Below are 144,179 nucleotides of genomic sequence, written 5' to 3'. Positions count from 1 at the left end.
CGCAGAAAAAGAGAAAAGGAGCTGAGGGGGCCAAGAAATCTGTGCTTTTTAAAGAAATATCACAAGTAATTCTGATGCAGGTGCCTATTCCTGACACTTACATTCGACATAGTGCCCATTGTCCTAGCCAGAGCAATTAATCAAGAAAAAGAGATAAGAGGCATCTGAAGAAGTAGTAAGAGGTAAAATCGTAAGTAAAGAAGTAAAATTGTCTGTATTTGTAGATGACATGATATTATACATAGAAAACCCTAAAGACTACAGCCAAAAAACTGTTAGAACTAATAAAGAAATTTAGTAAAGTAGCAGGATACAAGATCAACATACACAAATCAGTTGTGGTTTTTTAAGATTTATTAATTTATTTTAGAGAGAGAGTGCACAAGCAAGGGGAGAGGCAGAGGGAGGGAAAGAGAGAAACTTCAGCAGACCCCACTGAGTGCAGAGCCCAGTGATGTGGGCCTTGATCTTATAACCCTGAGATCATGACCTGAGCAGAAACAAAGAGTCAGACACCTAACCAACTACACCACTCAGGTTGCCCCTCAGTTGGGTTTCTATGCATCAATAACAAACTATCAAAAAGAGAAATTAAGAAAACAATACTATTGTGCTCACTTCAGCAGCACACATACTAAAATTGGAACATTACAGAGAAGATAAGCATGGCCCCTGTGCAAGGATGACATGCAAATTTGTGAAGCATTCCATATTTTTTAAGAAATAAAAAAGTAATAAAGCACTCTAAAATGCAAAAAAAATAAGACAATACCATTTATGATAGCATCAACAAGAATAAAATACATAGGAATGAATTTAACCAAGGAGGCGAAAGATCTGAACACTGAAAACTCTAAGGTGCTGATGAAAGAAATTGAAGAAGATGCAAATAAATGTAAAGACGTTCCATGCTCATGGATTGGAAGAATAATATTGTTACAATGCTCACACTATCCAAAGCAACTTACAGAATCAGTGTAATTCCTGCCAAAATTCCAATGGTATTTTTCACAGAACTGGAACAAATAATCCTCAAATTTGTATGAAACCACAAAAGACCCTGAATAGCTAAAGCAATTTTTATTTATTTTATTTTTTTCGTTTTCTTTTTTTTATAAATTTATTTTTTATTGGTGTTCAATTTGCCAACATACAGAATAACATATAGAGCACATATAGTGCTCATCCCATCAAGTGCAATTTTTAGAAAAAAAAGAAGAAAGCTGGAAGAATCGCACTTTCTGATTTCCAACTGTATTACAAAGCTCTCTTAGTCAAAACTGTATGATACTGGCATAAAAACAGACACATAGGGATCCCTGGGTGGCGCAGCGGTTTAGCGCCTGCCTTTGGCCCAGGGCGCGATCCTGGAGACCCGGGATCGAATCCCACGTCGGGCTCCCGGTGCATGGAGCCTGCTTCTCCCTCTGCCTATGTCTCTGCCTCTCTCTCTCTCTCTCTCTGTGTGACTATCATAAATAAATAAAAATTAAAAAAAAAACAGACACATAGATCAATGGAACAGACTACAGAGCCCAGAAATAAACCCATGCATCTACAGTCAATTATTTTTTGACAAAGGAGTTAAAACTACGCAATGGGGAAAGGACAGATTCCTCAGTAAATGGTGTTGGGAAAACTAGACAGCTACATGTGAAAGGATGAAACCGGACCTTTTTCTTACACCACACACAAAAACCAACTCAAAATGGACTAAAGACTTGAACATAAGACCTGAAACCATAAAACACCTAGAGGAAAACGTAGGAGAATAAGCTCCTTGACATTGGTCTTGGAAATGATGTTTTTGGATTTGACAGAAAAAGAAAAAATAAACAAATGGTTCTACATCAAACTAAAAAGCTTTTGTACAGCAAAAGAAACATTCGACAGAATTAAAAGGCAGCCTACAGAATGGGAGATAATGTTTGCAAGCCACATACATGATAAAGGATTAGTATCCAAAATATACAAGGAACTCATACAACCCAATTGCAAAAAAAACCCCAAATAACCCAATTTAAAAATTGGCAAAGGACCTGAATAGACATTTTTCCAAAGACGTACAAATGGCCAACAGACACATGAAAAGATGCTCAACATCACTCATTATCAGGGAAATACAAATCCAAACCACAGTGAGATACCACCTCACACCTGTTAAGGTGGCTATTATCAAAAAGACAAAAAAATAAAAAGTGCTGGAGAGTTATAGAGAAAAAAGGACCCTTGTGCTCTGTTTAGTGGGAATGTGAACTGGTACAACCACTATGGGAAACAGTATGGAAACTCCTCAAAAAATTAAAAATAGAACTACTATGTGATCCAGTAATCCTACTTATCAAGTATATACCCAAAGGAAATGAAACCATTATCTAGAAGCGGTATCTGTTTTCCCATATTCATTTCAGCATTACTTACAGTAGCTAAAGTATGGAAACAAGTACCTGTTGATGGTTGAAGGGATAAGAAAACGTGACGTGTAGAGATACAATGGAATATTACTCAGTCTTTTTTTTTTCTCTCCCCCTACTCAGTCTTTAAAAAGAAGGAAACCTGTCATTTACAAATCCTATTATTTACAATACTGTCATTTAAAACTGGAGGGCTTTTGCACAGCAAAGGATACAGTCAACAGAACTAAAAGACAACCTACAGAATGGGAGAAGATATTTGCAAATGACGTGTCAGATAAAGGGCTAGTATCCAAGATCTATAAAGAACTTATTAAACTCAACAGCAAAGAAACAAACAATCCAATCATGAAATGGGCAAAAGACATGAACAGAAATCTCACAGAGGAAGACATAGGCATGGCCAACAAGCACATGAGAAAATGCTCTGCATCACTTGCCATCAGGGAAATACAAATCAAAACCACAATGAGATACCACCTCACACCAGCGAGAATGGGGAAAATTAAGGCAGGAAACCAGAAATGTTGGAGAGGATGTGGAGAAAAGGGAACCCTCTTGCACTGTTGGTGGGAATGTGAAATGGTACAGCCACTCTGGAAAATTGTGTGGAGGTTCCTAAAAGAGTTAAAAATAGACCTGCCCTACGACCCAGCAATTGCACTGTTGGGGATTTACCCCAAAGATACAGATGCAATGAAACACCGGGACACCTGCACCCCGATGCTTATAGCAGCAATGTCCACAATAGCCAAACTGTGGAAGGAGCCTTGGTGTCCATCGAAAGATGAATGGATAAAGAAGATGTGGTCTATGTATACGATGGAATATTCCTCAGCCATTAGAAATGACAGATACCCACCATTTGCTTCAACGTGGATGGAACTGGAGGGTATTATGCGGAGTGAAATAAGTCAATCAGAGAAGAACAAATATTATATGGTCTCATTCATTTGGGGAATATAAATAATAGTGAAAGGGAATAAAGGGGAAAGGAGAAAAAATGAGTGGGATATATCAGAAAGGTAGACAGAACATGAGAGACTCCTAATTCTGGGAAACGAACTAAGGGTGGTGGAAGAGGAGGTGGGAGGGGGGTGGAGGTGACTGGGTGGCGGGCACTGAGGTGGGCACTTGACGGGATGAGCACTGGGTGTTATTCTGTATGTTGGCAAATTGAACACCAATAAAAAATAAATTTATTATTAAAAAATAAATAAATAAAACTGGAGGGCATTATGCTAAGCGAAATAAACCCGAGAGAGAAAGATAAATACTACATGGTATCACTCATGTGTGAGATCTTTAAAAAAAAGAAAGAAAGAAAAAGTTTTAAAAAGTCAAATTCATAGAAACAAGAGAGTAGAATTGGTGGTTGCCAGGAGCTGGGAAGGGGGGAAATTGGAAGTGGCTGCAAAGGGGTACAAATTTCCAGTTATAAAATGAATAAGTTCTAATGATCTAATGTATCACATGATGATTGTAGCTGATAATACTGTATTGTAACATTGAAATTCGCTAAAAGTAAAGCTTTGTCATTCTTGCAAAAAAAATCACTATGTGAGGTGATTGTTGAATGAGTTAGTTTTATTGAGATTCCATTCACAAGGTATATGTATATCAAATAAATATGTTGTGCACTTTAAATATGCTACAATTTAATTGTCAATTATACCTCCATAAAGATGAAAAAAACCAGCAAGTAAACACGCACATATACACCATTGGACATTTGTGTTTTTCTGCAAGCTCACACTTTGTAGGAAAAAGTGCTTCACGCAGCTACATTTCCCCCATAAAGCAAATGATAGGAAAAAAATTGTTCAAAGTGGAAGGATAGTAAACACATATATGTTTATTTAAAGACCAATGAAAAGGGATGAAATAGGCCACATCCTCTCCCTTGACTTCCATCATTATGTTTATTAAGTATACTTGCACTTTAGGGACAAGTAGGTCAATCTGAGTGTTGCTTGGGTCTTTGATTTCTCTAGTTGTCTGAAGGTATACAGGTGAGGTAGGGGGGTTCAGAGTGGGGATATTCAGGTTTTTGTCACAGCAAAAGAAAAAAGTCTTTTCATTCAATGAAATAAACAATTACAAACTATCAACATCAAATGATCTTGTGGAGTTCTTTTTGACTGGCTTATTTCTGCACAAACTTCTATCCAATAACTTGTCTGGTGACAGAGATGACACTGATCGTTAGTAAGTAGTAGAATTATCCCTCCACACCAGAAGTTGAGAAAACATAGGGATTTCAACAGTTGCTTGCATGTCATTCAGCCTTTCCTTGGGATATGATCAGAGGCTTTTATGTTATCATGAAACAACCAGAACAGGGGTGCCTGAGTGGCTCAGCCATTGAGCATCTGCCTTTAGCTCAGGTCGTGATCCCAGGATCCGGGATCGAGTCCCACATTGGGCTCTCTACATGGAGCCTGCTTCTCCCTCTGCCTATGTCTCTGCCTCTCTGTGTGTGTGTCTCTCAGAAATAAATAAAATCTATTTATTTATTCATAGAGACAGAGAGAGAGAAAGAGAGGCAGAGACACCGGCAGAGGGAGAAGCAGGCTCCATGCAGAGAGCCTGACGTGGGACTCGATTCAGGGTCTCCAGGATCACGCCCTGGGCTGCAAGCGGCGCTAAACCGCTGCGCCACCGGGGCTGCCCAATAAGATCTTTTTTTTAAAAAACAGAACAGACAAAAAAAAACAAAAACAAAAACAGAACAGACCATCCTGAATAAAAAGAAGAAAGTTCTCCAGATGATCTAAGGGACCCACATCATCGTGATATAGTTTTGAACTCTCATCACCCCTACTTTGCCCAAGACAAGGGCCTTTGTTATATTTCTCATCACAAACAGCTGTCTCTTTCTTGAGATCTCCATTTCAAAGATGAAAGCAATGGTAAGAAAGCTTTGCTTCTTTGGTAGCAGAGCTGTGCAATCTTCTTCAACTCTCTCATTGGCAAGCTTCACTGTGAATAAGGCCCTGCAACTTTTCCAGCAGGCCACTTCACTTAGCTTCAGGGAATTCAGGGGAGTCACAGAATGAGGTAGCCCTGGGATTTGTAGCCTATTCAGAGAATCCAACATTGGCAGGTTCCAATCTGTAGGATTCATAACAGTCCTAATCAATGGCCATACGAATAAGATGGTCACGAATTGTGTCCATAACTAGTAATGTTATGATTATTTTATTTAATAATTGAATTCTGTCATGGTGTTTGCTTCCAAGAGTCTTTGCCCAAGTTGATGAGATTAGCTGTTTTCCTTGAAATTACAATTATTACCCAGCTGATGTTGCTGGAAGCTGGTTGGTATGTTAATATGTGGTTTGGTAGAAAAGCAAAAGCGGGGGTGGGGGTGGGGTGCAGAACCGAGATGTGTGTGTGTGTTTTTTTAACTTTTATTTATGATAGTCACAGAGAGAGAGAGAGAGAGGCAGAGACACAGGCAGAGGGAGAAGCAGGCTCCATGCACCGGGAGCCCGACGTGGGAATCCATCCTGGGTCTCCAGGACCGCACCCTGGGCCAAAGGCAGGCGCCAAACCGCTGCGCCACCCAGGGATCCCCAGAACCGAGATGTTTTAAGAATGGACTAGTTGACTCCAGTAAGAATCAGAGGCCAATCATTAACACCATCTACTAATGGGAAGCTGTGAACACATTACCCACTTCCACGTTTTCCAATAAAGTGCGAGCTTACAGGGCAGCCTGGGTGGCTCAGCGATTTAGCGCCCTCTTTGGCCCAGGGCATGATCCTGGGGACCTGGGATCAAGTCCCACGTCAGGCTCCCTGCATGGAGCCTGCTTCTCCCTCCGCCTGTGTCTCTGCCTCCTCTCTCTCTCTCTCTCTCTCTGTTTCTCATGAATAAATAAAATCTTAAAAAAAGCGGGAGCATACAAAATAGCAACCAGAAATATTCCATTCAGATTCTGCTGTTGCATACGTTCCCTTCAAAACTGGAGTTTTGTTTTTGTTTGTTTTCCCCTAGGAAAAAAAAGGTTAAAGAAGAGTCTATGCATTGTATCACGCACCCACTGTAATTTTGCTGTTACTAAATCCTAATATAAGGTGGATTGAGTTCAATAGTGTCCCCTTCAAAACTCATGTCTTCTCAGAACGTGGCCTTATTTGGAACTAGGGTATTTACAGAAATGATTAGTTAAAATAAGATGAGGTCGGGATGCCTGAGTGGCTCAGCAATTGAGCATCTGACTTCAGCTCAGGGCATGATCATGGGTCCAGGGATCGAATCCCGCATTGGGCTCCCTGTGGGGAGTTTGCCTTTCCCTCTGCCTATGTCTCTGCCTCTCTGTGTCTCTCATGAATAAATAAATAAAATATGAGATACTACCTCACACCAGTGAGAATGGGGAAAATTAACAAGGCAGGAAACCACAAATGTTGGAGACGATGCGGAGAAAAGGGAACCTTCTTACACTGTTGGTGGGAATGTGAACTGGTGCAGCCACTCTGGAAAATTGTGTGGAGGTTCCTAAAAGAGTTAAAAATAGACCTGCCCTACAACCCAGCAATTGCACTGTTGGGGATTTACCCCAAAGATACAGATGCAATGAAACGCCGGGACACCTGCACCCCGATGTTTATAGCAGCAATGTCCACAATAGCCAAACTGTGGAAGGAGCCTCGGTGTCCATTGAAAGATGAATGGATAAAGAAGATGTGGTCTATGTATACAATGGAATATTCCTCAGCCATTAGAAATGACAAATACCCACCATTTGCTTCAACGTGGATGGGACTGGAGGGTATTATGCTGAGTGAAGTAAGTCAATCGGAGAAGGACAAACATTATATGGTCTCATTCATTTGGGGAATATAAATAATAATGAAAGGGAATATAAGGGAAGGGAGAAGAAGTGTGTGGGAAATATCAGAAAGGGAGACAGAACATAAAGACTCCTAACTCTGGGAAACGAACTAGGCGTGGTGAAAGGGGAGGAGGGCGGGGGGTCGGGGTGACTGGGTGACGGGCACTGAGGTGGGCACTTAACGGGATGAGCACTGGGTGTTATTCTGTATGTTGGTAAATTGAACACCAATAAAAAATAAATTTATTATTTAAAATTTTTTAAATAAAATAAATAAAAGAAGATGAAATCATACTGGATCACGGTGGGTCCTAAATCCCATGAGTGGGGTCCTTATAAGAAGGTCATGTGAAGACACAGACACACAGGGAAGATGGACATGTGATAATAGAGGCGAAAATGGGGTGCTACAGGTACAAGCCAAGGAAGGCCGAGAATTGCCAGCCAGCACTAGAAGCTGACAGGTATGGACCTAATTTCTACCTCAGCACCTCCAAAAGGAGCCTGACTGCTGACACCAGCAGTGTCAGACCTGAACTCTAAGAGAATCCATTTCTGTTGTTTCAAGCCAGCAAATGTGTGGTAATTTATTATGACAATCCTAGGAAGCTAACACATATGATTGGGGGAGATTTTGGGAATGGGGAATACTGATGCCTAGGGGGAGTAAGTCACTTCAGCCTTACCCTGATCTCCTTTGTGCACTCCTCTGATGTTTGACCTTTAATGGTACCTCCACGGAGCACCAGGCATCCACCCTCCACTTGGAGCCTCCCATTTAAGCAACTTTATTTTCGAATTTCTATTGAGCTTAGAGGTTTTCAGGTTTTCATGAGGATTCTACTGTTCTTTTTTTATTTATTTTTATTTTTTATTTTTTGGATTCTACTGTTCTGATCATCACATAGACACAGGGCAAACAAGTAGAATAATGTCAGGAAACCCTACATTCTTGGGGCACCTGGGTGACTCAGTCAGCTGAGCGTCCAGCTCTTGATTTCAGCTCACATCATGATCTCAGTGTCATGGGATTGAGCCCCATGTTGGGCTCCATGCTCAGTGCAGAGTCTGCTTGAGACTTTTTCTCCCTCTCCCTCTGCCCTTCCCCCTCCTCAGATAAATAACTAAATCTTTTTTTTTTTTTTAAGAAACCCTGCATTTTTGTTGTGCATGCATCTGGGTGAACAAAAACATCTGTGCAGCTGGACCTTCAGGATCATCTTCTGCTCTGCCTTCATACTGCCACAACTGGAGCCAGCCCTCACATGCTGTACAATGTGCCTCCTCCAGAAGTAAAGCAAAACTACAGGCATCCTGGAGGAGGGGGGCTACTCAACTGTTGTTGTGTTTTTCTTCTACTTTATTACATTTTGAAAAAGGCATGATGAGAGACTGAACTTAAGAAGTAGCAATGAGGAGAGGGGCACTTGGGTGGCTCAGTACGTTACTGGCTGCCTTCAGTTCAGGTCATGATCCCAGGGACTTGGGATTGAGTTCTGCATCTGGGTCCTTGCTCAGCTGGGAGTCTGCTTCTCTCTCTCCCTCTTCCACTGCTCCTCCTGCTTGTGCGCTCTCTCTGTCAAGTAAATAAATAAAACATATATATTTTTAAAGTAACAATGGGGGATGCGATGTTGGATTTAAGAGATAAGCTGTAGAGCACCTCGGTGGCTCAGTTGGTTGAGTGTCTGCCTTCAGCTCAGGTCATGATCTCAGGGTCCTGGGTCAAGCCCCACATTGGGCTCTCTGCTCAGCAGGGTGTCTGCTTCTCTCTCTGTCTCTCTCTCTCTCTCTCTGCGCCTCCTCCCTGCTCATACTCTCTCTCTTTCTCTCTCTCTCTCAAATAAATATATTTTTCAAAAAAGGAGCAATGGGGGAGATATGATGTTGGATTTAAGAGATGAGATGTAGGGCACCTGGGTGGCTCAGTCGGTTGAGCATCTGCTTTTGGTTCAGGTCATGATCTCAGGGACCTAAGTCACAATCCCACCTCGAGGACAGTCCAGGTGGCTCCGCGGTTTAGCACCACCTTCAGCCCAGGGTCTGATCCTGGAGACCCAGGATCGAGTCCCACATCAGGATCCCTACATGGAGCCTGCTTCTCCCTCTGCCTGTGTCTCTGCCTCTGTGTTTGTGTGTGTGTGTGTGTGTGTGTGTGTGTGTCTTTCATGAATAAATAAATAAAATCTTTTTTTTAATTTTTATTTATTTATGATAGTCACACACAGAGAGAGAGAGAGAGAGAGAGAGGCAGAGACACAGGCAGAGGGAGAAGCAGGCTCCATGCACCGGGAGCCCGACGTGGGACTCGATCCCGGGTCTCCAGGATCGCGCCCTGGGCCAAAGGCAGGCGCCAAACCGCTGCGCCACCCAGGGATCCCTCATGAATAAATAAATAAAATCTTAAAAGAATCCCACCTCAGGCTCCCTGCCCAGCAAGGAGTCTGCTTCTCCCTCTACCCCTACCGCCCCCCCTCCGCTCATGCTTTCTCTCTCTCTCTCTCTCATGTGCTCTGTCTCTCAAATAAATAATAATAAAATCTTAAAAAGAGAAAGAGATGACCTATACCACTACCAGGCTTTGTTGATTAATTGGTTAGTGGATACTGTATAAAGATGAAGGAGGAAGAGTTAAAAATTTTAAAAAAAGACCTTGAGGTGCCTTAGCCAGGGGCCTGAAAATATAGTAATATATCATCAGACATAAGCTGTACAAGAGGGACAACAAGTTGTAGGGAAGAACCAGGGATGTGATTCCAATATCCTTTTAGATTAAGCTCATATTTTACAACAGTCTTCATTCTTCCCATTATTGACCTTCTCTCAGTCTCCTTTCCCCATCTGTAAAGTGGACAGGATGTATTACTGACCTTATAGAATTGTTAGAATTTCATGTGATAATAGTAGATTGAACCTTCTGAAATACTCATTTTTGTAGGTAAAAAATCAAATACTAGCATTTTGAATGTTTTAACTTCTACACATAAAGCATAGTGCACTTAATAAACACTAGGAATAATTATTCTAGGGGCACCTCAGTGGCTCAGTTGGTTGAGCATCTTTCTTAGGCTCTGGTCATGATCCCTGGGTCCTAGGATCCAGCCTCGGGCTGGGATCCCTGCTCAGGGAGGGAGTCTGCTTCTCCCTCTCCCTCTGCTGTTCCTCCTGCTTGTGTGCTTGCTCAAGCTCTGTCAGATAAGAAAATAAAATATATTTTTAAAAAATGAATGATTATTTCAGAGATATGGATTCCAATTTGAGCTCCCCGGGCAAGCTGTGTGACTTCAGATACAATGTGTCCCTCCTCTGGGTACAAGATTTCCTTGTGCTTTCTCTTTCTGTGTTTTCATTGGAGGATATTCATCTTTCCCAACACAGGGTGAGTGTGTATAAACTTCTTGAGGGCGGAGAACTTGGTCTTGTTTGTTGCTGTTTCCTCAGTGCCTAGAAGAGTCAGTGCCTGGCACACAAGAAGAGTACAACTAGTGATTGGGAGTGAGTGAATTAAAGCACAGTCAAGGCCAGATAAGGGGGTAACTGATCCTAACTCAGGTACTTTTTGCCTTTTCTCCTCCCAAAGCTGTTGAGACCACAGTAAGGTAAGTGTTCTAGATTGACTATTCAGAGCGAAGACAGATTAGATTCACAAGATAATTACTCTCTCTTCATTTTGCTCAAGGAAATAGTTGGGGATGCTTGCACAGAACAGTCAGATACTCGGGATGCCTGGGTGGCTCAGTGGTTGAGCATCTGCCTTTGCTTCAGGTCATGATCCTGGGGTCCTGAGATTGAGTCCTGCATCAGGCTCCCCACAGGGAGTCTGCTTCTCCCTCTGCCTATGTCTCTGCCTCTTTCTGTATCTATCATGAATAAAAAAAGAAGAGTCAGGTACTCAATTTTTTCTAGTCTAAGAAGTAATTAAAAGAAATAGAAAAAAAAAAGGTTGAAATGATGATCAAATCTTTATTATTGGAGAGTTAAAATGGTCTGCTGTAAGTCTTTTTGAAAAAACAAGAACATTTCCCATAAGAAAAGGAAAGGAAAATTTCTACATTAAGGGGGAAAATGGTGTTATCAAGAATCTGAGTTACAGTGCAAAGACAATTTTCACAGTACTGTAATTTTAGAAAGGCTATGTAGTATTTTGACAAGTATTCAGTTTCTACATTTCCCTGGGGTAAGATGCTGATGGTAAAATATTGAATACAAAATAATAAATGAGAATTCTTACCATGGCATACATCCCTAAACCATGCTGGGGAGGTGTTTTAAGTCACTAAGCTGTTTTGAGATTAAATCTGATGGTCACAGGGATCCCTGGGTGGCTCAGCGGTTTAGAGCCTGCCTTCACACCCAGGGCGTGATCCTGGAGTCCCAGGATAGAGTCCCATGTCAGGCTTCCTGCATGGAGCCTGCTTCTCCCTCTGCCTGTGTCTCTGCCTGTGTGTGTGTGTGTGTGTGTGTGTGTGTGTGTGAGTGTGTGTCTCCTGTGAATAAATGAATGAAATCTTAAAAAAATAAATCTGACAGTCGCTTTTAAAGAAAATATGACAACTCCTGATTTTTTTTTTTTTTAATTTTTTTTATTTATTTATGATAGTCACAGAGAGAGAGAGAGAGAGGCAGAGACACAGGCAGAGGGAGAAACAGGCTCCATGCACCGGAAGCCCGACGTGGGATTCGATCCCGGGTCTCCAGGATCGCGCCCTGGGCCAAAGGCAGGCGCCAAACCGCTGCGCCACCCAGGGATCCCAACTCCTGATTTTTTTAACACAATAAAAATGTGGTAGAAAATTTTCTGATTGAGATAGACTTGTGGTCAAATATAATTCACTTAGAAATCAAAGAGAAAACAGATCTGTTCTGGATCTATCTATTATGCTACTGCAGTGGACTATTTCACTGTGGGGTTTTTTCTTTCTTTTCTCTCTCTTTTCATTGTTTTTTTTTTTTAAAGATTTTATTTATTTATTCATGAGATACACAGTGAGAGAAGCAGAGACATAGGCAGAGGGAGAAGCAGGCTCCCTGCAGGGAGCCCGATGTGGGGCTTGATCCCAGGACCCCAGGATCATGTCGTGAGCTGAAGGGAAATGCTCAACCACTGAGCCACCCAGGTGCCCTAGATTTTTGTTTTTTTAGCTGCAACTAGAGCCTTTTCCTCCATCTCATTGAGAGGTGGCCCAGAACAACTTGCTCACTGGTTGACAAAGAAATGGAGACCCAAGTCAGATCCTGTTAGATACAGCTCATTGGCCTTCCTACCACTATGTCTTCCTTGACAGCAGAACCCTGTGTCAGGCCTTCAAGCCAAGAGCTCTTGGCCTCAGGGAAGGTGTCCCCATCCACTGTCATTACTGATCCAAGCCAAGCATAATAATCCTATTTCTCTTGCCACTAGGTCATGTGGCCTAGTTTGGTCAATGGGACAAAGAAGTCCACTGCGAGTGAGGTGGGGGCTTCTGGGAAATGTTTTCCTCTCTGATCAAATAGACAGACATATAGAGAACAAGTCTCCTCCCTATATCACTTCCTGCTTCTAGAAGGTGTCCGGTGATTATGTGCTGCTTGGATCTGCTCCTGAGTGGGAGAATGCTTTCCCACCCAAGGTAGCAGAATGGAAAGAGAGAAGTGGGGGCTCAAGCTACAGTCCCTTCTCTAGAACTACCTATTTCAAAGTTTATATTATAGGAGAATATTAAATTTATTGTTTAAACTGGTGTTAGTTCCTCTACTACATGAAGCCAAAGGCAACCTAAACAGTAAGACACAGAAAAACAAAATGACATGTCCAAGAGCACTTGGGTCATAAGTAGCAGTGCAAGAGTCAGGTCTGGAGTGAATATGCAGTTTGAAATGAAATAGCCCCATTTTGAATCACTGCTGCACTGTGTGTTCTAGAACAAGCTACTTCATGGGGATAACATCTCATGGGGCTACTGTGGGGATTAAGTGAGGCCATGTAATGTGGCCAACAGTCAATGAGTATTTTTCCTCTTCTGCTTCCCCCCTGACACTGCTTCAGCACAATTTTTTATTTCAAAAATGGATTTATTTTAAGAAAATTAACTTTAAGAATTTTAATGCAGGGGGACACCTTGGTGGCTCAGGTGCCTGCCTTCGGCCCAGGGCATGATCCTGGGGTCCCAGGATTGAGTCCCGCATTGGGCTCCCTGCATGGAGCCTGCTTCTCCCTCTGCCTATATCTCTGCCTCTGTGTGTGTGTGTGTGTGTGTCTCATGAATAAATAAATAATAGTGAAAGGGAATAGAAGGGAAGGGAGAAGAAATGGGTTCAAAATATCAGAAAGGGAGACAGAACATGAAGACTCTTAACTCTGGGAACCGAACTAGGGGTGGTGGAAGGGGAGGAGGGTGGGAGGTGGGGGTGAATGGGTGATGGGCACTGAGGGGGGCACTTGACAGGATGAGCACTGGGTGTTGTTCTGTATGTTGGCAAATTGAACACCAATAAAAAATAAATTTATTATTAAAATATAAAATAAAATAAAGAATAAATTAATAAATAAAATATTTATTTTTTAAAAATAACTCTAATGAAGTAAAAATTTTTTAATTGATCTTATTTTTTTTTACAAAATGTATTTGAAACAGTGCAATCTTTTGATTGTTTTTTCTTTCCTTTAGCACTATATTAGCAGTTGGATTTTCAAGATGAATATTAATTGTACACAACCTCAGACTACCTAAAGGAGTAATTTCACTTCATTGTAAACATTTTTCTATATTTACAGTGTGCCTCTTCTCTCAAAGTCCCACAAACAGTAGATTTCTTAGCTACATTAGAATCTAGAAGAGTTGCTGCTAAAGATCTAGATCTCGCTCTGAGAATTCTGAAAATGCAATGCATCATCTTGAAAATCTTTAAGTGCTTTTTAAAAAGTATCCTTAAGGGATCCTTGGGTGGCTCAGCAATTTAGCGCTGCCTTTGGCCCAGGGCGTGATCCTGGAGTCCCAGAATCGAGTCCCGCATTGGGGTCCCTGCATGGAGCCTGCTTCTCCCTCTGCCTGTGTCTTTGCTTCTGTCGCTCTGTGTGTCTCTCATGAAGAAATAAATAAAATCTTTTTAAAAAAATAAAAAGTATCCTTAAATCTGTTTTTTATGGTATTTTCAGGCCCTTATGACAAAAGCAGATAAAAATGAGTGACTCAGTTGTTCCTACTTGTGAATATTGGAAAAGAAATGGTATCTAAATATCAGTGATTTATAAAGTGGCTACAGTGTCTCTACAGCACAGATGCTGACAACCTCACCCTTGAGTGAAGGCGCTGCATTCGATTCTCTCTGGTTGGTATCTCATTAAACTGTGCCAAAAAATAAAAAATAAACTGTGCCAACAGCCCTACGTGGTAAATTCTGCTATCCTCATTGGAGAAACAAGAACACAGATATGACAAGTTTAATGGTCTGTCCGAGGTCACACAGCTAGTTAAAGTGGTATGGCTGAGACTGAAACCCAATTCTATCAGATTTGGTAGCCCATGCTTTTGATTGTTGTGCTGTACTGCCTGCTTTCCTGAGTTGTCACACTTTTGTGAACAATTGGACATAATCATATAATAGTCATTCTTCATAATACTAGTTAGCATTTATTGAGCACCTACTATATACCAGGTAAGTGATAACATTTCATTATCAGAACAACTCTGAAGGATAGGTATAATTGCTATAATAATAAATTATTTCTTATAACAAATATCAATATCAATTAATGTTAATATTATTGTTAATAATATTTATGAACAATATTGGCTATAATATTAACATGAATTAGTGATGTTGAATACTAATTAACTGTGTGAATTATTAACTATTAACTGAAATGCTGACATTATTGGTCAATAGTGTTATTAATACACATATTGTTTATTATAATAACTTACAGATGAAGAGAGTGAGGGGCAGGGGTGGGCTATAACGTCTCCAGGTTTACACAATTAGTAAAGTTCATTCGATTCCACCATGGCCTGATTCCAAAGCCTGGGCTCTTTCCAGTCTTCCATGTAGCTTCCTATTGTAAGAAGAGTAAATTTCCATGGGGAAGCTGTTGCATGTTTACACTGGAAAACAATTGGGGTGCCTGGGTGGCAGAGTGTGTTAAGCGATCGATCGACCCTTGGTTTTGCCTCAGGTCATGATCTCAGGGTCGTGAGATTAAGCCCTGTGTGGAGCGGAGTCTACTTGAGATTCTCCTCTCCGTCTGCCCCTCCTCCCCTGTCAGCATAAATAAATAAGTCTTAAAAAAATAAAATGGAAAACATATATATAGTAATATATTTTAAGGGTCTCAGGGGCCCAAAGATACAGATGCAATGAAACTCCGGGACACCTGCACCCCGATGTTTATAGCAGCAATGTCCACAATAGCCAAACTGTGGAAGGAGCCTCGGTGTCCATCGAAAGATGAATGAATAAAGAAGATGTGGTTTATGTATACAATGGAATATTCCTCAGCCATTAGAAATGACAGATACCCACCATTTGCTTCAACGTGGATGGGACTGGAGGGTATTATGCTGAGTGAAGTAAGTCAATCGGAGAAGGACAAACATTATATGTTCTCATTCATTTGGGGAATATAAATAATAGTGAAAGGGAATATAAGGGAAGGGAGAAGAAGTGTGTGGGAAATATCAGAAAGGGAGACAGAACATGAAAGACTCCTAACTCTGGGAAACGAACTAGGGGTGGTGGAAGGGGAGGAGGGCGAGGGGTGGGGGTGACTGGGTGACGGGCACTGAGGGGGGCCCTTGACGGGATGAGCACTGGGTGTTATTCTGTAAGTTGGCAAATTGAACAACAATAAAAAATAAATTCATTATAAAAAAATAGAATAAAATAAAAAAAAAGGATCTCAGGGGCCTTACTTGTTTTGTTCCCCAACTAGAGCAGTGCTAGGTGCCTATTGGGCACTCAATGATTGGTCAATGAACTGATTGATAACAAGCAATATCTTATTTGTGCACATTTCCCTCTGAAGAAATTTTTTAAAATATTTTATTTATTTATTCATGAGAAACACGAAGAGAGAGAGGCAAAGACACAGGCAGAGGGAGAAGCAGGCTCCACACAAGGAGCCCAAAGCAGGACTCAATCCTGGGACTCCAGGATCACTCTCTGGGCCAAAGGCAGCGCTAAACTGCTGAGCCACCTGGGCTGCACCCCTCTGAAGAAATATTTAAGGGACTGACAATGATGTGAATCTCATCATCATTTCCAAAATATCTATTATACTTTCTAAGTGGCTGCAGGAGACTTCCACAGCAATGACAGTTTCATCAGTTTGTGGAAGTCTTGAGGATACAACTATCAAAATGAAAGCTGGTCACATCATTCTTTTAAAGGCCAAATAGAGCAGTAGTTTTATTGGAGGAAAAATAAAAAGACTAAGGATGTGATCCTTCATTAAACTTTCATACCAAAGCTGAGAATTGGACATGAATCAAAGCAGTTCGCAGAACTCAAATTTTAAGTGTCATGGCCATAACTCTTCAGCAGCTATATAACTCAAAATTCTTGAGTTAATAACTATGTGCATTTTACATAGTCATTAACTTGAAGGGATAGAATGATTGGGAGCAGAGGTTGATGTGTATTCTGTGAAGAAAATAAAGTTTGATGTTTTTAAAAAAATGCATTGCAATTTCCTTTATATAATTTCAGATTGAGATCCCAATGGAAAACTAGTGAGTTAGAAGAAATGAGGAAGACTGGAATCTAGTTCTGGCTATATTGCTGATTGACTGTGTGACTTTGGGAGCATCATCTCTTCCTCTCTCTGGAGCCCCATTTCCCCATATGTACAATGAAAGCTTGACCATGTGATTTGTAAAGCCACTTTCATGTGCAAGTTAGCTCCTTCTCTTTCCTTTTACCAACCCCTCCTCCCACCCCAGGTTCTTGCCATTAGAGGAGGAATGGACAGTCTTAAGTCTCGAGAAAAGTCCCTTGTATAGTAAATAACTTATCTCATGAGCCTGGAAGATATTATGTAAAGTGAAAAATGCCAAACACACAAAAGGACAAATACTATATGATCCCACTTAAATGAGGAATCTAAAATAGTCAAACTCATAGAAGCAGAGAGTAGAATGTTGGTTGCCAGGGGCTGGGGGATGGTGTAACAGGGAGATATTAGTCAAAGGGTACTAAGTTTCAGTTGTAAGATGAATAAGTCCTAGAAATCTATGGTACAGTACAGTGCTTATAGTTAACAATGCTGTATTGTATACTGAAATTTGGGGTAAGAGGGGAGATCTTATATTTAAGTGTTCTTATCCCAACTAATGATGATAATGATAATGATAATAAAGAGGGTAAGAGGAAATTTTGGAGGTGATGGAAATGTTTATGGCAAAGATTATGAAGGGCACCTGGCTGGCTCAGTTGGAAGAACATGTGACTCTTGATTTCAGGATCATGACTTTGAGCCCCATGTTGGGTGTAGGTATTTACTTAAATAAAATTTTTAAAAAAGATTATGAAAGTACTTGGAGGCCATAAAGCTCCTCACTCATTTGCAGAGCTAATGGCATATTCCATGTGTATATTACTCAGGATTCTTATGGTTGCCAGTGACTTATCCCCAGCTGGAGTTTTGCTTATACATAAAAGAGAGACCTACTTGTTCATGTAACCAAGCCATGGGAAAGGCAGGGACAACTGGAATGAAGGACTTGAATAACTGGCAGGATTCTCTCTTTCCCTTTTCCTCTCTCTTTTTCTGACTCCCATCTCTGCCTCTCTGAATGTCAGCTTAATTCTCTCAGACTAATTTCTTCCACAGACCTGGATGCATGGCAGCTGGCCAGTTCTGTGCTCATACCTCCCAGAGTTTCTGCCAGAGAGGAATTTCTACTTGCTCTTTCTAATGCCAAGTATTAAAAGATCCCAGAAAGTATTGGCTTACCTTGGATCAGGTGCCCATGTCTATACTAATCACTGTGTCCAGATAACAGAGTTCTCTAAGAACATAGCTGTAGTCCTTCCAGTACATGGCTGGAGTGCAGAAGGGAGCATTTCCCAGAAGGGGAATGCTGCTCTGAGAAGACAGAGCTCTGGATAGCCTTGGCAGTGAGGCTCCATTGTCTGTGATAAAAGCTTGCTAATCACAGCCTACAATGACACCAAATGGTTCTATGGCATTTTCATAATCAGGAGATGCTACAGTCTGAATGTGTGTGTCACTCTCAAAATTCATATGTTGACATCCTAACCCTCAATGTTATGGTATTAGAAGGTATGCCTTTGGGAGGAGAGTAGGTCATGAGCATGCAGCCCTCAAATGGGATCAGTGCCCTTATCAGAGACCCCAGAGAGCTCCCTCACCCTTTAGCCATGGGAGGACACAGCAAGATGGCCATTTATAAACCAAGAAGTGGGGTCTCACCAGATACCAAATCTTCCAGTGCCTTAATCTTGGATTTCCCAGTCTCCAAAACTGTAAAGAATAAGTTTCTGTTGTTTATAAGCCACTCAGTCTGTGGTAATTTGTTATGGCAGCTGGAATGGACTAAGACAGGAGACTCTTGGAAAAGCAAATATATTGCTCCATTAAATTCAAAGGATTAAGGAATTGAATATATTTTACCAGTCTCTTTTCTCCAATGCAGACATGACCTGTAATTTTGCAAGAGACATCCACTTTTTATAGTGTCACTCAAGGAGTGAGCAATAGAAACTTCATCCATTTGTTATTATTCATAACACTACTTGATACTTATATATATGACATTTTCATCAAAGGATTTTAGAACATACAATTAGCAAGTATTAGTCAGTTTTCAGATGGGAAGTCAGAGGTGCTGAGAAGGCAAAGCCAGGCACTGTGAGTCTGCCTGGGATGGTGAACTTCTGGAAAGTACCTTTTCTAACCCCGACCTAGTAAGCCAGTACAAAGGTGACATGCCATCCAATTCATAAGCCCCATTCCAGTTAGAAGGAAATTAAAGATGAAGATCAAGCTTTCACAGAATCAGAAACTCTCAGATTTGGAAGAGAACTTGGTGGCCAATTGCAGGCCAACTTCCCACCTGTGCATATTCTCTTTCTAGAATATCGTCCATCATGAGTGGCCATACAATGTGTAGAGGCTAAACACTATTTGGTTTACTAAATAACATGTTTTATTGTTAGAGTAAGAAACTTACTTTTTAAGTTGGAACTTGACTTCCTCAGGGCAGTCATTCTTTTTTAAAATTCATTCTTGAAGTCTTGTTCTATGAATGACACTCAGCTAGTGTAGGGATTCAGAGGTAAGAGATGGTTTTCGTTCTCCAGGATATCAGTGTCCAGTGAAAGACAAAGATGTATTTGTCTACGGTATATTCTTTACTGAAGGTGTAAACATGGGAACACAAAAGGAGAAATGTTTACCTCTCTCCAGAGATGTCAAAAAAGTTCTCCTAGAGGGACTAACCCCAGAGCTGATTTTTTATTTATTTATTTTTAAGATTTTATTTATTCATTCATGACAGACAGACAGAGAGGGAGAAGCAGGCTCCAGGCAGGGAGCCCGATGTGGGACTCGATCCTGGGACCCCAGGATAGCGCCCTGGGCCAAAGGCAGGCACTCAGCCGCTGAGTCACCCAGGGATCCCCCAGAGCTGATTTTTAAAAAGATGAGTAAGATTCTGCCAGGTGGGGACACCTAGGTGGCTCAGTGTTTAAGCGTCTGCCTTTGGTTCAGGTGGTGATCCCGGGGTCCTGGAATCAAGTCCCGCATTGGTCTCCCTGCAGAAAGGTCTGCTTCTCCCTCTACCTGTGTCTCTGCCTCTCTCTGTGAGGGTCTCTCAGGAATAAATAAATAAAATATTTTTTTAAAAAAAGAATCTACCAGGTGAATTAGGATGGATTCTGGATTAGGCAGAGGTGATACCAGCATATACAAAGGCTCAGAGATAAGCAAGAGAATGGCTCATGAAGGGAAACAGAGCGTTCAGTGTGACTGGAGACAGGGTGTTGGAGGTGTAAAAGGTCAGGCTGCAGAGCTAGGTGGAGCCATATGATGAAGGGCTCGTATATCATAACAAAACTGTGTTTCCCTTATAAACTAATGTATCTTCGCACTTACAGGGCCACAAATCACTGAGTATCTGACAGGAGGCTAGGGACTGGCCTCCAGAGAAACACATGAACACAGATGCACATATGTGTGCACACACACACAACATATTTCTTATCATTGTACAGATGCTTTAAAATCCATCCATGGAGGGGCACCTGGCTGGCTCAGTTGGCAGAGCATGTGACTCTTGATCTTGGGGTTGTGAGTTCAAGACCCACATTGGGTGTAGAGATTACTTAGAAATAAAATCTTTAAAAAAATAAAATCCATCCATGGATTCATTCATTTGTTCATTCAGTATTCATTGGGGGGAATTAGAGGCCTGGAGCCAAGGACTGTGTTAGGTGCTAGAGAGAGCAGTATTTTGTGTTGAATTGTGTCTCCCTTGCAAAAGATATATTGACCATACTTGTACTATTCCTACTACCTCAAAATGTGACCTTATTCGGAAATAGGGTTTTTAAAGAGATGATAGTTAAGATTAAGTCATTAGGGTGGGTCCTAATCGAACATGACAAGTGTCCTTATAAAAAAAGAGAAATTTGGACAAAGGCATGCACACAGGGAGAACAGTCCTGTGAACACGAAGGCAGAGATCTATATGATGCATCTACAAGTTAAAGAACATCAAAGATGGCCAGCAAACCACCAGAAGCTAAGCAAGAGGTCTGGAACAGATTCTCCCTCACAGCCCTCAGAAGGAAGCAACACTGTCCACACATGATCTCTGACTTCCAGTCTCCAGAACTGAGACAATAAACATCCATTGTTTAAACCACCCAGTCTATAGTACATCATAACGGTAGGCTTAGCAAAGTAATACAAGCAGTGAACAATGAAAACCTGCATTCTGCCCTCATGGAGCTTATACTTTAGCAATGGGGAGAGATAATCAAACAGATACAAAAATGTATGCCACACACTGTGAGAGCAAGAGCTCAGGGGTTTATGGGAATACATATAGAAGGACCTAATTTAATATAGGTGGTCAGAAAAGGCAACCTAGAAAAAAATGTGCTAAAGGATGAGTAAAATTAGGGCATGCTACTAGGGTGATGAGGTGAGAAGTGAGTTGTGAGAAGAGAGAATATCCATGTGCAAAGGTTCAGAGGCAATAAAAAGCATGAGGATGAATTCCAGGAATGGAAGGAAGATCACTATGGCTGCAACTTAATGTGTAAAGGAGAGAAAGGTCAGAGATGAGGATATAGACTTAGGATCAGATCTTGGAGTCTTATAGGCCGAGTTAAGGAGCTCAGACTATATTGTAAGAGCAATGGGTGGGATCCCTGGGTGGCGCAGCGGTTTGGCGCCTGCCTTTGGCCCAGGGCGTGATCCTGGAGACCCAGGATCGAATCCCACATCGGGCTCCCAGTGCATGGAGCCTGCTTCTCCCTCTGCCTATGTCTCTGCCCCTCTCTCTCTCTGTGTGACTATCATAAATAAATAAAATAAAAGTTAAAAAAAAAAGTAAGAGCAATGGGGAATCACTGAAGGGTTTTAAGTAGGGGAATGAGATCAGATTAATAGTTTAGGAAGATCACTCCCACTGCATGGTAGGGAATGGATTTAAGAACACTAAGAGTGGCCTCAGAGAGACCAGGTTAGGAGGCTTTTACAAGAGTCCAGTGAGTGATGATGATGGCTTGGGCCACAGGCAGTAGCAAATAGAGGTGGAGAAAACTGAATGGATTTGGGTTAAAATTTTGAGTTACAGGGACACCTGGGTGGCTCAGTGGTTGAGTATCTGCCTTTGGCCCAGGGCGTGATCCTGGGATCCAGGATCAGGTCCCACATTGGGCTCCCTGCATGAGGCCTGCTTCTCTCTCTGCCTATGTCTCTGCCTCTGTGTGTGTGTGTGTCTCATGAATAAATAAATAAAATCTTTAAAAAAATTTTTTTTATTTACAGCCAATGGAACCTCCAGGTGGAGCTATCCTGCAGATAGTTAGAAATATCTATGAGAATCCCTTCTTGAATGCACCACCAATTTCTCTCTTTCTACTGCATCGAAGCCATGAACATACAGACATACTCTAATAATTCCCATCTTTAAAAAATACCCTTTTTATTTTATATGCCCCTCCAGCAGTTCCCTCTCAAAACAAAATTTTTGCAAAGAATTTTTGCAAAAAATGTCTGTATTCTCCTTTTCATTTTCCATTCACTCTTTTAAAAAAACAGCTTTATTAAAGACATAATTCACATCATACAATTTACTCATTCTAAGGGCACAGTTCAGTGGTTTTTAGTATACTAATAGAGCTGGAGCATTTTCATCCTCAAAAATATTGGGATGCCTAGGTGGCTCAGTGGTTGAGTGTCTGCTTTTGGCCCAGGGTGTGATCCTGGAGTCCCAGGATTGGGTCCCACATTGGGTTCCCTGCATGGAGCCTGCCTCTCTCTGCCTATGTCTCTGCTGCCTCTTTCTGAGTCTCTCATGAATAAAAAAATAAAATCTTGTAAAAAATATATTCCTATATCCTTTGCTATCATCCTCTCCACCCCTCCCATCCTATCAAGCCTTAAGCAACCACTAATCTACTTTCTGTCTCTGTATAATTGCCTATTCTGGAATTTTCACATAAATGGAATCGTTGGTATCTTGTGACTGACTTCTTTCACTTAGCATAATGTTTCACAATTCCTCCATGTTGTAGCACAGATCAATATTTCATAGAAAAATAATACTCTGTTTTACAGATATGCCACATTTTGTTTATCTATTCATCAGTTGATCCATTCATTCTTCAATATTGCCCAATTGGGCTTTCATCTCCACTACTCCACTGCAGATACATTTATCAAAGTCACTAATAACATCTACATTGCTTAATTCAATAGTCACTTTGCTAGTCTCATATTATTCAAACTCTTAAGCATTCAACATGATTGAACACTCTTTCTTTTTTGAAATAATTACTTCTCCTGATTTCAGTGACACCATAATTTCCTACCCAAATTGCTTGCTTCCTTCAATTTTGTTGCTGCTTTTTCTCTTTAATCCCATCTATAAATGTTGGAATGTCCTAGAGTTTGACCTTGAACTCCTTGGTCTATCTACACTTTCTAAATTATTTCATCCAATCTCATGGCTTTATATATTCTCTATGTATGTTGATGACTCCAAAGTCAGCCCAGACCTCTTCTCTGACTCCACACTCATGTATACTTATCTCCAATTCAGGGCACAGTCTCACAACCATGAGATTATGACCTGAGCCAAAAATCAAAAGTCAAACACTTAACTGACTGAGTCACCCAGACACCCCTTAATAATCACTTTAAATGTAAATGGTCTAAATTCACCAACTAAAAGACAGAGATTGGCAGAATAGTATTTTTTAAATGACCTAACTATATACTGTTTTTAAGCAATGAACTTCAAATATAACAAGATAATAAGTCTTAAAGTAAAAGGATGGAAAAAGATATATCATGCAAACATTAATCAAAAGAAAGAGGGAAGTGATATTAATATCAGATAAAGTAAACTTCAGAACAGAGAAAATCACTAGAGACAAAAAGGGATATTATATAGTGATAAAAGGGTCAATTCATTGAGAATACCACCAAACAACACAATTTCAAAATACGTGGGCAAAACCCATAGACATGAAGAAGAAAGAGACGAATCCACAATCAAAATTGAAGACTTTAATACCCCCCCTTAGCAACTGATAGAGCTTTTAGATGATCAGCAAGGGTATAGAAGATTTTTTAAAGGTTTTTATCTATTTGAGGCACAGAGCGAGAACAAGTGGGGGGAATGGCAGAGGGAGAGGGAGAAGTAGACTCCCCACTAAGCAGGGAGCCTGATGTGGGGCTTGATCCCAGGACCCTGAGATCATGACCTGAGCTAAAGACAGATGCTCAACTGACTGAGCCACCCAGGTGTCCTTCAAGGCTTTTAACACAATCAACAAACATCACACCTATCCATGACAGAATATACATTATTTTTCAAACACTCATGGGACATTCACCAAGATAACTATATCTGAGTCATTTAAAAACCTTAACAAATTTAATCATAAATCATACCAAAATCAAACTAGAAAGCAATAACAGAAAGATAAAGAGAAATCTCCACTTTGAAACTAAGCAACACACTTAAAATCCATGAGTCAAAGAGGCAGCCTCAAAAGAAATTTGAAAATACACAGAACTGAATTAAAATGAAAGTATAACATATCAACATGTATGAGATATATCTCGATCAGTGCAAAAAAAGGAAACTTATAACACTAAATATTTATATTAAAAAAGGAAAAAAGTCTCAAATCAATAACCTAGCCTTCTGTGCAGCTCTGGTGGCCCAGAGGTTTAGTACCACCTTCAGCCTGGGGTGTGATCCTGGAGACCCAGAAATCGAGTCCCATGTCAGGTTCCCTGCATGGATCCTGCTTCTCCCTCTGCCTGTGTCTCTGCTTCTCCCTCCCTCTCTCCTCTCTCTCTCTCTCTCTGTCATGAATAAATAAATAAATAAAAATATTTTAAAAAAACCTAGCCTTCTTAAGAACCTGGGAAAGGAGAGCAAGATAAATACAAAGAAAGCAGGAAGGAAATAATAGTGATAAGAACAGAAATTAATAGCATTGCAAACAGGGAATCAATAGAGAAAATTAATGAAACAAAGAGCTGGTTCTTCAAAAAAACTCAATAAAATTGATAAGCTGCTAGCAAGTTTGAAAAGGTAAAAATAGAGAAGATGCAAATCACCAACATCAGGAATGAAATAAGGATATCACAGCAGATGCTGCATCCCTTAGAAGGATCATAAAGGAACACTACAAACAACCTCATGGTTCTAAATTCTCATGCAAGAACTTGTACACAAATTCTGATAGCATCTTTTTTTGTAGTGGCCCAAACTGGAAACTACCCAAATGTCCTTCAATGGGTGATTGGTTAAACAAACTGTGGGGCATCCACCCTATGGAATACTATTCAGCAGTATAAAGGAATGCACTCCTGATAAATGTAACAACTTAAGTGAGTCTCAAGGGAAAAAAAAAAGTGAGTCTCAAGGGAATCATGCTGCAGAAAAAAAGCCAATCTCAAGAGAGTACCTGTTGTGTAAGTCCATTTATATAACATTCTCAGAATGGCAAAACTATAATGATGGAGAACAAACTGGTAGTTGCCAGAAATGAGGGGAGGGGATGGGTGTGGCTATGGGGTAAAACAAGAGCATTTGTGGTGATATTATAATTGAGTGTCTTGATTGTTGTGGTGGTTATACAAAGCTTCACACATGATAAAATTGCATACAGCTACACACACACACATTGATGTGTGCATGTGCACACACACTCAAGTGCATGTGTATGTGTATAACGGGTAGAATTTGAATAAGTTCTGTGGGTTTTATTAATGTCAATTTCTTGGCTTTGATATTGTACTATAGTTGTATCAGATGTCAACATTAGAGGAAGCTAGGGGAAGGCTGCTTCAGACTTCCCAGTGTCTTTCTTTGCAACCTCCTGTGAATTTATAATTATTTCAGCATAAAATGTTACAAAAAAAAATTGGAAACCAAGCAAGAGACTCCATATATGATGACCTTAATCAACTGAGGTCCATATATATTTTCTTTATTAATGTTATTGTTACTCACTTGCCTTCCTGATTCAAACTCGTCCCCATGTATAACAGCCTCAAATAGTATTGCCAAAGTGGGTGGCTTTGCCCAGTGTGGTTGACTCAAGGAAAACCAAGATTCTGTTTTTAACCTAGCTAAAGCATGGGGTCCTCTATTAGGCACTCCAGCTAGTCCTTCCTTGCTTTCAAGATGGGCAAGAAAACACATTTTTATTAATAGAGTAAGAAGCACTTGCATAGGGTGAACTTCACGTCTAGTCAGAACAAGAGTTAACAACAGCACCAGCAATCTAAACTTTACAGGGCATATATGTATATATAATTGTATATATAAGAGAAGTGATATATGTCTTTAATTTACAGGAATCTGGAGATAATGGCACTCTGCTCCTTTGCTTTGGAAACAAGCTTAGTATGACTTCAAACATTTCTCACTCTATCTAGCCTGGGTTAAGAACATAGGCACTGCCAAGGTAAACTTATCCAAATCCCAGTTCTGACACTCACAGGTTGTGAGAACATAAGCCATTTGTGTTGACCTCTATAAACCTCACTTCCTCATCTGTAAAGTGGGGCTATAATCTCAACTACCTTAGATGATTGCTTGCATGAGCCAATGAGAGTTTAAAAAATGCTTAGCATGCCACCTCCTGGCATATAGTAAAAGCCCAATACACAGTGGTGCTACTAATAGTAGTCATTGTGGTTATTGTTGTTATTACTAGTATCATTATTATTATTATTTCACCACCCACCTCTAGTGGTAGCAGAGGCCTTAGAACCCAGGGTTTTAGATTTCTATCCTTTTTGTAAATCTGAGTAAGGCTGGTCCTTTCTGTCTTCACCCTCCCAAAAACTTTTGAGCAAATCTTTAGGTTTCAAGTAAACCTTTACTTCTGTGGGGTCTACACTGTGGTTTTGACTGAGTTTCGCTCTGATATTTGGGTTCAGCCAAAGGTAGAATTCAAAGTGAAATGTAAAGAGGAAAGTCTGTTTTATGCAAATGTCACTGAAAAAAAAGTTTCTGCAAAATGGAAAGTGCTGAGTTTTGCACAAACTTTAGGTCAGTTGGCTTTCTTAAGCTAGACTACTCTGTTGTCTACACTGCCAGAGCCATAGGCCTAGAAGAGAGAAGGAGCTGGGGGCAGAGAAGAGGCCCTCTTCTGTACTCAGTAGTTATCTTGGGCGCTGACAGAGAGATGCTTGTCAGCAGGGTTAAAATAGGGGGCACCTGGGTGGCTCAGTGGTTGAGTGTCTGCCTTTGGCTCAAGGTGTGATCCTGGGGTCCTGGGATGGAGTCCCGCATCAGGTTCCCAGCCTGCTTCTCCCTCTGCCTATGTCTCTGCCTCTTTCTCTGGGTCTCTCATGAATAAATAAATAAAATATATTTTAAAAGGGGGGGTCAAAATAGGATCCTGTCCTGCAGCTCAGTGTCTGCTGATGAATCCAGTCATCTTTAGATGGTTATCCTTGTCGCTCTCTCGGGCAGAAGCAAGTTCGATGAGGCCATAGTGGGTGGGCGTCAGCACAAATGCCTCCTCTCCAACTTCTCAGATGGGAAGTAACTATGGAAACAGTGTAACACTCTCACAAGCACATGATACCTGGTACGTACAGTATGAAACACAAGTCAATGGTGCTACTAGTTTTACAGCACTAGGAAAATAAATTGTTGCAATAGACTGTGCCCCCTCAATTTACATGCTGAAACTTGACCCCCAAGGATGATGGCATTAGGAAATGAAGTCTTTGAGAGATAATGAGGTCATGAGGTGGAGCCCTCATGAATGAGGTCAGTGCCCTTACCAATGGGACCCCAGAGAGCTCCTTTGCCCCTTCCACCATGTGAGGACATGGCAACACAACACTGTCTATAAACCAGGAAAAGGACCCTCAACAGACTCTGAATCTGCTGGTGCCTTGATTTTGGACTTCTCAGTCTCTAGAACTATGAAAAATACATTTCTGTTCTGCAGTGTAAGGTATTCTGTTAAAGCAGCCTGAACAGACTAAGACAGTTCTTTGTGAAGCCAGAGAATTAAAATTTTTTAAAGAGATTTTATTTATTTACTCATGAGAGACACACAGAGAGAGAAAGGCAGAGACATAGGCAGAGGGAGAATCAGGCTCCCCACAAGGAGCCCGATGCGGGACTCAATCCAGGACCCCGGGGATCACACCCTAAGCCAAAAGCAGATGCTCAACCGCTGAGCTACCCAGGCATCCTGAGAATTAAAATTTTTAAATTCAATAATGTCCTTTTGAAACCATCAGGCCTCCCGCAAACTTTGGGTCCTATTATTCCCACAACTAAGGCCATCCATTCACCAGTGAATACTCCTTTCTGAGATGCCGGCTGGGTATAGTGCTGTAGATGCACACATTTGAAATGCCATACTAGGCAGCATTTTGCCAGGAGTAGCCAAGAAATAACCCCTTGCATGAATGGAAGATCTGGGAGCATAACTGAGCATTCTGATCAAAGAATCCTGTGAGTATAAAATAGATTTGGAGGATTATTTTTCTACAATGCTTTTAGTTTTAATTTTTCAATTTTCATGCTGGTTTTGGACCAAATGTGCCTCTTTTATCCCAGCTAAGAAAATCCCAAGTGTTTTCAAATAGCACTTTTTAAAAATCGAAGTGTAGTTGACATGCAATTTTATTTTGGTTTCAGGTGTACAACATAATGATTCAACAAGCATATACATTATGAAGTGATAAACGTCACTTCTTTAGAGGAGCTTTCTTTGACTCGTTCACCAAGTCCCCTGAGGTTGGGATCCTACAATATCTCACAGTCTCTGCTTCCTTTTTGTCAGAGGGCATGTCACGCTTACAGTTCCCTAACGAAGTGTGTAGTTGTGAGTTTAGTGTTTGTTTTTTCTGCTGGACGGTACACTCTCTAAGGACAGGGGCTGTGCCCATCTTAGTCACTGCTTACCTGGGACTCCTAGCTCAGAACCTGGCACATTGTGGATGCTCAGTAAATATATCTGAATTAATCCAATCTCCCCACCCATCCTTTATGCGAACTAGCTTGATGGGTTTCTATTCCTTGCAAACAAGAGACTTGAGTAGAACGCAAAGGAATAAATGAAAACTCAAAGTCTCTGCGAAAGCTGAGCCCAGGTTTCTTTCCAAGAGTTTATTTACAGAGGGATTAATCCTGTTGGTAACACGGAGGGTGAACATTTCACATCTGGGTGCTTGGATAACTCGATCTGCTTCCTCTTAGCAGGTACTAAAATGTTACACCACTCTTTGCCTCGCCTCCATTCTAGTTTCATTTTTAGGTTGCTTATCTGACCTTTAGTGTTTTTTTTTTAAAAGACACCAAATGCAAAGAGAGTGTAGGTATTTTCCCCAAGTGTTATTACCAAAGTGAGACAACATCATTTCTTAGCTTCTCTGTACTTAGGGACCCATTCGCAATTAAAAGTGCCTGATCATAATGCATATGCCAGAATGTACTCCATCTTTATCCCGGGGGCCAGTTTTTCTTGGATAAGTTGGGCGGTGGTGTTTATAAGAATGTATAGTATTGAGAAGAGAATGGTATGGTTTATCCTTTGTCCATGAAATCCAAAGGCTTAGCAAACAACAGATCTTTGAATATGGGATTTAATAATACTCCCCCAAACAAAGGATTTGGTCCCATTCAGGTCAGAATTCAATAAATGCAACCAATTCCCTCCACCACCACCACTACCACATCCATATTCAGGCAAAAGTTGGAAGCCCTTGGTCAGGGCTGATATAAAGCAAAGCCCTGAATTGGGTGAGAGAACAACTCTTACTCTTTCATGAAGAATATGTTGGTTAACATATTTTAATATGTAAGAAGACATTACTTTCCTAGCCTCTGTTTCCAAGAGGGATGGCCACTCCTAATTATCTTTTGATCTCAGCTTAACATATCACATCATAGAGGGACCTGGCTGGCTCAGTCAGAAGAGCATTGCGACTCTCTCTTTTTTTTTAAGATTTTATTTTAAAGAAATATTCACACCCGACACAGCCTTGAACTTACAAGTCCGAGATCAAGAGTCACATTCTCTACCGCCTGAGCCAGCCAGGTGCCCCTAGACGCGCAACCTCCACCCCAGAGTTGTGAGTTTGAGCCCTGGATTGGGTGTAGAGATTACTAAATAAAGTAATAAACTTTACCAAATAGTTCAGCAAGTATTAAAATCATTTTTTAAAAAGATATCTCATTACCTCCTCTAGGAAGCCTTCCTTTACCCCCACTAATGGGGTGCCCACCTCTGTGCTTTCAGAGCAATGCCCCACCCCCCACTACCCCGGCAGTCTCCAGCAGGGCACTTGACCCTACATTTCCTTCCAACTGTTTCTTCATTTGTCTCTAACTGCACTGAGAGGCCCCTTAGGGGGCCGGGAACAACTCATCCCTTTCATCAATTCTGCCCTGTCTAGCTTCTGGGCCTTCACTCCTAATTACCCTTCAGGGGCTTTCTTAAGCACTGTTTCCTCTACGAAGCCTTCTGGGACACTTCCTCACCTCAAGCTCCCCCAACCTACACCAAAATCCCATAGCCATGGGGCCCATTGGCTTTACCATAATCACCTATGGCTAGTGTGTCTCTGGTGCTGTGCTGGTAAATGTTTAATAACTGGTTTTCTGGAAGAAAAAAATCCTGCGTTGTAATGATCGCTGATTTCCTTGATATAAATTCTCCCGCAGTGGCCAATCTCAGGCTACCACAGTGAGGTCATTCAACACTAAGCTGGGAAGAAACAGCAGCAGCACAGCATTACATACTATCCTATCATAGTATATATTATTTGCACCCTAGAGATACAACAGCCGTAGATTACCCCAGGAGCAGAGATAATGATAAAAGGCAGAAAAAAATGGTTGGGAAGCGATAAGCTTTGAGTCCTTGGTACTTTTGTTTTAATTATATTTTATTTAATGGTAAGCTGATATGAAATAATCTGTAATATGGGACACCTGGGTAGCTCAGCGGTTGGGCGTCTGCCTTTGGTTCGGGGCATGATTCCAGGATCCGGGATGGAGTCCCGCAACAGGCTCCTTGCGGGGAAGCCTGTTCTTCCTCTGCTTGGGTTTCTGCCTCTCTCTCTTCTCTGTGTGTCTCTCATGAATAAATAAATAAATGATAAAAAATAATAATTTGTAATAGTACTGTGTTTCACAGTCGGTCTGCAATATTCCTGAATGCTGATTAACTCTCCCGACCCAGTACGAACTGGCTGCAGCCTGTTACCATCTGTGTCCCCAACTAGACTAAATTTTGTGAAGACTTAGGCTGGGACAGCCCCCAGCACAGAGGACATTCGCTAAAGTTGACTGTAACCAGCCCGGCAATTCTGTCCTTTTGTCCTCTGTAAAGAAGTTAAGAGAGAGCTTAGTGTGCTGTTTAACCACAAAGGCCACTTGGCAAATGCTCTGGAGGAAGCCAGTCTGACCAAGGTCAGAGCTCTGTTAAATATAGCACCTCATGACCAACTTCCTTCACAGTGAGCTAATGTGCCACTCCCTGTTGACAGACGGAACAAGGCTCTGCCAAGTGTCTTAGACTTTCCTTGAGGGGTGATCACCTAAGGAAGCAAGCAAGGTAGTATGGATCTGGTCTTCTATGAGATTCGAACCAAATCCTCTACAGGCAAAGTGAATTCTTGCCCCTTCAGGCCTCAGACACAGATCTGGTTATTCCAAGACCCATCAAAGTTCACTGAATTCCAGCCCACGGAGAATTTAGACATTTCCCTGAGGTATCTTGTGATGGTTTGGACTACACCAGAGCACCAGGCCGGCTGCCAGCAGAGGAGAACTGTGGGAAGGGACCACAGAGGGTCTGAGACCAAGACAGACATTAATAGCACCCTATGGAAATGAATTTTTATTAATTGTAGCAATAGCTACTATGCACTGAGTGCTTCCTACCTTGGTGCCCGGCTCCATGAGGGGCCATCCTCACAAACTAATGAACGAGGTCTCACAAAAAGTCCTCCACCAGTGGCACCATTAAGATTGTCACTGTCCGGGGGCTGTTGTCAATCCCCCAGTTGGGATCAATAGGTTCTGCTTCATTATCTCAAATGACTCTTTCCCTTTCTGCCAAGATGGTGCCAATGTGGCTTCCTCCATAAGTGTGTTCAGGTCTCACCTTGAAGCAGTCCACTGAGAAGCACGGCAGGAAGAGGTCCCAGGGGCTCAGCTTTGCCCCTCTCTGACATCCGTTCAGAGAGTTGAAATTCGTTGGCTTTTCAGGGCACTGGGTGACACTACCCACGGTCCCCTCCAGATCTCAATAGGTTGACATTTCTCATCATTTGAATAAATCAAAGTGACAGAGGCCCATTAAGTTGCTGAGTTGGGGAGATGATCACAAAGAAGTGAAAAAGACATTTTCATTTTCTTGCTGATGAGCAAAATAAGTAAATTTTGCAAAGGAAGTGGGACGCTTTGTGAGAGGAGACTTCTCAGGGAGAGAGTGGCAGGGCTACCTCTGTCTAGGTAGTAATAAGCTGGTGGGGGAAACATTTCAAAGCCATCCCTTAGGTACACTCGAAAAGCCCATCATGTAGAATCCACTCTCTCCCAGAAAACAAGAGAGTCCTGATTTGGTGAGTCCTGACCTTGGAATACAAACTCAGTGTCACTTGGAAAATGGAATCCGGTTTCCCCTGAGTAAAGCTTAAACTTTGGTCTCAATGGCTGTTGATCTTCATCTTTTCCTACAACAGGAAAAAAGTAGTTTTTCTACCATTGGTGGAAACATAAACTTGGGTGCTCTTCTGTTTGTGTGCAGAAACAGACTAATTCTGCTTTCAGGCTGCTTTGTTCAAAATGTGTTTCAAGGATTTGGCAAGTGAAAAAAAAAAGCCAGCCAGCCAGCAAACAACAACTCTAAATTGTCCAGCAATTTGGGTCAGAAGTTGAAAAACCCAATTGTGAGGCCTCATTCAGGAAGGAAGATCTTTTTCATGCTAATCAACTACTAATTATAAAATTGGTGATAGCAGGGGAGCAAGGAACTAAAAAGGAGGGGGTGGGGGCGGTGCTAGTTCATGATTTAGTCACCCTTGATTGGAAAGTGGGTGTGTTAGGGTTTTTGGCACCAAACCCCTGCAAGTCACTCTGCAGCGTGGGTTTCTCTCACTTTGGGCTTTCAGTTTGGACGCGGAAAAGAAAGAGCCAAAAATTAAAGCCCGAAGGCCTGATTTTGAAAGGCTAAGCTGCATAAAGAGTGGGTTTTGGACTCCTTTGCAAATAGAGGTGGAATAATGGGAATTAACTCTTAAAAGCGGGGGGGAGAAGGAAACCGTGGAAGTGGTCCGCTATTGTGTCCAGATAATGCCCTCGGAGTAGCCTCTAGGATCCTGGGCATAATAGGAAGTTCTGGGTTGGGGGTGGGGGGTGCTAAAGCCATTCTAGGACTGAGTCAGAGTCCTGACATTAGCAATGTCAACTGGCTGGGGTTTTTCGTGTGAGGCAAGGAAGGGTAAGAGATGCAGATTAAGAAGTGGACAGGGGTCAGATGGTGAAGAATCTGGATGATGTCAGGGAGCCAGAACTCTATCCTATGACCAATTGGGAGCCACAAAAGCAGCATTTCTCCTATTTGGCTACAAATTGGAATCACCTGGAGACCCTGATGCCTGGATCCCCAACCCCCAAAATTCCATGGGTATCTGGATATTAGAAATCTGTCCAGGTGATTCTGTGATGCAGCTAACATTGAAAGCCACTGCTTTAAAGGGTTTCAAGCAGGGCAGGGATGTTTTTAAAAACCCATTGTTGACAGCAAGTGGAGAGAAGGCAAAGGCAAGAACCAGTCTGGAGGCAATTGCAATAGTCCAGGTGAGAGATGATGTAGGATGGACCAAAGCAATAGCAGTAGGACTGGAGACGACACAATTTTGGAGAGGGACTGGAGACGACAAAATTTTGGAGAGATGTTTAGTTTGTTCAATTGGCAAGACTTGGGTTATTGATTAGCTGAGTGAGCTTGGGAAGAAGGAGGAATCAAGACTGACTCCCAAAGTTGCACCCTCATACAAGGCTGGTGGGTGTAACACAGCACATTCACTTTGGAAAATGGTTTGGCAGTTCCTCAAAAACCTAAACATAGGGATCCCTGGGTGGCTCAGCGGTTTATCGCCTGCCTTTGGCCCAGGGTGTGATCCTGGAGTCCTGGGACCGAGACCCACGTCAGGTTCCCTGCATGGAGCCTGCTTCTCCCTCTGCCTGTGTCTCTGCCTCTCTCTCTGTCTCAATCTGTGTGTGTCTTTCATGAATAAATAAATAAAAATCTTAAAAGGAAAAAAACCCCTAAATATAGATTACTGTATGACCCAGAAATTTCACTTCTAGGTATGTGACCAAGAGAACCAAAACTATATGTCCCTGCAAAAATCTGTAGATGGGTGTTTATCGTGGCATTGTTCGTAACTGCCAAACTTTGGAAACAATGCAAATGTCCATCAACTGGTGAATGGATAAATAAAATGTGGTATTATCCATACAGTGGAATATTGTTCAGCCATAAAACAGAATGATCTGTGCTACAACATGGTTGAACCTTGCAAACATTATGCTAAGTGAGAGAAGCCAGTCACAAAAGACCACACATTGTAGGATACCATTTATATGAAAAACCCAGAATGTACGCGCCCGATCTCGTCTGATCTCGGAAGCTAAGCAGGGTCGGGCCTGGTTAGTACTTGGATGGGAAAAACCCAGAATGGGCAAAGTCCAAAGAGACAGAAAGTAAACTCATTGTTTTCAGGGGTAGAAGGAGCGGGGAATAAGAAGGGACTGTTAATGGGTAAGAGGCATCTTTTGGGGAGTGATGAAATGTTGTAAAACCAGATTGTGGGGCCAGTTGCCCAACTGTGAATTTGCTAAAAATTACTGAATTGAACACTGTAAAAGGGTGGCTGTGCAAATTACATCTCGATTTTTAAAAAAGAATAGCTTCTAAGTTCTTAACCTTGACTGGCTTAGTTAAGGATGGTTTCATTAAATGATGCAGAGAAAACAGTGGGGGAACACATGTGGGAAGGGCTGGTACCTGTGGGACTTCAGGGTACCAATGTGCAGAAGACAGGCGGGTGATGAGTCTGGAGCTCCCAGGAGAGATCTTGGCAGGAGACAGGGATTCTGGAGCAATCAGCTCGGTCATCAGTGGCCACTGGTGTTATGGGGAACGATGCACTTAGGAAGAGGGTGTAGGGTGTGAATGCTGGAGGCCAACGAGAAATCCCTGGAGGATGCTAACAATTAGGGGATCGTAGGGAAAGAAGAGTTCATGAAGGCACCAAAGAGGAGCCTCAGAGAGATTCGAAGAAAGGAGCAAACGAAGAGGAGCAATTTTCTTTTCGTGGGATCCAGAGCAGTGAGATTAGAGGGAAGATCCAATTTCAATGCTATTGTAGAATTATATCCTTGCCCACAGGACCAACCCCTACTGACTTGGTTTTGCAGATATGGATAAGATGAATTTTGTCCAATGATCAATTCTTGATAGTTCAAAAAAATTCTCCTGAGAATTTTTCAAAGTTTTTTAAATTCCTTTTTTCCCTTTAGCTACAAAATGCATTTATTTACAGCCAGATAAATTTCCAATCTAGAGGATCCCTGGGTGGCGCAGTGGTTTAGCGCCTGCCTTTGGCCCAGGGTGCGATCCTGGAGACCCGGGATCGAATCCCACGTGGGGCTCCCGGTGCATGGAGCCTGCTTCTCCCTCTGCCTATGTTTCTGCCTCTCTCTCTCTCTGTGTGTGTGACTATCATAAATAAATAAATAAATAATTTTTAAAAATCTCCAACTGAGTATGTGTGCACATATTATGAAGACCTTTTTGGATACATATCTTGTTAATCAGAGCCAATTCTGATTATTCAAATGTATACTGAGCATCTTTGACTTAAAATATAATGGAAAAAACCATGGAGGGGGTGCACTGGGGGCTCAGTGGTTGAGGGTCTGCCTTCAGCTCAGGTTTGATCCCGGGGTCTTGGGATCAAGTCCTACATCCTGCTGCCAACAGGGAGCCTGCTTCTCCCTCTGTGTCTCTGCCTCTCTGTTTCTCACGAATAAATGAATAAAATCTAAAAAAAAAAAAAATACCCTGTGTGTCAATGCGTAAGCTCTAGGTCCGCCATTGTCATGAATGGCATGGGATTCTTCACCGATGAATCCAGAGCAGTATCCACACATCACCCACTCCCTTTTGAGACTGTTTTAACAAGAATCTTTGGGATCCCTGGGTGGCATAGCGGTTTAGCGCCTGCCTTTGGCCCAGGGCGCTGTCCTGGAGACCCAGGATCAAATCCCACGTCGGGCTCCTGGTGCATGGAGCCTGCTTCTCCCTCTGCCTGTGTCTCTGCCTCTCTCTCTCTCTCTCTTTCTCTCTCTCTCTGTGACTATCATAAAAAAAAAACAAGAATCTTTTACAATTGTCTCTTACAATTCCTGGTTCCTCTGGCAGTGTCCTTCCTGTACCCCCCCACCCGGCAAGGCATAGGTCACCTCTCCAGGGCAGAATTTGTTCTTCCAGCCTCTGTAGCTCTGGTTCTTCTGCAGGGGCTCCGGGAGACAAGAGGAAAAATTATCATCCCCAGAAGAGTGAAAACTGAGCTGTTTTGCTTACCATTTAAAATAAGGGATTTGGGATCCCTGGGTGGCGCAGCGGTTTGGTGCCTGCCTTTGGCCCAGGGCGGGATCCTGGAGACCCGGGATCGAATCCCACATCGGGCTCCCGGTGCATGGAGCCTGCTTCTCCCTCTGCCTATGTCTCTGCCTCTCTCTCTCTCTCTCTGTGACTATCATAAATAAATAAAAATTTTGAAAAAAAAATAAAAAATAAAAAATAAAATAAAATAAGGGATTTAGGGCGCTTGGGTGGCTCAGGTTATGATCCCGGGGTCCTAGGATCGAGTCCCACATGGGGCTCCCTGCAGGGATCCTGCTTCTCCCTCTGCCTACGTCTCTGCCTCTCTCTGCCTCTCATGAATAAATAAATAAAATCTTAATACAATACAAATAAAAGAGGGGGGAAACGAGGCAAAAAGAAATAATTTGCTTTTGCCTGACTCTACACAGCTAGAGAGCAGTAGGACTCCAGAGCACTTGGCCTTCACTGTTACTCTTCCAAGCTCTCAGGAAGCAGTATAAAGCTGTGTACAGCAGCGAAGGGAGTGGGTTCAAAGTCACAGTCAAGTGTAAACTCTATAACCTGACAGCTAGCCGTGTATTTGGCAGCGCATACAACCTATCTGAGCCTCCATTGCCTAACCTCTATAACGGGTTTATTCATATTTGCTTTCCATACCTCACCAGTTTGTTGCGATGCTCAAACAAGATGTGTGCTAAGAGACCAGCTAAAACAATAAAGCTCTGTGCACAGACTCTCAATTGGCAGTTGACACAGAGTAGGGGCTTAGTACTGGGGATTGAAGGAACGCAGAGGTCCTGTCCCATGCCCTCTGCTGACACTAACTGCACTTGGAGGTAATTTTCTGTTTGGGAATCCGTCTTCCCCCCTAGGCTGTTTGCCAAGGGCCAGGACCAGAGCTTGCCATCTCTGTCTCCACCGCACCTCGCTCGGTACCTGGCCCCGAGAGAGCACTCGCAAAATGGCAGAGACGGCAGAAGAGACAGCGTTAGCAGCACAGCAGGAGCAGCCCCTGCCGCGCCGTCGTAAAGGAGGCACCTCCTGGGCGCCGACAGCACCAGGCTGCGGCCAGCAGAGAGCAGCAGAGACCCCCGAGTCCGGCCCCCTCTGCGCGCAAGCCCCCACCCCACCCCCACCCCCCAGCATCCGGGCCAGGCCTCCTTCCATCTCTAACCTTGCACCGCATTTGGCCTCTCTCCAAAGGGGTGGAAATCGGGCCCGGTTTGACTAAAATGTTTCCCCGAACCTAAGCAGTTTGCAAATTTCGGCCTGAAACTAGGGCAACGGGAGCACTTTTAGTCACCAAGGCCATTCCCAGTGTTAACGGCGGCACAGCATCCATGAGGTCTGAAACTCTGCGGGGCCCGGACAGCTTACCACTTGAATGCGTTTGACAAAAGGTCTCACGGAATTTGGAAAGAATGCCTGGCTTTAGAAGATTGAGAACTGGAGAGTTCTGCTTTTTTGTTGCTGTTCAACGGCGCTTTCAAAGGTCCCTTAGAGGGGGCTGCTTATCTACATATAATTTGATGTTCTACAGTGAAGTAGAGAGCCGAATGAAAGCCGCCCCAGCCCAGGTTGGGAGTCATTAAAGTGGCTGAATGAACAGTAATTATTTTAGCTAGCAGTGGGACGAAGGACCCAGCATATTGGTAAAGTGGATCGCCGGCTTTTACTAACTGATGGGCGGACCTTATTATTTTTCCCATTTGACACCAGAAGACTGCTGGAACTAATGGCCTTTCAAGAGAAAGCAAAAGCTTTCTATTTATTTACTTTATTCTCTGGCTTTTACAGGGTTCCATTTTAATGCTTTTTAATTACGCTACAGCTAGCCGTTGAGTGTAGGGGTTAAGAGTATGGGCTTTGGAGGCAGACAAAACCGGGCTTCCATCCCAGCTCTGCAGCTTCCCAGCTGCGTGGGCTGGGTCACTTGCTAGAGCACTCCAGAGTTTTATTTTCCTTTCTCTGCAAAAGAGTGACTTCTAATTCATGACTCGTAGGGTTATTGTGATGATTCAGTGAGCTGATGCATCTAAAGCACTTAGCCTGGAACCATAGTGCTCGGTGGGTACCTGGTAAATCGGAGCAGTTATTACTCAAATATTTTAAGAATTTTACATACGGCGCATGTGTGCATACATGCATAGAGTTATGAAATCACCTTGAGGGTGGTCCATGGCAGTGATAAGATGCTCACAACAAACCCTGACAAAGAAACAAGGCTCAGAGGGACGCTGGTCATAAAGTGCTGGAGATGAATGGCAAACCCTGTGTGTCTGAAGCCAAAGGCCTTATTCTTGATGACAAGAATGAAATCTCCCCTGTCAACTTTTTTCTAGAGGGACAACCTGTTTTTCTCCACAGCCTTAGCTCTCTTTGAGCCCATGTGTAAGGGAAGGCCCAGTGCCCACTTGAAGGGCCATCCCTGAACTCAGCACTCTGACTGAGGCTGGCTCCCAGAAGCCAAGTTATTTGTCTAAGGTCACACAGTTAGCTGAGCAAGGAGACCTGGAGAAGGAGTGGTAACTCCATTATTCCTTAGCCTTGACCTTATACTTCTGGAACATGGAGTATGATTAATATCCTACACATTCTGTTATTCATAGACATGGCACTGGGAGTGTGGTAATGGTCAGGTCAAAGCCAGCTCACAGTCTGGTGGGGACCACAGAGAAGGGAACAGTCAAGGAGGATAAACATGGAGTGACCAGTGCTGTAATAATGGAAGCCCAGCAAGCTGTGGGAGCCTTGGGTGGGGGTGAAGGTGGGGTTCCAAGAAGGATCCATTAAAGTTCATTTGTTGTCCTTGTCAGCCAATAGTAATAGCAATTGGTCAGTGGGAAAATGCTATTTTCATTCACTTATTTATTGAACAAAAATGTACCAAATGAAGTCCCTGTGTCAGGCACCATGCTGGGCATGATAAAATACAGAGATGACTCCGACATGAGGATTGCTTTTCTGAAAGCTGGCTCTTTCCTTTGGAAGTGGCGGCTGTGATGCTTTTTGGTTTATTCAGAATGATCGACTGGATCCATTTCAGGTAACATAACACCAGAAGTAATCTGAAGATTTCATTGGTTGGATTTCTGCCTGACTTAAACATCCATTGATTATTTGTCCTTTTTGCATCACAGAAGGCTTTGGTTCTTGAGTAGGAAAGTGTACCTGAATTTCTAGGCATGGTTGTACTTACGATATTGGTTAATGGGGTCTTGAAGACCAACTTCCAGCTTTTGAGTGTGAAATCAAGTTCAGTGTCAGTGGTATGAGGAGACATGTTAGCACTGAGGTTTGTCTTTTTGTTTTTTGGTTTCATTTTTCATTTTTAAAGGTTTTATTTATTTATTCATGAGAGCAGAGAGAGAGAGGCAGAGACACAGGCAGAGGGAGAAGCAGACTCCCTGTGGGGAGCCCAAAGCAGGACTTGATCCCAGGACCCCGGGATCACCATCTGAGCCAAAGGCAGATGCTCAACCACTGAGCCACCCAGGCGCCCCTGGTTTCATTTTTCAATTCTAGTCTTATGCCTTTTAAAACCTTGGCATTGGGGATCCCTGGGTGGCTCAGCGGTTTAGCACCTGCCTTCGGTCCAGGGCATGATCCTGGAGTCCCGGGATCGAGTCCCACATCAGACTTCTGCATGGAGCCTGCTTTTCCCTCTGCCTGTGTCTCTGTCTCGCTCTCTCTCTCTGTGTGTGTCTCTCATGAATAAATAAATAAAATCTTTAAAAAAAAAAAAACCTTGGCATTTTACACCATAGGTGTGTTCTGCCTGGCTTTTGTTTTTAAACTGTATATAAATGGAATCCTGCTACTTCCTCTTTTAAAACTCCAAAGTATTTCTTTTCAGTACAAATGACAATATCCTTTCAAGGTACCAGGCTCTTCTAAACTAGAATTGGAAAGCCTTCTTTCATAAGTTCAATAATTCTAGAAGCTGCTGAGGTGAGGCCAGTTAGAGTGGACATACCACCATTGCAATTAAGGTTTTGAGACACAAAATCCCAGCCAAAGGGCTGAAAATTTTTGAAAATGAATCCCAATTTTCTTCCCCCAAAGTGCTATTTTTGTCATTAGCTAGCTGAAAGCAAATTAACAGATGACAGATTCACAGTACTCCAAATTAAATACACTGCTGTTGCCTTCACAAAGTGTGCAAATCATTACCAGAAATCTAGGTTTTTGTACCATCTAGTGGTGCATCCCAATACAGCTGACATGTAAATGTTTTTTAAGTTCATGATTCTTGATGAGAACCTCTGAGGGCTCGGTGAGTTGTTTCAAATAGAGGTTACAGGTACGAGAAGATGGTCAGCTTCCTCACCCTGCTGTTAATCTGAGTTTTGTGGCTTGATTCATCACCTGTCACAAGTAGGATAGATTCGGGCCTACAATCTGCAGATTCCAGGTCTGCACTCACCACAAGAGAAAGACCACGCGACAGCAAAGAACAGAATGTGTTCTCCACCTCGTTCTTTTTCTTCCTTGGACACTGTTTAAAAGCGCCCAGAGCTCTCTAAGGGGTTTTTAAAACCATTTTCTCCAATGTGGTCAAAAGCATATAACATAAAATTGACTATCTCAGCCATTTCTGAGTGTGCAGTTCAGTGGTATTAAGTATGTCCACATTGTGCAACAGGTCTCTATAAATTTTCATCCCACAAAATGGAAACTGTTTCTGGGGAAACGCAGTCCCCAATTTCCCCTCCTCCACTAACCCCTTTACCAATGGATCACTCCGCAGGCAGACATTTCTCTAGAGGTCCATGTTTTTACCATACTTATTAAATTATAATATATGTGAATAATGAATAATTGTCATGAGAAAGCAGTCATTATCACAAAAACAAATGGTTCTCTCCTATTCCCGGCCTGCTACCTTGGGAACAAAAGGATGATTCTGAAGTCTTGATTCCTTATCTTTTGTTAACCAAATATCTGAGCTGAGTTCCTGTTTGCCCACCGTTCTTGCTCAGGAAGGCTGGGAGCAGGGGTTTCAAGACCTTTAAATGCAGGATTCTGTAAAAAGAAAAAGTTTAAGTTATTATTTTTTTAATTGCAGGATTATATCAAAGGAACTCCAGGCTCTCCAGGGAAAAGCTAGGGAGATCTCTGTGGGCTAATGGAAGGAAAGGGCCAAGTTTCCAGCTGTGTGGCTGTTATATCCAGATTTTTCTCTCTGTGCCCCCTCCCCCGCCAAAAAAAAACTTCTAGGCTTTAACCAAATCCCTGAGTATTTAGTGATGGTATTTGGAGGTGGGGCCTTTGAGAGGTGATTAGATCTTAAGGGCAGAGGTTTCATGAATAAGGAACTGAAATGTTAAGGAAGAGACCTCACGGGATCCCTGGGTGGTACAGCGGTTTGGCGCCTGCCTTTGGCCCAAGGCGCGATCCTGGAGACACGGGATCGAGTCCCACGTCGGGATCCCAGTGCATGGAGCCTGCTTCTCCCTCTGCCTATGTCTCTGCCTCTCTCTCTCTCTCTCTCTCTCTCTCTGTGTGTGACTATCATAGATAAATAAAAAATTAAAAAAAAAAAAGGAAGAGACCTCAGAGAGCAGCCTTGGCCCTTCCCCCTGTGAGGACACTGCAAAAAGATGGCCACTTAGGGGCCACCTAGGACCCAGGAAGCGGGCTCTCACAAGCTACAGATCTGCCCATGCCTTGAATTTGGGCTTCCAGGCTCCGGAACTGTGAGACATAAATTTCTGTGGTTCATAACCTATCCAGTCTGTGGTAATTTTTTGTGGCAACTCTAACGGAGTGAGACAGGGGCCTTGAGGTAAATTAGTGAGCCTCTGACAACCTCAATTTCCTCATCTGCCAGATGGGAATGACAATGCCTACCTGTTGTGAAGCTAAAATGAAGTTATATACCATAACCGGCCCATTAAATACATTCCCTCCTCTCTCCCATTTTTGGCACTATGTATACATATCTCCCTGAACCTCAGTTTCCTTATCTGTCAATTGCACAGGTCCCTGTAAGGTTCAAACTGAGGCGATGCATGTGCAAGTTAACTTCATAACAGACGAGATTTTTTTTAATGTATTTTTATGTCTACAGAGCAGTAACTAATCAAGAAAGAAAACTCATTGAATACAGGTGATTAGTGTTTCCCAAAGAATGTTATTAAAATTGTCCTCATAAGCAATGATTTGTCTTGAATCACTTAAATACTGTATACCTCTGAAGGCAGGGGCCTGGCCTGGCCCGGGTCATCTCTTGAAGCTGTGTCTTCCCTCGGGAGTGTATCACTCTCTTCCAGTCTCACAAAGGGAACAGGACTCAAAAAGAGAATTGCTCTGGGTTATCAGGAAAACTTTGAAAGAACAAAATATTTTGCTGCTTCACAATGTTCACACCACTCAGAGAGAACCACTGTTCATTTCCTAAGAATGTTCTGCATAGGGACACCTGGGTGGCTCAGCGGTTGGGCCTCTGTCTGCCTTTGGCTCAGGATGAGATCCCAGTGTCCTGGATGAGTCCCGCATCGGGCTCCCCGCAGGGATCCTGCATCTCCCTCTGCCTATGTCTCTGCCTCTCTCCATGTCTCTCATGAATAAATAAATAAAATCTTTAAAAAAAAGAATGTTCTGCATAAGACATGTTTGAAATAGTATGAAAACTATTTTCTCATGAAAATGACACATACTTGTAAAAGGCTCAGAAACCAAGAGTATAATGTGAAAAGTCAAATTTGCCTGACCACCACCACCACACACAGATATATACTACATACATGCATCAGCTTCCCCAACCCACTCCTCAAAGGAAATCACTTTTGAGGTGTCTGAATGGCTCAATCGGTCAAGCATCTGCCTTTGGCTCAGGTCATGATCTCAGGATCCTGAGATCCAGCCCCACATCAGTCTCCCTGCTCTGTGAGGAGTCTGCTTCTTCCTCTGCCTCTGCCTGCTGCTCCCCGTTTGCGCCTTCTGTATCAAAAAAATAAACAAATAAGCTTTAAAAGAAAAAAAAAGTAAATTACTATAGACAGATTGTCTGAGCCTCTCCCAGTAATTATCTATGTAGGTTCTATACATGTACAAATACACGTATACTAGATACATATATAGATAGATAGATACATATATACATATATGCATGCCTGCATATACACACACACATCCTGTGTTTCAGAGAGAGCCTTATCAGGTACAATATCTTGATAAATGTGAATAGTTACCCTGAAATTGTGTAATATTGTGCAAAGCAACAACCTGCCCCCCCCCCCACCACGCTAACAACTCCTTTTCCAAAAAACACAGAGAGATAATACCAAACTGGCTATTTTGGAACTTGCTTTTTTCAATTAATAATATAGCTTTCCATTTAAGTGTACATAAATCTACCTGACTGTACCTGCTCCCCAGTGTTCAATTGTATAGATGTATTATAATTTATTTAGCCAATTTGTTGTTGTTGTTTTTTAACGATTTTATTTATTTATTCATCAGAGACACACAGAGAGAGAGGCAGAGACACAGGCAGAGGGAGAAGCAGGCTCCATGCCGGGAGCCCGATGTGGGACTCGATACAGGGTCTCCAGGATCAGGCCCCAGGCTGAAGGCGGCACTAAACCGCTGAGCCACCTGGTCTGCCCTGTTGTGTTTTTTTTTTAAGATTTTATTTATTTGAGATAGAGAGCACGAGCAGGGGGGAGGGGCAGAGGGAGAGGGAGAAGCAGACTCCCCGCTGATCAGGGAGCCCTATGTGGGGCTTGATACCAGGACCCTGGCATCATGACCTGAGCCAAAGACAGATGCTTAACTGACTGAGCCACCCAGGTGCCCCTAGCTAATTTGTTTTTGACAGAAACTGGGGCCACTTCTAATTTTTTGCCACAACTAATATTGTAACAAACAATTATGCCTATTTGAATTATATGTGTATATTTCCCAATGAGCTTTGAGTACCTATGTGTGTGCAGTGAATGTGTGGACAGCTTTTTAACTTAATAATATGCATTTTCATGACTAAAGATCTATTGTGTCATTTTTTAAAGTTTATTTATTTAAGTCCTCTCTCCACCCAACGTGGGGCTCAAACTCACGACCCTAAGATGAAGAGTCGCATGCTCCACCGACTGAGCCAGCCAAGCACTCTATAGCACCATTTTTAAAGGCTGTATATTGGGACACCTGGGTGGCTCAGCGGTTGAGCGTCTGCCTTTGGCTCAGGGTGTGATCCCAGTGTCTGGGATCAAGTCCCACATTGGGCTCGTTGTGAGGAGCCTGCTTCTCCCTCTTCTTGTGTCTCTGCTTCTGTGTCTCTTATGAATAAATAAATAATTTTTTTAAAAAAATAAAGGCTTATATTGTATAGTATTAGATGGATGAAACATAATTTGTTTCACAGATGCCCTGCTGTTGGGCATTTATATTGTGCCTGATTTTTCACTATTAGAAACAATGTAGTGTTGAGCACCCATGTACTGAAATCTTTGTGCATTTGTCGAATTATTTTCCATGGGTACACTCCTAGAGGTTAAGTTGCCAGGTCAAGGGGTATGCCTATTTTGAAGAGTAGCCACTTCATTTAAAAGAAAAACTGCCAATTCTGTCATGCAGATTTGCTACACAGAGGTCCTCAGATATGATAGCCTCCGAGGGAAACATGTATATCAGATATGTAGGTGTTTTCCAGACCTGATATGGTAGGGCAGGATAATAGCCCCAGCGAGGTCCTCATCCTGACCTTCGGGCCCTGTGACTGTCTTCATTGACAGGGCAAAGGGAAATGAAGTGTGCAGATGGTATTAAGGTAGCTAATCAGCTTCATGTAAAACGGGGAGATTATCCTGATTATTTGGTGCCCAATGTAATCACAAGGATCCTTGACAGTGGAAGAGGAAGGAGGCTCTGAGAGTTTGGGGTGTGGACTTATTGGAGGAACCTCAACCTGTAAAAGATACAAGAGGGGAGGAAGCAGAGGTGAACAGAGACTCAGACCATCATGGGGATCTCACAAAGTCTTGGCCAATTCAACAGGAATCTGGAACAAATATCACCCAGTAGAGGAGCCCCACAATGGGCAGAAATGGCCAGGCACCAGTACCTCTATAATGCTTGGTTACTGGTTGGGAGCTACCCACAAATAGCATGGATGAAGCAGATGCCAAGTCTCCAACAGGTAGAGACACTCAGTGAAGGGCACTTCCTGCAGTTGAATGGCAAATCTGGGGCCACCGCAGTTCTTCCTTCTGTTCTTCAGCTATCCAGACCCTGGCCTCTTCTTTGAGCCCTGGTATGGCAACTCTTGATAGGCCTTTTTGAAAATACATTTATTTCAAAAGAGATTTTATTTATTTATTTGAGAGAGAGACAGAGTGAGAGCAGAGGGGAGGGGGAGAGGGAGAGGGAGAAGCCGACTCCCCTCTGAGCAAGGAGCCCATGCAGGGTTCGATCCCAGGACCCTAGGATCATGACTTGAGCCGAAGGCAGATGCTTAATTGACAGAGCCACCCAGGCACCCCATAAATACATTTATTTCAAAATCAGAAATTGGAGCTGGAGATGACTTTAGGGATCACCTCATTTTCCACAAAGAAAAACTGAGACCTAGCAGGGTAGGGGCCTATTCAAGAGAACAGCTAGCATGAACAGCAGAGCCAGGACTGGAACACAGGGGTCCTCATTCAAGGTTTGCAGTAGCATTAATAAAAGGCTGGTCAGGGGCACCTGGATGGCTCAGCAAGTTAAGGGTCCAACCCTTGGTTTCAGCTCAGGTCACAATCTCAGGGTCGTGAGATGGAATCCCCCTATGGGGCTCCAGGCTCAGCTGGGTATCTGCTTCCCTCTCCCTGTCCTTCAGCCCCTGCTCCTACTCACATACTCTCTCTCTAAAATAAATAAATAATTTTTTTAAAAGTCTGCCCATTTGGAAAGATTAGTAGAGGGTCACCATTTTCACCAAAAAAGTAACGGTCACTGCTATAAATAAATACTCAACTTGCGTCAAAGCACAGAATCATTAAAAGTAAAAAAAATAACCAGGCTGATCTTTGAGAAGACCTTTGAGGTTTAAATTAACCTTAATTAAATTTATTAAAAAATAGCGATAAAACTCTAAGCCTTATAAAAATGCTAGAGCCCACTTCATCCCCACTAATCTGCAAAAATTCACAGTGACATACGGTTTTAAAATCTTACACAGTAAAGGAATTAAGATGGGGTACTGCATTATTACTGCACCGGTGGAAGATACAAATGGTTTACTAATTATTTTCAATTCATGATATCAAACTAGGGAAACCATTATGGAAAGGGCAGAAATTATGTATATGGGAGAGAATGATTATATTCTAGTTAGCATTTACTTGTGGAGAGATGACTTTATTTCCAGTGTTACCGGTGGAGTTGATTTGTAGAATGGAAAAGTGCTACAAACCCACCTCAATTGGATCTGCAAACAACATTCTTATTTGGAATTCTTTTTTTTTAAGATTTGTTTGTTTGTTTGTTTTTTAAAGTAATCTCTACATGCAACATGGGGCTCAAACTCATGACCCTGAGATCAAGAATCTCAGGCTCTTCCAACTAAGCCAGCCAGGTGCCCCTCTTCCTTGGAATTCTTTTTTTTTTTTTAATTTTTATTTATTTATGATAGTCACAGAGAGAGAAAGAGAGAGAGGCAGAGACATAGGCAGAGGGAGAAGCAGGCTCCATGCACCGGAAGCCCGATGTAGGATTCGATCCCGGGTCTCCAGGATCGCGCCCTGGGCCAAAGGCAGGCGCCAAACCGCTGCGCCACCCAGGGATCCCGGAATTCTTAAGATGGTCTTTGCTACTAGAAAAAAGGAGTTGTCACTTTTTCCTTGCTTTTTCAGTACAGGTATCATTCAAGTATGGGAGTTTCCCATTTGAAGCAATTCCAATTTTCCCAACTGTCAAGTTCAGGAATGGGTGTGTTTGGGGGGAGGGACGGCAGCCAGTGAGTCAATCAGGTCACTTGTCCATTTCCCAAAATTGCAGAGAAAGATGTGAATGAGATTTGTGAACTCGAGCTCTGTTGGGCCCCGACTTCCCATGTTCAAACCTGTATCCATCTGCTAATTCTACACCCCCACCCCTAAACTAGCATCTCACAAGATCATCAGCTAGGAGTGTAGATAAAGTCAGGCAACACACGGGGCCAGCCATCCCACCTTTGTGTGTGAAGAGTGACACACATCATGTGCGTGCATGTGTGTAGATTTTTAATTCCAAGAGTAAAATGCCAAAAGTGAGTCAAAGAAATGTTTTTTTGAGTTAGCTTTTTGGAAATGAGGTGGGAAAGGAAACAAAGGATGGGTATAGAAATTCAGGAATCTAAGACTAGGATTAAGTGGTTGATCTGGGCAGGGATTTCCCAGTATGTCAGAGGAGCAGGGGTCTCTCAGAGGCAGGATGCCTTGTCTTCCTCCTTTATTACAGTGGGTAACTTCAGTACAGCTTTCAGCTTCATTCAAGAGAGAGCTTCGGAATTTGCAAGGAAATGTTATCAGATTTTACCAGGCTACAGAAGATGCCAGCCTTCTTGGAATCATTTCTTCTTTTTTCCTAAAGAGTATATATTAAGGGTTCAATCCTGATGGTACATATTATCTTTGAGCACAGATCAATCTTTCCAGCGTGAGCCAGAAGAAATACACACTTGGATAATTATGCATCACAAGCCTCCACCCTGAACTTCTCTCAGCCATCACCAAAAAGAGAAATGGCTTTTGAAGGTAACTTTGAGAGAACCTGTATTAGCCAAGTTTCTTTTCTCTTACTAAATCTAGGAAACAGGGACACCTGGGTAGCTCAGTGGTTAAGCACCTGCCTTTGGCTCGGGGCATGATCCTGGAGTCCCGAGGATCAAGTCCCATGTCGGGCTCCTTGCATGAAGCCTGCTTCTCCCTCTGCCTGTGTCTCTGTCTCTCATGAATAAATAAACAAAAATCTATAAAAAATAAAATAAAATAAATAAAATAAAATAAATAAAATAAATCTAGGAAACATATGTAACACATTGTCTTGAGACAGATTTACTGTATTAAACTGCCAAGGTCATGGACTCACTCAAGCAAGAGCTGTGGTCTTTATTTACACAGCAGATGGGAGGAAACATATCCAAGAGCCATGCTGATGTTAACCCTTGAAAAGTCATATGGTGGGGAGACGTGGGCAGGTCATTTACCAATGCTAAGCCTCAGTACGCACATGGATTACGTGGAGGTAATACCAGTCCCAGGGTTGCTGGGAAGTTGGCAGGAGATCATGGATGTGAAAGAATTTGAAACAGAGAATAGCATAATCTAAAAAAGTAGTTTTATTGTTTATTCACCCTCCGAGCTATTACACAGGAGCAAGTAGGGGGTGCTGTGTGGACAGCCAACACTGCCAGCAGGGGATTCTGAGGTTGTCACAGGCTACCTGCCAAGCTCACGCTGACTGCAAGGCTATCTACTAGATTAGAGACATGAGGGAGTTCGAAGAAATTTGTCATTTTATCTGGAACAATCTGTAGGGAGGTCCTGCTGCCATGTCTTGGACTAAGCCTTGTCTTTCACCTCCAATTTGTCTAAGATGCTGTGGGTACCTATTTGGGTGGCCCTAATGGCTCTGTGCCAAAAAGAGAGCTAATGGCTCCCAGATGTCACTAACAGTGAAAGAACTAAGGGGCAGGCTTCATGGTCTGTAGAAGCCAGTAGAGGTCCAGATAAACACCTGCAGGGGGTCAGATGCGAGAGTCATCCTCAAAGGGAGGGCATAAAGCAGTTGGATCCACAGCTAAGAGATGCTCTTGGCACAGAACTGTCTAGGCCCAGCTCGAGACAGGGCAGTCTGTTCCCTAACTTCCAATAAGTCAGCTCTCAGGTTTCTCAGCAACTCTATTTGGAATCCCTTTTTCAGAACTGAAGAATCAAACATTCCCAGCGAAAGTACTTCATTCATGAGAGCCCTTCTGAACCTTTTCTGCTTCTTTCCAGACTCTGAGGATGCTGGCAGAACATGCCCAGCCTCAACTTCCTCAGTGGATCTTGCCCACCCCTGTTCTCATTTTGCTTTTGGTGGAGGCAGGAGTGCAGCCCGCCACAGTCTGGGCTCAGGCTAGAAAGCTTCAGGCCATTGCTGGTATGTCATCCATTCAGTTGGCAAACTAGGACAAGCCCATAGGACACCACACGGTCAGTCTCGGTCTGAAAGACTCTGCTGGTAGGGGGTGAGGGGACTGATTTCTAAGTAGGGAGGCAGCAGATACAGGGAAGGTGGGATAAGCAAACAGGGGGCCCTCTAAAAGTTCCCATCACTGAACTGCTCTTTTAACCATTTCATATGCTGAGGAGTCACTGATGTTTGAAAAACTCCTGCCATAGGGCACAGGTACTAGGGAAGAAATGTGTAGAATTTTAGGGAGAACATCAACTTGCTCCTGGCGCAATGCTCTTTAGTGACGGAAAGAGAAAAAGGCGGTGCAGTCTCTAGGCCCTCTAGATTCACAGTAGAAAATCATGAGCAGGTTTGGAAAAAAAATTCTCTTCTTCAGACTGAGTTTCAATAAAAGAACACATCTCTTCTCTCTGGAGATTGGCTTTCTGAAAAACAAGATAAGCATGATGAGGAAGAAGCTGGCTCTGGGGTCAAGTGAGCCCAGATCTGAATCTTGACTTCTCTACTAGGTGCCTAGTTGTGTGACTTCAGCCGAGTTACCTAGCCTCACATTCTCATCTGTTAAATGGGACTACTAATGCTACCTTCCTTCCCAAGATCCTGGAAGGGATTAAGTGAGTTAAACACATGGAAAGCCCTTCAAACAGTGCCTGGAACAAGTATGCTCAATAAATGTTAGCTATTATTTTGAAAGAGGCAGTGTTGGGCAGCCCGGGTGGCTCAGTGGTTTAGCGCTGCCTTCAGCCCAGGGCCTGGTCCTGGAGACCTCGGATTGAGTCCCGCATCGGGCTCCCTGCATGGAGCCTGCTTCTCTCTCTGTCTGTGTCTCTGCCTGTGTTTGTGTGTCTCTCATGAATAAATAAAATCTTAAAAAAAAAGGGGGGCAGTGTCTTTGGGGCACCTGGGTGACTCAATTGGTTAAGCATCTGACTCTTGGTTTTGGCTCAGGTCATGATCTCAGGGTTATGAGATGAAGCCCAGTGCTCAGCGGGGACTCTGCTTGTGATTCTGTCTCCCTCTCCCTCTGCCCTTCCCCCTAACTCCGAATGTGGCTGCTGGCTATCTCTCAAGTAAATAAAATGTTAAAAAAAAAAAAAGAAAGAGAAAGAGAGACAATATCTTTATATGTATGAAGTAGAATTAGCTTTGTAGGGAAGACCAAGGATTTGGAAGTCAGAGAAAGCAGAATCTGGCACTCACTCAACATTGACCTTAGGCAAATTGACTTAACCTCCTTAAACCTCAATTTTCCCATCCTGTGAATGAGGATAAAAATAGTACCTGCCTTGTAGATAGCTACTGGTTCTTATTTTGCTTCACTTCCACGAATCTTATCATTCTCCTCATCTCTAATGACGACCTTTTACTTCCTTCGACCTCAGCCAGCCGTTCCCATGGCCACACACTAGACTTTGTCATCACCCACAGGTGGTACCCTTGACATTTCAATTTCAAACATCTACTCTCCACCCACCACCTCCCACATCATTGGTGTAAGTAGTCTTAGCACTACATGTTTCCATAACCTAATGCTCTGGTCCATCAACCTCCACTACCCCTCTCCCTCATCGGCCTCCTCCTTCTTTGTGCCGCTCAAAGACCAGGCTCCCTTGTTACAATCACTCATTTGCAAATACCCTCAGCAATTTTTCCTTTCACCCCATCCATCACGCTTAGATGCCAAAGCCAAAGCCTCCATCCCGGATGAACCTCGGATGAACCTCACCATCTTCCTTCTATGCATCACCCTAACCAAACAGCACTCAGGCAAATCACACTACCCAGCTCTTTCTACTTGTGACTCTTGACCTCAGACTTCAGCTGGGAACTCAAGAAGTTGGGATCCCTGGGTGGCGCAGCGGTTTGGCGCCTGCCTTTGGCCCAGGGCGCGATCCTGGAGACCCGGGATCGAATCCCACATCGGGCTCCCAGTGCATGGAGCCTGCTTCTCCCTCTGCCTGAGTCTCTGCCTCTCTCTCTCTCTGTGACTATCATAAATAAATAAAAATTAAAAAAAAAAAAAAGAAGCTGACAACTTTCATATTTGCCCACCTTTCAACACTCAGATTCATTCTCAGCTGATGTTCTTGCCCCAGAGTTGATGGAAAAAACAGGTCATTTGATTGCACCTGTGTCCTTATTCTCCTTTTGTACAGTTTCAGTGCTATCATGTCCCCTCTTTCTAGCCATGTCAGTACTTTCACATGGCCCTTCTCTGGTCTCAATGACCCCCTAACCCCACAAAGTTATCCTCATCCTCCTCCATCATTATTTTATCTCTTCATCTTTGTTGGATCATTCCCATTACCATACAGATAAAAGGCAAATATTAGAGCCTTTAAAAAATATTTTATTTATGTATTTGTGAGAGAGCAGGGGAGGAGCAGAGGAAGAGGGACAGCAGACTCTACACTGAGCACAGATCCCATGACCCTGCGATCATGACCTGAGCTGAAAGCAAGAGTTAGACGCTCAATGGACTGAGCCACCCAGGAGCTCCTGCCTTCTTTTTTTTTTTTTTTTTTAAAGACCCTCTCAACCCCACTAAGTCTCTAGCGACTACATTTCTACTCATTTGGGGCTAAACTTCTCTGAGGGGCTGCTGGTACCTACAATCTCCACTTTCTCATCTTCCATTCAGTCTGCCAGCCACTGCTCCTATGAGGAAAACTGCTCTTTATTTATTTTTTTTTAAGATTTTATTTATTTATTCATGAGAGACACACAGAGAGAGAAAGAGAGAGGCAGAGACATAGGCAGAGGGAGAAGCAAGCTCCATGCAAGGAGCCTGATGTGGGACTCGATCCCGGGTCTCCAGGATCACACCCCAGGCTGCAGGCAGGGCCAAACCGCTGCACCACCGGGGCTGCCCAAACTGCTCTTTAAAAAAAAAAGATTTTATTTATTTGTTCATGAGAGACACAGAGAGGCAGAGACACAGGTAGAGGGAGAAGCAGGCTTCCTGCGGGGAACCCAATGTGGGACTCGATCCTGGGTCTCCAATGTCAGGCCCTGGGCCGAAGGCAGCACTAAACCACCAAGCTACCAAGGGATCCCAGGAAAACTGCTCTTAACAAGGCTATCAAAATCTGATGCCACAGGCAAGAGAAATTTCTCTCTGTATCCAGGAGAAATTTCCCACTCTTCTTGAATATCTCAGGAGCCTAGGGCAGCCCGGGTGGCTCAGTGGTTTAGCGCCGTCTTCAGCCCAGGGCATGATCCTGGGGACCCGGGATCAAGTCCCATGTCAGGCTCCCTGCATGGAGCCTGCTTCTCCCTCTGCCTCTCTCTCTCTCTCTCTCTCATGAATAAATAAAATCTAAAAAAAAAATTTCAGGAGCCTTTGACCCAGTGGATCATTCCCCCTGTTTTGAAACATCACTCCTCAGTATCCTCTGCTGGTTCCTCAGAGCCCCACCCTCTGAACATTGGCACACTCTTGGAGTCTCTCCTCTGTCTTATCTACACTTTCTGCTAAGGTGATCATTCAGCGACTTGAAGTACTGTCAATTTATATATTGATCAACCTCAAAGGTTTACCTAGGCTTCCCTTCTGAACTCCTCACTTATATACACAACTATTTAAGAGATATATCCCCTTGGATGTCTTATAGGCACCTTAGACTTACACGGCCAGAGTTGAATAGAGTCAATAGAATTGTGTTCCCCTACAATTTCCCTTGTTTTGACACATGTACCACTGTCCACCCAGTTGCTCAAGCAGGAAACCTAAGAGCTACCCTGGATTCTTCTCCTTTCCTCAGCACTCCCATCTAAACCATTAGCAGATCCTAAGAGCTAAACCTCCCACATAGGTCTCAAGTGCATCAACTTGTCTCCATTGCAGCCACGTAAACCAAGCCGCCATCTTCTCATGTGTCTTCCCTCCTAACTAGTCTGTTTTCTTTCTTGCCTTCCTCCAGTGTGTCATTTCCATGATGGCTGAGGTGACCTTAGTAAGTACAAATTGGATCACACTTAAAATCCTCCCATGGCATGGCTTACCAAGTCACTTAGAGCATAAAATCCAAACTCCCAATATGACCCATTAAGATCACAGGTCACCTGGCTCCTGTCTACCTCTCCAGCCTGGTCTTGTGCCACACAGCCCTTTCTCACTACACTCTGGCCACACTGATCTTTCTCCATTCCTCACAGACATCTAGACCTTTGCATGGGCAGCTTTCCCCACCCTCTCCATCTCCATGCCAACACTCCTTCAAGCTGGCTCTCCCCTCCCCCTTTATTTGGGCCCCTGCTCACACATCACTGTCTTATTTTTTTTAAGATTATTTATTTATTTATTCATGATAGACAGAGAGAGAGAGAGAGAGAGAGAGAGAGAGAGAGAGAGAGGCAGAGACACAGGCAGAGGGAGAAGCAGGCTCCATGCCGGGAGCCCGATGTGGGACTCGATCCCGGGACTCCAGGATCACGCCCTGGGCCAAAGGCAGGTGCTAAACCGCTGAGCCACCCAGGGATCCCCACATCACTGTCTTAGAGGAGCCCTCTGACCACCTTATCCAAAGTTGGTTCCCATTTTCCCTTATTTCAACACCCTGTATTTTCCTTATAGCACTTATAACTTGTAAATATTTTTTCCCTTTTGGGGAGAGTGAGGTCTTGCCTTCCCCACTAGATTATTAGCTCTATGAGGGCAGGGACAGAGAGGGTCATTCACTAATATGTATGTGCATTGTAACACCATGCCTGGCAGTTAGCAATGTCAATGAGCAATATTGATGTATTATTATCTGTAGTCATTAAAGCAATGCAGTGTCTATTTCTACAGACCAAAAAAAAAGAAGCAAATTTGCTAAAAAATTTTGGCACCAAAGTTTTTGGGACTCACCTCCAGAAAGGTCTGACTACTTTTCTGGCTGATTGCTCTGCTCCACACGGCTCTGTCGCACAGATGTATGACAGATAGCACAGGGTACTGAGCCCATGTTGGAGGGGCAGCAGACTCTACCCTCCTTCCTTTGACAAATCTTTATCTGGGGCCTCACTCAGGAAATCTTTCATAACTACTGAAATTCCTACTGAAAGGTTCATCCAGTTCATTTTGAAACCAGCTTCATATAAATTATACAAAGAATCAAACACATAGAAGTGACAGAGTTCTGTGCCAGATCTATTGTAACAGGAAGTGAGGATGCAGAGTCTGTGCATTTCACAAGCTCCCCCAAGATACTCACCATCAGTCAAGACTGGGAGCCTGGTGCATGCTGAAAAGCAGGGGCTTTGCTGGAGTTCCTGGAGGTGGCTCTCTTTCCCAGTTCCCGTGCCCTGCTGCCTCCCTCTGCCCAGAGCCACAGTGGCAGGATAGCTGCCTTGGGACTGTTGGCATAGCCAGTAGCCACTCCCCATCTCCCTTCAACTACTCTCCCTTCAACTACTCTTCCCTCAGGGAGTCCAACCCCTTGCCCATTTCCATAGGTAATGTTCCTGTGCCTGCTTTCCAAGCATCCCCTCCCCTTATTCTAGCCAGTGTCCAGGCCATAGATAGACAGTGAATCCAGATACAGTGGAATGATTTTACCAGTTGCCAATTCCCACTGTTGTACACTTGTTTTAGGTTGGAATTGTTTTTCAAGATTTATGTTTATTGTAATTTAGGATTCGGGATGGCTTCAAGACTGAGAGCAAAAGAGAGTAGTACCCCTGCCACCTATTGCTGTGTGACCTTAAGGCAAGTTCCTGTCACTCGTTTGAGACTCAGTCTCTGTGTCTATAGAATGAAAATAGCTATGCATCCATTCAATCCCTATTTACCGAATATCTGTTGTGTTAAGGCACCTAAGATACGCACATACATAATTCACAAAGTCACTGTGGGCACTGAGCCTTCCGGCTCATTGTCCCCACCTGTACATGTTGTTGCTGTTGTTTTTGGCCTGTAAACAATTTAAAGCATCAAGTTTCCAGTAATTCTAAGGCTTAACATTACCAAGTGTATAAACTATTAACAAGTACTTAGAGAAGACTTTATAATCCTGACTTTCATTAATTAGTAGGCTAGAAGAGCTCCTCTTGGGTAGAGATTAATGCGAAGCCTAACTCAGCCATGCTAAAGCTCTTGAACCAGCCCTAAATCCTCACTTGGGCATGACAAATTAATCACCGAGGGTGGTTTATGGCTTTGTCTGTTGGTCTGTCTTACAAAGGGGCATCAATCAAAATAATCTGTACTATATAGGCAGATGTATTTTTACTCTTTCCTTCTTCAGCATTCTTCTATTGTTCCCAGCATTCACTCATTCATCCACTCAACAAATTTGCATTCACCTCTATTCCAGGATTTGTTGCAGGTGCTGGGATGTGGGTGTACACCCCACAAAGTCTTGGCCCTTGAGCAGCTGACATTCTAGGGAGGTCTACTATTGCCCTCACCCCACTCTATACTAGACTGTAAAGTATTTGAGATTGGGGCCATGGCAGCAGCTCTTCCCTTCCTTACACACACAGCTTGGAGCAACCTGAGGCACACAAAATACCCTATCCTCCCAAAAGTCACTTTTTGATAGCTTACTGTGTGCCAGTCTTATCCTGTGTGTTTGGTGGCTCGTTTTTTACGGCTTACTGTGACTAATTTACAGTGGAATGTCAATCCTCAGCATTTACATATATTATTTTATTTAATCCTCACAGAAACTCGGGGGGGGGGGCACAGTATTTTAATCTTCAGTTTACAAATGAGGCAACTGAGGAATGGAGAGGTTAAGAAATGTGACCAAGTTTCTGAAGCTAGTAAGTAATAAGCCCAAATTAGAACCCAGGCCATAAAGACCCCCAGGCCTTTCCATCCAGATTTTCCCTTTGTAAGTTCCTACTGACACCACTTAAACATTGAGTGTGGAGCCCAGAGTCCTGGCCTTTAGCCTCAGGTGACATTTTCCTCGTCCGCAGAGTCCTGGGGTGGCCCTATGTTCCAGGCTGAAAAGTGAACACCTGGGACAAGTAAACTCACCCTCATGAATTTGTTCATTTTGCTGAGTCATCTGGGTTAAATCTAGCTAAGGTGAAAGAACTCAATAGAGCTACTAGGATAGCAAAATAAAGAGAGAAAAAAAGAGACAGAGAGAGAGAAAGAAAAGAAGAAAGAAAATGGCCAAGACATTTTATAAGGCACCAAGTGCATGTGCTCTTTGACACTAAGATGAAACAAATTCCAACTATGAAAATACTAAATAATAGAGATCAAGGTATTTTCAGCTGAGGAGCCTGGTTTTCACATTGGGAGCTTCTCAGGTTTTGTTCTCAAGATACAGAAACGTAGTATCAAAGGCAGAACCAGATACCTACTTTCACTTGCAAGGTTGGCACTGGCAGGTCCACCATCTGGGGGGAAATATATTTTCTTGTCTAGAAAGGAAGAACACATGATTAGAAATCTCCAGGGACCCCAAATGGCCTGTCCCTATTTGTTCTTTTTTTTAAGATTATTTATTATTTTTTTTATTTGAGAAAGGGAGAGGGAAAGAGCATGAGCAGGGAGAGGGGCAGAAGGAGAGGGAGCAGCTGACTCTGCTGAGCACGGAGCCCACAGCTCCTGCGGGGCTCTATTCCAGGACCCTGAGATCATGACCTGAGCTGAAGGCAAATACTTAATTGACTGAGCCACCCAGGTGCCCCTGCCTCTCAACTTATAGACTCTGGGCAGATTCTCTCTTATCAGAAGTCACAAAAACAGAGAAGCTTCTGTTTTTAAGGTACCTTGGGTCTTGTTCCCATCTTAGAGGCAGTGTTCCTGACTTCCCCAACAGATCCTAAGAGCATCAGGTCAATTAATACTACTGACATCAATGTTAGTAGGAGAGTGTGAAGTTCGCAGTAGTCAGACTTGGTGATAAAAATTTGAGAACGGGTCTACAGGTTTCAGAAATAGGATCACACCTGCATCATAATTTTGCCATGATGTGCCTGGCATATAGTAGATGCTCACTAAATATTTGCTGAATTGGGTTTGAACTGTATAGTTGTTATGTTTGGGAGGTGAGGATTTGAGCCATCTGTGTTCTAACCAACTATTGAAACGGGGCTCTGCTGTGTGTATGCACAGGCATATATGCAGACACAGTTGGCCTAATTTTTCTTCTGAATCTGGGAGGACAGATTTTTGAAAGAGTACAGGGATGGGAATTTTCATAGGTTTCCCAAGCATGACATTTTTATGATTTACTCTTGAAGTACATTCCTTTTTTTTTTTTTTTTTGAAGTACATTCCTAATCAAACTCTGGAAATGACAGAGTGGTGTTTTAATGGAAAATTTGTTTTCAACATTAGGCTGGAACACAGTGCCTGACTTAGGTAGGCTACGCTGAACAGGCCCTTTGTGTACTGTATATTTAGTTCAGAGTAAAGGCAGCTTCTAGCAATTTCTTTCAGGCATGGAACACTAGAACTACTGACACATACAGACTAGGGGGCTGTAAAAGAAAATTCGTCCAGAGTATAGAATGCCAGAGGATGCAGAATTGGCCCATTGAAACCATAAAATATATATTATTACCAATGTTTCACATGAAAGGCAAATTTTGTAGCAGATTGGGTTGTTCTGTTGGTGAACGTATACTTCAGACCAATTCTTTTACAAAAAAGGGAGTCTTATTTTTTGGTAGGTATTTGGCATCTAGTAGGCACTAATTAAATAGTTGTTGGGTGAATGAAGAAGTAAATGAGCCTTAGGGGATTTTAGTTCAGGGGTAGGGATAGTGTCCAGGGAGCAGGAACCCAAGGGAGACAGCGCAGGAGGGGCCCAGTTCACAGGCACAAGCCACCGACAGCCAGACACTGTGGCGGTCTCCAGGCAACAATGGGACCGCCTCTATGGTGGCTTTGAATTTTAATATTTGGAACAGATGGTTGGTATACAATGCCCTTGTTTTTACCCAGGAACCTGGAATCACTGCTAGTCACCAACCTGTTTAGAGGATAGAGTTTGTGCCTGTAGGTATGTCACAGAGTTCTGTTTTACAAATGGATTATTTGGTGGCTTATGTGGTGAGGTAAATGCAGGACCCTGTGAGTTTAGGTAGTAGCCTAAATCATTTTTCTAGAATAAGTCCAAGTCAACAGACTGGGGTGAATATTTGGGGACAAGTCCATCTGGTTGGTTATCTATGAACCCTTAATCATTAAACTGTGAATGTCGATGAAGCTTAGTGAAGATCTATGGAAGTTGAAGCAGAACATTCCATATCACGGAAACCCCATGTCTGAAGCAGGAGCAATTAGCCTTAGCACCCCTTCTCATAGCCAACTCCCTCTCAACTACAACCAATCAGAGACCATCCTCCAAGTATCTGGAGGCATTTTCTTACAGTGGGCTGAGCTGGGAGGCAAGCTGCAGAGCAATCCTGTGCTTCCGGCTATCTGGGCAGAGTTGCAATCCTCCCACACTGCAGACTCCTGAGGATGGGCTAGGTGTCGATCTTGCTGGAGGAGACTTAAGAAGGGCTCATAGTTCCCATTGGGTTGGGGCTCTGGAACCATGTGCCCAGTGGAGTAGGCCTGAGAGTAGCCAGGCTCTGAAGAGCTGGGGCTGGCTAGGGAGGGGTAATGCCATGGCTCGTCAGACTCAACAGGGGGGCTCCCCGCCAGGGACGCTGGGTACTGATCCATAGTCATGAGACTAGGCCCATTCAAGTTGCAGTTGGTGGCACCATATGCAAAAGATGCTTCTGGCTCTAGCTCTGGCTCTGGCTCTGGCTCTGGCTTTGTCCACTGAGACGAGAAACGCCACTGGTTTGGAGGCATGTCACTATCTGGGAAGGAAAGATGTACAAGACACGTTAGGTGTTTATTGTTTTCAAAATGGAAATAGCTAAATTTTTTTTCTGGTTACTACACACTCTATTTTTTAATGTCAAGAAAATGTAGAAAAAGTAAAAACAAAAACAAAAACAAAACACCACGCTACCTATAATATCCAGAGACCACCACTGTCCACTTTTAGGTATACTTCTTTCTAGGATTTGTTTCTATTCAGGTCCACAGGTTTTCACATTACATAGGAATTTTTTTAAAGATTTTATTTATTCATGAGAGACACAGAGAGAGAGAGAGGCAGAAACACAGGCCGAGGGAGAAGCAGGCTCCATGCAGGGAGCCCGACGTGGGACTTGATCCTGGGTCTCCAGGACCACACCTTGGGCTGAAGGCGGCGCTAAACCACTGGGCCACCCGGGCTGCCCATCTTCACATAGGATTTTTAAGGCGGCTTTTGCATTATTAAAATACCACAAATATCCTCCCATAGCAATGAACAAAGCCAACACCAGCAGAATATTCAGTTATGTTAACAACACTGCGATGACCATCTTTGTATACACATTTTTGCAACGATGTCCAACGAGCCCCTCAAGGAAACTTTTCTAGAAGTAAAATTGCTTGATTAAAGGTGATTTGTGTTTGGTTGTTGCTAGCTGACTTTATTTTATAGCCAGTGGCTTGAATACACCAAATAAAGGATGCCAAAAAAAATTGTAAAGGGTTTAACGCCTGTGTAAGTCACTCACACAAGTCTAAGTGTTCAAACCCCATTTTCTAGAGGCATCAGGGGCTTGGGGATACTAAGACTGGACCAGGTTAGCAAAGCAGATTAGTCAAGTAGGGAACTGAGCTAGAACAATAAGTGATGGGTAGGGAAGTGATTGCCCGGACCCCTTCCTGCAAAAACAAAAATGCTCAAGGTCAAGCAGTGATGGAATCTCCTTTGGTCTTACAGATACTATTCTAATTGTGCCTATGGTAGAAGCTGAATCTGAGTGTTCAAAAAGTCTAGGGCAGCTCTCAAAATGGATGGATGTTTTCCCCATTCGCAACACCCACACAAGCAAGAAGGGAGGAGGGAGAGAGCTCTGGCAGATGGTGCTTAAAGCCTAGAGCCTCTCATCTATCCAAGATAATGAAGGGGGGCGTGGGCGTGGAGACAAAGGAAGATTGGAGGGCTGGAGAGAATGTCTGATCCCCTTCCCCCCCAACCACGTGTGCCTCTCCCAGATCTCCTGAATGTTCCACTTCTTTGGGTTTTGTACAAGTTAAAAGCATCTTGAGTGGTCTGCACAGGGACACTGCAGCAACCCACCCTCCCATCATAGCTTTTCATGTAATACAGATGATAAGGGCAAAATAAGCCCTACCCTATGTGGCATAGACAATCTACCCAACATTTCACATCACTTACAATGAGCGGAGGGCTATGGTTGGCCTCTTTTAATGAAACCAAGGGCAAGGAAACATATTAAGATTTGTTCCTGGGGATAAATGCTATTTTTGAAAATTGGTATCTGCAGACCGGTAGCGATTCAGGGCACTGTGTAGCACAAATAGAGCGATTAAGTGGACTTAGTATAATCACTCTGCTTGCTTCATGTTGAATAAGGGTACTGCATGTTCTGAGCACAAGTTAGAAACAATGTGTAGCCTGACAAGCGGGCAGTTTCCATCTGAACTGGCCTTACAGATCTCATACATATGACCTAGAAGCTGAATGCTTGAAATGTGCAAGGCAGGGCCCCAGTGGTTTTTAAATATTTCTTTTAACTGCTTTCCTTCCAGAATTTTCTTTTCAATTTTTTTAGGCCCTCCAGAATTTTCTTTTTTTTTTTTTTAAGATTTATTTATTTAGGGACTCCTGGGTGGCTTAGCAGTTGAGCATCTATCTATCTGCCTTTGGTTCAGGGCGTGATCCCAGAGTTCCCGGATCAAAGTCCCACATTGGGCTTCCTGCATGGAGCCTGCTTCTCCATGCAGATGAATAAACCTTAAAAAAAAAAAAGATTTATTTATTCACGAGAGAGACACAGAGAGAGAGAGGCAGAGACATAGGCATAGGGAGAAGCAGGCTCCTGGCAGGGAGCCTGATGCAAGACTCGATCCCAGATCCCAGGATCACGACTTGAGCTGAAGGCAGATGCTCAACCCCTGAGCCACCCAGGCGTCCCATAGGCCTTCCAGAATTTTCTGATCAAAATGTTAAGGGGAGTGGGTGGTGTGTCACTGTCCAAGGACCATTTTGTCCCTGAGTGCACCAGAGCACAGTTTGGATGGCAGCATGTGGTGGGGGGGCAGTGTCCCAAATCCCAAATTCACAGCAACCTTATAGTGAGCCTTGGGTCACCTGGGGAAAGCCATCTTTGACAGAGCAGATTTGGATGGTGGTGTCCCAAGGAATGGAGGCCCTGAATTTTGGGGGGCCATTCTTTCCAGCAACCACGCTCATCTAGCCTGTGAACTATGAAGGTATTATAAGCCACAGCCCTTGCTGCCTCAAGGTGGCTGCTGCCGCTGCTAAAAGTGACCCTGGTGACACTTTCTTACCCAAAGTCTCCTCCTCTCTTAGTTACCTCTAGAGATGAGAGAAAGGGAGCCCCGGGGAAGACTGCTGCTATACCAAACCCCAAACTATATTAATGAATAGAGACCAGTCAAGAACATTTTGGTCCTGCGACATTTGAGGCAGCCTGGATTTTCCTTTCGGTGGATACAAAAGGCTTCCATCCCATATACTCCCAACTCTGAGCACCTAGGCCCTGCCTCTCGGTCCCATCCTAGCCTCAGAGAGTACTGGTCCCCATTCCCCACCCCACCCCTTTAGGGTGAAAGCGGCAGTCCATTCCCTTGCCTCCTAAGCAAACACAAACAGGACCCCCACATCCACCCAGATACACTTCTTTTTTTTAAGATTTTGTTTATTAATGAGAGATAGAGATAGAGATAGATGAGGGAACATCTCATTATTATTATATAATGGCAGTTATAATTATTGTAAATTATTGTTCTCTCAGAGAACAAGCAGGGAACTAGCAAACTCCCCAAGCAGGGAGCCCAAAACGGCACTGGATCCCAGGACCCTGAGATCACGACCTGAGCCTAAGCCACCGAGGTGCACCTGGAATAATCATTCCTAGTGTTTTTTTTAAAAGATTTTATTGATTTATTCATGAGAGACACAGAGAGGCAGAGACACAGGCAGAGGAAGGAGCAGGCTCCATGCAGGGAGCCTGATGTGGGACCTGACCCCGGGTCTCCAGGATCATGCCCTGGGCTGAAGGAGGCGCCAAACCACTGAACCACCAGAGCTGCCCTCATTCCTAGTGTTTATTAAGTGCACTATGCTTTATGTGTAGAGGTTAAAAAATTCAAAATGCTAGTATTTGATTTTTTTTTACCTACAGGAATGAGAATTTCAGAAGGTTCAATCTACTATTATCACATGAAATTCTAACAATTCTATAAGGTCGGTAATACATCCTGTCCACTTTACAGATGGGGAAAGGAGGCTGAAAGAAGGTCAATAATGTAGCCACTTGGCACAGCCAGGCTTTGACATTGGATCTGTTTGATTCAGGATCCAGAGCTTTTCACCTCTACACTATGCTGCCCTCCTAAGTTAGTGTCACTACCTCCCACCCTGCTGTTGGTCGCCCCAGGGACCATGTCATCAATTGCTGATATATTCATTTAAAAGCAGAAATGTGGACTTCACAAATCTAGCAGTTCTAATGAAATCGATTATACTCATTGTGTAGCCTTGATCTGAAGTGTCAAAATAATTCCTGTGAAATTTCTTATATGAAAAGTTTTTTTTTAAGATTTTATTTATTTATTCATGACAGACACACACACAGAGGGAGAGAGAGAGAGAGAGAGAGAGAGAGAGTGAGGCAGAGACACAGGCAGAGGGAAAAGCAGGCTCCATGCAGGGAGCCTGATGCAGGACTCAATCCCAGGTCTCTAGGATCACACCCCGGGCCGAAGGTGGTGCTAAGCCACTGAGCCACCAGGGCTGCCCTACAATTTCTTTTTAAAATATATTTTATTTTATTTTTCTTAAGTAGACTCCACCCCCAATGTGGGGCTTGAACTCACAACCCCAAGCTCAAGAGTCACATGCTATATTGACTAAGCCAGCCAGGTGCCCCTCCCAACCTGCAATTTCTTTTTTTTTTAACATCTTTTTTTTAAGATTTTATTTATTCATGAGAAACACACACACACACACACACACACACACAGAGAGAGAGAGAGAGAGAGAGGCAGAGACACAGGCAGAGGGAGAAGCAGGCGCCATGCAAGGAGCCCGACGTGGGACTCGATCCCGGGTCTCCAGGATCATGACCTGGCCTGAAGGCGGCGCTAAACCACTGAGTCACCCAGGCTGCCCATAACCTGCAATTTCTTAATTCACTCACTCACTCACTCACTCACTCACTTGATATTCCCCACTAGCCAGGAAGCTTGGGGAACATGGAGAACTTTTCTCTTTTGTTCACCATCATACCCTCAGGGACTTGCATGGTGCCTGGCACATAGCAGGCTCTGACTGAACACTATATTCTAAGGAATGCAGACACACACATGCACTCATATGCTTGCACATAAACACACACGCACACTCACAAACATGTATCCCCTCTCAAAGACCTGCACACTCAAGCATACACTCACATCCCCACTATATCTTTCTATATTGAGGTGACCAGTGTGCAAAATGGCTAAGGACAGAGGCTTTGAAGTCAGAGAGGCTTCTCCCCTCTTCCTGGTCCAATCCCAGCTCTGCCACTTTCTAGTTGTAGGACACTGAGCACATCTCTCATCTCCTTCCAGGATTGTTGGGAGATTGAATGGGATGATCCTCGATTCCCCTGAAGGGCTTAGCACAGTGCCTGGTCCCTAACAGCCCCCACTCCCTCTACCCTGGCCATTGCTATTGTTGATTATTACTGATCCTTATCTGGGTTCATACTCATGGGCTTCTTTCCTGGTTTGCAACACTCCATGTACATTAGCCCAGCCCAGGAAAAAGGAAAATGATAATGGCCAAGGTCTGAGGGTCGCCCCCTGCCATTGGCCACCTAGTCCCAGGGAAGGGAAGAGTGCAGGGCTGAGCAGAAAAGCCCGCAGCAACAGCAACAGCAACAGGAGCAGCACCTGAGGGCTGATGTGGAGGGTGGATGGTATAGATAGTGGTTGTAGAAGAGAATTTTCGGAAGCCATTGCTCAGTGCATGTCCATTTCCAGGAAATGATACACCAGAGGTGGGCTGGAGCAATTGCAAATCCACAACAGTTTTGTTTACTGAGCACTTACTATAGGCCAAGCGCTTCACTTAGCACTCTGCCCACATGAGCTCATGTGATCCTCACAGCAACCCAGATGACAAAATAAAGACTTGGAGTGGCTAAGGTAACTTGCCTAAGGCCACAGAGTTGGCAAGCACTCTGGCTGGCTGATTCTAAAACTTGGCCCTTAGCAGCTATGCCTCTCTGGTATTGCAAAAATGCAGTGAGCTGGATGCTCTTACATACTCTTGGGGTTAGAAAGTGGCAGGTAGGCGTAATATTTCTGGGGGCAATTTGTATGCACCCTTTGATCCAGTCACTCCCCTTACAGCAATTTAGGGATCAATGATGTGTGCAAAAAATGTAGCTATAAGGATATTCAAGAGGATATTTATAATATAGTGAAAAATTGGCAACAACCTAATGTCCAAAAATTGTAATAGATTTAGTATATCTATAAGAAGGATACTCTGGGGCAGCCCCGGTGGCCCAGCAGTTTAGCACCGCCTTTAGCCCTGAGTGTGATCCTGGGATCCCGGGATCGAGTCCCATGTCAGGCTCCCTGCAAAGGAGCCTGCTTCTCTCTCTGCCTGTGTCTCTGCCTCTATCTGCGTGTGTGTATCATAAATAAATAAAATCTTAAAAAAAAAGAAGGATACTCTGGAGCCATTGAAATGATGTTATAGGGGCGCCTGGGTGGCTCAGTCAGTTAAGCATCTGCCTTCTACTCAGGTCATGATCTCATTGATTGGTATAGAGCTCCTTGCTCAGTGGGGAGTCTGCTTCTCCCCCTCCCTCTGCCTCTGTCCCTCCTCCCACCCCACTCGTGCTCTCTTGCTCTCAAATAAATAAATAAAATCTAAAGAAAAATGATATTGTAAGGATGCCTGGGTAGCTCTGTCAGTTAAAAAGTGTTTGCCTTTAGCTCAGGTCATGATTTCGGGGTCCTGGGATTAAGCCCTGCTTCTCCCTCTCACCTGCTTATGCTCTCTCTCTCTCTCTTAAATAAATAAATAAATAAATAAATAAATAACAAATAATATCTTTTTAAAAAATGATGTAGTAGAACATGTAATGGCATGGAAAGAGAGAGAAAGAAATACGACTTACGTACAAAATGATGTTAAGTTGTAAAACTTAGCATGTGTGCATAGATGCACATGTGGTTATGTCCTGAATGCTTATCTTTGTTTTCTAATTTTCAAACAATAACAGTACTTTTGTGATTAGAAAAAGTTATTTTTTTAAGTAAGAACTGAGGAAACCACTTGACTCATTGAATCTGAGTCATGGTTGTAAAAGACCAATCCAAATTGCTGGCTTTCCTTCCACCCATCCTTCCTTCTTTTCCCCTTCCCCTCTCTCTGTCTCCACCTCTAATACAAATCCTAGTTTATGATGATGTTAAAACCAAGCACCCTCCAAACACACACTCACACCCCACACTGTGACAATCCAACCTTTGGCCTGTCTGATCTGGACACATTGACTCTCCCTTCTCTGCCTTCTTGGCTAGTGGCTCTGGCCTCTTATTCATTCACCCCAGAAACAAAGAGGATACTGTTTGTATTAGACGAGGTTGAAACAACACTGGGGACAGAAGGACAGCTTATGGGACACAATCCTGTTCCAGGGCACTAGGGTAGCCTGCTCGATCCCACTGCCTCCTTTACTGTCACCTCCCTGGGGTATCCAGTCTTTTGCTGATTATCCAGGGCCTTTTCCCAGATGAAAATGAAGATGAAACACAGAACATGTGCAGTATTTGAAAGTGGCTAAGAGCTCAGGATCTGAGTCAAACTGGCCTGGTCTCAAATAGCCACACTGCTAGATGTGGGATCTTGTACAAGTCACTTGGCTCTCTGAGCCTCAGTTTCCTTTCCAAGATAATGGGCACAGTGAGAGTTAACCAATAGCTGGTGTGAGAATTAAATGAGATAATCCTTGTGAGAGGCCCCAGCAAAGTGCCCCCCCAGGACGCGCTCCATAATAGTTAGCCATTGTCAACAGTATTAGCTACAGTCCTTCTGGGCATTAGCCCTTTCACTGGGGGTGCTGTCATGGTCTACAAAGGCAGGACAGTGGACTAGTAAAGAGTCCAGTGGACCTGAGTTTCCATCTCTAGCTCTCACTGGCTGTGTGACCCATTTCAACACTTACCCCTATTTGGGTTGCTTTTCCTCCTCTGTGAAGTAAGGATATTGATACCCCTTGTAAAGTGGGTAAAGTGTGAAATACAACAGGCATGCAGGAAAATACACAAGTGTGCTGCTGGGGGGGAATGTTCACCAACTGGGTAACGAGGACCCAGATCAAGGAACAGAACCCGGCCGCCACCCCAGGAGCCCACCTCCCCAAAGGTAACTGCTCTCCCGTCTTCTGACACTATATTCAGCTTGTCTATCTGTGACCTTCGTAAACCACAGTGGCTTTTGAGGACTGAAGTGGATGCAGTCACTGTAGCAGGTGCCTAGCACCCAGCGGGGACTCCCTCTATGGTGCCCCGGATTCCTCTGCCTCTCCGGAAAGAAAGATACAAGAAAGATACAAAGTTGTCAGTGTTCACAAGGGCCACAGACAACTAGCATGACTGGATCTCAAATGGATAGTCACACTTAAAGAAGAAACCAGTGTTTCTTCCCCACCCCCACTGGATTATGGTTAAGGGAAGAGAGGGGAAGATGTGAACTTTTGGGTCTTGCTCCAGAAGATCTCTGGAGGGGCACCTGGGTGCTTCAGTGGTTGAGCATCTGCCTTTGGCTCAGGTCGTGATCCCAGGGTCCTGGGATCAAATCCTGCATCACCCGCGGCTCCCTCTGCCTATGCCTCTGCCTCTCTCTCTGTGTGTCTCTCATGAATAAATAAATAAAATCTTAAAAGACCTTTGGGTGCTCAGTACACATTCACTCACCTTCTCACAGCAGCCCTTGAGCAATGCTGCCAGGCCTAGGGCTGGGACGAGAAGAATATGGAGTAGGATGGGTACACCCAGACCCTGACCCCCGCGTCCCCCGGAAGTGGTAACTACTGAAGCTTCTCTGGTTACCAACTCTGAAATCCCCAATGTCCTCTTTAAAAGGGAGATAATCCAAAAATACCTTCAGCCTGTGTTTTCTTTTCTAAAGTACGGCCAGTATAAAATATACATAAGTAAATAAAAAAATCATTTGGACTTGGGAAAAAAAACAGCCAGGAAATTTGATGGCATTTCCTAGCCACATGGGCCTCTGTGTTTGGGCTTTGCATATTTGGCTTGACAGAGCTCTCTTAGAAAGTGGCCGAGGAGATAACTGGAGCCCGTGAATGGGAGCCTGTTCTGTTGGGCATGGTTCAGTCAGGGCCCGGTGGCCTGGGGCTGGCCTGCAGGGAATGAGAGGATGCTAACGGTCAGTAATGAATGGCCACTTTATGGATTTCCCACCATTTCCGAAGGTGCACGTCTCTCACATAACACCTCTTCTGAGAACCACTGGGGGGCTGGCCTTCTTTCATGCCCCACCCCCAACCCTGAGGCAGCAGAGCTTGTGAGAAACTTGACTCCTCACCATAATGCGAGGTCTTGAGGAAGACAGGCCTTCCTTTGCTCACTCAGCTGGACCAACATTTGCCCAGCCCGCCCTGCTCTCTTGTGAAGAAAACGTCTTCACAGTCAAGGGATCTGTGAGAGTCTCAAAGGGTAGATGCAACCAAGGAAGTAGTTGGTAAAGATGGCCACCTCTCTGTTTGGCCTGGAAAGGTTGGCTTGGGCAGGAAACAGGGCCATATTAAGTTGCCTTCATGCACTGGGGTGTCACGGGATAGAACGAAGTCAGAAGGCACAGGAAACCATACAGCTGCCACAAGGCAGAAGCCCCTCGAAAACATGCATGCTTCCAAGAGGGGCCTGCTGCTCTCTGATCTTAATGTTTTGAATGCAGTCCCTCATATCCACTCTAACTTAAAAACATGTCAAGCTTTCATTCCACCACACAAAAATAACGAACTATGTCACTATGTGCCAGTGGACATGCATAATCTCACGGACTCCTCCTATAGTTAAATAATACTCAGTTTTAGAGAGGGGGAAGCTGAGGTACAGGCAGAGGACATGAGGTGCCCTGAGATCACATTGTTAATAAATGGTGGAGCTCACTTGGCCCCAGGCTGCCTGGTTCTAAAGCCATACACCACATGGTGCTCACCCTCTGTGGAAGACATCAGTACCCTGTGAGCTGAATCACAATTTCATTCATTTAAGCGATATTTACTGTGCACCCTCCATGTGTCAGACTTTGGGTTAGGTACTTGGGAAGTAGCCATTAACACAGAGTCCCTGCTGCCATGGAATTCAGAGTCTAAAGGATGGGAGGAGACAAGAAAGAAAATACATAAATATATAATATGCCCAGTGGAGACAAATGCTAAAAAATAAAATAAAATAGTGTAAGAAGACAGAGGGTGACAGGGGTGAGGGGGGGGCGCTTCTTTTTTTTTTTTTAAAGAGGCTGTGCAGAAAGGGCCTGGCTGGAGAGGTGACATTCCAATGGAGACCTGAATGAAGAAAAGGTAAGTCATGCAGTTATCTGGGGAAAGAGTGTTTCAGGGAGAGGGGTGGGGAGGTGCAAAGGGCCTGAGGCAGTATCATACTTGGCATGTTCTACAAATAGCAAGGAGGCTGGGTTGGATTAAATGAGGTAGGAGGGGGCACCTGGGTGGCTCAGTTAGTTGGGTGTCTGCCTTCGGCTTGGTCATGATCCCAGGGTCCTGGGATCAAGCCCCACATCAGGCTCCCTGCTCTGCCGAGAGCATGCTTCTCCCACTCCCTCTGCTTGCCCTCTCTCTCTCTCTCTCTCTCTCTGTCAAATAAAGTCTTTTTAAAAATGAGGTAGGAGGTGATAGGATATGAAATCAGAATGAAAACAGGGCCTTATTCAAGACTGGATTTGATCCCAAGTAAGAGAGGAAGCTACTGGAGGGTTCTGAACAGAAGGCATATAGGATGAGAATTTCCTTTTAGTGATATCATTCTGACAGCTATCTTGAGAACAAACTGGTGGAAGGTGGAAGCAAGGAGACCAGTCAGGAAGCTACTGCAAAAATCCAGGGGTGAGCACTGGGTGTTATGCTATATGTTGACATATTGAACTCCAATAAAAAAATATATAAAAAAAAATCCAGGGGTGAGATGATGGCTTCCTGGACCAACACAATAGCAGCAGAGGTGGGGAGAAATGGTCAGAACTTGGATATATTTTGAAGGTAAAACTGACAGAAAATTTCAAAGGACTGGACATGAGGTAGGGGATGAAGAGGAGTTAAACATGACTCCCAGTTAACTGGAAGGGTGCAGCTGCCATAATTGAGATGGGGTGAGGTTGGACATAGCAGGTCGTGGAGGAGATTAAGAGCTCAATCTGAGACTCATTTAGTTTGTGACTTCTAGTAGATATGTGAAGGGATCAGGTGGGCAGCTGGATAGACAGGACAGAAATGCAGTCTGGGCTGGAGGTAATGCATTTGGAATTGATAGAGATGGTACTTAAGACCAAGAGACAGAAGAGATCCCTTAGGGAGGGAGGGAGTGTATGTACATAGAGAAACTGACACCCAAGTACTGAGGCCTCCAACATTTATTTAGAAAAGCTGAAGAGAAGAGGATGTCCAGCAAAGGAGACTGAGAAGGACTAGTAACCCAGGAGGAAGGAGGAAAACCAAGGGAGTGTGATGTTATGGAATCCAAGTGAAGGAGACATTTCTTTTTCTTTTTTTTTGAAGGAGACATTTCTAAGAGGAAGGAACAACCAACTGCAGCCAGTGTTGCTGACAGGTCAAAAAGAGATGGAGGCAAGGATGGAGACCATTGATTTGGCAAGTGGAGGTCACTGGCTAACCTTGATGAGGGTGGTTAAAAAGTATGAAGATGAAAGCCTGAGAGGAGGGAGTTCCAAATTGCAGGGAGGGATTATAATGAATCCAAGCCAATGTGTTCAGAACTAAACCAAAGTCAAATAGCCACAGTCCATGCATGTGAAGTCCCTGCATGAAGAACTCGAGGTTTTGACTCTTCCAAGGAGCTGGTTAGAACCTCTGAAACCTGCTTATCCCATATTTCAGCTCTTACTACATGCCAATTCCCCTAAATGACTCAGTTGGAGTCATTCTTGCTCCTGCTCTAAAGTACTCAACAGACTCTTGAACATCATTTCCCCACCCTCCAGCCACCCCACTGAGCCCATTGCAACAGCAAACTCTACTACATCATTTCCTTTAACTGTCTGCTGCTACCACACCCCCTTCCACATGTTTACTTAACTCACCAGAGTCTCAGAAAATCACATCACCTAAGTGGAAAAATAATTTCTAGGACAGAAGTAAATTCTGCAAAGGTGAATACATGCGATATACACCAACACCCCGTTCAGGCCAAAAGAGCAAAGCTGGAGTGATGGTTTCTGAAGAGAGGGGAGATCTCCCAGCAAGCAGATGCCCCACCTGGCAGCTTCATACAAAGCAAACAACCATTTGGAGGCATGTAGATTCTCCAGTGGGGGCCAGGCATTCAATGTGGGTGCTGGGCAACTACACCAGTGAGTTCTTAAAAATCAACCAGACCCTGGTTTATTGCACATTTCAAAATGTTGGATGGATTTCCATCCACCTGGTAAGGCAACTTCTCCATTAGGCACAGCAGATACAGTGCTTAGGGCCCACGGATACTTTCAGGAGCCCTTGAAAATGTTTTAACATCTTTTAAAATTGGAAGAAAATGAATATAATAAAATAATGAATACATAAAAATGAATCCAGCCTATATCCCTTCTGTTCAGAACCCTCCAGTACTTAAGACCAAGAGATAGAAGAGATCCCTTAGGGAGGGAGGGAGTGTAGATAGAGAAACTGTCTAACACCTGAGTACTGAGGCCTCCAAACATTTATTTAGAAGCTGAAGAGAAGAGGATGTTCAGCAAAGAAGTCTGAGGAGGACTAGTAACCCAGGAGAGGAAGCAGGAAAACCAAGGGAGTGTGATGTTATGGAATCCAAGTGAAGGAGGCATTTCTAAGAGGAAGGAACAACCAACTGTAGCCAATTTTGCTGACAGGTCAACAAAGGATGGAGGTAGGGATGGAGACCATTGATTTGGCAAGTGGAGGTCACTGGTTAACCTTGATGAGGGTGGTTAAAGAGCAATGAGGATGAAAGGATTAAAGTTGTTTTTATACCAATGCAGTCACAAGATGTCCTTTTTCTTGGCTGTACCAAGGAAGAGGCCCTTAGAGCCAGATATGTCTAGGTCCATCAAAGTCCTACTACATCCCTGCCAACTTAATTTTTATAGCTTTCTCCAAACTTGGGTGCTTTGATGAACACTCTTTGACATAGCTTTCTTGAAATAGTTGTTTAGAGATGTAAGAATGTTTATTTATTTATTTAAGAGAGAAAAAGCACACACAAGTGGGGCAGGCAGGCAAAGGGAGAAAAAGACAGTCTTAAGCAGATGCTGAGTTGAGCACAGAGCCTGATGCGGGGCTCGATCTCATGACCCTGAGATCATGACCTGAGCCAAAACCAAGAGTTGGACACTTAACAGATTGAGCCACACAGGGACCCCAAAAATACTTACTTTAAAAAAAAAGTCACCAGGGCAGCCCCGGTGGCACAGCGGTTTGGCGCCGCCTGCCGCCCGGGGTGTGATCCTGGAGACCCGGGATCGAGTCCCACATCAGGCTCCCTGCATGGTGCCTGCTTCTCCCTCTGCCTGTGTCTCTGCCTCTCTCTCTCTAGCTGTGTCTCTATGAATAAATAAATAAAATCTTTAAAAAAAAAAAAAAGTCACCAAAGAGTGTGTGCAATTGATGCCCAGATACTGTTAAGGTCAGGGAGGCGGTTCTGTGAGACACTTCTTGGATTCCTCTGGAGCCCTACCCTTGCTCACCAAATCATCTGCTATTAGATGAAAGGAGGCTGGGTGCACCTACACAGGACTCCCTGTCAGACCAGTAGTAGTAGTAGTAGTAGTAATAATAATAATAATAATAATAATAATAATAATAATAAAGGCAAGGCACCTAGATGGCTCAGTCGGTTGTATCTGCCTTCAGGTCATGGTCCCAGGGTCCTGGGATTGAGTCCCAAGTCAGGCTTCCTGCTCAGTGGGGAGTCTGCTTCTCTTTCTCCCTCTGCTGCTCCCCTTGCTTGTCTCTCTCTCTCTCTCTCTCTCTTTCTCTCCCTCCCTCCCTCAAATAAATAAATAACAAAGGCTGATAATAGCGAACAGTTGTGGTGCTCTTACTGGGTACTAAGCAGTGAGCCCAGCGTTAAGGAAACAATGAAATAGGTGAACTGGCTTGATTAAACAGTGTTGATTTTCACACTAGATTTCTAAAAAATGGGTGCAGATTCTTACAGTGTGATTTGCCTTCTGCAAATACACACACACACACACACACACGTCAGTGCATCAAGGGCATCGGAGAACTGGTCTTTCCATGATAGCCTTGATAGGGAGTTCCAACATGCTCACCATTCCTCAGGATCACGTCTGCGCCCTGGCTCAAGGGGCTCAATCCCTGAGGGCTCCTGACATTGCTCAGAGCTCTGGAGAAGTGTTCGTCCACTACGCTGCCGATGTCTCCTTGGAAATAGGTGAACAGGACACACTGGGGGTTCCACTCGGTCTTTATAGGTCTTTGTAGCTGGATATCTGTTTTCTCCATTTCTTCCATTGTGAGCGACACAGGTAGGTGATAGCTGCGGATCAAACACAAAATGTTAACTGCCACTGTTTTCCTAAGTGGCTTGGCTGTAGTTTGGATGAGAGGATGGGGGCCTGCAGTATAATTGCTCACAGTGGTTCTGGGGAGCCACTAAGCACCTGAGTGATGCCAAGAAGCTCACCAATCCCACCATGCTGGGCTGAGTGAGGACCAGGTGCTGAGCCTTGACTGATCCATGCTCAGGGAACAAGACAGAGCTCTACAAAGCGCAGAAGGGGCCCTCAAGAGCCTCACATAAGAATTATCTGGCAACTCAAGTAGAAAAACAGCAGGAAATTAAAAAAAAAAAAGGCCATTGAGGCCAGAAGAGTAACTTGCCTTCTGGGGAAGTGACCCAGAATTGCATTTAGATGCCCCCAGAACTGCCCCTGGATGAAGGCCTGGCCCAGCCTGGAGAGCTTGACTAAGCAATCCAGTGGGTATTCCACGACTTCACTTTTCCTTAAAAATGTTGCTTTCCATCTTGATCATTTGCATGTGAGAAAAAATTCTCCCACTTCCCTGTTGCTGTTGACCTCTGTACAATGGTGTCCTACACCCACCACCCATCCCACGCTAAAAATGGGTAATTGCAAATACCAGTCCTAAGGCCCCCAGACAGATGTACCCTGAACCAAATAACAGATCTCAAAAACAAACTTTCTTTACACTAACATATATGGCAACATTGGTGAGAAGTTCCTGAAAGATTGTCAGATTGTCAACCCTGGTCACCGCTATATCCTCTGCACCTAAAACAGTGCCTGGGACAGAGCAGATGTTTAATAGCTGTTTGCCGAATTGCCTTCGACTTGGCTTCCATCATAGTATCCTAACCATGAGCTCCTGTAAGATCAGGGGCTGTGCTCGATGTTTATAGCAGCAATGTCCACAATAGCCAAACTGTGGAAGGAGCCTCGGTGTCCATCGAAAGATGAATGGATAAAGAAGATGTGGTTTATGTATACAATGGAATATTCCTCAGCCATTAGAAACGACAAATACCCACCATTTGCTTCAACGTGGATGGAACTGGAGGGTATTATGCTGAGTGAAGTAAGTCAATAGGAGAAGGACAAACAGTGTATGTTCTCATTCATTTGGGGAATATAAATAATAGTGAAAGGGAATATAAGGGAAGGGAGAAGAAATGTGTGGGAAATATCAGAAAGGGAGACAGAACATAAAGACTCCTAACTCTGGGAAACGAACTAGGGGTGATGGAAGGGGAGGAGGGCGGGGGGTGAGGGTGAATGGGTGACGGGCGCTGAGGGGGGCACTTGACGGGATGAACACTGGGTGTTATTCTGTATGTTGGTAAATTGAACACCAATAAAAAATAAGTTTATTATTAAAAAAAAATCAGGGGCTATGCTCTTGCACCAAAGCCAGGACCGGGCACACAGTGGGCACTCAAGACATGCCATGTGGCCTTCTTTGACTCAAGAAGTAGCCTGTCCGGATGCTTCTTCACCATTGGCCACTCGACCAGACTTGCCAGGGTGCTCGGGTTAAAGGCACCTTTAGTCTATTCACTCATTCGTTCAGTTGCAATGCAACTGTTTAGTTTAATAGTCTCTGTTCCGGGATGCCTGAGTGGCTCAGCGGTTGAGTCTCTGCCTTCGGCCCCAGGGCATGATCCTGGAGTTCCAGGATCGGGTCCCACATTGAGGTCCCTGCATGGAGCCTGCTTCTCCCTCTGCCTCTCTCTCTCTCTCTCTCTCTCTCTCTCTCTCTTTCTCATGAATAAATAAATAAAATCTTTAAAAAGATAGTCTACGTTCCACTCTAGTCCCTGAGGGTGGGGGCCATTTCTTATTCATTTCTTTATCCCTAGCACCTAGCATAAGTAGGTCAGTAAACAATGGCTGAATGCCTGAGTGCCATTTCATGCAGAGAAAGCACAATGCAAGGAAATCAGACCAATTAAAAGTCAGAGGACCTGGGGTTTTCCTCAGCTGCAAGATTTTGGGGGAAGCACATGGCCTCTCTAGGATTCAGATTCCTCTTGGGTAAAATTAAGAGGCTGGAGAATATGAATTCTGCAGCCTATTCTTTCATGGTCTGGCTAGAAATGTCACGAAGGAATCTGGCAGTGAGCAGGGCACCCTTCTAAAAAGGTCTCCTTTCAGACCCATTCTGGCCCCAGTCATGACTAGGCTCTGCTGTCTACAGAAGCTTTCCACTGAGCACATCACTGTTTCCCCTCGGTTGACAGCCATGCTAAGCATAACCAGGCACTACCTGAAAAATGAATCCATTGTATCCTTATTCCAAAGGACATGCAAACAACCATTTTGGCAGTTTCTTACAAGGTGAAACACACGCTTACTATTTGACCCAGTAACCCTACTTCTGAGTATATATAACCAAGAGACACGAAAACGTATGTCCACACAGACTTGTACATGTTGTTCATAGTAGCTTTATTTAAAATAGACAAAAGATGGAAATGAGCCAAATGCCCACCATTGGAGGGATGAATAAAAACCAGCTGCAACACTGTCATATACCAGTCACTGAGCAATGAAAAGGAACAAACACTAGCAATCCACACCACAGCATGGATGAATCAGAAAACCACTATGTTGCATGAAAAAAGCCAGACACAAAAGACCACCTATTATAGGATTCCACTTAACACAGGGCAGGCACAACTAACCCATGAGGATAGATATCAGAACAGTGGCTGGCTGTGGGGTGGAGACTGGGAAGGAGCTTGAGGAACTCCGGGCAGTGTTGGAAACGTCCTACATCTTGAGGAGGGTGAAGGTTATACATGGTTGCACATGTCTGTCAAAACTGATCAAGTTGTACACTTAAGATCTGTGCATTTCACTAAAGGTAAGTTATTCCTCGATAAACATACACACACACACAACACATGCCATATATTCAGATTCTCAGAGCTGCAGAAATAAAGCAAAGGTATCATCCTTGAGTACAATATAAAGAGTTCAAGAAAGACAAATACCATCGACCCTTGGACAATGCAGGGGTTCAGAGTGTTGATCCTACACAGTCAAGAAATCTGCATATAACTTGAATCCCCCAAACTTAACTACTCACAGCCTACTGCTGATTGGATGTCTTATCAATAATATAAACAGTCAATACATATTTTGTGTGTGTATTATACACTGTATTATTACAATAAGGTAAGCTAGAGAAGAGAAATGCAAAGAAAATCCTAAGGAAGAGAAAATACATTTATAGTACTGCACTGTAAGATATTCACGTACAGTCAAACCCATGTAGATCAAGAGTCTACTGCATTTTATAATATCACTTCTGTGTGGAATTTTAAAACAGCAGAACTCAGAGTAAAATGGTGGTTACCAGGAGGATAAGGGAGTGAGGGGACCAGGCAGGTGTTTAGGGTACAAAGTCAAGAGCAGTAAACAGGCCCTAGAGATCTAAGGCACAGTACAGTGAACATACACAACAATATCGTAGCATAATCCTCCAAATTGCATAGAGATTGGAACTAAATTATTCCAGCTACTAAAAAGAAAAGATAATGATGTTAGGCAATAGAGGTGCTAATTATCGCCCCAATAGCAATCAGATCACAATATATAAATTTATCAAATTAACACATAACACCTTAAATTCACACAGTTATACGTCATATCTGTTTCTGAAACACAGCCCAAAAAGAATAAGAAAGCGGAGGTGTTACAAATTATAAAGTAATGATAAATGTCGGAGCCAGCACTTTTCCAAAAGCCTACAGTTTACAAAATACCACCTCTGTGCCAGAAGCTCTGCGTACATTTTTCTCTAGTCTTTACAACTCTCAATGTAGGTGCTATTTTTTTTTCAATGTAGGTACTATTATCTCCATTTTATAGAGGAGCGAATTGGGGCCCAGAAAGGGGAAATTAACTGCCCGTGCCACCTGGGTAGGTGGGGGCCGAGCTGGGATTTGAATCCAAGGCTCTCTGGCTTCAGTGTCTATCCTTTCCCCACCGTCCCTTGCTATCTACCTGGTGAGACTCACAGAACCCCTCTATGAGCTTCAGTCTCCCCATTTATCAAATGTGGAGGCTTGGCTTCCGATCTCTGAGGGAACCTTGAGCCAGGCCCTTAGCCGGCCATCTGGTTTCCTCTAGGGAACGCGGGCAGAACATCTGTCCACTCCCTCCAGGCTTCTTAGAGCCTCTACTTGCAAGGGCTGCTTAGTACCTTTGTAAGATTCATGGTTTTACCCTTGGAGATGCCAGTGGCCGCTGCTCTAGGCTCAGGCTTGACATAGCTTGCAAATCTATCTTTGTGGAGACTCCTGGAAGCTACAAAGGAGGCAGCCGGCCAGACCCTTGGGACATCAGAGCTGTGGAGCACGCTCTACTCTCCTTGGGGAAAGACCATAGAGACCACAGGCCACCGGCCATAGGCAGGAGAGGTTCGACAGGGAGAAAGTCAGAGGCAAAGTCTCATCCCCATCACCTTGGGGGGCTCAGAACTTAGACAACCAGGATGCTGATTAAAGCTACAGATGCCACCTCTGTCCCTTCTCTTCCTCCCCAAATGCATGGGCACACCTCCCAAGGGAAATCCATGGTTTACTTATCTGGATCTAGTTCACAAGCAATTCTCTGGGCTGCACTCAGACCTCAGTAGAGAGGATGTGCATTTGAGAGCTACTAAAATTCTTAGAACGGTTATCCGCCACAGCCTTTGCAGAGCTGCATCTCACTGCACTGCACCCCCGGAGAAAGAAACATGGGCAGTCCCATCCTCGGGTGAGCCTTCTGTGTGAGGTCTGATGCAGGCGTGAATTAGCTGAGGTCCAGCTCAGGAGAACGGGTGCTGCAAAGCTGGAACCGAGGGGGCAGCTGTGAGGCAGAGGGAGGATAGGACTTTCCAGAAGATGTTCCTGACCCAGTCCCTGTCTTGTGATAAAAGACTCTTGCAGACAAAACCCTAAGGTCAAACTTTGCCAGCTATTCAGCTAGAACGGCATAATTACAAAAGTACACTGTAGTTCAAAATCTTTCCCCAGCGCACAAATTATAAAGACATCTAATGCTCCAAATGATGACCTCAAAATGATGCCCAATATTCTAGCATGGAATCCAATGCCAGCAGTTTGGCCTCAACTCTACTGCAGTCAGCCACTCTTCTGCAGAGAGGTTGTCACAGTGATACTTGGAACGAAAGCCCCAAAGGGACCAGATTGTATCGCAGTGAGTAAAGCATGTGATGCTCACCGATCCACACCGCACCCCCCCATTCCTTCCCAGTTAATTTTCATCCCTCCCTGCCCCCCCAAAAATGTCTCCAGCTTCTCCTACCTTAATTCCTGACCATCAACTGAGACAGCCAAGATGCCACAGCTGAGCAAAGGCGCGTAGTACTGGTCAGAGTTCCCTGGCCCCCTTTGGAGGAGCTCAGTGCTGGCGGAAGCAAGTCCTGGGGATTTTGTATCCTCCCCTTGCTACTTTCTATCCCTCTAGCCGGGGCTATAAGAGGCATTTCCTGCTGGCTATCTATTAAGAATGCAGAAAATGCGCTCCAACAAGTCATTCGGGTTGGGCACCTGCAGGAATGAGGAAAATAGGTAGCTCTTTTTTTATTTCTTCTTTTTGCATTAAAAAAAGCATTTAATGATTTTGTCTCTTAAAGTAGGTGGTCAGTTGTTTGCCGGAAACTACACACAGAGTCTAAAACATCAGTTATAGGGCTCGTGTTAGACTGCTGTCACCTTCACTCTCAGAAACTGGGAAAGTCTATTGGGCTCATCACAACTTTCTCCCTCTCTCCCCGTGACAAGAGAAGGGGAACCCAGACTCCTAGAATTCTGGACGTGTCATGGGCTTCCATGGGCCCCAGAGGGAAGGACTGCATCTCTGAACCTGCGACAGAACGAAGCAGCTCAGAGACCGCAGCCAGAGGTTTGGAGCAAGGGGGTCCTGATGCTCACTTTGAAAAATCTTCATTATTGCCTTGGGTTGGTGGCACCGTCATTCAGGTCCCAGACCCTAGAGCCATCCTTTGCTCCATTCGTTCTCCATTGCAACAGTATTTAGCAAACTTTTAGTAAACACCTACTGCATGCCAGGCACTGTTCTGGGCATTGTGTTCTATGGTGAATGAGACAGACCAAGTCTTTGCCTTTGGGGAATAAACACACACACACACACACACACACACACACACACACACACACACCGCTTATGTGTCTGGGTGTTCATATACTGGTGTATGGTATTTGTGTATGTCAGATGGTAGTCAGCGCAACAAAGAGGAATTGGCCAGGAAAATAGAGCAGGGAAGGGGAATATATAAGATCATCTGATAACGTGACATTTGAGCAGAACCCTGAGGGAGCAAACCATGTTGGTACCTGCTCTCCTGATATCCGAAGGAATACGAAATGCAGAAGGGCTCTCATGCTTGGTCTGTTCACAGAAGGGTGAGGAGGCCAACGGGGCCTAAGAGGAGGGGGGGAGGGAGGGAGGGAGGGGAGACAGGCCTCACGGGCCCTGCTGAGGCTTTTGACTTTTGCTCTAATGAAAAGGAAAACCCACTGGAAGGTTTGGAGAAAACACATGAGTAAATCCCGAAAGTTCTACCTTCAAACTGCATTCCATCCTGTGCTTTCTCACCACCTCCTCCAGGCTCACTCTTTTCTGAGTACCCATCATTTGTCCTCAGCATCACGCCAGGGCGTAACGGTGCTCCCTACTTCCACCCTCGGCCCTTCTCAACTCGTTCCCCTCCGGACAGAGCCAGTGGAGAATCCAGTCACTCCTTGTTTAAAAGCTTCTAACGGCTTCTCTTCCCAGGTTTTGGCTACAAGGCCCCAAGGGGATGACCTGCACCCCCACCCTCGATCCCGATCTCACCACCCTCCCCTTCGCTCCACTCCAGCCCCACAGGGTTCCGGGCAGTTCCTTGAATAGGGTCAACATCCTGTGGTCTTCACCCTCCCACTTCCTCTCCCTGGGATGCCCATCCCCCACACGCCCTCCGGACTTGCCCTCTGGTTGCATTTACATATCTGCTCGGAGGCCTGCTCCCAGCAGCCTTCTCTAACCGTGCTTTGCGAGTCAGCAGCCTCCTGTAGCCTCTGCCCTATTACCCCGCTTCCCCATTCTTCACAGCACTTTTCACTGCTTGACGTCATATTGCGTATTTATTTCTTTACAGTGTGTTGCCTCTTCTAAAATAATGCCTGGCACACAGTAGGGGCTCAGTACATGTCTCTTGAATGAATGAATGGTGGGGGAGAGAGAAGTTATTCAGTCACACAAATAAATTTAAAACTACAATGGTACTAAGTCAGTATCTGGTACTAAAAGGGACTCTGATAAGAAGACCTAGCTTCGGAACACCTGGGTGGCTCGGTGGTTGGGCATCTGCCTTTGGCTCAGTTTGTGATCCTGGGGTCCTGGGATCGAGTTCCGATTCTCCACTGCCTACGTCTCTGCCTCTCTCTCTGTGTCTCTCATGGATGAATAAATAAATAAAATATTTTTTAATAAAAAAATAAAAATGAGGGGTGGGGGAAAAAACCCTAAGACCAAGCCTTGAGTAACCACAACATTGACTGGCAGGTCAATGTGACAAACCAGCAAACATTACGGAGAAGGGATGGGCAAGGAGATGGGATGAAAGACAGGAAGGTGTTAGTGTCCCAAAGCCCAAAGAACAACAGGTTTCACGATGCTGGAGCTGGTTACCTGGGTGCAATGCTGCTGAGAACTGGGAGGATCTGGTACCTGAAAATTTTCTGTCAGATTGAGTGGCATGGAAGTCACACATGATCTTAACGAGGGATGTTTGCTGGAGTGATGAAGCCAGAGGCAGATGCAAGTGGGGTGGAGGAAGAGAAAAGCACTGGCAGTGGGGAGGGTACTTTGCAGGAGTTTGGAGGTGAAAAAGAGTGGAAAGATGGAGCAGAGTCTAGGGGTGCAAGGAGGGGTCAGATAAGTTTATTGTTCATTTTTTTAAGATTTTAATTTTTTAAGTCATCTCTATAGCCAATGTGGGGCTCAAACTTACAACCCTGAGATTAAGAGTTGCATGCTTCCTTCGGTTGCCTGGGTGGCTCACTGGTTTACTGTCTGCCCTCAGCTCATGGCCTCATCCCAGGCTTCTGGGATCAAATCCAGTACCTCTGCCTATGTCTCTGCCTCTCTCTCTGTTCTCTCATGAATAAATAAAATCTTTTAAGAAAAAAAAAGAGTTGCATGCTCCCCTCTGCCTACACCTGCTCACCACCCCACAGACTGAGCCAGCCATGCTCCTGTTGGTTGCTTTCTCTTAAAAGGATAGATTTCGACATGATTAAAAAAGACCTGGTTATGGGCATCCCGGTGGCTCAGTGGTTTAGCGCAGCCTTCAGCCCAGGGCAGGATCCTGGAGACCCAGGATTAAGTCCCACGTCAGGCTCCCTGCATAGAGCCTGCTTCTCCCTCTGCCTGTGTCTCTGCCTCTGTGTGTGTGTGTGTCTCTCATGAATAAATAAATAAATAAAATCTTAAAAAAAAAGATCTGGTTAAAAACAAGGGGTTGAATATAATACCCAAAGAAGGTATTACTAATAATAGAAAATGCGGAGGAAAGCAGAAGAGGATGGGATGAAAGTCTGGGTGGAAGCTTTAGGTAGAAGGTGGGACTGTTCTGTTGGAAGGGAAGGAAAGGGCAGAAGATGAGCACAGACGTATACTTAATTACTTATTTTTAGCGGTAGGGAATTTGGCCTAGGAAGCAAGGATCTCTTCCTCTAAATAGATCCACAAACTTGGGGAAGATATTTTTCATTTCTTTGCTCATTTTAGAGAGAGAGAGTACTCTATTAGATGGTCTCCAAGGGTTCTTATACTTATGCTGTTCTAAGTAAACAAAGAATGTGAAATTCAAAATGGCAGAAAATTAACCACCTAGAATGTTCATTTTTACTATTTTTAGAGGCAAGTGCTCACGTCCAGTTCAAGGTGATGGACAGAGTTCATGTATTTCATCTCGTCTTCCTTCCAAAATCCCATTAAAATGCCAGAAGAAATATAAAAATAAGAACAAATCCAGAGCGGTGCTGGAAAACCAGAAAAGGTCTCACTAGCAGACCAGAGAAATGTAATGACTGATAGTTATTCAGTGTTTCCAAAGGGCTAGCCACAGCACTAAAGAATTTACATGTATTAAGCCATTTAAATAATTCTACAAAATAGGTCCTATTATTATCCAAATTGAAAGATGAATAAACAGAGGGGGATGGGTGAAAAAGGGTTAAAGGATTAAAAGGTACAAATTTCCAGTTACAAAATAAGTACGTCAGGGGTATAACATTCTGAATAGGGAATACAGTTAATAATATTGTAACAACATTGTGTGGTGATAGATGGTAGTGAGATTTATCATGGTGATCACTCCATAATGTATATAAATGTTTAATCACTAAGTTGTACACCTGAAACTAATATGTCAACTACACTTCAACAACAACAAAAAAAAAAAAAAAAGGAAAGAAAAGGAAAAGATGTTTGCTGATTCTAGGGCTAGCCCAATGAGGCAATATCAATAAAATAAAATTTAACACTGTAAAAACAATTAGTAAACAGAGCCACAGAGAGGTTAAGAGCTTGTCCAAGCCAAGGAGTCTGACTCTAGAGTCTGTGCTCTAAACCACTGTTATGTGACCCTTGAAAACAATAAGAAATTTCTGGAGATTATAATGTGGACCCCCACAGCCTACTAGCACAGGAAAAAGAGGAGGATATTGGAGAGATGATTATGAATCTTCCAAATGGACCCCCAGAAAAACCTCTGAATTAGTAGGGGCTAGAGTGAGTCATGGAGCAGAAAGCAGAGAAGTTAGTGAAAGGTCGCCAAGGCAAACGGGCCCTTCTCCAAATCTGTGTACAGTGTCTTGCTGTAGTGTTCATCCTTGGCTACAGCCAGTGAGAACAGCTTTCTAAATAAAGCACTTCTTGTGCCCAGAGAGGGGGCCCAGCATGGACTCTGTGGTTGGAGAGAGTAGGGAGTGCCCAGGTGATTGGGGGCCACCCCAGCTATAAGAATGGAAAGACAAAAGGCATCCTGGCAGGACAGTTAAATCCCCCCAAGCTCTATACATCTGGTAAGACACTGATAGCAACCTGTTCCCTATGGAGGCTTCACACCCTGGGATCCTCCTGGGGGCACGCTCCCCAACCATTCACCGCACAGCTCTGCCACATTCAGAGAGAAAACCTGTCAGGTGAGCAGGGATCTTCACAACTGCAGAGGACCCCAAAAGCACTTACCAAACTGTAGCAATCTAGTCCTTCCTGTGAATGGCCAATCACCAGACATTTAAGCAAAACCAACAGCACAGCAGAGAAAAACTCCAATGTGCAAGCAAAACCACTGACTTTTCAGGGGGAAAGTTAATGTCGAAAATGTTTTAAAATTTCAGATCAATATCTTGAGAGATGTCCAAGAGAATATTGCATCCATAGAACAAAATCCGTCTGCTATGAAAAAGAAGTAATGGAGAGAGTAAGACAGAGTTCTCACAAATTGGTAATATAATTGCTGAAATAAGGTGATTAGCAATGGACATAACCTGCGAACTGTCTTAGCAACTTGGAACTAGTCATGGAAGATCAGTGGAACAATCTGTACAGGACACAGGGTGGAATTTCTTTTCTTTTTCTTTTTTTTTTTTTTAGACAGAGACAGAGGGAGAGGGAGAGAGAGAAAAAAATCTCAAGCAGGCTCCACGCTCAGAGCCCAACTCAGGGCTGGATCCCACCACCCTGAGATCATGATCTGAGCCGAAACCAAGAGTCAGTCCCTTAACTGAGCCACCCAGGCGCCCAGAAAATTTTATATTTTTAAGATTTTGTATCTGTGGGGAACAGATGAATTAATCAATTGATGATGTTGAGACAATTGCCAATTCATTTGGCTTATCCTAAACCTCCATTATCCCCTTTCTCTCCTGCTTCTATTTCTCCATCTCTACTGGAGCATTTCCATCGTCGTTTAAATATGCCCACATATCTCCCATTTTTCTCAACCACCTGCCTCCACTTCCATTCCCCTGTTCCCCTTCAGCAACACTTCTTGAACTTGTTGTCCATGGCTGGTCACTATCTCTGCTTCCTCCCCTTTCTTTTCACTCTTAAAACCCCATTTTAGGGGAGATTAAACACATTTGCACACTGCTGCTCTGAGTGGTGGTGTGAGTTTCACACTTCTGGAGGGCAATTTGGCAGCATCATTGGAAACATAAAATACACATGAGTTATGATGCAGAAAAGCTACTTTATGAATTCAATTTTTTAAAGATTTTATTTATTTATTCATTAGACACACACACACACACACACACACAGAGGCAGAGACCCAGGCAGAGGGAGAAGCAGGCTCCATGCAGGGAACCCGACGTGGGACTCGATCCGGGTCTCCAGGATCACGCCCTGGGCTGAAGGCGGCGCTAAACTGCTGAGCCACCCGGGCTACCCTATGAAGTCTATTTTAAGGAAATACTAAAAGATATGCAAAAAAATAAAAATAAAAAAAATAAAAGATACACAAAAATAAGCTTGGATTTAACAAAAACAGATTTTTTATTTTAATGTTTCATTTTTTGAGAAGCCTGGGTGGCTCAGTGCTTGAGTGTCTGCCTTGGGCTCTGGACATGATCCTGTGGTCTGGAATCAAGTTCCACATTGGGCTCCTTGCAGGGAGCCTGTTTCTCCCTCTGCCTATGTCTCTGCCTCTCTCTGTGTGTCTCACATGAATAGATAAATAAAATCTTTAAAAAAAATAATGTTTCATTCTTTTTTAAAGGAGGCTCCATATCTTTTTTTTTTTTAATTTTATTTATTTATGATAGTCACATAGAGAGAGAGAGAGAGAGAGGCAGAGACATAGGCAGAGGGAGAAGCAGGCTCCATGCACCGGGAGCCTGACGTGGGATTCGATCCGGGGTCTCCAGGATCGCACCCTGGGCCAAAGGCAGGCGCCAAACCGCTGCGCCACCCAGGGATCCCAGGAGGCTCCATATCTAATGTGGGGCTTGAACTTGCAACTGTGAGATCAAGTCGCACGCTCTACTGACTTAGCCAGCCAGTTGTCCCCAAAACAGATTTCTGATTTATAATAAGATAATTGCAAAGCAACTGCAAGGTTTCAACATGAACACTGTTCATCTGCATTAACATCCAGAGAGAATGATAGCACTGTTGGTCTTTGCTTAATTTAAAAACAAGATAAAATTAAAGAATGTCAATCTATAGGGAGGTACAGCAAAACTCTCTTCATCAGATGGGTAGAGCCTGCAGCTATAAAATAAGGAAAGGTTTTCTGGAGGAGGTGAAGTGGATATTTATCTAAAGTATTTATTACAATTTTATTACGTTTTATAGTAGGAAATGAAACATGTTCATGTCCCTCTTTCTTCTCAGGTAAACGAGTTAGGGGGTGCCTGGCTGGCTCAGTTGGAAGAGCACATGAATCCTGGTCTCCAGGTCATTAAGTTCGAGCCCCACGTTGGGTGTAGTGATTACTAAAGAATAAATAAATAAATACACTTTTTAAGAAGTGTTTTAAACGAATTAGGATTCCCATAATCTAGATTCACAGTACAGAAATAATGAAGGGACATTCAAATCTTCCCCCATCGTATTTATTTACTAAAACTAACACATCCATTAAGATCACATCACCTGAAATTAGTATTTCCTTGGAATGGTTGCCAGCACAGCAGATGTGTTCATTATATTTGTGTTAACAATCAATGTCAATTGCCACATGATCGATTTGGTTTCAGTTGCCAACACCCCAAAAAATAAATGCCCTTCAACTCCTCCTGGTGTTAGCATGCCCAAAACTTATACATCTTTGCAGCTCACATACCTTGCCTGTGAAGCTTTTCCTGATCTCCTCCACTGAGGAGGATCTGTGTTTCTTTGATCGTGACTGCTTGCAGGCCAGACTCCTATCAAGACCAGCAGGAGCAGTGGCCCTTAAGAGCTTGTTAGAAATGCAGAGTCTCAGACTCTACCCCAGACCTATTGAATCACAATTTCTGGGGAGGGAGTCCGGTGTTCACTAGCCCTTTGGAGTTTGCATGCTAATGTTTAAGAAGCACTGACTTAAGAGCACTTCACCAGAGCCTCAGCAGTTTCTGCGTACAAATGAGGTCACATTGACATTAGTGCTCAAATGATCTGAGCTCCCTTGATCACCTACATTTGCAGGACTCTGAAATCCTTTTCAGGTCTGCTTCCTCCCCCAAGAGTATTTCTGGGAGTCCTGAGGGTCTGCTCATACATGCAGCAGAACTGATCAGGATTGCTACTGATCTCCACTGCTATACAATACTTTCAAGCGGACAATTCTGCACAATCCACTTAAAAGCCAGTCCAGTCCCCAAAGTGATAGAAAGTACAAAATGCATTTTGGCCTGATAGGGTGAGATGAGGAAACTACTGGACACAATGTGGAGCTATACATGATGTTGGCCGCCAGACAACTCGCACCAATCTATCGAATTGCCCAGCCAGAGGCCACTTGATTGCATCCCTCCAACTGAAATAGCCTACTCCAGGGCTTCAACTCAGCTATTCTCCTCCCTTCTCCTGTACATCCGTTCATCCCTTCTGCAACATCCCAGCAGCATACATGTGATTTAATATAACCCACTTAAAAAAAAAAAGATTCTTCATGCTGTTCTGGCAAGTTAAAAAGCTTGGAAGTCACCACTCTGTCCTAAAAACAAGCAGAAAGCTGAACAAACTGAAAAATCACCAACTTTTCTTAAAGAAGATAAGTGGGGTCACAGGGCAAACTGCTGCCCTGAAATTGGAGAGACTGACAGGCAAATACAGAGAATCACAACTTACTGGAGCAGAAAGCTCCAAGGGATGCAGCTCTGGGCAGGAAACCCTGAAATGTAATTGACACATTGCTGGAGGCTCGACGTGACAGAGACCAAAGACTCCAGGGGAACCCAGTCATCACTGGGTCCCCACAGTCTTGTGAGTTTTAGCTCTAGGAGCTTGATCAGGTTCTCACATTGAATATCCAAGAAAAATCCCACCTCCTGCTTCTGGCAGTGGGAGGGGAAAACGAACCACTTTGAACACATCAGAGCATTCTGGAATTTTTGTTTGTTTGTTGGCATTGTTTTTCTTAACAAGGTCTGCCCTCAAGAGAAGCAAGTTACTAGGATTTTTATCAGAGCCTAACTGACCTTGGGGAATGGAAAGTTGATTCTTGAACAACATGGGTTTGAACTGCACAGGCCCACTTATACATGGATTTTTTTCAATAAATATAGTATTGGAAATGTATTTTCTCTTCCTTATGATTTTCTTTTTTTCTTATGATTTTCTTAACATTTTCTTCTCTCTGGTTTTACTTTATTGCAAGAATACAGTTTATAATACATAGACCATACAACATGTGTGTTAATTGACTATTTTATTGGTAAGGTTTTCAGTCAACAGTAGCCTATTAGTAGTCAAGTTTTGAGGGAATGAGGGGTCCCTGGCTGGCTTAGTCAGTGGGGCATGCAACTCTTAATCTCAGGGATTTGAGTTTGAACCCCACAATGGGTATGGAGATTACTTTAAAAAATGAAATCTTTTAAGAAAGAAAAGACAAGAAGAAATTACAAGACATATTAAAAGGCAAAAAGCAGTTTGAAGAGACAGAGCAAAGAGAACCAGAGTCAAATATGTCAGGAATGTTGGAAGGCTGAAGACTCCTCATCCAGGCCCCTGGCTTTAAATATCATCTCAAAGCCAATGTCACCAAATTTAAATCTCCAGCTCTGACTTCAACCCTAAGCTTTATAGACATATCAAATTGCCTGTTTGACATCTCATGCAGATGTCATATAGACAATTCAGGCCATGTGGTTGGGACAGAAGCCATCGCTTGCTCCCCTCCTAGAACCCTTCCCTTCCCTACTCTTCCCTGCTACAGCTAGGAGCACCAGCAGTTGCTTGCTTGGCCAGGACAAAATTGTATAAAGTCATTCCTGATTCTTCTCTTTCTCTCAAGCCCACATCCACTCCATTAGCAAATGCTATTACCTCTACCTCCAAACTATATGCAGAATGAATGCAGTAGTTTCTCACCATCTCTACTGCTATTTGTTTAGTCTAAACTATCACTTGTCAGCTAGACTCCTGCTCTCGCCTTCATTGTTTTCCTTCTCTCCAGTCGCAGTGATCTTTCTTTTCTAAATTAAATTAAATTTATTTTATTTTTTAAAAATAATCTCTACACCCAATGTGGGTTTTGAACTCATGACCTCAAGATCCAGAGATGCATGCTTTACCAACTGAGCCAGCCAGGTGCCCCACAATGATCTTTCTTGAAGCATAAACCAGACCACATCACCCTTCTGCTTAAAAGCTCAAAAGAGGGATCCCTGGGTGGCGCAGCGGTTTGGCGCCTGCCTTTGGCCCAGGGCGTGATCCTGGAGACCCGGGATCGAATCCCACTTCGGGCTCCCGGTGCATGGAGCCTGCTTCTCCCTCTGCCTGTGTCTCTGCCTCTCTCTCTCTCTTTCTCTCTCTCTCTGTGACTATCATAAATAAATAAAAAATTTAAAAAAAAAGCTCAAAAGAATTTCTTTTGTAGGAACGCCTGAGTGGCTCAGCGGTTGAGTGTCTGTCTGCCTTTGGCTCAGGACATGATCCCAGAGTCCCAGGATTGAGTCCCACATCGGGCTCCCTGCATGGAGCCTGCTTCTCCCTCTGCCTGTGTCTCTGCCCCTCTCTCTCTGTATCTCTCATGAATAAATAAATAAAATCTTAAAAAAAAAGAATTTTTTTGTACACTCTGTTTGCTACAGTGTGTGTTTCTTTGGTGGGAATTAATGAATAAGCAATAGGGGACTGACATTGATATAACACAGAAATTGTGTTGGTTCACATGCTGTTTTTCTAGCATGGCAACATTTTGAAGCAATCTGCAGCAAATTTCCTCACCTTTAAAAAGAAGGTCTTAGAAACGTAGGAAGACTCCAAGCAAAAATCAGGAAATCTACAGAGAGACCTTCCTTTAGTACTAGTGTGGCTAGCTTAGTGGTTTCAATAATGGGTATGATCTTTTCTATGGTAAGCTATATCTCAAAGCTGTGATTACAGATGAAGATGCTATAAAGGCATTTCCCCTATGTTAAAATGAAGAAAAATAACAAAGCCCATGTCCTGGATTATTTACTTTCATTGAAAACAGTCTCTATTAGAAGGGAATACCCTCCAGGACTCCCATCCTGACCCAGGGTTGGGTCAGGAAAAGGAAGCTGGCCCAGGGTTGAAGGCTGCAAAAGATCAACCGGCTGGGATACAGGGCACAAATGCCATCAGAGATATAACTCTATCAGATATATTGCTATTATTGGAATTGGTGTTGCTCTTCTTAATGCTTTGGTTATAATGTTCTATGGTTTAGAAGTGATTTACCTTGACCCTACATTTTTCCTAAACTCTATTATTTTTAGCAAACACTTTAGCAGAATGCAGTTTTTCAGGATCATCACGATAATATAAATACCTGTATTAACAACACCAAAATGTCTTTTTTAAAATATATTTTATTTATTTATTCATGAGAGACACACACAGAGAGAGCCAGAGACATAGGCAGAGGGAGAAGCAGCTCCTTGCAGGGAGCCCGATGTGGGACTCAGTCCCTGGACCCGGGATCACGCCCTGAGCTGAAGGCAGATGCTCAACTGCTGAGCCAAAATTTCTTTTTTAAAGATTTTATTTACTTATTAATGAGAGACACACACACAGAGAGAGAGAGAGGCAGAGGGAGAAGCAGGCTCCTTTCAGGAAGCCTGACATGGGACTCGATTCCGGGTCTCCAGGATCACACCCTGGGCTGAAGGTGGCGCTAAACTGCTGAGCCACCTGGGCTGCCCCCCAAATTTCTTAACATCCTCATCCCCCACATTATACCTATCTCCAAAATATGTTCTGAACCCAATCATTTCTCACCACTTCCACAGCTATGACCTATACTACCATCTTTACTTGCTTGGACTACCAAAATAGTCTCCTTTCTACTCTTTCTTCTAGTTCGTTCTCTACACAGCAGTTAAAAAAATCTCTTTGAAACAGAAGTCAGGTTGCATTACCACTCTTTAAAAATCAACTCTCAGGGATCCCTGGGTGGGTCAGTGGTTTAGTGTCTGCCTTTGGTCCAGGGCGTGATCCTGGAGTCCCGGGATCGAGTCCCGAGTCAGGGGCCCTGCATAGAGCCTGCTTCTCTCTCTCTCTCTCTCTCTCTCTCTCTCTCTTTAATAAATAAACAAATAAATAAAATCTTAAAAGAAAATCAATTCTCAGGGCACCTGAGTGGCTCAGTGGGTTAAGCATCCAGCTCTTGATTTCTGCTCAGGTCATAATCTCAGGGTTGTGATACTGAGCTCCATGCTCAGCAGGGAGTCTGTTTGGGATTCTCTCTCTTCCTTTCCCCTTTCCCCTCAAACAAATAAACTCTAATAGAGTCCCATGTTATTCCAAATAAACCCATGCCCTTCCCATGACTCTCAAGCCATGCCTCAGAATCTTTTTGGTCATTATTCCCTCTGTCTGGAATCATCTTTTTCAGCTCTTCACCTAGCAGGTTCTTTCTCATCATGTGGGTGCTGTCTTAAATGTCACCTCCTCAGCAACCTTCTCTTCTTACCACCCTAAAGAATGCTCTCCTGTTACCAAATTGTGTGTAGCAAATCATCCTGATTTGTTTCTGTGCTATCTGAATTTATCTTTTAAAAATATATGAGTATTGTCTATTTCTCCCCCAATTTCCTCTTGTTAATCCCTGTAATCTCAGACCTAAAACAATGTCTGGCCCATAGTTTGGGTTCATTGAATGAATGAGCAGATGAACGAATAGTCTAGAAAGTTTTTTTAAGACTTTATTTTCAAGTAATCTCTATACCTAATGTGGAGCTCGAACTCGACCAGAGTTCCAGAGTTGCATGCTCCACCAACTGAGCCATCCAGGTGCCCCATTTCAGAAAGTTTTATAAACAAACTCCCAATTGCATGGGACTCAGATATAAAAAGCCTAAGATTTGTAAACCTGCTCTTGTATTCCATGCATATATACTTGAACACTTCCACTCATTCATTTGAAGAGGTTCATTGCCTTCATCATTATCCCTATCATCATTCTGCGTGATTTCAACATCAAAGTGGTTGATGAATTTCACTGCCTTGGTATTGAGATAGTGAATTTCTAACAGAAATATAAGTAAATGTATGAATAAAATATAGTCTTCTTGCCAACTTGTCCAAATCCCTATAGTAGTGCTGGCATCTGCATTTGAATCTGGCTCTCATTTCTTCATTGTCATCAAAGATGAAGATAGTTCTAATGGTTAATGATAATGTGTCTAGTCAAACTGGAAGGGACCCAAACACGTTTGTAAAGTCACAGAATTTTGGTAAAATTTTCCAGTTTGTGGAGCAGGTGGAGAGAATAAATAACAGAGAGGAAGAGTGTAGGGAAGTTAGAGAATCAAGTCATTTTAGACATCAAGTCAAGGTATTTTCCAAAGGAAATTTTGTATGATTCATTTAAGAAAGACATTTTATATCCAGGAAGATTTCCAGAAATGTGGATTCCATAAGCTCCCCTCTGAGAGGCCCAAGTGATTGTTAGAAAGCTTAACATGTCTTACCAAGGCCTTTTACTATAATTCAAATCCAGTTCTCCATGAAGATAATGAACAAGAATATAATGAAACTGTAATAATATAATCTTTATGTCCCCAAATGGTGATTAACTCTACCAGTGAGCCTTGTATTTTCAAAATCTTATCTCATTGGTTTAGTATTATAGATAATTGTTCCTACTCCACTTCTTTTGCCCCACTTAAAGTTCTTCACATTTCTCTAAAAATGTGGAGCTCCTCACAGAATACAACACATTCAGGATGAATTATTCCCAACCCTGAAAAAGTATTTGATTGTCTATTATATTCCAGTTACTGCTCTAGGCCCTGGAGAGACAGAAGAGATCAGGAGAAAGCCTGGCTATTGTGGAGCTCACATACTGCTACGGTGAGGGGAGGAGGGGACGAGACAAGTAAACACATAAACCAAATAGTATTAGAGTGTATAATTGCTCTGGAGAAGATTCCACAGTGGAGGCTTGGAGGGGGAGCTGGGTGGAGAGGAGGGGCAGGGGACCACAGGACGGTCAGGATTTCTAAGTAGGTGATACTTAAGTAACCTGAAGGATGACAAAGATGTAGCTTGGCTGGGGAAAGGGCATTCCAGGCCAAGATACATGCAAAGGTCCTGAGATTGGGTGAGAAACAGCTAATGCCCACATGACTGAAGAGTGGTACAGTACACTAGAGAGAGGCACTCTGCAATGAATCTGGAGGGGCAGGCCACAGTGAGGAGTTTGGATTCTATTCTAAGAGCTATTGGAGCATGGTAATAGAATGCTACTCAGAGCATATTTTAGGCAGTGAAGTTTTAATTGCCCTGGTTGTCATGTAAGAAAATCCTTAGAGGGGGACAAAAGTACAAATGGGGAGTCCAACTTGGAAGTTCTCTGATGGGGTGATGGTGCTTTGTACTACTGTGGTAGGAGGGGGGCATGGGGAGAAGTATTTAGATTCTGGGTATATTTGGACTTCGAGGCTCTGTCAGGGCTTGGATGTAGAGGGTGAAGGAGACCGAGAAATCGAAGATGATTCCTAGATTTTTGGTTTTCACAGCTGGGCTGTTGAGATGGGAAGACTAGGGTGGGGGTGGGGGGGTTAGAACAGCATTGTTTACTTCAACACTGAAACCATTAAGAATGTTAACAAGGTAATGGTGAAGGCAATGAACTTCATTGATGATGAATGGGGATATGCAAGTATATCCATAGCATAAATGAATCCATCCAGCAACTATTTATTGAGCCTCTATTATGCGGCAGGCACTGTTCTAGACTCTGGAAATCATATTGCTGGATCAATGCCACATTTTTGGGGGGCTGCCTTATCTTGACATAGATTACAACTGCCATTTGAGGAGGGTCTATACCTAATGCTGCCTTTATGCCCACTGCCCTACCTCTTCTAGCATATTAATGAACATGCAGTAGTCTAATCTCTACTTGCTAATTGAACCAAATTATATTAAACAGATGCTGTATTAAATCTAAATCAGTAAGACTAAATCAATAAGACTAAATCAATAGTCTAACACTACTAATATCTCAGTATGGTAATAAACATATTTCCAGTAAACAGTGCTATCAAAAGCATTGAAGTAATGTATAAATTTTTGAGACCCTAATCTATAATTTCTTAAGTATCACCAAAAAAACCCAAAGTTTATGGGGCACCTGGCTGGCTTAGCTGATACAGCATTCAACTCTTGACCTCAGGGTTCTGAGTTTGAGCCCCATGTGGGGTGTAGATTACTTAAAAAAAAACAAAAACAAAAAAACTCCCAAAAGCTTACATTGTTTAAAAGCATTATAAGGGCAGCCCTGGTGGCCCAGTGGTTTAGCACTGCCTTCAGCCCAGGGTGTGATCCCGGAGACCTGGGATCGAGTCCCACATCAGGCTCCCTGCATGGAGTCTGTTTCTCCCTCTGCCTCTCTCTCTTTCTCTGTGTCTCTCATGAATAAATAAATAAATAAAATCTTTTAAAAAGCAGTATAAAATACTTTAAGAGAGGTCAAGTTATCACATTTTCAACTTTAGGCATATAGTTGAGTCTAGAAATTTGATGTTGATGCTGCAGTTTTATCATCACTATTATTTTAATCTAATTTCTATGAAAAAAGTTGGAAATGGCCGATCAAAAAATTTATTTATTAACAGATTAAAAATAAATTTTTTAGTAATCTCTACACCCACTGTAGGGCTCAAACTCACGACTCCCTAGATCAGAGTCACATGCTCCACCCCCAGCTGAGCCAGCCAGGCATCCCCAGGTTTTATTTTTTTAAGTTCTTCATTTCAGTATAGTTAGCATACAGTGTGATATTAGTTTCAGGTGTACAATAGAGTGACCCAGCACTTCCATACATCAGCTGGTGCTCATTACAAGTAAACTCCTTCATCCTCCCCCAACACACCCACCTCCCCTCTGGTAACCATAAGTTCTCCATAGTTAAGAGTCTTTTTTGCTTTATCACATGGTATTTGTCTTTCTCTAATTTTGCCCTCTCGCTCCATCCATGTCATTACAAATGGCAAGACTTCATTCTTTTTTATGGCTGAAGAATATATATACTACCTCTTCTTTATCCATTCGTCAATCGACACTTAGGCTGCTTCCATACTTGGCTATTGTAAAGCTGCTATAAGCATGGGGGTGTATGTATCCCTTTGAATTAGTATTTTGAATTAGTATATTTGTATTCTTTGGGTAAATATCTAGTAGTATGGGGCAGCCCGGGTGGCTCAGCGGTTTAGCACTGCCTTCGGCCCAAGCCTGATCCTGGAGACCTGGGATCGAGTCCCACGTCGGGCTCCCTGCATGGAGCCAGCTTCTCCCTCTGTCTGTGTCTCTGCCTCTCCCTCTCTCTCTCTGTGTGTGTCTCTCATGAATAAATAAGTAAAATCTTTAAAAATAAATAAATAAATAAATATCCAGTAGTGTGATTGTTGGGTCATAAGGTGTCTATATTTTTAACTTTTGGGGGAACCTCCATACTGTTTTCCACAATGGCCACACCAGTTTGCATTCCCATCAAAGTGTAGGAGGGGTCCTTTTCTCCATGTCCTTGCCAGCACCTGTTGTTTCTTGTGTTGTTTTTAGCCTGACAGGTGTGAAGAAATGCTTTCTGCTTAGAGCTTTACTCTTCTCACATCACCATTGCTATTTCAGCAGAAGCATTTAGAAATAGTGCAAATGCTGGCAGCAGCAAAGCCACCTTCATGCTGCTGCTGGTCTAGCTTTCCTTACCAAGCCCAGGACTAGCAGTGCATCTTAGTGTCATAGTCTGGAAGTTCTACAGATAACCCAACTTTAAACACAAGCTGCTCTGTTTTTGCTTTCTATGTGCATGTAATGCATCTGTCATCTCACATCAGAATCCTCTCAGTTCCAAATGAAAAGTAAGACAGGGGCAGCCCCGGTGGCTCAGCAGTTTAAGCGCCGCCTTCAGTCCAGGGTGTGATCCTGCGGACCGGGGATCGAGTCCCACATCGGGCTCCCTGCATGGAGCCTGCTTCTCCCTCTGCCTGTGTCTCTGCCTCTCTCTCTGTGTGTCTCTCATGAATAAATAAATAAAATCTTAAAAAAAAAAACACAAATGAAAAGTAAGACAAATCTGTGGGACTCGAAATACCTAAAAGTAAACTTTAAACCATAAAGTAGGGCACCTGGGTGGTTCAGTCGGTTAAGTATCTGCCTTCAGCTCAGGTCATGATTTCAGGATCCTGGGATCAAGTCCGACATGGCTCCCTGCTCAGTGGGGAGTCTGCTTCTCCCTCTCTCTCTACCTCTCCCTCACTGCTCGTGCTCTTTCACGCTGGCTCTAATAAATAATAAAAAAAATCTTTAAAAAAAACCCTGTATTTTTCTCAAGCAATTGATCTCTGTGATAACTGGTGTCCAGGATTTTAGGCTATCTGCAGTTACCAATTTGTGAACTTAGGGGTAATTTTAACTTTTTAAAAAAATTTATTTATTCATGAGAAAGAGAGAGAGAGAGAGAGAGGCAGAGACATAGGCAGAGGGAGAAGCAGGCTCCATGCAGGGATCCCAATGTGGGACTCGATCCCAAGTCTCCAGGATCTCATCCTGGGCCAAAGGCAGGCGCTAAACGGCTGAGCCACCCAGGGATCCCCTAACTTTTGTTTTCTTATATCAGACCAGTATTTCACTTAGATGTGAACAAGCCAGTCAAGTAAATGAGGTGTGGTAAGAGGCAAAAATCATCTGAGTGTTCTGATCTTAAATGAAGTGACTATCTAAAACAAAACAAAAGCAAAAAAAAAAAAAAAAAAAAGACCCAGCATGCAGTTTATATGTGACTCCATAAGGAAAAAATAATCTTTAAGAATACTGACAAATACTCACAAGGGCCGCATTTATAAGCCTCTTCCTATTCTCCAAGCCATGGCTCTGTTAAAATGAATTAAGAGCACTTCTTGGCATTATATTGAAATGATTGGTTCACTTTAAGATTCACATTATTTGAGAAAGGCATATTCAGAAAATCAGCTGCCTCCTACCTTTTCTCCAAGCCTCAGAATACACAAACAACTTATACCAGAACGGATTCCATTCTTAAAAGGAAGAGGCAGCGGCTTTCAAATGGACCAGATATGGTCACTTTGGGCTTCAGAAAGAGCCTAGAGTTACCACAAATGGAGAAGGAAAACAGACTTTTGAACCAAATTGCCCCAATTTTACTCTGTCAGGTTACTTTTGTAGAAAGCAGTAGTAACTTCAAATGTCTCGTGAATATTGCAAGGCCAGTAACATCTTTCTTTTGTAACATGGAGTTTCAAGTTTACTCCTCCAGGGCACCTGTAGACTCAAGAGAGCTGGCACTCATACCATTTGAAGGCATCTTTGAAGCCACTTCTGGTTCAGGCATTCAGGGTGGGATGTGTTAAGTAAGCAACATAGCCTTAAGGAACATTAAGCTTAGACTTTGTCAGGTAGTTAAGCATTGCTGTGCTTAAAACCCATCCCTGTATTGTTCTTCTTTTGCTACCAGGACATATTGTTGCCTTGCAATAAACTCTGCCAGGACCAATAAAACCCGACTTAGTAAACAGGTGACTGTGTATGTGCGTGTGTGTGTGTGTGTGTGTGTGTGCGCGTGCGCGCGCTTCATGAGCCTTAATGTCTTGTCAAAATCACCTCACAAATGATTTACCATTTTTACAGCTATTTGTGACCTTTGCTTCCAGGGTGTTTATATAAAAAGAGTGTGTTTGATATCAGCCAAATTAATGAGCAGGGGAGAAAAGAAGTCAGAAAGAAAACAGCCCCCTTCTAACGGTCTTGGAGCTTGTCTGTGTTCTAGTTATGTGTTCCAGCCATTGTATATGAAGAGAAGCAGCAGCCTGCCGCTCAGGAAATCAATCCTCCAATAAATGGGACGTTTAAATGCTTCTGGCTTACCTTTAAAGGAGCACTAGTTTGGTCTGCAACTTTTCTATATTTTAGTTTCTTTAGCTCTTTTATGGACTTACCCCTGGTGAAAATCCTGAGATTTTAAGAAATCCCAGCGACTACAAAATTCTCAGCTTTGGCGTGAAATATAAGAACACTTTTTTTTTTTTTTGTCTGAAGAGGGTTAATGATTACACTTACAGACAGTATAATGAAAAAGCACCAATGCAGTTTATTTTAATGCTTCTAATTCACGAGAGTTACTTCTTAATTCTACATCAGAAGTCATTTCACCAATACTCAATTTGGAAAGCACAATCAAGAAAGACTCCAATTTTTATTCGGACTACACAACTCAGCACAGTACTAGGCATCATGAATCTAGAACAAAAAATCGAAATATGCAGGACACAATAGATCTTAAACTCTAGGGATCCATGAACCTCTGGGAAGTGTATACAAAAAAGCTGTGTAGTGTGTGCTTACATCTTTCTGGGGAAAGCTCCAATGATTTCAATCAGCTTCTAAAAAGGTACCCAAGCAGTACACAAGAGAATTCTCATCTCCTCCATATTTCCAAAAACGAAAGCCGCGACTTCAGGAAGTTCACTTTCGCACATTTCAGAGTCAGTTTCCACAGGGACAGAGGGTGGAAAAGAAAACAAATGAAAGTAACTTGCAAGGACTAGGCAGGGAAAAACTCCAGAGTGTTATTTACTTTATAAGTTTAGTAACATGTTCTGGGTTAGGGAGGGGAAATGGGGATGTTAAGTGCTAAGGGCAGTGGGGAGCAAGAAGACTCCTAAAAGGCTTTTTCAAGTCCTCACAAACACCACACTTGAGTATGAATGAAGCAACAGCAAGAATTTCAAATGCAATGTAACGCCAAGTCCAATTCTTCAGTTTCAGCATATTAACAACTTATTTTTATTTTTGAATATCACAAACTTCAATCAGAATACTTTAAAAAATATTATTCTGCATGCACTTAACAAATTGGACAAAGGACAAGTATCCAGCTGACTTGCATTATACTATGAAGTTTTACCTGAACAGCCAATTAACACAGATTTAAAATCATTAAGTACAGGTGACAGTGAAAACTTCAATGCATTACTCTGCTGGCATCCTACCACTAGGCACACGTTCATGTAACACTACTAGCAATTACCCTGGAGCACGGGCAGAATGCAGATGGAGGAAGCTCCCTACAAAGCAAGTTTAAGGGATTAAATGTCATCATCGACATCGTCGTCGCTACTGAGGACAAAGCTACTGCCTGTGGACAGGGGCCCTTCCTCCTTCACGTTGCCCACACCCCTCACTGTCCCTCTCTCATCAGAGTCGTCAAACAGCTTCTCACTGGAATCCTCATCGTCATCATCAAACAGCTTCCCGTTGGAATCATCCTCTTCAAACATCTTATCATCCACGTCCTCACCTTCCTTTATCTCTACTCCTTCCTCATCTTCTTTGTCATCCGAGTCTTCGAACATCTTCTCATCAACGTCTTCAAGCCCCTTTTCATCTGCATAGTCTTCATCCTCTCTTTCGTCTGACTCATCATCAAATACCTTTTCGTAGGTGTCCTCCCCTTCTTCCTTGTCATCAGACTCTTCGTCAAACTCCCTCTCTGAGACTTCCTCCTCAAACACTCTCTCAGAGCTGCTATCTCCAAATTCTGATTTGTCAGAGTCATTGTCTTCAAACTCCCTGTCGAGAATGTTCTCGCCGAACTCCTTGTCGGAGGCATCCTCATCAAAATCCTTCTCGAGGCCATTTTCTTCAAATTCTTTCTCAGAGCCGTCTTCAAACTGCTTTTCAGAGAAGTCTTCTTCGGATTCCCTTTCCGAGTCATCCTCTTCAGACTCCTTTTGAGGGCTCTCCTCCTCTTCACACTCCTTGCTGGGGCCATCTTGGTCAGAATCCTTTTCAAGACCGTTCTCTTCATAATCATTTTTGAGCCTCTTCTTTTTGGATTCTTGTTCAGGGCCATTCTCTTTAGACTCTGCTTTAGGACCGCCCTCTTCAAACTCTTTTTCAGGGCTGCCTTCTCCAGACTCTCTCTCTGGGTAGTCTTCCTCACGCTCCCTCTTGGGGCAGCCTTCCTCAGACTCTGTTTTGAGGGAGCCTTCTTCAGATTCTTTCTGGGCGCAGCCTTCCTCAGCCTCTTTCTCGGGACCACTTTCTTTGGCATCTTTTTCCGAAGCATCTCCTTCAAATTCTCCCCCATCTTCGGTTTTTTCAAACTTCTTTTCATCGATGGGTTCTTCAAATGCCATTTCCCTTGTGGCCTCTTGTGCATTCATTTTCGATGTGCTAGGGCGCTCTGAAAAATGCCTTACCCTAGAAGGCCCCGCCCTTTCCGAAGCACAGATGGAATTTGAACGCCGAAGGCTTCTGTTAGCCTCGGGAGCATTAAGGAAAGCCTCCCATCCTCTCAGCCTTTCCTCCCTTTCTCTTGTGGTCTCTTCCACCTGTGGAGAAAGGGGAATTGCTATTAAAATGAGTTTTAGGCAAAAATAAATAACTTCTCTGCACACTTCTGATACTGACACAAATACCCTGATTTCATACAGCATCTCTTCTTAGGAAATCAGAGCATTTCCCTATATTCAGTTTTCAAAATTTTACATCTTGATTAATGGGAGTTGAGCTTAAGAGCATTTAAACAAAAGCCCAACACCACAGTCCTGCAGAATTGTTAAATAAAGAAATCAAAGAAAAAGTTAATACTTGAATGCTCTCCATCCTTTACTTACCACTATTCTGAGCACACCTCAAAATTTCAGGCTTATAAACTGAAAAACTAAAACATTTTTCTTTCTATGCTCTGGATGCAAAGTATTATTTAGAAGAACTGTTACATTAAACAGATTAAACTGAGCCCAAAACTCATCTGAAGAACCACTAGATCAGCATTTGTTGGTAATGTTACAATTTATGTGCCCTTGATAGTTGCAGAATTTACCTGATAATCTGTAGTCCCATCCCACGCCTGGGCAGTGATTTGACGGCCACCAAACCACCTTCCATCAAGAGTTTGTATACAATAGTCAGCTTCCTCCGGATCCCTGAAGGACACAGAGGCCACACCATCGGGGTGTCTCTAGAAAGGGAAGAAAAGGCAGCAATGAATGATAAAACTAAAAATAAAACATACACATTTGACAAAATAAGTATGTAGTGGAGTTCTTTGATAACTTAAGCTTCAAGATTTTATGTATGAAGCCATTCTTCCTTTTTACTCCAGCCAGTGACTTGAAGCTAGCTGCTTCTTAAAAAAAAAAAATATTTTATTTATTTGAGAGAGAGAGAGAGAGAGAGAGAGATAGTGAGAGAAAGCACGAGCTGGGGAAGGGGCAGAGGGAAAAGCAGACTTCCCACTGAGAGGGGAGCCCGATGCAGGGCTCGATCCCAGGACCCTGGAATCATGACCCAAGCGAAGGCAGTCACTTAACCAAATGAGCCACCTAGGCACCCCAAAGCTAGCTGCTTCTTTAGCTTAATCTTGTATATCAAGAACCAAGCATGATGTTCTTGGAAATGCTTCTACCACTTAGCAGCTAAATGACCTTGAGCAAGGTGCTCACTCAATCTCTAAACTCCGAGCTTCCTCATCTGTAAAATGGGTAGAATAGTACCCACCTACCTCAAAAGATCATGAGAACTAAATGAGGTAACATGTAAAGTAGCCCGTATGCAATCAATAAATGGTGAATCTTTTAGTATGTGTCAATCTAGGAAGTAACAGAGTAAGAAGGGGAACATAGAGAAGAATATTTTGCTTGATTTTTCTTCAAATATGGAGGAGGAGAGTAATTCACCAAGAGGGGTAAATGGGGGCAAATAGGGAACCACAAGATCTCACACGTCTTTCTTGTACTCCTTTCATCTGATCACACACTCTAGGGCAATAAAGGGAAATCACCAAGGCATACCAAGTCTAGCAAGCCCTGACTTACAATCCATGTTCATCTAACTACTGCTGACAGATGACTACTACTAGATAGCAGCCCTACTATAGAAAAACATTAATCCAAAATTTGTGGCATACTGACCTCTGGGAATAACTTCTCAAAGGGAAAGAATGCTTGGCTTTAGGAATCATTTGTCTAAGCCACGAACTTACATCAAAGAGAAGAAGCTTCCTAATTTGTCCAAACTTTGAACACTCTACTCGAAGGTCTTCTCTGATTTCATTCAGCACCAATGGATCATCCTGCAAACATACACATGATTAAAACAGGTTTGCCCCCTTTAAATACAAACCCTGAGAAATCACATTTCTTGCTTTGACAAGCCAACATACCGAAAAAAGTTTTACTTAAAAAAAAGTAGTCTTGTCTGAGGCCTACAAAATCTTAAAAAGTCAAAACGGATTAAAGTTAGATCACCAAGACTGCAGCCACTGCTACAGGGCGGCCCTGCTTTCAGCTTGAGGAAAGGGCTGAGAATGGCGGGCAGCAGTAGGACTGTGCTGGAGCAGAGGGGAGGGGAAGCAGGGAAGGAGGACCGGGAATCCCCAATAACAGCAGCTGTACGGGCAGGAAAAGTCCTCTGACATATATGCAATCAGACACTGCTCATTCCTCTGTCCTGCACGGGCATCATGAGTGTACTGACCAGAGCCTTCTGCTTTGGGTTTTGCATAGATGCCTATTTACAGAAATGCTGTCATGGAGAGAGAGATAGCCCTTTCATTGACTAAGTGTTCTAAGATAGTTCTTTGTGCTTCCAAGATTCTATTTTAACTTACAGGGTAAACCTCCCTTATAAGGGTGCCTGTTCATCTTGTCTCCTACCACGTCGCACCAGAACCACACAAATAAAGCACTGTTAATAAGCACACGAGAAAATATATTCTTAGGGTGTCTGGGGAGCTCAGTAGGTTAAGCGTCCACCTTCAACTCAGGTCATGATCCTGGAGTCCTGGGATGGAACCCCACATAGGGCTCCCTGCTCAGCAGGGAGTCAGTCTGCTTCTCCCTCTTCCTCTGCCACTCCCCCTCCCCCTCCCTCCCCCCACCACTCTGCCCTGGCTCGTGTGTGTGCACGCACGCACACGTGCTCTCTCTCTCAAATAAAATCTTTTTAAAAAATAGATTCTTAGCTGCTGCTTTCTTGCAACTATAAGTCTATTAAGAGCATTCAAGAGCTGCTGCTTCTGGTGGTCTTGAGTTCAAGTGGACCATCTACCCCACAACAAAAGCATTTAAGATTACCAGTAGGAATTAACAAACCTTTCCTCAAGTCCCAGTGCATGGAAAGGGCTCATAAAATGTTACATTATCCACTTGAATTTTAACTACATAAACATATAAATGAAACATCCTATATATGAACTTCTACTGAAGTAGACTTATGCTTTTTAAGAAACACTTAACTTCATCTTGCTCACGGGTTTTTATTTTCCTCACCAACTAAAGAACTGCAAAGAACAAAAAAAAAGTGCCTTTTCCCTCCTGAAGTTCTCTCAGAAAGCAAAAATAAAGAACTGATAGGTAGTTACTGATATCAACTTTAAAATAAAAGAATACCCTACAAATGAGCCTTCTAAAGGCACAGCTGGCAGCACTCTGTACAAAATCTCATTTTAGAGAAGATGCTGTTTGTTTTAGATAGATTTGTCAGCCCTATGAGGAATGGGAACCAGAGCATGAAAGTCATATGGTAGCCTATAGGAATGTGTGCGTGGTTGGCTCCTACTGGACTACATGCTTTCTAAAGGCGGGAATCTTGTTTGAATGAGTTTCATATGCCTCACAGAACCCAGCACCGGTGTTTCCACATGGTGAGCAGTCAATAAAAAGCTTCTTCAAGATAAACAATTGCCAATACCTCAAAACTTTATTCACCAAGGGAAATCAGGATTATAGTAAAACCACAGAAAACTGTTACAAAATATTCAACAAATTTAAGTGTGATTCCATTGTAGGGGGGGGGAGGAACCACTCTATTTCTGTACCAAAGTCTCAGTGCTTTTCCTACAAGGATGTCAGATTTTAGCCAAAATCTTTGTACATTTCTGTTTTCATTTATACCAGCTTGAAAAACGAATCTAGCCTCACTGCTGTATAGTAGCCTGAAGCATAAGTATAACAGTCCTCTCCTCTGGAAAATTCTTTAACATAATTAAGAATGGAAAGTTTCTAAACACAACACTTTGCAAGCAACAGACTTGAGACAAAAATCAGAGGAGTTGAAACCTCCTGTTCAACACTTAGTTTTTTTTTTTTTTTTTTTTGCCAGGGTGGTGTTTTGTTTTCCCAGGAAGAAATAAATCATGTTTCTCATTCCTTTCCAATCTAAACTTACACTGGCCATGACGGTGGCCACTAACCACATGTGGCTACAGAGCACTTAAAATGTGGCTAGTCCCAATTGAGGTGTGTTCCAAGTATGGCATGAACACCAGATTTTGAAGATTTAGTACCAATGGGGAAGAAACAACAATGTAACTCATGAATATTTTTATATCACATGTTGAAATTAAGAATATTTTAGATATACTGGGTTAAATAAAGTTCATTATTAAAATTAATTTTCCCCATTTCATGTTATAGTTTAACCATAGCTCCTGGAAAAATTGTGGCTCACATTCAGTTGCTTTGCTGTTGGCCAGTTCTGTGTACGCAATGAGAAACCTAGAGAAACCTAACACACTGGCATCACAGTTTTGGTTCTTCATCTCCTAGGATGCAAATTTGCCAGGCATGCCGTTTATTTTTTAAAGTTCAATGATTGATTTTTTTCGTAATCTCTATACCCCACGTGGGGCTTGAGCCCACAAGCCCGAGATCAAGAGTCACATACTCTTCTGACTGAGCCAGCGAGGCATCCCCAAGCATGCATTTTTAAGTAAGGTGTTGAATTAAATACTGAAAACCCTCTGAAGTTACATGAAAAATATTAGCCTTCACATCGTTCACCCTGATACCAAATAGTATTTTTAGGTATTTTGCTTCTCACACTGGTCAATTATTTAGAATAAAAATATATTCCACTCCCCACCCCGAATCTGATTTCATTCTGACACCCCAGGGAACCTGACCATCAGTTTTTGTTTCCCACAACAAAGCTCAGTGCTGATGACTATTCTTTAGATTCACATGGAATCTTTAGTCAAATCAAATACTCTCTCCAAAATGCCCAATAGCATGTTCTCCGGCTGCACACCTCTATGACAAGCCATACAGTGTCTACACCAGCGTGTCCAACAGGACTTCCTGTGGTGACAAATGAGTATCTGCATTATCCAAAATGGAGGCTGCTAGCCACATGTGGCTGGTCCGACTAAAGAATTCCATTTCTAGTTTTCTTCTATTTCAGTTAAATTTAAATAAGCACATGTGGCTAGAGTAGACCCTATTGGACAGTCTACTATGTTGGACAGATTTATACTGATACACTTTGAAGTTCAAGCCCACAGAGACCCAGAACAAAAGACAAGATCCCTCTATTCTTTCTCTCCCTCTCCCTCTGCCCTCCCCCTGCTTGCGTGTTCTCTCTGATCTAAAATAAATAAATCAAAAAATAAAATAAAATAAAATAAATAAATAAATCTTAAAAACAAAACAAAACACCAAAGAACAAGATCCTCTGACAGGCTCTTATCAAGCTGGCAGGCCACACAAGAGCAGGCAGGTAGGCGAACAAGGATAGCACCCAAGAGTTTTTCCATCTGTGAGCACTGAAGCCTGTCCCTGCTCTCTCAGCTTCTGTGGCACAGTGTCTGAAAAGAACACTTTCCTTCATTTGCAAAGATGCTCAAAAGAAAACGTTTTATCCATGGAGTGAAGCAAAAGACTCTGCCTTCTGAGTAACAGGGCTCTCATTCAATCATTCTTTTACTTTTTTTTCATATAAATATTGAGGGTCTGTAAAATAAATACATATTGAGGGTCTACTGGATGCCAGGCAGAATTCTAACCACTGGAAATATTATAGCACACAAGGGAGGCAGAGCCCTGACTCTCATGGAGCTCACATTCTTGTAGAGGACATCCAATTATTTCAGATAATAATAAATGTTATGAATAGTTTTTCAAACCAGCATAAATGAAAATGAAAGTCTAAGATGACTTTGGCTCTAAACAGGGTAATTTAAAGACTTACTATAACTCAAAGTAAGGTTTACACTAAACCAGTGGGAGTGTTTGAAAAAAAGAACAAAGATTTTACAAGCATGTAACATCTATCTTTAAAACTATCCACTGGAGGGAATTTGTAGGGGTCAAAGTAAATTAGATGTGGCTTTCTGGAGGAAAGAATACTCATTAAGCTAGGAGAAACTAAGTCTGCACAATGTGATGGCCAGATTCAAATTAGGTGGCTCAATGAGCAAGGCAAGAAGCAAAACACAAAAACAGATGTAATTACACAACAGACTTCTACTCACAGAGGTTCCAGACAATTTGAATTAAGTTTGCATTAATATTCACATTCAAGTGTTAAGAATATGGAATGCATGCATCAAACCAAGGACATGAAGTCATAGACATTAATAGGTCATGTAATTTTAAAAAGCCATTTAATATTTAAATGAGATGAACTCTAAGAAATTGGGAGCCATACCTAATAGATAGGGATACCCTGGGGTCCATCTAAATTCCTTTCAAATCTCTATTTGGCAGGGGAACGGTTTCAAAAAGTGTTTCAAGATGAGTCAGGATTCTACTCAGTAGAAACATCAAATGTTACAAATTGACCACATGTATCTCCCCAGTGATCTCAAAAGATGCACAGACCATATGGGTGCACAGCAAACTCTACCACATGACTCTGGGCTGGGATGGAGCTCAACAGACCATAGGGGGTTCTCTCCAAGGGGGCTACAGTGAAACTGCCATGCTCACTGTTTCAATGCACAGGAGTGAGAAAGGTCTTTGGTTGCACCTAGATCATTTGTAAATCTGGAGTTTCACAGTATGAACCTTCTTTGTTGTTGTGTGACTTGTTATTTTTATGTTTACTTATGTTGACTTGTGGTCTTTATCTATCTTGTGTGTAACTGGTTGTCATTAATTTCAGATTCCAGGGAGAGGAGAAAGACCTGATGCCACACAAGTGCCGTCTGTGGTTTGGATAAAAGACTAGCCCCAAGGACAAGAGGCAGATCAGCGCAAGGTGCCCCGGCGGCATGCTATACCTTGCACACCTCTTGCACCTGTCCAGCTCTTCTTCACTCTGTTCACTTTTGTTCGCTGTTCTTAGAATTTTACCTGGACACTAAGTATTTATAAAGTCCCCCTAATAGCCACAAAAGCATTGTATGAACGTCAGGTCTCGAAAAACCACCTTTAGTATTTAAACACCAGGAGCTGTCTTTCATTAACCTGAGGGTTTTTTTGTTTTGTTTTAAGGATCAAATTTGTGGTACCAAAGTGAAGTTCTCATTTGCCAAGTATAAAATGACTCCCCGCCCAAACCGGCCTGTGCTTGTTGAAATGCACTCAAAATCCATAAGCAGCGCCCAGAAATCTTTCAGTGATTATATTTTTAATGATTTCCCAGAGTAAGTAGCTGCTGTTTACAGCTGCAGTGTGGGTGTTAAGCAGTGTTCCCTGGGGGACAACTAAAAGAACCCTAGGCTGAATGTGGGAAAATTTAAACATTTTGATACACTCTTAGCTCTATTTTCCTACCTTGACAACTACATGGAGGGGTGGTATGTGACATGTGAAAACATGGGGTGAAGCAAGCTTGGGACTCCCTTGAAAGAAAACACATCAGTGTTTCCATCAGTGGGAATATCACCTCCTACCTCAAAATCCATCGGATGAAACATATTTTTGATGATGACAACTCGCTCATGGCGCATTCGAGATGGGCCAGCTCTTCTCTCAGGTCTCCAGTCCAACTGCCTAATGCAATAGAGCAGGAACAAGATACTGAATTTTGTTTCATACTTGCAGGACAGAAAAAAGGAGTTGTTACAATCAACCTTTATTTGAGTATATAGTGATGCTAATTATTCGATTCTAAAATAACAATATGTATTTCTGGAGAACTTTCGGAAGTAAAACTAATGGGCAGGTGAAAGATGGACCCAGTGTCTGAAATTCCCAGAATGTATCTTTTTTCAGGGCTGCTGTCTGGTTACAAATGTTCCAGTAAGATTCCTGTAAAGAGCCAATTATTTAATATTTATGACTATCTGGTATCTACGCCTACACTTTGAGGGCAAAAAATACATTCTACTTGTATTGGTTTTGAGGCATTTTATGATTATAAGGACCAAACTACATTGAAATATGTAAAACTACTGTTACATAACCAAAAATTTTATTGCTAGGTGTTTATAAAATTGGTAGGTATCTAGCCTATTCCTGTAAAAACTATAGGATATCACAACTCAACTCCTTTATCAGCACTGTTATCATTAAGTTGAGTGCAGTGTTATAAGTGTTATTAGAACTCACTGTGATAGAAGAAAATACTTATCATTTCAGCCAACTTCTTAAAACCAGCATACTTCAAAAAACCCATTGACATGAATGGATTAGTAGACATTTGATGATGTTTACTGTACACACCGTGTACAACCCTATCAAATACAGTCATAAAAGCTGCTGTTTCTAACTCCTACTGATGAGCCTACACAGACGCCTTAGCTCCTGGCGTAGCTGATGTCAATTCACATTAGAAATGAACTAATGGCTCTGGTAAACAAGCTTCAACTATTTTATTTAACTTCATGTTCAACTTCTTCCAGAGATGGCCCTCTCATCTCATTGAAGCCCGGTTTATATTACAAATTAACACTCCAGGAAATAGACATGCTGCCACTGCCAGATCATCCTGCAGTAGAGATGACTGAAGGTTTCTGATGATCTAATGAAATTCTTTGAAAATAACTTCTGCATACATTTGATGGAACACAACTAAGGAGCTACACCCAAAACATAGTCTAGGATATGTAAATGAAATCATTCAAAAAGCGAAAATCAACACAAACTTCTGTTGCAGAGACAGCTTTTTCTTGTAGTCTTTGCACTTCTTCTTCTTCTTTGAGGCATCATACTCTCCCTTCAGTTGAAACTTGGCCACTTCGACATGCAATTTGTAGCCTCTAATTTCATCTTCGTCCAGAAGCTTTAACGCGAGATCCACAGATTCCCTCTTTATAAAAAGGTAAAATGAGATAGAATTTCCATGCTGAAATGAAACTTGGGGAGGTTTTTTAGGCAAACGATGACTATATGGACAATAAAGATTTCATCACAACTACCTCCTTTGAGATAAAGAACTCTAGGCTGCCTTATCAGGAAACCTGCACTCTAGAAACAGCTGTCCTCAACCAGTTTTGTGAACTTGGGCAAGTTATTCAATTTCTTCATCTGTAAAATGGGAAGAAAAATGCCTTCTTTGCAGGGTTCTTGACAAAATCAAATGAAAGAACGCACATAAAGGATAGGGACTGGCATATAGAAGGTACTTAAACTGCATTATTATTGGAATAAGAGTATTACCTCTTGGGAGTCTCAATTTCTCAATGAGGCAAATGGACTTGTGTGACTTTTAAGGTACAGTTTTATTTATTTATTTATTTTTAAAAATGTATTTATTTATTTATTCATGAGAGACACACACAGAGGCAGAGACATAGGCAGAGGGAGAAGCAGGCTTCATGTAGGGAGCCCAATGCGGGACTTGATCCTGGGACTCTGGGACCCCGCCCTGAACTGAAGGCAGACACTCAACTACTGAGCCACCCAGGCATCCCTACGGTACAGTTTTAAAATTCTCAAGTACTACTACTTAAAAGACTACATGACTCAAGGAACTGGGAATAACATAGCCAGCCTTTAATTTTTTTGTTCACCAATTAAAATGTAGGTCTGTGATATTAAACAAAGATGATTATATGATGGCTAGTAAATTAAGTACATTTGTGGATTCTGGGTTCTACACAAAGGGGGCAGTTGTCAGACCTATGCAGACCTGAGGAAAACACAAAAAAATACCTGAATTCAGCTGCATAATCAAATATGGATCTTAGAACAATTACATATTTTTAAAAGATTTATTTATTTTAAAGGGAGAGAGAAAGAGCACTCAGGAGTGTGTGTTGGGGGAAGTGGCAGAGGAAGAGGGAGAGGGAGGACTCCATACTGAGTGCAGTGCCCGATGAGGGGCTTGATCCCAGGACCCTGAGATCATGACCTGAGCCAAAACCAAGGGTCACATGCCAACTGACTGAGCCACCCAGGTGCCCCTTAATTATATTTTTTTGGAACTTAATTTACTGGCTGGCCAATCTTGTTCTTTTTATAAAGTTACTCAGAACTCCATTTTTCTTTTGGAAAAAATAGAAAATCGAATCAAACTCCCTAAGAATCTGTTCACAGATTAATAACCCTTTAATAACTAGTAAAACTCTCAAAATCTCCTTGTATTTGAAAATTAATAACTACCTATAATGACCATACCCACATGTAACTCCATTATGTTCAAGAACCAGATTCAAAACGTGTCTTCCCAAGAGCTGTCGGCTTAACCCTACCCCTTCCTGATTTCAATGAAATGCTGTACACTCACAACACACCTGTGGTATTAATACTGTTGTTTAATCATTTTGATATTGTTTTTTAAAAGGATTTATTCATTTGAGAGAGCACACGCGAGAGAGAGAGAGAGAGAGAGAGAGAGAGAGAAAGAAAGAGAGAGAGAACAGATGGGGAGGAGGGACAGAGGGAGAGGGAGAAGCAGACTCCCCACTGAGCAGGGAGCCTGACGTGGGGCTCAATCCCAGGAGATTGTGACCCAAACCGACAGCAGATGCTTAACCGACTGAGCCACCCATGTGCCCCTGATTTTACTTTGTAATTATTTTCACCTTCCATGACATAGGTACATGTCATTGTTGTGCATATTTCTTCTGTATTCTGCAGTAATGCATAAAACATGCTTCTAAGGTGAGAGACGTTCTAGAAATGATGACTGCCTTTGACACTGAGCTTTCCCTGTGCAATTTATGGTACCATGAATACGTAAAGTTTTGCAAATTTCTATTAATACCACTCTCTCTTCTCTTGCATTCAAAATACATTTCAAAGCAGTAAGCATAGCTATCATTACATTTATGGTCTAACTCAGCACTCAGAAAACTTTTGTAAATGGACAGTTAAAAAAAAAAGTAAAGGGACAGTTAGTAAATATTTTAGGCTTTAAAAAAATATATTTGGGGGATCCCTGGGTGGCGCAGCGGTTTGGCGCCTGCCTTTGGCCCAGGGCGCGATCCTGGAGACCCGGGATCGAATCCCACATCAGGCTCCCGGTGCATGGAGCCTGCTTCTCCCTCTGCCTGTGTCTCTGCCTCTCTCTCTCTCTCTCTGTGACTATCATAAATAAATAAAAATTAAAAAAAAAATATTTGGGATCCCTGGGTGGCTCAGCAGTTTAGCGCCTGCCTTTGGCCCAGGGCGCAATCCTGGAGTCCCAGGATCGAGTCCCACGTCAGGCTCCTGGCATGGAGCCTGCTTCTCCCTCCTCCTGTGTCTCTGCCTCTTTCTCTCTCTCTGTCTATCATAAATAAATAAATAAATCTTTAAAAAATGAAATAAAATAAATATTTTAGGCTTTGTGGGACACGTGGTGTGTGCTGCAGCCACTCAACTCCACTGCTGAAACACAAAAGCAGCCATAAACAAATGAGTAAATGAATGAATGAATGTGGCCACGTTCAGTAAAAGTTTACTTACAAAAATAGGCAGTGGGCTGGAGTTTGCCAAACCCTGGTCTAATTCATTCCAGTGGGCAAATAAAATGTTACTGGCTTTCTTTTCTTTGTGGATTTTTAAAATGTGTTCTGAGTTGATACATGCATATAGTCCTAAAGTATATATTCTTTGCAGTGAGAATTCTTTTAAGACAAAAGCAGCACTTCAGTCACATAACTTACATAATACCTTGACCTGATAACATATTTTCCTAGAACAAGTAAATAACCTCATCAATGCGATACACACAGGCACAATCTGAAATTTCAGTTTTCTTCACATCCTGTTTTGAATAGTTCTCAGTCTTAGTTATCATCTATACAAAATTATAGCCCTGGTTCCTGAGTTAAAAATGGAAATACAAGAAACTTATTTGACCACATAACTAACCTTCAAATAACAGCAAAGACCATCTCCTTTAAGATTTCCTTGATTATCTTTGTAAAGTTTGACCTTAAATTCTTCTGTTTGAGGATCTCTCATAATGATGCCAAACTTGGACATGAGCTGTATAAATTCATCCACTGTAATGTCTGGAGGCAAACCTGGAACATTAGGGAAAAAAACTATAAAGGCACATACAGTAACAGTGAGGGTTACTTAAACATTCTACCAATTAGAAATCTGCAACTCAGATTAACATAATTTTGATTTTCTAAATGTATGTAAAAAATCTCACATCTATAGAACTGAGGAAATTTCACATTTTAATGTATTCAAATATACATTAAAATCATATTTGCTTAAGTCTTGTATCACTGTAGGGGCAAGCTGCCATAAGTTACCTAAAGCAGACAAAAAGGATATTATACAAAGTTACACACTCTTAATTTTTCTTAGTTTTTTTTTAATAAACAAAAAACATTTTCCTTACAAATGTAAATAGACTCCAAAGAAGCTGAAAAGTAAAAATCATATGTTCTCTACTCTAAACTTGTTTAAAAGAGGAAGGAGGGGATGGTTCCTGGATGGCTCAGTTGGTAGAACATGTACTCTTGAGTTCAGGGTCATGAGTTCAATCCCTACGCTGGATATAGAACCTACTTAAAACAAACAAACATAAGAGTATACATACCAGACACATATACATTTGTATTTCTGTCTTCTTCAACATGAAACCATCCTAAAAATCAAAATGAAAAAAAAAAAACACATACGAGGAGAGTTAAGAGTCATATTATGAAATCTTGACAATGTAGCAGTTTCTTGAAACTTCCAGGACTTTTTTTTTTACCCTTAGAACAAGAGAAACTAACCCAAATCACTGTCTAGATTTCAAAGTACTTGAATCTTTTGACACATAATTAGTTTCAGAGACTCGTCTGAAAAAGGATGACTAGTGGGACACCTGGGTGGCTCAGCAGTTGAGCACCTGCCTTTGGCTCAGGATGTAATCCTGGGGTCCCAGGATCGAGTCCCACACTGGGCTCCCTACATGGAGCGTGCTTCTCCCTCTGCCTATGTCTCTGAACTCCTCTCTCTGTCTCTCATGAATAAATAAATAAAATCTTTAAAAAAATGAAAAAGGATGGCTAGTTATGTTAGATATTTATGATTCTGATACTACCTTAAAAAAACTCATCCTTGCACTGACTTTGGGCCTGCATGCATAAATTGCTTCTGACTTCAATCTACTGTGTTGGATATGGCCAAGCTGAGGCAATACTGCCTTGAGTTCAATTTAATTAAACTCAAAAAATATCAGAAAATTACCTTAAAAAACAGAATTTCTGATGATCCCCTAATAACAGCTCTATTTTACAAAGGAAGAAACTGAGGTACAGAATTGAAATAGCCTCCCCAATGCCCACAAGTCAGTGTGCAAGCCAATGGATAAATCTAAATAATAATAATAAAAAAACCCTTCATCTTATGATTCCTTCAAGACTATTATAATTCTTCAAATAGTAATCATATATACACATGCTAACATTTAACATTTTTATGTTCATATTTTGCAAGCTAAATCCACTTGCCTGGTTCAGCCTTTCTCTTTTCTCCCCTCTTTTTGGGATCATTGGGTTCAGGGGTTTTTCTTTGTGGCGGTTCTTCTGCAGTCCTAGCACTGACTTCTTGCACATTTGCAGTAGAGCTAGATGCCCCCTCATTAGAAAAGCCATAATTGGCCTGATATGTAGCAATGAAATCTTCAGTGATCTAAACAAAAAATTCAGCACACACACATATAGAAATTTGAAAATGACTTCTTCCCATAAAAAGTGTACATTGTGATAAATTTCTGCATATTTGGTTATACAACTGAACACAGAAATGTTTCTACAGATAATGGCTGTAGTAAATAAAGTGTAAATGCAAGAATAGTCATGTTATACAGAAAATGTGCATAAAATGACAAAAAAAATAAGATGGGTATTTGGATTATCAACACAAAACTCTTAAGGAAATTATTGGCACTGTAAGTGGTGTTGGCGCATTTTCTAGTTGATTCATTTATAAATCACTACCTCTCTACAGTCTACTTGAGTAAGGCTACAAGTACATACAATAAAGGAAGTACCAGATAACAATATAACAAAAACCAACAGTCAATAACCTAACAACAGAATCAATTTTTCTTTTGCTACAGAGATACACAAAAGTATACACGCATTAAATATTTGAGTGTCTGTATGTAGAGAACACACAAGATAAAACTGATCTAGTATATAGAGAATAGAACTAACGATTGTAAAACTAAATGCTTATTTTCACTCTCTCACTAATTAAATGACACAATCTTTTAGTGTCAGAACAAACTAAGAACAAATTCAACTCACATCCATCTATCCTCCTGGCTTTTAGGGGAAAAAAAGCCCAGTTGCACAATGAAAGAAATAGGAGTCTGCCTTCATTCTGGTCAATGTTACGCACATACAGGAGTGGGGAATTTTTAAAACTCAAAGTTTCAAGAGGTATGGGTTTCAATAACATAAAAAGATAAGAGTCACAAATGAATCCATTATCAGACTATTGTTAAAAGTCCTCAGGAAACCAAATCTGCTCTGGAGCTGGGATGACCAGAACCAGCAAAATAATAAATGTAACAATGTAAAGGGAATGAAGTATACAAAAACAAAAAGGAAAATAAAAAAATTGAAACAAATAATTTTAAGAATAACAGTCAAACTACACAATGGAGACATGGCTTATATTACCAGCTTGTAAGTTGATTGCTACTGGTATATTTTCCCACCCACATGAGACTTTGATTAACAGGGTACTTTTGCTGAAAAGTTTGCAGAACCAAGTTAACACCGGTTACATTACTTACAACCTGGAATAAAATACTTAACAATTTCCAAGCACTCTACACAAATATACACAGATATCTTCTATCCATATTCCGTGCCTGTGGTTGTATGGTTTGAACACACATGCCTAGGGACAAAATCTGATAGGAAAGAGAGGTGCAGATCAAGTTCAATCTATAAAGGGATATAAATGGCTATTTTTTTTTCAAAACCAAGAAGCTGCATTTTGCACAAAGTACACAAGCTAAGCAAACATCAGAATTCCTAGGGTATATGAGGTTGGCTATCCAAGAGACCCACAGCTACTAAATTTGCTCTCGGTGTTTTTCCTCTTTGCAATAAAAAGCAGTAACCAATGCAATAACCAACCATGACCTTCACAGACAAAATTAATAAGGCATAGAAGAGATTTAAGAATTAAATTACATTCGAGACATCTCGGTAAAGATCTACGTTTCTCTAACATCGGTTCGGCAACAGAAACAACAAAAAGAAACGTCACTATCCATGGGGCCCTAACTCAAGACCTCAGCAAAGAAAAACGGAAAAGGGGCGCCCCGCGAGGCTGGCCAGGCGGGCCCGCTCTGCAGTGCCGCCCGTGCCACCGTCGTACCTTGGGGAACCAAGCCTTCTTGTCCAGGTCCCACTCGTACGGGGTGTCAGCCGGCTGCTGCCCGAAAGAATCGGGTTCTCCACTGGGATCTTTCTGGGTGTCGCCGTCCTTGGCGTCGCCGTACAATTCTTGCATTCGCAACTGCTCATCAAACTCGTCGTTCCCATCCAAGTTGTTGCCGCTCATGTTGCCGACTTAGGCAAGGGACAGGGTCCGCGCGAGCAAAGAGGCCGAGATGCAGCCGGAGGCTATAGAGAAAGGGAGGTCAGTCGCACTGGGCCCGCGTCCCGCCGCCCCCCGGCACGCCTCCCCGCGGCGCCCCAGCAGCCCCCGGGAGGTCGGGGCCGACCGGCGCCCGCGCCGCCCCCTGCTCCGCCCGCTCTCCCACCGCGCGCGCGCGCGCGCGCCGCAGGCTGCAGCCCCTGCCGCGCCGCCGCCCACCTGGCTCGCTCCACCGGGCCTCGGCGCCGCGGCTCGACCCAGGGCGTGGCGGGAGCGCGCACGCGCGCCGCCGCCGCCCCCGCCGCCGACCGGGTCGGAGTCGCCTGCAGCCCCTGCAACCCCCGCGGCTCCCGCGGCTCCCGCGGCCCCCGTGGCCCTCGCGGCAACGTCAAGAGGTTGCCGGAAAACTGAGGCCCGCTCAGGCTGACGCAGTCGCCATTGTTGGCACGTCGAGACGTCGCGGGTCGCGCCGACACGCCTCCAGTGGCGTCAATAAGCGCCGACGCGGGCGGGCAGTGCTGGACCCTAGGGGCGGGGCGTCTTGCGGGGAGCGCTGCTAATCGCCCGCCGCTGCCCACCCGGGCCTCCTGGGCGGGGCGGGGCGGGGTGGGGGCGCGGGGGCCGCTGCGCTTAGGGACCTCGGGCTCGGTGGAGGCCGCGGTGGGCGGCAGCCGGAGGCGTGGGAATGTTCCCACTCGGCGCGCGCCATCTTGGGGGAGTGGATGGGGCGGGCGGGACGGATTTGTGTTCCTGAGAAAAAGACAGGCCTCCTTCCCCCGTTCCGCTTGGGAAACGCGACTTTGGCTTATTTCTTTATGATTTCCCTAGGATGGGCGCCGGCTCTTGTTCAGCTTCTTGGCCTAAGCTCCCAGCCCAGGGTGTGGTGTCTAGTGCGTATTGAAGGAGCGAGTGAGCAAATGAATGAATGAATGAACGAACGAACGGGGTGGGGACCAACCTTCTTTTCCCAGCCTGAGGCCCCTCCTTTATCTCTGGTACTTTCTCAGGCTGAAGATCGACTCTGGAAAGGCGGAGGGGGACAGGGGGGAGCAGTAGTTTTCTGCCTCTTGTACGCCACGATTCAGAGGTGCTCAAGCTCCAAACCTGAAACTTAAAACATCCAAGTATAAGCACCAGCTTTACTGGCCCAGCAACTTCGGGTTTTTTGTCTTTCTTTTAGAAAAGTACAGAATATTTTCCCTCTACACAGCTTTTTATCAAATTACATATTTATCGTAGAAAATAAAAAGGTCTGTATTTTTTTTTAATCGGGCAGATATTTATTGAGCAACCAAATGCCAGGGACTGTGCTAGGCTCTGGCGAGCCAGCAGCCAACAACACAGGCACAGCTCAAGGGAGACGTACTTGTTTATGTAGATGATTCTATCAACATTTGTTGTAGTAAAAACAACAGTTTAAAAGGGTTTTTAAAAATCCCTTTAAAAAATAACAATGATAAACTTCTTATGTACAAACGTAAAATTTTATAAACCAGACGTGAGGGTAAAAAGCTTACCAGAAGAAATTAGTTCTGCTATCCCAGTGATCTTTTACTTCTAAATATAGCAGTTGCGTATGGGCTCTAGAAAATCTTAACTCCCCAAATACCGACTGTGAGAATATGGTTTCAACCCTTAAAGCGATTTTTAAATAGTAGCTTGGGTTTGAGTTGTTTTTTTTTTTTTTTAAGTACATTTCTTTTTCATGAAGTTCTTGTTCTGTTCCAGACTACAGGAGAACTGAACTTGCATGCTTTTTTATATATATAATATAGATAACATGAGTTTTATTAGGCTCACTTATTTAAGCATTGCTAAGTATTTCTTCCTGGATCCCAAAATAGTGTACAGCTGTTTTCAGCAATGTGTTATTGGGCTCCCATTTCATTCCTGAGTGAGTTCACAGCATAGGTGATAATATGTTACACAGCCCTACTACTGCTCGTGACCCTCTGAATGCCTGCTGTATCCACAGGCCCCTCTGAACAGGTGGCCAAAAAAATTCCTTATGCGTAGGTCCCATGTGACCTAGCCACTGTGGCCCACAGGCTGCCCAGAGGCCTGTGAGGTGACCTGATAGGGTAGCCCTGCATCCTAGACTGAATTTGGCTATATGAGCCAATAAACTGCCTTGTCTAGAGACTGGAATGAGTATGGAATGGGCAGGGACATGGTCAGAGTAGCACAGAGGCAGGGAGGCCCACATAGGCAACCTAATAAGCAGAACAGGCCTGCTGTGAAGAAGTTCCCCAGAGGTGAGAAGAGAAGCTGAGGAAGGGACAGAGGGTCACTGAGTCACCATAATAATGGAGCAGTGGAGTTGGGAGCTAAGCACATTTGTGCCTACAGTGGCATTCTGTTTGGCCATGAGACCTGACTATTGTTTTTGCTTTAACAATGCTATTGTCTCTATGAGGCCTGGTTCCTGTGTGTTATCTCCCTGTGTACTCCCTGGTAACTGAGGTAGTCTGTAAGCCTCTCTGTAATCTTTTTCAAGATTTTTTGCAAGTTACAGAAACACTCAAGGTAACAAGCAAAACAAAACAAAACAACCTATATATTTCTTACAATGATGAAGATAGCACCTGAAATTCCAGGATTGAAATGTAGATGGGTCTCATGAGGGGCTACTGGACCCAGGAAGCCAAACCAGTTCTCAGGACCTGGAAAGCCAGCTTCTCTGAATATCTTCATCTTTCTCTCTTTGACCTGTGTTAGGGCACTGTGTTATGGCCCTAATAGGCCATGGCCTTCTTGGTGGATAAAAAAAATACATTCACTTGTAAAAGCAGAGACTCCTTGGCCAAAGAAGTCTCCTGCCTGGGTTAGGAACACTGGAGAATTACTGAACTATACCAACTAGATTTTTTAAAGGGCCTATTCAAGTTCATTCTGTTGCCACTTCCTGTAATCTCAAGGTTTAGTGGAAACAAAAGTAACTCCTTTTACAAAGTTACAAAAGAGTGATGGATCCCTGACCTCAGAGGTTTGAAACTACAGAAAGTCTTTAACCTCAAACTTGCTACTTTCAGTGGATATGCCAGTGTTAAATGTTTGCCAGCACTTTCAGCTTCAATGACAAAGACTCACCCATTGCACATTTTGGGAATACCTGAGTTTGTGACTTTGTTTTCCTGTTTTGTTACATAGTATTATGGTCCCGTATCCTAAGATGGGTTGGGGCAGACCCTGAGCAAAATTGGGACATATACAGAATTTGTTTTCCATGTACCAACCTTTTGCCCATTTAGGACCCTCTGCAAAGAAACAAAATCTAGCATAATAACATTTCTGGCACCACAGTAGGCAGTGTGAAAGCAATTGTGGACATTGGGGTCTACTTAGGTAGGTTAGGACCATTTGTTAAAAAGAAAAAAAGAGAGAGACCACCCCCTCTAAAAACAAAATAAAAACAAAGCCATAGATTTTAATCCCAATTCCCCAACTCTGGATGGGGGGCTGATGCCCTATAAAACCATTTAGGGAATTATTTTATATCAGAACCCCAAGTCGCCTACAGATTGCTAAGAGGGAAGAAAATGAAAGTTCTTTGAGTTCTAGTTTTATCAACTGCTAAACAGCTTTCTTGGCTTTTGTTATCTGGTACTTTTATCTATTTCTAAAATGCTATGTTTAGGAAAGTAAAGATGTAGTTTTTACTTAGAGTGAGGAAACAGTAAAATATCTGGGAGATTTATGACTTGAAAATAACTTAGGGGCGCCTAGGTGGCTGGCTCTTGAGTTTGGCTCAAGTCATGATCACTGGATCCTGGAATGGAGCCCTGCATCAGGCTCCAAGTTCAGTGGGCCATCTGCTTGACATTCTCTCTCCCTCTGGCCCTCCCTACCCACCCCCCACCCGCTAGCATGTGTGTGCGTGCTCTCTCCCTCTCTCTTTCTCAAATAAATAAATCTTGGGTTTTTTTTTTAAAAGGACTTAAATGTTATTAAAATGGGTTCTCAGTTATATTCTGTTATAACTATTGTTTCTAGAATATAAAGTTACACAAAGTCATTTAAAGTTTTATTTCATGTTTGTTTCCCACCACTTATTACAATGTCCAACCTAATACTAATACAGTATTGGCACCCCCACTTTCAGTAAAACAATTTTACAGAAATGTAAAGTTCAGTGTTAATATATATCCCCTTTTTGAGCCACATCATTAGCGAAAATTCACAACTACACAAGCCATTTAAGGAAAGCTCAAAATTGCCAAAGCATACTCCAAAATCGAGTTTTTGGAAATACAAATATAACTATAGTACCAAACTTTAATTTGCCCCAAGAAAACATTTTCTAAGACCACAAACCTATATTTGACACATCAATTGACAAAAGTTTGTCTGAAATAACAATTATTAAGCTTATAGAGTTAGCAAGTAGGAGCAGAGGATAGAAAATCATAACCTTCCATCTGATTTCCAAGGGCAGAGTAATTAGGTCACACTCTCACAGAACTTAGGCACCCATCAGGTTTAAAGAAGTCAAGCAGGAGGATGACCTGGCAATAATTGCACACCCAGATGTTAGGGATTTCATGTGGTACTTCACCACTTTTTAGAAAGAGGGCACTGCTTACCAGAAAGAAATGAATTCCTTAAAGGAAGAATTTCAGACACTGGCAGTTTCACAGATTTTTTCAATGGAGGTCCTTCTCTGGGGCCTTCAAATGACAATAAATATGACTACTTTGTCTATGAATAAGGCGAGTTCGTCACAGTATTTATTAAAGATAGCTTTGCTCAGTTATCAATCAGTAGTAGTCGTGAGTAGAACTATATTAAGTCAGTGTTGACCCAGTAAGCCAAACACCCTGCCTCAGATCCTTACTCAGAACTTTATACTCGCTGACCCCCAAACATTTCCATTGTAATTGCAGAGCTTTCTTATAATGGAATAGAGATTAATGGAAAAGAGCAGTCAAAAAACCCTGCGAAGGTTTATTTTTTAGGGCTTAATTTCTTAAGAAAACTGCAGAAGAGAAGTTTTATCTCTTTTTGATCCCCTTTTCATATGCAAAGCATAATCTCTAGATTTACACCACATAATAAACGCAAACACAGTTTTACGAAAATCACAGGAGTATAGGAGAAATTAGAAACATGGATGTGATGCGAACAAATAAGATTTTTCAGTGTCATCTTGTTTATTTCACTCTCTCTCCTATTCAACCTCCCATAGGATTCACTGACATACAAACGTGTCTTTCTACACTTAGTGGGGCTTCATTTTATTTAGAAAGCCCAATGACAATGTATGTTGACAAAGAATCATGGTGTGTCTTTTACTTTATAAGAATCTTTCACTCCTAAGATTTCAGCACAATTCACAAACAAAAAAAAATCCTGACACCATACACCTACGCATAGCTCAGAGTCGGATACACATGCTGGGAGGAAAAATACCATTTTTAATTGAAAAGCTAGACTCTGTCATCTTCCTTCTTTACACTACACCCAGTGAACAAGGTCACACTGATTTCAGACACCTGTGAGCTTCCAGGGCCTGGGACCCTTCCCATCACAGCCAGGTTGTTAAGAGGGGTATCGGTGGGAGGAGGGTCCGGCAGCTCTGTCTTGCAACAGAATAACTGAGCTTTAAAATGCTGCTGGAAGGTTTTGCTCAGCCAGTAAAGAGCAAAGGGGTTTACGCAAGAATTGCTGAAAGCCAGAACCCGAGAGAAAATGGTGACAATAAAATGAATGGCAGAGGGGTCCACGTAGGTTTGATAAGAGAATGAGTGGTAGAGATACAAGAGGTGATTCGGCAACCAGCAGAGAGCAAACAGAGCCACCAGCACCAGGACGGTTTTGGCAATTCTCTTCCGGGATTCAATCTAGAAGTGGGGAGGAGGAGAAAAATGACCACAGAAACAATCATTTAGCTGGCAGAGATTTTAAAGAGCCATTCTCTAGATTACATAGAAATTTACGGTTAACAGGCTGCAGTCCCTTTGAGCATGCGTTTGTGAAAGAACTGCTTGCTTGGAAGGTGTGGGAAGGCAGCCTGTGCCTATAGAATACAGCCAGTTAATTGGCATGGTAAACCATGATCTTGGTCTCATTAGTTCTAATACAGAGACTCCCAGCCCTGGTTTTGAGAGACTCTAGGATGTGTCCAATTACCTCAACGGTGTTGTGGAATTCTTGAAATTTTAATTTGATTAGAAATAGAGGCTACACAAAACTGCTTTCTCCACCAGCAGAGGCTGACTAGGTTAGAATGTTCTTACGGGGTTCATGGAAGTGGCCAAGTCAGTACCAAAAATGGTTTATGATCTATAGGAATTCTGACCATATAGTGAAGGAATAAAAACCACTGTGTCAAGAGGCCAATGCAACCATCTCCCTCCTCACCCCAGAAAGATAGAAACCCTCTTGTGTGTGTGTGTGTGTGTGTGTGTGTGTGTGTGTGTGTTTAATCAAATGGAACATTTTGGCAACATTCTTTTTATCCTGTTCATATTTCTGGAAGGAGGGCACACCTGGCTCTTGCAATGGTCTTAAGCTTCTGTGAGTCTCTGTGTTCTCTGCCACCAGCACTTACTTTATCCCTTGAGCCCTCAGTTTGCTCCTCTGTGTGTAAGTGGTTTGCATTGAATAATGTTAGGGCGTCTTGCCAGTTCTATCATCCCGTGTCTTTCTATCATTCTGTTACACTTTCTAAAACAAAAGATGCTTCCCTTCGTAGTCTCACCTTGGGTGCTGTTCCTCAGTCTTCCACAGGATGAATAATTTTGACTTCTCCCAAACTTCAGCTGTCCCTTTTCTACCAAAAGCAGTCCTACCATGTATTGAATGCTCACTGTGCTCCAGGAACTAGGTTGAGCACTTTATATCACCCAGTCTCCATCTTCATTTTACAGATAAGGAAATAGGCTCAGAGAGGTTAAGTAACTTGCCCAAGATTGCTCAGTTAGTATGTGGTACAGCCAGAATGAAATCCTGGGGCTGGGATCCCTGGGTGGCGCAGCGGTTTGGCGCCTGCCTTTGGCCCAGGGCGCGATCCTGGAGACCCAGGATCGAATCCCACATCGGGCTCCCTGCATGGAGCCTGCTTCTCCCTCTGCCTATGTCTCTGCCTCTCTCTCTCTCTCTGTGTGACTATCATGAATAAATAAATAAAATCTTTAAAAAAAAAAAAAAAAAAAGAAATCCTGGGGCTGACAGACTCCAGAGCCTGTGACCCTAACAAAAATACTGCACTGCTATTGCACTTATTGCTCACAGGTGAAGCAGAAATTTCATTTCTAAATTGATGCATGAGGGGCGCCAGGATGGCTCAGATGGTTAAGCATCTGCCTTCATCTCGGGTCATGATCTCAGGGTCCTGGAATCGAGCCCCACATTGGAGTTCCCAGCTCAGTGGGGAATCTGCTTCTCCTCCTTCTTCCTTTCCCCCTGCTCATTCTCTCTCTCTCTCTCTCTCTGTATCCCTCTGTCTCAAATGAATAAATCAAGTCTTTAAAATAAATAAATTAATTAATTCATGTATGAGTCCTGATTAATACATACCTGCTTGCGAGCATGGCTCTGTTCCTCAGTAGGTATGTTCAGGGTGCTTTTGTAAAGAGTCCTGGCAATTAGAGAATAATAGACAGAGATAATCGAGAGTGGAATAATATAGAACACTAAGAAACACAGCAGAGAATGTATCTCTTGCATGAGCTTCTCAGAAACAGGATAAGAGGTACACGCTTCAAGTGTCATATTTTTGTCGGGATCTTGTAAAGTATACACATTTGAAAATATAGCCTCAGGTAGAGCAATTAGCATAGACACGATCCAGACGCAGCCAGCTTTGGCACAGGTCTTCAGGATGGCATTGGAGGGCTGCCGCTCCAGTGGCTTCACAACTGCCTTGTATCTAGAAACACACAACCATAGGCAAAAAATCAAAATAAATACCAAAACTATAGAATCTTGGTGTTAGAAATGACCTTAGTGGTCATCCATTTCTGCCTCCTATCCACATATCTATAACCAACAACATCAACCAACTGATATTATTATGATTTCAAATACATTATCCGTCCCAATATTTTATATTTATGCTAATCATCCTTTTCTCCTATTCCCTAATAGTAACTATTTCAGAGTTGCAATTTTAGAATTTTGTGTGTAGACCCTCTATTTAGGACGAATGCATTTTTTTTCAGCATGATTTTTTGGTATGATTGAGAGTAATTCATTACTTGTGTAGAACCTTACATGTTCTAAAAGACTTCCTTTTTGCACAAGTGACTGCTTTTAAACCTAATTCTCCTTCCTTCGTGAGTGAACAGTCGTCAACCTTCCCAGAAAAGATTTCCAAGAGTTTGTGCAGTGAAGAGAAGAGGGTTGATTTCTTCCCTGTTCATAAGGGCTACTTTGTTGCCCAAGCTGATCTGTGGGTAGATTTAGAGCAAGGCAAGGGTGAAACCGGACACCCTTTGCCCGTACAAAGGTGCCTCCTTATGCTAACAAACCTTAAAATCTACAGCCTTTAAGTAAATCTACCCTCAGATAGAATATAAAGCCAGTCAAAGCAAAAATCCATAAAAGACACAGGGAAAGCTTTTCCTCCTCTTAGATTCCAGAATCTGAAGAAGCAATTCCTTCTGGCACTGCTAGGCATTGATTAGTTACAGGCTTCTAGCAGGCTTTTTAAAGCATCACTTTTAACATTTGGAGCCTCAATTTTCTCCCCTGCTTTCACAGTTATTCTACGCTAGGAACACAGAAAAACACAGTACGTAGACCGAAAATACCCTAACAGAGCCTGAATACACGGACTGCCAGAGGTTCTCACACGCTCTATCCATAGAGCTCTAAAAGTCAACCGGATTAATTTATTTCTCCGGGAACAAGACTGTCACCGAATGCCTATGGAGAAAACAAATACAATTAAGTGATGACATTACACTGAGTTACCAGGCAGCCGAAAACCTCATCGTTTTTCTGCCACTGGCTAATTTGATGAATTTCAAATAAATTGGATGCGTGCATCTTTTTACCATTCTTCCGTGGACAATAACGTATATGTGGTCAATTTCACACCTATGCTGATGTTTTAATGTTAACAATATTGCACCACTAGGCTGCACTAATGTATAAAGCATGAATTGTTTTTCTTTTACACCTGGAACGGTTTGCCTTACTTACTTAATAAATAAACGGGGAGGGGGGAAACACTGTTCCGTATTCTTTCAAGCAAACAATTATACTTCAAAGAGAATAAATTATTCCTAAAACACACAATTTCAGCCTTTCCTCCGATGCTAACACAGGAATTTTAACATTCTTACACCAACTTTTATTTTCAATGCCCCCCCTCCAATTTTCTAATCTTACATCCACGTTGCAGACTGTAAGAAAAGCAGAATAGTAGCCTGTGAATGCTAAGTACAAGCTTTCCTCTCTCTCTTTTGCCTAATTTTACATCCTGACAAATAAAACTGAGAAAAGAAACCCACCTGTCAGCGCTGAGAATGGTTAATGTGAACACTGATACACCAACAGAAGTGAGCCGGATAAAAGAAAGCACCTTACAGCCAATTCTCCCGAACAGCCATCCTTCTGCAAGGTAGTGGGTTGCATCCACTGGCACACAAGTTAGCAGAAGTAAAAGATCCCCAAAAGCCAAGCTGGTGATGAAAATATTTGGAACTGTTTGCATGGATTTGGTCTTGAAAAAGACTTTGATGAGAATAGCATTTCCAAGGATCCCCACAGAAATGATCACAGCATAAGTGATGTAGATGGCACACAAAGCTTCTATTCCTGGAGAGTTGTCTCCGGTCCGTCCTTTATTTGTGGTATCATTAGGAACGAGAGAGCTTGATGATTCTGTGTCATTTGTGATTGGAATTAAAGTCTCATTAGGTGACTGAGGCTGTCTTTGAGACATTTCTTCTGAAGACTGCCTTTAATATTTCTTCTTCGCAGTTTAAATGTAGTTGATTGTCACGTCTAATGCCTACGTCTAGTAACGAGATGGTAGAACAGAGCAGAATGGCAAGCAAATTCAAGACGCCCGGATCCTCCTTTCCTTCAGTTGTTCTGTGTCTCCCAGCATGCTTGGCTAAATGCTTACCGATCCTGGCATTGAAGGGTGGGAGGTGGAGGAGTTTTATTGGCGTTTCCGTGACACAGGGAGGGGGGTTTGGGAAATGCTCTGCAGTTGCTTGTTCTTCCCCTGTTGGGGAATCTTATCAATAACTAGTTATTATAAAATAACACTTAATGTTTAGTAGAATCACCCTGTTTCCTTGTCTGGCCACGAAAATCTGTATAGGTCTTGTCCGTTTTTTTCCCCAGAACTCATTCATGTCTCTGCAATCAGAAGATGGTCTAATGCATTTTCTTTTACATGATAAATAAGTAAGTGTGTCCCCTGAAGCACAAACTTGAATCCACTTCTCTAGATTTAATATTGGAAAGGCGCTGAAGCAACAAATCATTCACACTTTGACGGGGCTGATGTCACTTCCAAGGAGGAATAATGCAGGTGACCCTAGGCTTATCACCTAGCTCTGACACACAGTAATTCCCCACTCTGTGCATGTTACCGGGGCCATGCTGCAGAAGAGCACAGCAACCTTTTAAGAGACAAGAAAATCCAGGCAAACCACCAGTTGCTTTGTCTCTGAATGTCCTAATCAAGCAGTTTTTTTTTTTTTTTTACTATTTGATAGTTTCAATGCCATATGCATTTTTAAAATGCTGTTGAGGGTTTCTCTCCTCATAAATGGTTAAAATGAACATGTTCTGTTCCAAAGCAAAATAATACAGGACCCTGCTCAGAGGTCCTGACACAAAAGGACTTGTAAGGATGAAAGCCATTCGGGGCACCTGGGTGGCTTGGTCAGTTGAGTGTCTGCCTTCAGCTCAGGTCCTGATCTCAGGGTCCTGGGAATGAGCCCCATATTGGGCTCCCTGCTCAGCAGGGAGTCTGCTTCTGCCTCTTCCCATGCCTCTCCCTCTATCTCTCCTCCTGCTCCTCCTCTCTCTCTCAAATAAATAAATATATATTTTTTAAGGATGAAAGTCATTCTTTTCCAATGAAGGAATGTGGCAGGTGACTCCAGAGAGGACGGGCATGTAGATGATGTTTACATCAAGTGGAGAAAGAAGAAAAGGAAAGCAATCACCTTAGTAGCAGCAAGAAAAGCCCCTTGTTTTTTTTTTTTTAAGTAGAGGTTTTTTTTAAGCAATGAATTTGTTCTTTTTTTTAAAATTTTTACGATAGTCACACAGAGAGAGAGAGAGAGAGGGGCAGAGACACAGGCAGAGGGAGAAGCAGGCTCCATGCACCGGGAGCCCGATGTGGGATTCGATCCCGGGTCTCCAGGATCACACCCTGGGCCAAAGGCAGGCGCCAAACCGCTGCACCACCCAGGGAACCTGAAAGGCCCCTTGTTAAGGAGGATGTAGGTATGTGATTTCGTGTGTGTCTGTGGGGTGAGGGATTGCTTGGGACTGGAAGGCCAGCAGTCTGAAGGCATTTAATAATAACCTGCGAAGAACTCCCAAAAATGATGAAATTCAAAGGATGATCTCTCTATGTAGTGAATTTTTAATAAATATGTCCATATCAGAGTTAGTCTGGGAAGTGAAATGAAAAACAGCAAAGTATTTGGCTAGCCAGTGAACAGGAGGAGCAAGCAAGGATTGCTCTTTCTACCTGACAGAGTACGTGCAATAAATTCTACAGGGAAAGTGAATGGGATGAAGTGAATCAATTATCTGGTTAAATTGAGCCCCCCCCCCAAATCACACCCATCCCTCCACCCTTTATAAAACTACCCCTACAGCTTGAATTACTCAGCCATAAAACCTTTTTCTGATGGGAATGGGGAGGGGAAGTATTTGGATAAACCCAACTCCCTTAGCTTTTAAGTATACACACACATAATTTCATGCACTGGGCTGGCTCTTTAAGATCATCTCTACAGAAAACAGCTCTATATACAGTTCATATCTTGTTCTCACAAGCCAATGATAAAATCTCTCTGGGATTCCTGTGTGTCATGTAGCAAAGAGCAAACAGTATCTTCCAATTCACACCTCGGCTGATGGCCACACAGCACTGTTTCGTAAGAAACAAACTCTTGCGTATGAGTTCCAAAATTATCTGAATTCCAAAGATCTCAGGGCATGCTTTCATAAGGCTGCAGCCACAAGCGTGCCTTTCTTTTTCCCTGCTCCTCCTGGGCAGAAGATAGTAGTGGTGTTGGGGCACTGCTGGAGCAGTGGTGTTCTTGGATCTCTAGAATTCCAGAATTCCAGAATATTGGAGATGGCAGTGAACTCAGAGATGCTGAAAGCAAATCTATTTTTCTCAGATGCAAAAATGAGGTTCAGAGAGGGCAAGTATCTCATGCAAGGTCACACAAGTACTCAGTAGCAGAGCTGAGGTGAAACGGGTTCTCTTTGAATTCTGAAAGGTTGAAAATCAGTGACAAGAGCAGAGCAACATTTAGTTCCTGACAATGAGCCATATTTGCTCATTTGGCATCAGAGACTCTGTATTTCTGCATGTTCTGTTAACCAAAGGACAAGGGGTTTCCAGACTAGCAAGTAAACGATGATAGATGATTCATGTGCATCTGCCTCTCTATCTACTTACTTTACCTTATAACTCATCCACAAAGCATAGCAATGCCTAGTTAATTATTCCTAGTTAAAGTTGCAGGGCACTTAGCCTAGAGAGAAGGATGGAATCCTTTGTTGTTCATATTTGGTGCATAAATGGTCAGTATTAGCATCCCAGTTTCTCAAAACCAATGACTCCTTAGAGATTGAGCAATTGTAATATGATCCTAATGTAGCCTTTTAACCAGGTAAGTGTTGGATAGTGAACAAATAAATTGCCAGTTTTCTGAAGTTGGGTCTCCTGATTTGGTCCCTTCAGTTAGTGTTGCTAAAATCTTTTTTAAATCTCCAAGGAGCTGGGCCTCTAAGGGGGCTGCAGAGCACTTTTCTGCCTCTGAGGTGGTGGAGGAAAGGAATGAGAGGGCTGTTGCTGGAGAGAGGTTGTAGATTTGGCATCAACGTTCTCAGTCATCAGTGAATGGTTCCCAAAGTTTGGCTTGTGTCTGAATCACTCCGAAGGCTTATCAAAGCATATTACTGGATCTCACCTCTGGAGTTTTAATTTGGGTAGGTCTGGGGTGGGGCCCCAACATTTGCATTTCTTTATTGTTGTTATTTAAAGGTTTATTTATTTATTCATGAGAGACACACAGAGAGGCAGAGACACAGGCAGAGGGAGAAGCAGGGTCCCCACAGGAAGCCTGATGCAGGACGGGATCCCAGGACCCCAGGATGATGCCCTGAGCCAAAGGCAGATGCTCAACCACTGAGCCACCCAGGTGCCCCTGCTGATTTTTTGGTAAGATTTTAAAAATATATTTTATGTATTTATTTATTAATGAGAAACACACACACACACACACACACACACACAGAGAGAGAGAGAGAGAGAGAGAGAGAGAGAGAGGCAGAGACACAGGCAGAGGAAGAAGTAGGCTCCATGCAGGGAGCCCGACACGGAACTCGATCCTGGGTCTCCAGGATTATATCCTGGGCTGAAGGCAGTGCTAAACCACTGAGCCACCCAGGCTGCCCTAAGATTTTATTTTTAAGTAATCTCTACACCCAATGTGGGTTGAACTCAAACCCTGAGATCGACTGTCACGCTCTACCACTGAGCCAGCCAGGCACTCCCCCAATTTTTTTAAGTAAGCTCTACACCCAATGTGGGGCTCAAACTCACAACCCCAAGATCAGGAGTTGCATGCTGTACTGACTGAGCCATACAGGAGCCCCAAACATTTGCATTTCTAGCAAGTTCCTAGGGGATACTAATGCTGCTGGTCAGGGACTACATTCTGAGAACCGCTAATGCAGGATAAGAATAATCCAGCTGTTCAAGAGAATCATGGCCTTTCCTGATACTGAGATCAAAGAGATATTTCTGTGGGTCTTCATTAAAGGCAAGGGAATTGTGTGATGTGATGAATACTTCACGAATCTTGCCTATATCTCTCAGTCCCTGGTAAGCCCCATTTCCAAGTCACTCAAGGGGCTTAAGGTGATCTTTCCAACAGGAGAAAGATGAAGTGGTTAAATTTTGTGCCTACTACTCGAACACATTTTGTATATTTGAGAACTGACAAATGAATGAAAAAATCAGAATTATCAATCTATAAGTCTCTAATTACAGAAGTTCCCTTTCAAAAACTAGTCATGCTGGAAAACAGGATGGATTTGTTACTAACTAACTGGGCTAGATCAATTGTGAGAGGAAACAATTTGACTTGTAGGCATATTTGGATCTATGTAATAGTGACTCTTGTTGTCACAGTTCTCTGTTCTCCTTCGCAACTTCTTGCTTCAAATTTCATATTTCATATTAGTTTCATATTTCAAGAGGAAACTGCTATTCAGAATGAACTCAGCAGAGACCAGACAGAATAAAAACTAACCATGCAATGGTAGGCTCTACAAAGAGTAGAAATTCTAATTAACTCTCTTAAGTGGAATTTTTTGGTTAAAGCTAATTCTTGTCATAATTAAACTTAATGGCTTCCTAAAAGTGGACAGCCGTGTAGGCTGTTCAGATTTAGGTGATTTTATTGTTGCCCTGATCACTGTACCTAACCACCCACACATGCCCGCTAGTGTATGCTATGGTTTGCATGGAGTTCCACAATTATGATAGATTGAGGCAGTTTGACATCAGATAAAATGTTTAGACTTCCTGAGTACTGAGGTATAAATTATGAAGTAAATGACACTATCTCTTAATGCATTTCTACCTCTCTTCTCAGTAATTCCCCCTTTCCTAAAATTCTCTTGCATACCCCGAATTATATGTCCCGTTCCCACAGGGCTTTGTGCCAGCCTCCTACAAATTGATCCCATGGTGCTTCAGATCAATAGAAACCATACACTTACCATGTGGCCCCACAGAGCCACTCTTATGTATCCACCCAAGAGAAATGAACACCTATGTCCACCCAAAAACTTGTATGCAAGGGCACATGGAAGCATTATTCACAAAAACAAACTGGAACCAACCTAAATGTCCATCAGTTAGCAATTGGGTAAACAAAATGGGACTTCTGCATATAGTGGAATACTACTCAGCAATAAAAAACAACAAACCGCTTTTTAAATCCAGGTCATTGGTTATCAATTTTACTATTTTTTAAGTGACATACAGACATTAGCATTGTGTGTCTATTTCATTAGCAATATGAATCCCTTTCACAATCTATAATTTGCAGTAGGAATTGTTCCAGATAAGAATAATGACTTGCAAAATTGAAAATCGCGGATTATTAGAGACACAAATTATTTTTTTTAATTGGTGTTCAATTTGTCAACATATAGAATAACACTCAGTGCTCATCCCATCAAGTGCCCCCCTCAGTGCCTGTCACCCAGTCACCCCCACCCTCCGCCTACCTCCCCTTCCACCACCCCTTCCACCACCCCTAGTTCGTTTCCCAGGGTTAGGAGTCTCTCATGTTTGAGACACAAATGATTAAATGCATTTTTGTGATTTCCCTCTCAGTCTCACTGCATGACTGGAATAACTTGAGAAGGCTGGTTTTCCTGTGTATTAACACTAGATTTTTATGAGTTCAGACTGGCCACGGTACATGTTACAACATGGATGAATCTCAAACATATGCAGTGAAAGACACCACATCCTCTGTATGATCCCTTAATATGAAATTTCTAGAAAAGGCCAAACGCTAGTCATGTAAAGCACATCAGTGCTCACCTGGGTTTGGAGGTTGGAGTAAGGGTGACTGCTAAGGAGCACAAGGGAAAAGTTTAGGGATAATGGAAATGTTCTGACATGATGTAGTGTGATAATAGTTGCATGACTGTGTAACTTTATTAAAACTCAAACTCTACACTTATAATGGATGAATTCATGGTAGATAAATTATACCTCACCTCAAATAAGCTAAAAAATGAGCAAATAGTAAGGCTAGATGCCTTCAAGAGATAGAGCTGAGGAAGACATTTTTAGCCCCAGGGATGGTGGATTGGGGCAGTCTCACCCATGCTGGGAATGAGTCTGCTCTGCCCACATAGCTGCTGCCCCAGTGGGCATTATCACACTCTGCCCTGCAGCATTCTGCCAGGGCTAGTGCTCATACTTTGGGGAGATATGAAGATTAACAGAACTCAGCACTTGTCCTCAAAGAACTTAATGAGAGAGAGAATGTAAGGAAAAAATAAGCAAGAAAACCAAATTTCTCTGGCTCCTACACATACTTGTTCACACAGGATCTTTAGCTTCTTGTGACGTCCCTTACCTCAAGCACTTCTGGCAGCCCCTGAAGATGAGGGTCTTACCTGTAGTTAGGGATTAAGGTTGTGCTAGAGTCAGTGGCCATTGGGACTATCCCAGGCCATTAGATGTTGCTCATGCCTTTGGATCTCAGAAGGCTGTGTTAGCAAGAGGGGGTCAGGATCTCATTCCCTTTGCCACCATGAAAATCCTTCCTAGATACAAATAGGTGCCTGGATAAGACACAGACATGCATCTAGGGAGGCTGGGCTGGGGTGGATTGAGATAATAGCCATCATATTGTACCCCAATTTACTGCTTCCTACTTCAGACTTGGATTTTGTGCCTGATCAGCTCTGTCATGCTTTGTGATTCCCTCCTTCAGGAGGATTTTAAAAAAATATTTATTTATGTATTTTAGAGAGAGTGTGAGCTGGAGGGGCAGAGGGAGAAGGGAAGGGGGAGAGAAAATCTTGAGCAGACTCTGCACTGAGCATGGACACCAATCTGGGGTTCGGTCTTATGACTGTGAGATGACAACCTGAGCTGAAAACCAAGCATCAGTCACTTAACTGACTGCACCACCCAGGCACCTCAGGAGGATTGTTAAAAAAGATTTATTTATTTATTTCAGAGAGAGAGAGAGAGCATGAGCTGGAGGGGCAGAGGGAGAGGGAGAGAATCTCAAGCAGACTCCCCATGGAGCACAGAGCCCATGGACCCTGAGATCATGGCATGAGCTGAAATCAAAAGTTGGAAACAAGCAACTGAGCTGACCAGGAGTTTCCCCATAAGGAAGATTTACTCCTCACCACTGTTCCCCCAAGTTACCCTTCTGCCAAGTGTGTCTGAACCCCAGCAAGGGTTGCAACCTTGGCTGAAAATAGAACCCATGTCACAAGTAAGGTAGAAAATAAATTCTATCATGGTTCAAAGGGAAGAGAGATCACATCAAGTTGGGGGAGACTGAAGGATTTCAGTAGATAGAGATAGGGGACAGGAAAGAAGTCGGTAAATAAAAGTAAATAGCAAAGACGTAGGGGTGGGTGCATATGGGGGCATGTTCAGGGAATAAATTGTTCAGTTTGAAGTGTGAATGTGAATAGGGAAGCAAGGTGTAATAAGCCTGGCAAGAGAGGTTGAGGTTAATGTGTGGAAAATAGCTGAATGCTGTGGGCTCAGACTGCACTGAATTCAATGGGCAATAAGTGGTTAATTCAGGCCCCCTCTTCACAATCTCATACTGGAACCCCAGGGGCATTCTCCTAGCTTTTGGTTGGCAAGTTAGGGATACAGCAGCCACACCACACTTATGGCTGAGCTGTGTAGTTGGGCAAATTCAAGTAGGTATCTGGATTATCTTGGCTTCTTTAAAAACATACAAGGCATACCTTGTCCTTCACGAGGAGCACTAAACCATGGTAGGCTGGTTGGAATCATTTTTGAATATCACCTTGACCTGTCCATACCTCATCTTATCTTTTTTTCCCTCATCTTACCTTTGATCACATTATCTCCTTACTTGGTTTTAAAATTGAGTCTTGTTTTGCTTTTCTAGTTCCCCTTTTTTTGGTCCATTTAGGACATACAGGGCTTGTTGGAGTACAGTGAGGGACTGGAAATGAGGAGCTTCAGAGGCGGTTTCTTTTTTAAAATAGATTTTATTTATTTATTCATGAGAGACACAGAGACATAGGCAGAGGGGGAAGCAGGCTCCTGCAGGGAACCCGATGCAAAACTCCATCCCAGGACCCTGGGATCACGCCCTGAGCCGATGCTCAAGCTTCATTGAGCCACCCTGGAGTCCCTCAAAGGGGGTTTCTAAAGCTACACCAATTTAAAAAGAAGCCTGTTTGCTGGAGCTGATGGTGGAGGAGAGAACCCATATAATTGTGGAGAAATGCGTTCTGGCTGAAATAAAAATAGTCCCTGGGTTCAACTATAAAGAGCAGAATATACACGTTTTTTGTCTTTTTATTTGACCACAACCAGCTTTACACTAGGTGGCTCGATCTGAGGAGGATCAACAGCCACCACGCACTACGATATTCTGGGTGCTATAAAATATGTCATCTCATTTAATCCAGAGACAGCTGTGGGAGGCAGATTATATGCTTTTGCATTTTAGTGGTGAAGAAACTAAGGCTCATAAGGTAAAGAAATTTGCTTAGATCCACACACACATTTTTAAGTGGAAGAGCCAGAATTCAAATCTGGATCCTGCTGGGATGAAGTTCTACTTTCTTTTTATCCATCTACAAGGCCTGACAGAAAAGGAAGAAGCCTAAATATGAGCTGGAAACAAGACAAAAATCAGATGCAAGAAATGGAGGCCGATAACAGTTGGGTCTGTGCTAAAGCATCCCTTTTCTGGGCAGGTACCTGGTACACAGTAGAGGGATAGGTGTGGCTGTTTAAATGGTCTCTAGAATTCTTTTTTTTTTTTTAAAGAAGAAGCCATTTCTTTTTTTAAAAATTTTATTTATTTATTCATGAGAGAGAGAGAGAGGCAGAGACACAGGCAGAGGGAGAAGCGGGCTTCATGCAGGGAGCCCGACGTGGGACTTGATCCCCAGTCTCCAGGATCACACCCTGGACTAAAGGTGGCACTAAACCGCGAAGCCACCAGGCTGCCCTAGAATCCTACTTTTTGAGTAGTGACTTGAATGGTCTTCAACAGAGATTCCTTTGGCACTGTCTTGGGAACCCCCTGTTCCCTTATGGGCAGTTTTGACTGGCTGGGTCTGGCCTGGTTTCTGAGTTGGGCTCATTTTGGGGACACAGGTAGATAATAAAGCTAAGCAGTTAAAACTTCTTAATTGATTCTAGGAGGAAGGAGAGTTGTGTATGTATGTCAGAGAACATGGGATACATAAAAGGGAGAGGATGAAGATTGGTGATCTGGAGCTAGTTCAGGGAATCTTCCAGAATCTCATAGTAGTAACATTTCAAAACTATGATTCACCCACCTCCACCCCCCACCAAGAAACAAGAGAGCTCCCCGTGGAGGGAAGAAAACAAATGGTACTTTGTAAAATTATCAAGAGAAAGACAGGCCCACCTCAAGAAGCAAGAGAAGTCACAAATACACAACTTAGCCTTACACCTAAAGGAGCTAGAAAAAGAACAGCAAATAAAGCTTAAATCCAGCAAAAGAAGGGAAATAATAAAGATTAGAGCAGAAATAAACAATATAGAAACAAAAAACCAGTAGAATGGATGAACAAAACTAAGATCTGGTTCTTCAAAAGAGCTGATAAAATTGATAAAAACCCTAGCCAGACTTACCAAAAAGAAAAGAGAAAGGACCCATATAGATAAAAATGAAAGAGGAGGGAAGCCTGGGTGGTTCAGCAGTTTGGCGCTTGCCTTCAGCCTGGGGCGTGATCCTGGTGATCCGGGATGGAGTCCCACGTCAGGCTCCCTGCATGGAGCCTGCTTCTCCCTCTGCCTGTGTCTCTGCCTCTCTCTCTCTTTCTGTGTCTCTCATGGATAAATAAAGAAAATCTTTTAAAAAATGAAAGAGGAGAGATCACAACCAATATCATAGAAATACAAATAATTATAAGAGAATACTATGAAAAATTATATAGAAGAAATGGACGAATTCTTAGAAAGTTGCAAGCTACCAAAACCGAAACAAGAAGAAATAGAAAATTTGAACAGACCCATAACCAGCAAAGAAATTAAATTAGTAATAAAAAACTCCCAACAAACAAAAGTCCTGAGTCAGATGGATCCCCAGTGGAATTCTACCAGACCAATTAAAGAAGAGTTAGTACCTGTTCTCAAATTGTTCCAAAAAAAATGGGAATAGAAGGAAAGCTTCCAAACTCATTCTACCAAGCCAGCATTACCTTGATTCCAAAACCAAAGACTCCACTAAAAAGGAGGATTACAGGACAATATCCCTGATGAATATGGATGCAAAAATTCTCAATAGAATATTAGCACATTGAATTCAATGGTACATTGAAAGAATTATTCACCACAATCAAGTTGGATTTATTCCTGGGCTGCAGGGGTGGTTCAATATTCGCATACCAATCAACATGGTACACCACATTAATAAAAGAAAGGATGAGAACCATATGATCTTGCCAATAGATGAAGAAAAAGCATTTGACAAAATACAGAATGATTTCTTGATAAAAGACCCTCACCGAAGTATAGATAGATGAAACATACCTCAACATCATAAAGACAATATATGAAGGACCCACAGCTAATATCCTCAATGGGGGAAAAACTGACAGCTTTTCTCTATGGTCAGGAACAAGCAGAGATGTTCACTTTCACCATTATTATTTAACATAGTACTGGAAGTCTTAGCCTCAGCAATCAGACAAAAAAAGAAAGAAACAAAGGAAGAAAGGAACCAAGAAACAAAGAAAGGAAGAAAGGAAGAAACAAAGAAAAAGAAACAAAGAATGAAACAAAGGAAGAAAAGGCATCAAAATTGCCAAGGAAGAAGTCAAACTTTCACTATTTCCAGATGACATGATATTTTATGTAGAAAACCTGAAATACTCCACCAAAAAAATTGTTAGGATTAATACATAAATTTGGTAAAGTTGCAGGATATAAAATCCATGTGCAAAAATCTGTTGCATTTCTATACACCAATAACGAAGCAGTAGAAAAAGAAATCAAAGATTCGATCCCATTTGTAATTGCACCAAGCAATAAGATACCTAGGAATAAACCTAACTTAAAGAGGTAAAATATACTCTGAAAACTATAGGTGAAAGAAATTGAAGAGGATAAAAAGAAATGGAAAAACGTTCCATGCTCATGTATTGGAAGAACAAATGCTATTAAAATGTTCATACCACCCAAAGTAATCTACACATTTAATGCAATACCTATCAAAATACCACTAGCATTTTTTCACAGAGCTAGAACAAACAATCCTAAAATTTTTATGGAACCACAAAAGACCCCTAATGGCCAAAGCAATCCAAAGCTGGATGCATCACAATTCCAGACCCCCCCCCCCAACCAGGGGAATACTAACATTTATTTTTTTAATTTATTTTAATATTTTATTTAAATTCAATTTACCAACATATAGTATAACACTCAGTGACAATTTCAGACTTTAAGCTATATTACAAAGCTGTAGTCATGGGATCCCTGGGTGGCACAGCGGTTTGGCGCCTGCCTTTGGCCCAGGGCGCGATCCTGAAGACCCGGGATCGAACCCCACATCGGGCTCCCGGTGTATGGAGCCTGCTTCTGCCTCTTCCTGTGTCTCTGCCTCTCTCTCTCTCTCTCTCTGTGTGACTATCATAAATAAATAAAAAAAAAAAAAAAAAACAAAAAAAAACAAAGCTGTAGTCATGAAGACAGTATGCTGCTGGCACAAAAACGGTATATTACAAAGCTGTAGTCATGAAGACAGTATGCTGCTGGCACAAAAACGGACACGTAGATCAATGGAACAGAATAGAGAACCCAGAAATGAACCCTCAATTCTATGGTCCACTAACCTTCGGCAAAGCAGGAAAGAATATCCAATGGAAAAAAGACAGTCTCTTCAACAAATGCTGTTGGGAAAACTGGACAGCAAGATGCAGAAGAATGAAACTGGACCATTTTCTTACACCACACACAAAAATGAATTCAAAATGTATTAAAGATCTAAATGTGGGACAGGAAACCATCAAAATCCTAGAGGAGAAAACAGGTAGCAGCCTCTTTAACCTCAGCCATAGCAACTTCTTACTAGACATGTTGCCAGAGGCAAGGGAAACAAAAGCAAAAATGAACTATTGGGATTTCATCCAGGTAAAAAGCTTCTGTACAGCAAAGGAAACAGTCAACAAAACTAAAAGACAGCCTATGGAATGGGAGAAGATATTTACAAGTGACATATCAGATAAAGGGTTAGTACCCAAAATCTATAAAGAGCTTATCAAATTCAATACCCCCAAACCAAATAATCTAGTTAAGAAAAGGGCAGAAGACAGGAACAGATATTTTTCCAAAGAAGACATTCAGATGGCCAACAGACACATGAAAAGATGATCAACATCATTCATTATCTGGGAAACACAAATCAAAACCACAATGAGATACCATCTCACACTCATCAGAATAACTAAAATTAACAACACAAGAAACCATAGGTATTAGCAAAGATGTGGAGGAAGGAGAACCCTCTTGTACTGTTGGTGGAAATGCAAAATGGTGCAGCCAGTTTGGAGAACAGTATGGAAGCTTTTTGAGCTTCCTCAAAAAGTTAAAAATAGAGCTACCCTATGATCCAACAATTGCACTACTAGGTATTTACCCAAAGGATACAAAAATACTGATTCGAAGGGGCACATGCACCCCAACGTTTATAGCAGCATTATCAACATTAGGCAAATTATGGAGAGAACCCAAATGTCCATCAACTGAAGAATGGATAAAGAAGAGGTGGTATATGTATATGTAATGGAATATTACTTGGCCATCAAAAAGAGAAACCTTGCCATTTGCAACAATGTGGATGCAGTTAGAGTGTATTATGCTAAGTGAAATAAGTTGAGAAAGACAAATACCTTATGATTTCACTCAGATGTGGAATTTAAGGAAGAACAGATGAACAGATGAACATAGGGGAAGGGGAAAAATAAAAAAGGAGAGAGGGAAACAAACCATAAGAGACTCTTAACAATAGAGAACAAACAGAGGGTTGATGGAGGTAGGCCGGTGGGGGACGGGCTAGATGGGGAATGGGCATTAAAGAGGGCACTTGTTGTGATGAGCACTGAGTGTTGTATGTAAGTGATGAACCACAGAATTCTACTCCAGAAACTAATATCACACTGTATGTTCACTAACTAAAATTAAAAAAGAGAGAGGGAGGGGATCCCTGGGTGGAGCAGCGGTTTAGCGCCTGCCTTTGGCCCAGGGCGCCATCCTGGAGACCCGGGATCGAATCCCACGTCGGGCTCCCAGTGCATGGGGCCTGCTTCTCCCTCTGCCTATGTCTCTGCCTCTCTCTCACTCTCTCACTGTGTGCCTATCATAAATAAATAAAATAAAATAAAAAATTAAAAAAAAGAGAGAGAGGGAAGAAGATTTGGGCCCACGTTTAGAAAAGGTAGGGAAAGGTACGGTTGAGGTCATTTAAATTAAGTACAAAGGCAGAGCCACAACAGTAAGGAGCTTGAAGCCGAGCCCAGAAAGCTGACCTGGAGCTTCTAATATACCGCTGTGTCTTAAAGCCAGTACAACTCTTATGAACTGGGGGCTCGGACAGAATGCACAGGTGGGGGTCCTATGGACCCAGAAATAGTTCAAGAAGGTGACAGAATCTGTTCTGCTCCTCTCATAGGCCATAGGAAGCGCTTGAGAGTCGGTGCAAGAAACCGGCTCCTGTGGGCCATGCTTATCTCCAGAACATCCCTTTCTCAGAAGAGGCACTCCCAGGCTCAAGGGGCCATGCCCTTGGTGCCTTTGTTGCTGATTGTTATTTGGGTGAAGTAGAAGTACAGAGGACCTGAACAATAAATCATCCCATACCATGAGAAAAAAAACAAAAAACAAATATCAATCCTAGGAAAACAAACATGTAGATGAGCTGAGCTAATAGTTGCGAGTGATAAAGACAATGTGAAGCTCTGGAGATGCACATAAATAATAACAAGTGGACCATGGACTCCTGATAAGCTAAACAAATTGCTTGGCATTGTGAATTGGTAATTATGCTTCAATTCACATTTTCTTTTGTTAGTTATAAGATGCTATTCCTTCAGATTTCATACTATCCACTTTCTTTCCAGCAGAATGCCGTGGTAAATAGTTCTCTGTACAACCTGAGGTGTGTAAGAGCAAAGGGACCTGGCCTCTGTCCATTCCCAGGGGAGAGCACATGACCCTGGCACCAGCAGGGGGCAGTTAGGAAGGGCTAGGCCTTGGCTGGGGGTTCACTGTTCAACTGGCCTTTACTGCTCCAAAGCTCACCTCACCCAAGAGATGGCTTCCCACTACGCTTTGTTAGGCAAACCCAAGTGTTCATTCTTCCTTCCTGGTTAGGATTCCAGTCGGCCTGGCCTCCTTGAAGCTCATGCCTAGGGAGGCAGTTCTGTGTTCCAGGCCCCTTATCAGGACAGCTGCATAGACTTCGATGCCAATCTGAGTCTCCCTGCCCTTAGCTAACTAAGGTTCCATGGTGGGCATGAGATTGGGTAACAAACATCCCCAGATGAACTTGAGATTGGTTAACAGAAGCAAAGTAAGAAAAAGGCCGCCCTTGGGCAGCCCGGGTGGCACAGCGGTTTAGTGCCACCTTCAGCCCAGGGCGTGATCCTGGGGCCCCAGGATGGAGTCCCACGTCGGGCTCCCTGCATGGATCCTGCTTCTCCCTCTGCCTGTGTCTCTGTCTCTGTCTCATGATTAAATAAATAAAATCTTAAAAAAAAGAAAAGAAAAAAGCTACCCAAGCAAGCTTCCCCTGCACCTCCAATGTCCCTGTAGTCTAGAATATGTAACAAGCCTCCCTTAGTAATGTCTGTACAAGGGTAACGAAATGAACTGTTTTATGGATCTCTCTCATACATACCACATGTTTGAGTGCACATCTATATGCAAAGTTACTTACATAATCTCAAAGATGATCTCTTGGAAGGCTTTGAAAAGATTATATGGCTCTGACAATCCTGAATGTGGAAGGGGGAGGAGACAAGTTGGTAAGCATGGAACAATTTACCAATACAGCCACTCTGGAGTCCTTTAGGGTTGAGACTGTGCTTCTGACGAGACTGGGCACTCAGGCCTGTCTCCCTCACCCCATTCTGGAGCTCCCTTGTAAACCAAAACAGTGATGTTTGGGTCTTTACTGGGCTAGAGTGGAGGGTCTAGGTAGCATTTTACACTTTCTGCTCTATCTCCCATGGACAAGTTAACGCTACCCCTCTTGGTTTCTAACACGAGCAAGTCAGAAAAATTTTTGGCTCTTTGGTAGTAGCTCAGTGGAGTATAAAGATGAAGGATATGTGGTCGTGATTTTCAGGAGTATAAGAGCAGAAGCCAGAAAACAAAGATGCAGGCTTCTCTTAAACCAATGAATCCTCTTTCCCCAAGGATCAACACACCATCTACATACTCTCTCACATTCTGTTTTTGCCTCTCTGTCCTGGTCAGTCCAGACTTTAGGCTCCTCAGACCCCCTCCTCTCCATTGGATAGACCACAACTGTGCAGTTGCCTTTTTGTGCCTTCATGGAAGCTGGGAAGCAGAGACACCAGCAACTTTTCCATTTTCCCAGAGCTGGATCTCTCTTCAGTACAAGGAGTCTGATATCAGGGGGATGGATAAAGACCCACCCTCCCCTTGCTGGGAGCTAAGAGGAAGCCCAGAGAGAGACTTGGTGGACCAGCCCAGACAAGGAGGTCTGGTATTTGTCCAGAAAAATGGTGGAATGGCAGGCACAAATCTGCTTCCCTGTCCACACTAGCTTCCCTGTTGTAGGTGTTACTCTGATAAGAGGGAGGCTGAGTGTGAAGGCCCACACGGGGAGCTCTGACACTTGTCCTCCAGAGTATGGTAGACATAGAGGAAAACACGCTTCGGCTTCAGACCAGCGGGTGTGGAGATCCCCTTTCTGGGATATAGCAGCTGTGTTCTTGTCTCTACAGAGGCAGGTGGCTGGAATTACTCATAGCATTTCTATCATCCTTGAGCTTTAACTGTGTAGAAGGGATACGTGTGGGTGGTGATTTGCAGTAGAAAAATTTGCATCAGTAGTGATCCTTGCCTTGTGTGGTGGACTGGAATAGGGCTCAGAGCCTGGCTTGCCAGGCTGGGCCTATTTAAGGGCCTCTGGAAGTATTCTGTGGAATGGTAGGACCAGCACTGGAAAAGTTATGGCCCTGTCCCCACTAGCAGCTCCTTCCTGGGAAGTTTCTTTCTTTCTTTCTTTTTTTCTTTTAAGATTTTTATTGGGAAAAAAAAAAAAGATTTTTATTGGGACACCTGGGTGGCTAGCAGTTTAGTGCCTGCCTTCAGCCCAGGGCGTGATCCTGGAATCATGGGATGGAGTCCCACATCGGGCTCCTTGCATGGAGCCTGCTTCTCCCTCTGCCTGTGTCTCTGCCTCTCTCTCTCTGGGTCTTTCATGAATAAATAAAATATTTTTAAGAAATAAAGATTAAAAAAAAAGAAATAAAGATTTTTATTTATTTGACATAGAGCTGAGAGAGCACAGGGGGGTGGGGAATGGTAGAGTGAGGGGGAGAAGCAGGCTCCCACTGAGCAGGAAGCCTGACATTGGGCTTGATCCCAGGGTCCTGGGATGATGACCTGAGCCAAAGGCAGACGCTTAACTGACTGAGCCACCCAGGCGCTCCCCTTTTGGGAAGTTTCCAAAGTGCCAATAGACCCACGCACTCTACACCAGCACATCTTACTCCCTTTACCAACACTTCTGGAGTTTTGCCTTATGGACACAGGGGCCTGGAGACTCTAATGTCCTTTCCACTTTTATGCTTTATTGTTTTTGGAGGGAAAACTATGTGTTGGTTCACAAGGGCAATGGATCAGTTCCCAGAAGACTTCTTCTAGGGCTTTAAAAAAGGGCCCATGGGAGGGAAGAGACCAGGGATACTTGACTATTTACTTCAGGACTGAACCAGCAGTGGTAGAATTGAAGTTCGGTCAGGTAGTGAAAGTGTGATTGATTTGTGGTTCAGTCTTTTCAGAGTGCACTGAGCCCGCAGAGGCTACAACAACTCTTTCTGAGCCCTGGTCAGGGGTAGCTGTGCCGCCCCTCACCCCACCGGCTTCCCTCCACTCTCACCCCATCCCATTTTATCAGAGAATCTCAAAAAATACAACCAGCCAAAAGTAAGAGAGCTGGAGCTCAGAAAGAACATACTCTCTGGTTGTTAGGGAAAGCCCTCTGCCTCCCCACCCTCACTCCAGCCTCCATTCCCCTCACCAACATCACTCCCCAATGCTCCCCAACCCTTTTTGAATGATGGCCCCCATATAGGGCTATTCCTATTCAAATGAGGTGTGGCCTAGGGTCCAAGGGCAAGGCCACCCTTCCTTAACCTTAGCCCACATCTGCTCTCCCTTCCTCTGTGCTAAGGCTTTGGGGAGCAGGAAAGGGGGAGCATTCATGTGGGAGAGCACAGGATCTGGCACAGGCACTAGCCTCCAGGAACCCCCCTGCCTTCAGGTTAGGTCCATCCATGCCCCCCCCCCGCCCCCCGCCGCCACCCCGTCTATGAGACTGCCTCTTCTCAGAGAGCAGGCCCCTTGGTCCCCATTGACTGCATCTGATGGAAGACAGCACCTCAGGCCCCCTGGCTGACCTCTCTCTCTCCTTCCTTCCTCTTCCCTCCCTTCCTGCCACTCTCCTTCCCTCTCTGCCTTCCTTCCTTTCTCTTCAGGTCTGTGAGTTTGGCTCTCCTAGAACAGCAGGCTGAGGCCCAGGATTGGGCTTTGGTGCCTTGGCTGGGGACCAGAGGACCCCCTCCAGGGGAGCAGCTCACTTCCTCTGGTATAAGGCAGCATGTGCAGCCTGCCTTAGCTCTTGTTGGCTGTGTAGCTTGGTGGTCTGGTCACCTCACCCCAGAGCAGGACTTCCTACAGGTGGGTGGGGCTTTGGTGCTTTAAAGAGGACCTTCTTCGTCTGGCTTTTTCAGGAACATTCTCTATTCCTAGACTTGGTGCAAAAGTTGGCTGTTGGGTGGGTGGGTGGGGGGTTGTGGAAAGTCTTGGAAGGCCTGGTATGTGTTGACTTCTTGGGTGTGCTTTAGCTGCCCTGAGCTGGGAGGGTCTGAGGAGCAGCACCAGAGAGCCACTGTGGGAGCAGGAAGACCCAGACACTATCAGAAGCAGGAGATACTTGGAACTGTTTAATGCAAACATCTGTGTTTTCTTTACTTCAGGCCTGATGGAAAGGCCAGGCCAGATGAGCAGTCCAAGAATGACAATAGACAAGTTTAGGATTACTTTGAAATAAAAAGAAAAAGAAAAAAAACAAGAGAGAGAAAAGAAAAAAAACTCAAGGGAAGGGCCTCGTCTAGAATCCAATAGTCTCTAAAGGGGAACCCTATCTATCTATCTATCTATCTATCTATCTATCTATCTATCTCCTACGTGGGGTTTTCCTGGCCTGATAGAGAGCCCACCCCACCCCACCAGGGCAGTACTCAGTACTAGTGTCCTTAGTCTCTCAACCTCATTAGAAGAAGGCAGACCACTGTTGAGCAGAATCAGTACGGTCCAATAGATCTACCATCCTGAGGAACATCTAGAAGGCAGAAATACCACCTTAGTCTGGAAAAGGCCCCCTCGGGTATAGATACCTTACAACTCTTTCTTGGGAGTGCTTCCTCAAATTACAAAGTGTGTTTGCTTGCCCCTAACGGGACAAGCAGCTGCTATAACAAGGACCCCTTGAGGGATCAGAATTACAGGTGGTCATGAGGCTGTCCCAATACT

The 144,179-nt window shown here is 43.0% G+C and overlaps 3 protein-coding genes and 1 non-coding gene across 7 annotated transcripts; 1 reads left to right on the top strand and 3 right to left on the bottom strand.

Annotated features, from left to right (window-relative positions):
- The first annotated feature begins 610 nt into the window (after positions 1 to 610).
- LOC112668598 (U6 spliceosomal RNA) lies at positions 611 to 717 on the top strand. Its single transcript, XR_003141730.1, has one exon. It is a non-coding gene; the product is annotated as a U6 spliceosomal RNA (small nuclear RNA).
- A 48,184-nt stretch (positions 718 to 48,901) lies between these two features.
- VGLL1 (vestigial like family member 1) lies at positions 48,902 to 78,999 on the bottom strand. Of its 2 annotated transcripts, XM_025460904.2 has the most exons (5): positions 78,861 to 78,999; positions 73,332 to 73,558; positions 59,086 to 59,529; positions 57,067 to 57,126; positions 48,902 to 50,186 (listed from the first exon to the last, which is right to left on the bottom strand). In XM_025460904.2, the coding sequence occupies exons 2-5, from the start codon at positions 73,531 to 73,533 to the stop codon at positions 50,146 to 50,148; spliced, it is 747 nt and encodes a 248-aa protein (XP_025316689.1). In that variant the 5' UTR covers positions 73,534 to 73,558; positions 78,861 to 78,999; the 3' UTR covers positions 48,902 to 50,145. The 2 variants fall into 2 exon arrangements, 1 of the variants encoding a protein (XP_025316689.1); XR_004813160.2 differs by lacking the exons at positions 57,067 to 57,126; positions 59,086 to 59,529; positions 73,332 to 73,558; positions 78,861 to 78,999 and adding an exon at positions 54,960 to 55,192.
- An 18,835-nt stretch (positions 79,000 to 97,834) lies between these two features.
- HTATSF1 (HIV-1 Tat specific factor 1) lies at positions 97,835 to 115,889 on the bottom strand. Of its 3 annotated transcripts, XM_025460905.3 has the most exons (10): positions 115,655 to 115,889; positions 115,214 to 115,461; positions 113,326 to 113,506; positions 112,425 to 112,472; positions 111,740 to 111,894; positions 108,586 to 108,749; positions 107,392 to 107,491; positions 101,758 to 101,847; positions 100,597 to 100,734; positions 97,835 to 100,102 (listed from the first exon to the last, which is right to left on the bottom strand). In XM_025460905.3, exons 2-10 carry the CDS (start codon positions 115,397 to 115,399, stop codon positions 98,855 to 98,857), a joined length of 2,310 nt encoding a protein of 769 aa, XP_025316690.1. In that variant the 5' UTR covers positions 115,400 to 115,461; positions 115,655 to 115,889; the 3' UTR covers positions 97,835 to 98,854. The 3 variants fall into 3 exon arrangements, with proteins under 3 accessions (XP_025316690.1, XP_048963348.1, XP_025316693.1); XM_049107391.1 differs by lacking the exons at positions 101,758 to 101,847; positions 115,655 to 115,889 and having other exon boundaries at positions 115,214 to 115,540; XM_025460908.3 differs by lacking the exons at positions 107,392 to 107,491; positions 108,586 to 108,749; positions 115,655 to 115,889 and having other exon boundaries at positions 115,214 to 115,540.
- A 4,972-nt stretch (positions 115,890 to 120,861) lies between these two features.
- Positions 120,862 to 125,327, bottom strand: BRS3 (bombesin receptor subtype 3). The gene is made up of 3 exons (XM_025460977.2): positions 124,894 to 125,327; positions 122,954 to 123,305; positions 120,862 to 121,275 (listed from the first exon to the last, which is right to left on the bottom strand). The coding sequence occupies exons 1-3, from the start codon at positions 125,325 to 125,327 to the stop codon at positions 120,862 to 120,864; spliced, it is 1,200 nt and encodes a 399-aa protein (XP_025316762.1).
- Between the last annotated feature and the right edge of the window lie 18,852 nt (positions 125,328 to 144,179).

This window comes from Canis lupus, chromosome X (assembly GCF_003254725.2).
Source record: "Canis lupus dingo isolate Sandy chromosome X, ASM325472v2, whole genome shotgun sequence".
In the NCBI taxonomy this organism is placed as follows: Eukaryota; Metazoa; Chordata; class Mammalia; order Carnivora; family Canidae; genus Canis; species Canis lupus.
This window is presented reverse-complemented; position numbering and strand designations above follow the sequence as displayed.

Coding starts and splice junctions, on each gene's coding strand:
- VGLL1 (XM_025460904.2), bottom strand. CDS start 73,533: ATGGAAGAAATGGAGAAAACAGATATCCAGCTACAAAGACCTATAAAG. Junction 57,127..59,085: donor GCCTCCCAGCTCAGCCCACT/GTAAGAAAATGC, acceptor CTTCCTTTCTAG/ACAAGAAAATATATTTCCCC. Junction 50,187..57,066: donor TGCCAACCTTGCAAGTGAAA/GTAGGTATCTGG, acceptor CTTGTTTTTCAG/AAAGCCAATCTCCAGAGAGA.
- HTATSF1 (XM_025460905.3), bottom strand. CDS start 115,399: ATGAGCGGCAACAACTTGGATGGGAACGACGAGTTTGATGAGCAGTTG. Junction 113,507..115,213: donor AGAAGGCTTGGTTCCCCAAG/GTACGACGGTGG, acceptor TTTTTTGTTTAG/ATCACTGAAGATTTCATTGC. Junction 107,492..108,585: donor AAGCTGTCTCTGCAACAGAA/GTTTGTGTTGAT, acceptor CTATTGCATTAG/GCAGTTGGACTGGAGACCTG.
- BRS3 (XM_025460977.2), bottom strand. CDS start 125,327: ATGTCTCAAAGACAGCCTCAGTCACCTAATGAGACTTTAATTCCAATC. Junction 123,306..124,893: donor ACCATTCTCAGCGCTGACAG/GTGGGTTTCTTT, acceptor GTGTGTTTCTAG/ATACAAGGCAGTTGTGAAGC. Junction 121,276..122,953: donor AGAGCCATGCTCGCAAGCAG/GTATGTATTAAT, acceptor CCCCACTTCTAG/ATTGAATCCCGGAAGAGAAT.